Source organism: Pteropus medius, unplaced genomic scaffold (genome assembly GCF_902729225.1).
Source record: "Pteropus medius unplaced genomic scaffold, Ma_sr-lr_union100, whole genome shotgun sequence".
Taxonomy (NCBI): Eukaryota; Metazoa; Chordata; class Mammalia; order Chiroptera; family Pteropodidae; genus Pteropus; species Pteropus medius.
Genome location: NW_024346150.1, coordinates 4,687,243 through 4,831,421, shown reverse-complemented (window position 1 = coordinate 4,831,421; position 144,179 = coordinate 4,687,243). Strand labels below are relative to the sequence as shown.

The 144,179-nt window shown below is 35.6% G+C and overlaps 4 protein-coding genes, 1 long non-coding RNA gene and 3 pseudogenes across 11 annotated transcripts in view; 5 read left to right on the top strand and 3 right to left on the bottom strand.

Moving 5' to 3' along the window:
- FRMD3 (FERM domain containing 3) overlaps positions 1-3,611 on the bottom strand; it is a 283,990-nt gene extending 280,379 nt beyond the window's left edge. Inside the window, exon 1 of one of the 2 annotated variants that reach the window (XM_039875676.1) lies at positions 3,488-3,611. The gene's annotated coding sequence lies outside the window, so the exon portion shown is untranslated. The remainder of the gene's footprint in view (positions 1-3,487) is intronic. The other variant, XM_039875678.1, reaches the window with a different exon arrangement.
- Positions 2,989-14,364, top strand: IDNK (IDNK gluconokinase). Of its 3 annotated transcripts, none has more exons than XM_039875681.1 (5): positions 2,989-3,110; positions 5,063-5,093; positions 5,417-5,503; positions 12,828-12,871; positions 13,636-14,364. In XM_039875681.1, exons 1-5 carry the CDS (start codon positions 3,061-3,063, stop codon positions 13,979-13,981), a joined length of 558 nt encoding a protein of 185 aa, XP_039731615.1. In that variant the 5' UTR covers positions 2,989-3,060; the 3' UTR covers positions 13,982-14,364. The 3 variants fall into 3 exon arrangements, with proteins under 3 accessions (XP_039731615.1, XP_039731617.1, XP_039731616.1); XM_039875683.1 differs by having other exon boundaries at positions 3,018-3,110; positions 5,421-5,503; XM_039875682.1 differs by lacking the exon at positions 2,989-3,110 and adding an exon at positions 3,727-3,908 and having other exon boundaries at positions 5,421-5,503; positions 13,636-14,360.
- On the top strand, positions 8,932-9,047 carry LOC120613045 (uncharacterized; annotated as a pseudogene).
- A 9,506-nt stretch (positions 14,365-23,870) lies between the features above and the next one.
- UBQLN1 (ubiquilin 1) lies at positions 23,871-58,061 on the bottom strand. 2 transcript variants are annotated; one of them, XM_039875673.1, is made up of 11 exons: positions 57,351-58,061; positions 42,525-42,676; positions 40,836-40,951; positions 36,852-37,114; positions 36,194-36,352; positions 35,791-36,025; positions 32,046-32,188; positions 29,130-29,213; positions 27,805-27,920; positions 27,412-27,580; positions 23,871-25,868 (listed from the first exon to the last, which is right to left on the bottom strand). In XM_039875673.1, the coding sequence occupies exons 1-11, from the start codon at positions 57,528-57,530 to the stop codon at positions 25,716-25,718; spliced, it is 1,770 nt and encodes a 589-aa protein (XP_039731607.1). In that variant the 5' UTR covers positions 57,531-58,061; the 3' UTR covers positions 23,871-25,715. The 2 variants fall into 2 exon arrangements, with proteins under 2 accessions (XP_039731607.1, XP_039731608.1); XM_039875674.1 differs by lacking the exon at positions 29,130-29,213 and having other exon boundaries at positions 24,665-25,868; positions 57,351-57,788.
- LOC120613014 (uncharacterized) lies at positions 26,954-27,072 on the top strand (annotated as a pseudogene).
- Positions 58,062-75,050: 16,989 nt separating the features above from the next.
- Positions 75,051-140,153, bottom strand: GKAP1 (G kinase anchoring protein 1). 3 transcript variants are annotated; one of them, XM_039875670.1, is made up of 13 exons: positions 139,911-140,151; positions 139,342-139,476; positions 130,886-131,138; positions 128,808-128,951; positions 119,321-119,398; positions 116,430-116,553; positions 114,197-114,219; positions 91,430-91,582; positions 83,533-83,634; positions 80,789-80,852; positions 78,076-78,146; positions 77,496-77,573; positions 75,051-75,377 (listed from the first exon to the last, which is right to left on the bottom strand). In XM_039875670.1, exons 3-13 carry the CDS (start codon positions 131,093-131,095, stop codon positions 75,330-75,332), a joined length of 1,095 nt encoding a protein of 364 aa, XP_039731604.1. In that variant the 5' UTR covers positions 131,096-131,138; positions 139,342-139,476; positions 139,911-140,151; the 3' UTR covers positions 75,051-75,329. The 3 variants fall into 3 exon arrangements, with proteins under 3 accessions (XP_039731604.1, XP_039731605.1, XP_039731606.1); XM_039875671.1 differs by lacking the exon at positions 77,496-77,573 and having other exon boundaries at positions 139,911-140,153; XM_039875672.1 differs by lacking the exon at positions 91,430-91,582 and having other exon boundaries at positions 139,911-140,150.
- Positions 83,960-84,078, top strand: LOC120613049 (uncharacterized; annotated as a pseudogene).
- A 301-nt stretch (positions 140,154-140,454) lies between the features above and the next one.
- Positions 140,455-143,967, top strand: LOC120612953 (uncharacterized). The gene is made up of 3 exons (XR_005655585.1): positions 140,455-140,791; positions 142,642-142,903; positions 142,948-143,967. It is a non-coding gene; the product is annotated as an uncharacterized LOC120612953 (long non-coding RNA).
- The last annotated feature ends 212 nt before the right edge of the window (positions 143,968-144,179 follow it).

Here is a 144,179-nt window from a genome sequence, read left to right as displayed (position 1 = left end):
TCTTCACTCTTCCTTTTTTTCCTTCCCAGTAGTTAATTCAATAGGTGTATTTGGAGCAGCTGCTATACACCAGGCACAGCAACAGATACTAAGGATACAGACATGATTCCCACAGTCAAGAAGACAAGAGTAAAGTGGAGAAGACAGACTTTAACAAAGTAAATTGTGGGGGAAAGAATTACAAACCCCATAGTCTTTAATTCAGCCTTGGTTAGAAAAGATAATTAGAACAGAAGCTAATGGCCTCAGTCAGCAGTTAACAACTCAAAGGAGTAGTTATCTAAAGGAGATCCACGGAAACCTGGGGTCCCTTGGGAGCTTGACAGCTTCTTCCCAAGACTTTTCTGATGCAATTGAAGGTGATATTACAAAGGTGATTTTAAAAATATATTGTATAATGAAGTGTGTCAATATCTGGACGATTCGCACCACTGACCCAATACTTTCCAAACGGTGCATAATGTTATAAAATCATTGCATGTAAAAGGTCCATTCAAAGTACAAGATAAATGAAGGAATTTTAATGTAAATACAAATTCATTGGTATGGTTTCAGATTGGACACTGCACTAGACTTTAAGAAACTACCACTTACCGAGTTTTGATATATCATAGAAGAATATGGACAACTCACTTTAAAGGCTTTTAAATTAGCCCCACCTACATGGCAAAAGTGGTCATAAGAGGAAAGTTCATATCATTACAGGCCTACCTCCAAAAACAAAAACGAGCCCAAATAAACAACCTAACACTTCATCTTAAAAAACTAGAAAAGGAAGAACAAATGAGGCCTAAAGTTAGCAGAAGGAAAGATATCATCAAAATTAGAGCAGAAATAAATGAAATTGAAAACAAAAAAAAGATAGAAAAAATAAACATAACAAAGAGCTAGTTCTTTGAGAAGGTTAATAAAATTGACAAACCCCTGGCTAGACTCACTAAAGGAAAAAGAGAAAGGACACAAATAAACAAAATCAGTAATGAAAGAGGGGAAATTACGACTAATATCGCAGAAATACAAAAGATCATACAAGAATACTATGAAAAAGCATATAAAACCAAATTTAATAACCTAGAAGAAATGGACAAGTATTTAGAAAAATATAAACTTCCTAGACAGAATCAAGAACTAGAAAATCTAAACAGACTGATCAGCAGGTTGGAAATTGAAACAATCATCAAAAACTTATCAAAAAGTTAAAGTCCAGGACCAGACGGTTTCACTAGTGAATTCTATCAAACATTCAAAGAAGACCAGAACCAGCAGGTGGCACTCTCTGAAGCCCCCAAAAAAAAAAGTGAAATTCAGTTCGTAGGAGCACCTGAGTTCTGCTGTGCTGGATGTCATTCCTTTGCCCCATCAGATATGCTCTCCACCCTTTTCTTCCTGCTCTGTATCAAGGAGATTAGCACGCATGGGCCCACTCAACAGACGGCTTAGGTCTCTACCTTTCAAATGGGTTTGGCTGGTGGGGTTTGGTCACTAGCAGGAGATCAGAGGGCAAGAGAAGGGAAGGGGAAATCATCTATTCTCCTGATTCTCTCCATGTTGGGTCAACAAGGAGTGTCTGTCTCTCTTTGTAAGAAATCTCTATCTATACAGTTTGTTTGTCTCTCTCTGTCCCCCACTCCCTCTCACACCCAAACATACACACCATAAAGACTCCCTCCCATTGCCCCTTCACACCTCCCATCAGTTCCTGGGACTAAGACACTGCCCCCTTGTTGCTTTAACTGATCTCACCTGCATCTCTATAAATAGTCCCTTTGTTAAACCCTTTGCAAATGATGCAACTTGAGTGTGCTCTTCCTGCCACCAACCACCTTGATGAGTACAGCAAATTTGAGGCCTTTGGACATTACTTGAGTGGGGAAATCCGAATAGAAAAACTAGACTTTCTGCTAATCATTCTGATTTGAACATTGAAAGGAAACAAAACTTATGATTATTATTTTTTAATTTTATTATTATATTTTTTGCTGGAGCCAGTAAAGCAGAGCACAAGTTACAGCATTTGCTTACACATCTATCACCTACCCACCTGGGAGCACCTGGAGGGTAACATTCGTCTTTGGAGTCCTGCTGCTGGTAGATGTTCAAGAAATGGTCATCCGCCATAACTGAACTATGTAAGACCTTAGACAAGTCACCTCCTCTCTCCAGGTCTCAATTTCTTTATCTGCACAACCCTACCCAGGAACACTGAAGTCTAGCTCACTCTGGCTAAGTAGGAAAAACAAAGTCAGTGCAGGGGAAATTGAATATTAGATAAATGCTTTATGTCAGCTTTACTGTTTTTGAGGACACCAGGTAATATGAATATGGATAACGAAGGTTGGACAGAATGTTATTGAAAGTGCTTTTAATGGAATGTTTTAAATGACACATAATCAACACATTGTTTTAAATGGGCCCTTCAAAGAGGTGCTCCTTCCCCTTAGGTAATTCACCTGAGAACAGGAGCTGGATTAAATTGCACAGCCACACAGCCACGACATGTGCCACTATGGTCCATTCTATAATTGACATCAAAAGATATCCGCCTCCTATTATTGTGACAAATTGCCAGGTTACAAAACACTACCTTCAGCATGATCCCAATTTCATAAAATACTCATACGCATCGATCTATATATACGAGAGGGGGTATCATTTTAGGAATGGACGTTTATTGCCGTATGGTGTGGGAAAGTGTGAATTTATTGTCTGCTTGTTCTTTTTGTAATAACATTTTAAATAAATAAAAGTTATTTCCATTTGTGGAGGAGGAGCAGAGGCGTGTGGCCTGCGAGGGCGAGGCTCCCCTGCAGCCGACAGGGGCCCGAGGGAGGCGGAGGGGCTTGGGGCTGGCTTCCCCCTGCCCCTCGAGGCTCCGCTTCCCGCCGCGACGGGCGCTGGGCGGCGAGGGTGCAGGGCGGGCAGGGCACAGGGCGGCGAGGGGACAGGGCGGCGAGGGACACGGGGCGGGGCGGGGCACAGGGCGCGCGGGACACAAGGCGGCGCGTGCGGCCCGCGTACTGCTCCGCCCGCGCGGCCGGGAGGCGGGAGGACCTGGGGGCCATGGCGGCACCTGGCGCGCTGCTGGTCATGGGCGTGAGCGGCTCGGGGAAGTAGGTCGCGGGTGCCGGGGGCGCGGGGGGCGCGGGGAGCGCCCGGGAGGGGGCGGGGCGGTGCAGGTCAGCCCGGTTCTTGTTCCGGGCCCGCGGCGCTGGGAAGGCCCAAGGGAGCCCCGGCTCCTCTTTGCAGACGAGGAAACTGAGGCCCGGGGCACCTGCCCCCTCTGCCCACCCCCAGCCCGCTCGCCCTGGGGCACCTGGCCTGGGACCCGTCCGAGACCCGGGGTCTCCAGCTGCGCACGGAGAGTCCCAGCGAAAGCGCTCTGTAAAGGGCCCACCCGCGCCCGCAGCGGCTGCACAGTCGCGATGCCCCCGTTTGGGGGCCTGTGGTCAGAACAAGGGGCGCGGGGGCAGACCAGGCGCCCACTGACCTTTGTCGGGCTGGGCAGAGTGGCAGCTTCCTCCTGCGAGGCCCTGGCCTGATTAGGTTTTTGGAACGTGAATTTAATCTTCCCGGTTGATTGTCTCTCCCGTTCTTGGATCAGTGTTTATCAGCTAAAGCTGGAAGGGGTCAGTTGCTATGGAGGGAGGGCCCTGAGGGCTTTTGAGGAAGCGGGAACACGGGCTACCACAAAGCCTCTGCCCAGCCCTGCCTGGCCAACTTGGGAGCAGGGGACGCTAGCCTTTGGCTTCCTGATTAAACCAAATCTAACCGTGCCCTTTATCAGAAAGGCAGCTACTGCAGCATTCCACCAGAGGTAAAAGACAACTTAACTAAAATATCATAACCTTCAAAGGCCTTTAGTATTCTGAACCGCGGGAACTATGTGGTCAGACTCGTTCTTGCTCCAGGTGGGTAAATTTAGCTTTCCAAAATTATTGTGGCGTTTTTAGCCTCAAATCTTGGGAAATTAAAATAATTGGGGGAATCTTAACTAAAATAAATAAAACATAGAGTCAAATTCCGTAACTGTTGTATGAGTTGAAAAAGTTGGAGACTGTAAGGCTGCTTTTCTGGTGATACGTAATGGGGTGAGGTGCAACCAGAGCCCTGAGTCTTCATTCCACTGCTGCCTGGTTGTGTGAGCTTGGCCTGTACCCTCTGCCTTGGATCAGACCAGGGGGTTCTGAACTAGATGATTTATATGGTTATAATTACGGTTATGATATTCATACATTCAGTAAATATTTGAGCTCAATCCTTACTCTATGTCACTGACCTAATGACCAGGACAGATAAAATCCCTGCCCTCAGAGTTTACATTCCAGCATGGGAGACAGACAGTAAGTGAACAGATACATGCGTAATGTGCCAGGTGGTGGTAGGTGCTCTAGGGTAAAATAAAGAAGGGTAAGTGGAACAAAGTGCCAGGCGGAAAGCTCAAGCAGGCTCCTCTGAGGGAGTGGTATTTGAGCAAGTCTCAGAAGAAGCAAGAGAATAAGCCACATGGATAGCCGGAGAAAAGGCATTATAGGAAATAAAAAGTGCAAAGGCTCCGAGGCTTGGTTTCTTTGTGGACCAGCAGGGAAGCCATTGTGTCTGAGTGATGGGAGATGAGGTCAGAGAAACAATGCAGGTGAAGAGAAGTGGTCATGTGCTGGAGGTATCTTGAAGGTAGAGCCCAAAAGATGTGTTGATAGACCGGATGTAGGGTACCAAGGGGAGAGAGAGGAGTCGAGGATGAGTTCAAGATTTGTTTGATCACTTTATTAATTCAGCGTTTTTCTCAAAAAAAAAAAAATCTATAGAACAGGGACAAAAAAAAATCAGAAAAAAACTATAGGAGTTTAGTGAGATATAAAACATTGCTTTTGGGGAAAAAAATAGTGGTAACTGGATAATTATTTAAGTTCCTGGAGAAAACTAAAGTTATGCTCTAGACTCCTGGGTCGAGGACATCACTCACACTACTTCAATATCATAAAGGTGACTGATGTTTTAATACCGGCGGGGCTGGATAGAGGTTGGGAAAGGGCAGTCATTTGAACATGTGTCCTCTCCACAGATCGACCGTGGGCGCTCTGCTGGCATCCCAGGTAACCTGTTCTAATGCCTCCCACTTACGTGCTCCCTTGTGTTGTCTCCTTGCTTGTCTCCCTTTCCCTGCCCTTTCTTCTGGCCTTTAGTGGTTTGTAAAACTCACCACAGGCACCTCCACAGGTCTTTCTCCTTGGTGATTACAAATAGTGATGAATGAAAAAAAGCTGTATAGCCCCGCGTGTGGGGGGATCATGAAGTGGCATTCTAGACCTCCTCCCGCCTGCACCTGGGGAATTGTCCTTGGGCTGCCAGTGGCAAAGAGGGTGGTGGGGTAGGCAGCACTGCCTGCCACATACGCCCTTTCACTTTATTCTTAAAGCTAGGATGGAAATTCTACGATGCAGATGACTACCACCCAGAGGAAAATCGAATGAAGATGGGAAAAGGGATTCCGCTGAATGACCAGGTAGATGCTGTCTGTTTCTAACATAAATGTCCCAGCTGGGTGATGCTGGTTGAAAGCTCTGCAGTGCTTAGTGCAGTAGAGTCCCTGAGTCATGAGGTAACTCATGGACAGTGCTCCACAAGCCAGGCACACAGTGGGGCCTCCACATATGTTAACCTTGGCCCTGAACTTCTCAACTCAGCATCAGAGTGATGCCGCCACCCTCTGCCCTAACTTGTACAGGGTCTGCCAGGACACTTGGCTGAAGAATTTTAACCTGCAGAAAGTAATCCCCAAGAGGGCCTCATACGTGGGGAAGTTCATCTTCTCTTCCTAGGTCCTATTAGCCTGCCAGCATCATCAGACTCTGGCATCTACCCCCAAGCCAGAGTGATCTTTGCAAATTCGAATCTGGCCCTTTGGAATTTTCCCACCAATCTCACTCCACTCTCTTACATGCCATGTCCCCCATCCTTATCTCCCCTGGAGCCATCGTGGCCCCTTTCAGTCCCTCCTACTGCCCTGCTCCTCCCCAAGGCCTTTGCACCTGCTGGTCCCACTGCCTGGAATGTGCTCCCTTTCCCTCATCACTGAGTTAACTCTGTTCATCCTTCACATCTCAGCTCCTATGCCACTTCTTCAAGGAAGCTCTCCCTGACTTAAGTAAAATCTCCTGTAATAAACTCTCATAGCACATATCCCTTATTGCCCATGTCCCAGTTGCAACTTGGCATTTGATGGTATGAGAATTGATTAATAGTTACCTCTGCAACTAGATTTTACTGCCAAAGTACAGGGACTATGGCCATTTCTGTTAATCATTGTCTATCCCCAGGGCCTGTCACACAGTAAATGTCAGAGAGAATATTTATGAGTGAATGAATGAATGAGAGAAGGACTGAATGATTAGCACCTCGTTCCTGTATGCTCCATCATGAGGCCATTTCCTAGACAGAGGGTCTCTCTCGAGCCAGAGTTACAAACTGTGGATTCGTTGACTTAACTAGCTGCAGCCCAGGAGACACTGTGAGGGTAGGTCAAGGTCCGGGTCCACAGAGCAACTGTAAGCAGGGGCCCCAGCCAGACCCACATGCCAAGTGGGTCCAAAGGGCAGGAACAGAATGAAACTGGCCAGAGACCAGCATTGTGGCTTTCACTTTCCGTGAACTTGGCTCATACCCAGTTGTGACCCCACTATCTCACTCTCTTTCCTTTTCCTGCCTTGAAGGACTTGAGTCCGTAAACCATTAGTAGGTCTAATCTAGCGCATTCTAAGGGTGTAGTTCTTTGTTTTAGGGAGTCCATATTGAGTATGCAATGATTCAAGCTTTGAATCATCAAAATGAAGTTTGCAACATTTTACTTTAGAAAATAGGAGTGAACCATAAAAGAGATACAGAGTAATAATTTAAACATAATACTGATATTATACTAGAGCTGATAGACATAATAAAGATAAGGTTCCGCCACTAAGCTTGGGTTAGTCTCTCTGTGCCTCATTTTCCTCCCCTGAAGTAGAGATGGTACCATTTCATTTGGTTCTTGGAAGGATTAAATGAGATAATACAAAAATATGCAGAGAAGTACCCAAAGCATTCAATAAATATCACATTATTGTTGCTAATATCTACATAGACATGTATATGTAACATTTCTATAGTGTGTAAAATGTAACTGCCAGTATTTACTGCTTGGCGAGTTGCAAATCAGAGTTAAGTTAAAGAACAAAGTAAAGCAACACAAATGGATGGATTTTAAAATGGCATTTAAACATTCTTTCTCTTATTCACAAGTGAGGCTTATTAAGTGGGCAGTATGGATGAGGGGCAGGGGGAGTCCAGTAATTAAAATTAAACAATATGTAAACTCCAGTTCCTGGGTTGCAATGCCACATTTCAAGTGTTCAACAGCCACATGTGGCTTGTGGCTACCAGTCCAGACAGTGCACACAGAGGACATTTCCATCACAGGAGAAAGCTCTATTGGATAGCACTGGTCTACAAAGATATGCTCTTAGCGTGATGATGATAATGATAATAAAGAATTTCCAGTTCCAGTCAAGATGGCGGGGCTAGAGAATGTCACCAGAATGGTACTGGAGAGCCTCGGTATACCATCTCTAATCCACCCAGTCTTGGATTATGCCCTTCCCTCTGCCTCGTAGGCACTGCTGCAGTTGAAAGCCTCTTTATCCTTCAAGATTTCTTCTTCTAAGGCCTCTCCCCGTACTGTGTTATCATAGACTGTCTTAGTATATGTTTTTATAGCCCTTATCACTGCCCTGGGGCTAATTTAGTTGATCATCTACCCATCCACCTCTTCCATCAGGTTGTGGCCCATTTGAGGACAAGGACAACACCATTCATATTTATATCCCCAGTACAAACATGGTGCTTTGCACATATTAAGTATTCTTTGTTTGTGGAATTAAATCCCAGTGCATACCAAGTTCATCAATTAAAGCTCTTTTAAAATTTCAAAGTTAGAAATACAGTTTATTTCAACTATTAAATCAGTCAAAAAGTACTATTTAGAGTCTACTCTTTCTCTTATTTAAATCTCAAAGCAGCTCAATGAATTAAATATGATCCCGCATTTTACAGATGAACAAAGGCACAGAGAAGTTAAGCAACTTGAGCAAAGCCATACAATGAAGGGAGTCTCTCTAACCTCAAAGAATCTGCTTTTCCTAATCGGTTAAAGGTCCTAATAACCCACAGAACAAATACATCACAAGAAGTGAATCAGTTAAATGGAGCGAGAAAGTCGTGAAAACGAGGGTGAGGATGAGAGCAAGGAGCGGTGAGGCCCTCACGAAGCACATCCATTGTAGCGGGTCTAAGCCTTAAACAGTATTTGAAGTGAGTGAAGCTGTGGCCTGGCTTTACGCAGACCAGGTCTGAGAATTCTGGTTTCCACATGGGAGCCTAGGTAGCCTCTGGGGCTGCTTTGGGAAAACCCTTCTCCTTGTGGCCCCGTGTGATTCTCCAAGGTAGGAACCCAATCATTTAATTATGACTCAGTACTTGGAAACTTCAAGAACAAAGGTCAAAGTGCTTCTCTTATCTCCAACTTTCTCTCATTGTGTTTTGTGATCAGTGGACCCAGACCTTATGGATACACGGTGATTAGATTAGTCTAGCATACATTCTGACTGGGCAAATGTCTGAAAGCATCTATTTCGTTTAAATAGTTTTACATTTCCATTTATTAACTATAGTTTCATAGCTTCTGAGGAATTTTATTATGACTAAAGCAACGTGTTTTTTCTTGACTAATGCATATATTGAGGCACTATTAAAACAATTTTTTTTAAAAAAAGCATATTCAAAGTACAGGTTCATTTCCTTGTATACAGGATAGAAAGCTCATTTCCCGGACATGGTTCCATAGTGTAGCAGTTAGCACAGAACTCCTCAGTTCACACCCCAGTGGAGCCACAGTCCATGGTCTACAGCCATGCCACCCTGAACAAGCCCGATGTCTGATCTCGGAAGCTAAGCAGGGTCAGGCCTGGTTAGTACTTGGATGGGAGACCACATAGGAAGACCGGGTGCTGTAGGCATAAATCATAATAATAAAAAAAAAAGGAGGGAAAAAAAAGAAAGCTCATTTCCCGAACACGTTTTCTGTTTTTAATTTGTTTCATTCTTTAAAAATATTTCAGGCATGTAGAAAGTATAATAAATAATATAGTCAACACCCAGATAAATGAAATAACATTTATTTCCTAAGCCATAAAATAACACAGAGCTTGATCTCCACTTCTAAAGCACAAATAGACACATTTGTGCAGAGAGAGATGAGGCTGTAAGCTTGTATGAAGCATGGAGCTAGACCGGAGTGTCTTGCATAAATCTTGAAAGCTATCTTTGAGGATTACAAATATTTCCACTCGCTGGATTCAAGAAGCAGCAAAGAATCTGGCTGTCTCCCCTAGACCACAAGTGGGAAAAAAGTCATTCTTGAGAACCAAAGACCTTGCTACACCCAATTCACATTATATGGAAGAGACCAAGCTGAAAATACAAAACTGGTCTAGAATTGCTGAAACTACTATGGAAATGTTTCCAACTCAGCATTCCCACAAGCAAAGAAAATCTGAAGATGAATTTACAAGCAGAAATTACAGACCGTACAAGGAAATGAACCACTACGCAGGAGAATCGGAAGAAGCACGAATGGAAGAAGTCACACTCCAAGAAACAGACATAATAGAATCAAATAGAAGACAAGAACAGGAAAATGTTTTAAAGAATGAAATATCTGAAATGAAACAATCAGCAGATGAATTAAACAATAAACTAGACATAGCTGAAGAACTAGTGGATTAAAAGGTAGATGAGAGAATATTACCCAGAGTGCAGAAGAGTGCTTAGAGAATTAGAAAATATTTGAGAAAAATTAAGAAACTGGTATGATGAAATAAGCTTCACATACAGCTAAAATGAATCCAAGAAGTAAAATGTAAGTGGGAGAGAGGCAATATTCAAAGAGACAGTAATTACCAATTTTACAGGGCATGAGTCCTCAGACTGAATATGCAAAATGAGTCTTGAACGGGATAAATAGTACAAGTGCAAAGCATCAAAGATAAAGAAGTTTATCCTACCTAAAGCTATTAAAGAGAAAATACATATTCTAGAGGATTGCCCAATATACTAAGAGCGACTTCTCTACAACAATAGATGCCCAAAGACAGTGAAACAGGTATTCAAACTTGAAGAAAAACAACTGTCAACTAAGAATTCTCTAACAACTAAAATCTTAAGAGTAAGAGCAAAATAAAGGCATTTTCTGACATACACAAAGACAGAAGAGAGAACTGTTAACTTCTCTAGTGGGAGAATTTAAAACATGTTTCTTCAAAACAGGTAAACAAGACAATAAATTATTAAGGTTATAGAATATTTAAACAACAAATATATCAACTTGACATAAGCATTAATAAAAAATAAACATCCATTTCAAATACATTTGGAGCATTATAAAAATTGAGCATGTACTACTAGATTACATAGTACTAGTGCTACAGGCACAATTTGCTACAAATTCCAAAAAAATCAATATACCAATCACATTTTTTACCATAATGAAAAAGAATTAGAAATCAATAATAAAAATTCTCACAAATTACTAAAATGGTTGGAAACTGTATAAATAAGTAAAATTAAAAAATAAAAACATATAATTTGGGAGTTAAAAATCATAATGGAAATTATAAAATTTTTATAAATGTACAACAAAAAAGTGATATCAACTGAAATTTATGGGATGCAGTTGAAACATTACTCAAAAGGAAGTTAGAGTTTCTGAATGCATTTCTGGAAAAATAATAAGAATGGAAAGTAATGAGCTAAGCGTTCAAGTAGGAAAAAATTGCCAATAAACTGAAAGGAAGAATGTAATAGGAATGCTGAAATTAATAGAATATAAAATAAACTATGTAGGTGATGAGCAAAACTAATTGACAAGATAAAAATAGACAAATCTCTGGCAACACTGATCAAGAAGTAGAAAAAGCACAATTAAGATTAAGAGTGAAAAGAGGGCCGTGAACAATCTGATATCAGTAAATTTGAAGACAGATAAAACTGGACAATTATATAGAAAAATGTAAATGACTGTGGGAAAATGGGCCTGGATGGCAGTGACCCGATGGCAGAGACAGTGTTCAGGGACACAATACAGCCTGCTTTTTCCCCCACAAATAAAAATGACCTTACGGATGCTGCATTTGGCTTAAGAATCAGGAGGGTCCAGAGATTTGTCTATACGTGTAGTCTCCTCCTGCAATCTCAAATGTTGTAGTTACCAAAACTGAATCAAGAAGAGAAGACCTAAATATAACAATGTTCATTTGAAAAATTGAATCAATAATCTGAGATCTCCCCTCAAAAAAGGCCCCAGGCCCAGATGGTTGGCTGAAACAATAAGATATTTATTTCTCACGGTTCTGGAGGTTGGCAGTCCAAGGTCAGGATGCCAGCATGGTCAGGTTCTTGGTGAGGGCCCTCATACTGGCTTGCAGATGGCTGCCTTTTTACCGTATCCTCACCTGGGGGAGGTAGACTGAGAAGTTGACAGTTCTCCCTTCTATCTTTGTGTATGTCAGAAAACATCTTCACTTTACTCTTATAGTTAAGATTTTAGTTGCTAAGTGAATTCTTGGTTGATGGTTGTTTTTCCTCAACAGTTTGAACACTAGGAAAGAGTGTGCACTAGCTTCCTTGTCTCTTTTTATAAGGGCACTAATCCCATCAAGATGACCCCACCCCTTATGACCTCATCTAAACCTAATGATCTCCAAATAACATCACATTGGGGGAAAGGGAGTTAGGGCTTCAACACATGAATTTGGGGGGAGATAAACATACACTCCATAACAAAAATATATGGGATACAATGTACAAAAATAGAAGAGGGAAAGCTATTCTACTCATTTTATGTGGCTAGTATAACTTTGATACCAGAATTTAATGTGGACTATACAAGAAAAAATGCAGGTCATTCTCAATTATATAAATGCAAAATTCCTAAGTAAAATGGTAGTAATCAAAAATGTAAAAGAAAGGACATTTAAAAATGCATCATGTTTCTGGAAAACGCATCAAAATAATAAAGGATGGGGGCACACATGGGGATATGGTTGGGACATAAAACAAGACTGAGTTGAAAAGTGTTGAGGCTGTGTTATAAGTACATAGACTTATTTTATACTATTTTGTCTGCTTGTGTATGTTTAAACTTTTCATAATAAAAACTTTAAACAAATGCATTATGGCCAATCAGTATTACCCCCAGGAAGCAAGAGAGAACATGTCTCAGGAAGATTTTATGCGTGTAAAACATTGCAGTGTCCTATGTTAACTTGTCTTTGGGAAAATGTAAATTTCTTACAATGCTGTTCATCTGAAGGGAGTTTTGATTTGGGAGGATTTGAAGAATAAGACCAGGGGATAGCTGACATATGGGTTTCTGTGAATACCTCCTTGAATTTCAGATCAGAGGCACTAAAATAAATCATGTAATACAATAAAGAGATTTGTAAACTGATTAGAACCAGGGAAAACATATATCCAATGGGGAGATTAAAATGAGGGAGATACATACTGGTATTTCAGGGCAATTTTTATTATTGTTAAAAAAGACCTTGATGTCTGAACCAGGAAAATGTTTCTGTGCTTAACTGCCCAGTGACGACTCGTCAGCCTTGTATGTGGCTTGCTTCTCAAAACCATGAAGCTCTCTCTGGACCTTAATTAACACTGACAAACATGATTAACTGTGTTCCTGTGCAAACAAACAATACCTGGAAGTCACTTTGTGTCTGCTTTCATTTCAGGACAGGATCCCATGGCTCTGCAACTTGCATGACATTCTACTAAGGTAGGAGCATCCGGCCTTGGCATAAGCCAGTGAGTAAAGAAGACCCATCAGAAAGTACGGGGAAAAAAAAATACACTTGTGAAATCACAACTGATCGATGATAAAGGATCTCAGAAGTGGAATGCATCTCTATCGAACAACCAACAATGATTTTAACCAGCTACAGACATGTAGTTTAGTCAGGTTCTGGAGACAGAGCTAGAGAGCTCCACAGTTACTAGCTGGGAATCTTGGTCAGCCACTTGGCTTCCACAGCCTGTTTCTTCATCTGAAAACAGGAATAAATGTAGTTCCAGTCACAGATTATTGTGCGGAATTAGCGCAATAAAGCAAGGGTGGCACTTAGAACAACATCGATGCATAGTAGGTGCACAAAAAATGATAACACAGTGCCCGAGCCATGTCCTACATCTATAAGAGCTGAGCCAGCACTTACCGAGCACTTGCTGTATACCAGGCACCTTGAGAACCTTCCCTTACCACAGTTCTACGGGCAGATCCTCTGAGTAGCCCCATTTAACAGATGGTGAACTAATGGTCATGGAGGTGCACACCTTGCCCAAGATGGTTCAGTTCACTAGTGGAAGGGCTGTACCTCAAAGCCAGGACTGCCTGATACTTGATGGCCATTTTGTAACACCTTCCACTAGCAGAAAAATAGGACTGGACTCAACCTAAAAATTGACACCAAGTATTTTAAATGTCTTCATTCTTTTAGCACCTCTTCCTCCTCCTGCCAACCACCCCCCACCTTTTTTTAACAGAGAAGTAGCCTCGGGACAGCATGTGGTTCTAGCCTGCTCAGCTCTGAAAAAAATGTACAGAGACATCTTAATACGAGGAAAAGATGGTGTACCTCGAAAGTGTGGCGAGCCGGGGAAGGATGAAAAGCTGGCTGAGGTGAAGCTCTTTGTGGTCCATCTGAATGGGTCATTTGAGGTCATCTCTGGACGCTTACTCAAAAGAAAAGGACATTTTATGCCCCCTGAGTTATTGCAGTCCCAGTTCGATACTCTGGAGCCCCCATCAGCTCCAGAAATTTTCATTCAAATCAATGTGAACAAAACTCTTTCAGAGATCACTGCTACCATTATGAAAGCTCTCAGATGAAATGTCAGTCATTTCATCTCAGTGGTCCAGAACAGAATTAGGCATAAATTTCTTTCCTATCCCAAATCAGGTTCCAGCATCCTTGCTGATACTGTATTCAAAATTCCAGTTAAGGTGATCATAACATGTTGATATATATACTTGTTTGGGTGTATTTTTAGGAATTTGTGATATTCTTGTCATCATGCTCTGGCACATTTGGAGAAGAGAGGGAACTATGAAAGCAAAGCTTCAACTGAAATTTAAATTCATGTGACCCAATCAAATGATCAGAGGATATTATATGATCGATGCTGAAATCATTACCTTATTTAGAACATTCTTAATCATGCTGTATTCAGACAAATAAATGAAACTTAGCTATCCTTGGCATCCCTTGGAAACTGGTCTTGTGTGCATAAACATGTCCTATATTGACCACTCACCAGCAAGTCATTTCACACCATATACCTCCTAATTCTCTGTCCTTAGGTCATTTCAAGATAATTAAATAAAAAGCATATATAGTGCATGGATATAAAAAAACTGCAAAGATGAAACTTGAGTGAATGAAGTGTGGGACTTGCTGATCCAGTCTGCCCATCCCCATTTTTCAGAGACCTGTGTGGCACCAGGCTGGTGTCAGTGCACTTGCCCTCCTGCTGTAAAACCCATCAGTGATGGACACCAGGCATGCAAGGGAGAAACTGTCCAGAGCTGCTGTGGCCAAGACGTGAAAGGAAACCTTCCAATGGGCAGCAGTGTGCTAGTGACAGCTGGGCTGGGTGAGGCTGTGCAGGAGGTTGGAGGAGCTGGTAGGTTGCTGGCATACAGCTTACTGGGTACCAGCTAGGTTAGCTGCAATCTGGCCATCATGGGCTGGGTTTGAGCCTTTCCCCCCTTGGGCTCCAGGAAGATGCCTCCTTCTCTCTCTATCCTAACCAGGGCCACAGGACCCAGCCGCTCTGCAGGGCCACTGGTTGGCTCTGGCCAGAAAGTTAGTTTGGGAACCAATTATCTGTTTTCTTTCACAAAGGCATGCAGTTTTGTCCCGGGAACTACAAACAGAGTATCAGTGTGGGGTGCCAGTGGGATTAAAAGGGCACTTCTGGGTGGACAGACCTTGCCTAAGAGAATCTGGAAGCCTGGATTTTCTTCTCTGCTAGATTGGGGCACCTCTTGCTCAGCCTCAGTTTACATCAACTCTCATATTTAGGGTCCAATCAACATACTCCAACTGGATGACAGTCACCCCTGTTCATAGAGAAAGGACTCTGTCCACTGTCCTCAGTGAGTCTATCCTAGGTACTGTGACGGGCACTCTGGAGGGTGTGAGGACCTGTAACACAAAGCCCTGGCTCTTAGTGGTCTTAAGTTGGGGGTGGAAAGATAGAACATTTCATATTCTCTGGCACAGGCTAGTGTTCTAAGTGAAGGCAGTTCTTCACAAAAAGAATTGGTTTTCAAATATCCCACTGGATATTCATTTAGGACCAAATGAAAACACCTGTTTATAATAAGAGGAGCACAGAATCTACCTCTTTTATATATAAAAATTTTTGCAGTTTTAATATCCACTGAAATTTCCAAGACTGCAGTAAGGGGACAATTGTATTCCATTTTATTTTTAACTTTACCAAGAGTTGCTTACTATTTCAGAAAAATCATGGCGTACCTACAGCCTGCATTTGTAATTCTTCACTGATGTGCTGATGAGCACAAGCACCCACCTGCTCCATCGTGTTTGTCTAGCGTAGCCATGTCCAAGCATTATGTATTGAAACCCATTACTTTATTACAAGTTACTGTTTGTTTGTACTTTAGAGTTAAGGCATCATATTTACTATTTGCTTAGGTAAGGTTTATTAGCAATTAGTTTCAAGATGGTAAAAGAGGCATTAGAAAATAGTTGTTAAAAAAAGGCAGTATTGAGTCTGGTGGGATTGAGTACTGCTCCCATGTTCCCAAGCATGGCCATAGGGAGGCCAACATGCAAGTCAGTAATGCCCTCTGGTGGCCCAGGGGGACACAGCAAGCACAAACTGCTCCCAGTCCTGAGAACCCCTCCAACAGCCAGGGGTCATGTCCCTCCCTGGGTGAAGGGCAGTGGAATGCTGCTCCCTGCCTAGCCCTGACCACAGCCAGGCCCAGACTCCATAACCTGAGAAGGAGCAGGCACGGTTTGCAATGGATCAAAAATGGATGCCAGTGAAAGATTTCCTCAACCCTCAAATACCACTTACCACCCCCTCTGGCAGAACAACTCTCTACCTCGCCCCCTTTCACTCCCCACCACTGGAGGAAGTTTGGATTAAACATTTTCTTCTCCTATAAAATGGAGACACTGCCTGCCCCATACAGTTGCGAGAGATGATATACATGCAAAGTACTAACTGCTCAATAAAAGTTATTAGATCTTATCATACTTGTAATCCCCTGGAGTCTGAGGGAGTGTGGACACAGGACAAAAACTCCCACTCCTGTTTTTCTGACTGGGGGGTGGGAGGAGCTTATGAACGCCTTCTAAGTATGTGAATCTTAAGTCTATGGGCTCTGACAGAACTTCTTAACCCATGCCAGAGTTTCCTTCCATCCCTCTCCAACCCTTGACCAGGTCAAATCAGATACTTCTACATCAATGTTATAGTAGCATTTTTTGCAATATCCAAATGATGGAGGTGTCTATCAACAGATGAATAAAATGCAGCATATCCATAAAATGGGATATTATTCAGCCCTAAAAGATGATGAATTACTGATTCAAGTGCTGTAACATAAACCTTTAACACATGCTAAGTGAAAGAAGCCAGACACAAAAGGTCGCATACTACTTTCTATTCATATAAAATATCCAGAATATGTAAATTCAAAATCAGAGACTGAGGTTAGCGGGGGAATGGTGAGTGAGTGCTTGCTGGCTACGGTGTTTCAGGGTGATGAAAAAATTTTGGAGGATTGTTATACCTCTGAATTATATACTTTAAAATGATTACAATAGTAATTGTTGCATCTATATTACCACAATTTTTAGCAACAAATAAAACCACAAGCCTTCCCCACAAGAGCCCAAACTATCTCACTAACCTTATTACCATATGCATGGTACCCTTGGGAGAGACTCCCATAGAAAAAGGGCTCAATCAGATGTACCTCATTCCTTGTACAATATTTAGCAAGCAGTTAAGTCACTACTCCCTCAGAAAATGTGAACGTGGAGAAGAAAACTTGTTCCTCCAACATTTTCCCCTTCTGGGATCATAGTATGTGATGGATTAAAATCGTCACAAATTCTTTGACATTCTACCCATCAAGCAGTGGGACCTATGATTCTTAAAGTTGGGCACGGTAAAACTGCTTGACCATTAGAATATAGGAGAAATGATGCTGGGCCAGTTTGGGGACCAAACCATAAAAAACTGACAGCTTTTTTTTTTTTTTAAAACACTTACTCCTAAACCTACCCACCAAGTTGTGAAAAAGCACAAGTAGCATTGTGGAAAAGCCCATGTGAGAGGAACTAAGACCCAGATAAAAGCACATGGCAATTAACAACCAGGTAAATAAGACCTTTGGAAAGTAAATTCTCCAGACTCAGTCAAGTTGCCGCAGCAGAATTCACATCAAGCCCTGCCAAAATTGCTCATTTATGAACAAATGATTTTGTTCTAAGCCACCAAGCTGTGTGTGTGTGTGGGGGGGGGAGTGACGAGGGGGAGTTTTTTATGAAACATTAGATAACTATAACAGTGGAAAGTAGAGTGGAGACCGTGTCTGAAGCGTTAAAAAAAAAAAGTCTAGTTTGAATACACAGCAACAACTTTATACCCCATTAAAGAATTAGGTCCACATTCAGCTTTGGTCTTTTGAAGGAAACTATACTGGGAGCTCCTCTATGTGCTTAGCTCTGTTCTAAGCAGGGAGAGGTCAAGACAGACTGGGTGGTGGATCTGGGACAGGTTACATAATAATTAGGGAGTCTGAAATACAAACGTTAACATGTACAAATCGGAATTATAATCTGAGGGTGTGCTTTATCACACTGTCCCAGCTCTTGAAATCTCAACGTTGATCTATTTAATCTCACTGAAGCAAGGACATTGGTATGGGGGGTACTGTTTCTCCACTTCTGAAAGGGTTGACCACAAAAAATAGTCTGCATAAGCTGGGAAGGTACCACTCCTACCAACAATGAAAGGCAGCTCTAGGAGCATTAGAGATCCTGCTCCCCAGCCTATGTCCTCAGTTTTGGCTCAAATAAACTCTTACGGAAATTCTCAAAAAAAAAAAAGGCGGGGGGACAGCTCTAAGGAAACCAATGAACAGAGAAACCTCCCTCACACTTCAGTTCATATAACAGAGGTGTATGCTTATTTATCTACATATTTATTAAATCTCTTCTGGAGATCATTCCAATTTTTTAGTATATGTGCTGCGAAAGCAAGCACTATTTTGGAGATCAAAAGCTAGTAATAGCTCCTCTTTTTATTTTTTGGTAGAAAACAATTCCTTCATACCCTCCTCCTAAATCAAGTCCCCCTTTTTTTTAATCCATTTATTTTTGATACAAAAAACATTTCCTCCAATAAGTGATATCACACATTGAAGCCATGACTCATTCTCTCAACTCTCAATCACATTACAACTGATTGAACCCTGATGAGAACCACTCGCAACTCTCCCAGCACACGCTCCACGGACGGTGTCAGCAGCCAAACGAGTCTGCCGGAGACATGCACATTTCTCTCTCCGCACACACACAGGCTCATTCTCATTAGAATATAAACACGCTATAGTACTTACCATCTTAAAAGAACATAAAAGGCAAACTTCTTCTACACTACCACCACTCCCCTCACCAGTTACTGCCCCCATTTCTCTGATTTTCTTTACTTCAAAACTCTTTCTCCTAATACCACCTTGGTCTACTGTAACCAGAATTTTGCACTCATCATTCTATAAAACCCGTACCATACCCATGAAGGTCCTTTTTCCTATTCAGTCTATACAGAGCATCTGAAGTTAACAGCATTTAACCCAGTTCATTTACCATCTTTCTCCTTGTGAAAAAGTTTCACTTACTTTCAAGACTTCTCTTAAGTTTTCACTTTACTACCTGCCTGTTGGTTTGTTTCCTCTAACCTACCTCAACTGCAAGTTAGAGTATACCAGGGCTCAATCTTCCCAAAGTGTTTATCAATTCTAAAATTCATCTAATCAGTCTTTCTCAAACTTGGCACTATTAACATTTTTTAAAAAATATTTTTGCACTATTTTTTTTAATCTATGCATTTTTTATTTTTTTTTAACTTCATCCACTCCTCCACCCACCTCCCCTTTGGCAACCATCTGCCTGTTCCCTAGATCAATGGGTCTGTTTTATTCGTTTCTTCAGATTCCGCATGTAAGTGAAATCATATGGTATTTGTCTTACTTCACTTAGCAGAATACCCTTTAGGTCTAACCATGTTGTTGCAAATGGCAATATTTCTTTTTTTTTTTTTTATTTTTTTTTTTTTTTTTTTTTACTGCTCAGTAACATTCCATTTTATATGTACACATCTTCTTTACCCAATCATCTATCATGGACACCTAGGTTGCTTCCACATCTTGGCTACTGAAAATAAAGTTGCAATGAACATAGGGGTGCATGTACCTTTCCGAATTAGTTTTTCTTTGGATAAATGCCAGAAGTGGTATTACTGGGTCCTATGGCAGCTCTAGTTTTAATTTCTTGAAGAATATTCATACTATTTTCCATAGTGGCTGCACCAATTTATAATCTCACCAACAGTATAAGGTGGTTCTCTTTTCTCCACACCCTCACCAGCACTTTTTTGATTTTTGATAAACATTCTGACAGATGTGAGGTTGTATATCTCATTGTGGTTTTGATTTGCACTTTCCTGATTAGTGATGTTGAGCTTCTTTTCACATGTCTGTTGGCCGCCTGTATGTCCCCTTTGGAGAATGTCTATTCAACTCCTCTGCCCATTTTTTAATTGGATTGTTTGGGGTTTTTGGTGTTAAGCTGTATAAGTTCCTTGTATATTTTGGAATATTAACCCCTTATCAGATGTGTCATTTGTGAATATCTTCTCCCACTCAATAGGCTGTCGTGTTGTTAGTTTCTTTTGCTGTGCACAAACTTTTTAGTTTGTAGTTCCATCAATTTTTCTTTTGTTGCCCTTGCCCAAGGAGACACATCCAAAGATATTGCTAACAAAAGCAACGTCAAAGAGCTTACTACCTATGTTTACTTCTAGAAGTTTTATGGTTTCAGGTCTTACATTTAAGTCTTTATTTTATTTTTCATTTTTCATCCAGTTTCTCTTTTTGTATTATCTGTCCAGTTTCCCCAACACTATCGAAGACACTGTCTTTACACCTCAAATAAATCCTTGCCTCCTTTGTCATAAATTGACCATATAAGGATTTATTTCTGGGTTCTCTGTTCTATTCCATTTGTCTATACATCTGGTTTTATGCCAGCACTACAGTTTTGATTATTGTAGCTTTGTAGTAAGGTTTGATATTGGGAGTGTGATACCTACAACTTTGTTCTTTCTCAGTTTGACTATCTGGGGTCTTTATGGTTCCATAAATTTTCGGATTAGTTGTTCTAGTTCTGAAAAGAATGGCATGGATATTTTAATAGGGATTGTACTGAATCGGTATATTGCTTTAGGTAATAAGGACATTTTAACAATATTAATCCTTCCAATCCATGAACATGGTATATCCTTCCATTTATTTGTATCCTCTTCAATTTCTGTCTTCAGTGTCTTATAGTTTACAGAGTACAGGTTTTTCACCTCTTTGGTTAAATTTGTTCATTCCTAGGGATTTTATGCCTTTTGATGCAATTGTTAATGGGACTGTTTTCTTAATTTTTCCTTCTGACCATGTTACAGAAATGCAACAGATTTCTATATATTGACTTTGTGTCCTTTAACTTTACTGAATTCACTTATTAGTTCTCACAGTGTTTTGGCGGAGTCTTTAGAGTTTTCTATACATAGTATCATGCCTTCTACAAATAATTATTTTACTTCTTCCTTTCTGTTATGGATACCTTTTATTTTTCTTGTCTGAATGCTCTAGCTAGGACTTCTAATACTATGTGGAACAGAAGAGGTGATAGTGAACATCCTTGTCTTGTTCTTAATCTTAGAGGAAAAGCTTGCAGATTTATCATTTTGGACCAAATTTTTTTGTGGGAGACTGTAAGAGTAGAATGTTTAGCAAAATCCTTGACCTCTAACTCACTAGATGCCAATAGCAGTCCCAATCATAATGTCAAAAATGCATCTCCAGTCACTGCCCAAAGCCTGGTTCCCCCAGCTAAGGGAGGCGAAATTGCTTCTGGTTGAGAACCACTGATAAAAGTTCCTTTGCTTTAAATACCAACTATATACACTGGCAACTGCATAACTTTGTCTACAGCTTGAACCTCTCCTCCAACTGCCTTCTCTTTATCTGCACTTATGTTAAGTATATCCCACTCAACAAAACCAAACTTCTGACTTACACTCCTCCCTATATGTGTCTCTCTACCTTGTTTGACTTGCTTGATAACCCCTTACTCTTACCTTCACACTTTTATCCATTAGTTAGTTATATTGGCTCTACCTTTAAAACATACCCCAAATCTGGCTACTTCTTACCACCTCCAGTGTTACCAACCCAGCCTATGATCTCTCACCAAGGTTATTACCTCTTAACAGTCTCTCTGCTTCTACCCTGGTTGCTAGTCCTTAGGTCTCTCTGGGAACTTTGCTGGAAATGCATATTGTTCTCCAGTCTCAGAACTAGTAATTCAGAAACTCTGAGGACAGGACACAAAAACTAGGGTATTAAATCCTCCACATCAAACACCTAAACCACTCCCCTGTCCCCCTCTCTCCAACCACATTCCCTAAACCGCTTCTCCTTAGCTCACCTTGCCCAGTCATACTGAACTCCCCGTTATAAATACACTCAGGACACTCACATTACAGGGCCTTTCCATTAGTTGTCCCTCTTCCTAGAAAGTTATTCACCCAGATATTCTTCAAGTCTCTATTTAAATGTCATCTTCTCATTGAGGCCTTCTCTTATTACCGTACATAAAGTAAGAACACCAGCTTCCTTACTTTTAATTTTTCAACAAAGCACTTATCACTACCTAATGAGCTACATATGTTTTGTTCACTGTCTGTCCCTTACATTCTACTATGTAAACTCTATATATGGACAGACCTTTTATTTACTGCTATACTTTTAGCAGACAGAAAAAAAACCTGGTACTCAACAGATGTTCAATAAATGACTTTCTGAGGCAATGGTTCCTTACAGTTGATTAGAGGACAGATACACAGAAATTGAGGAAAAACATGTTATTTAAGTGACAAGAATATTTCAGAGCAGAAAACAAAAACCACCAAAACTTTAAAGTGAATGAGAGGGACAAAATACAATAGTTTACAGCAGGCGTCCCCAACCTCTGGGCCGTGAATTGGTACCAGTACCAGTCCATGGTCTGTTAGGAATCTGGCTGCACAGCAGGTGAGCTGCGGGAAAGCAAGTGAAGCTTCATCTGTATTTGCAGCCGCTCCCCAGAGCTAGCATCGCCACTTCAGCTCCACCTCAGATCATCCAGCATTAGATTCTCACAGGAGCACTGGTCTATGGTATCAAAAAAGTTGGGGACCACTGTTCTACAGTGAAGGCTAAGCAGTTCAGAGTAAATCAATCACTGGTTAGCAAAATTTAGGAAGACTTCAGAACTGAGCCCAGAAAGAATAGTAGGCTTTATATAAGCTGAAGAAGACAAATGAAATTCCAGAAAACAGAATACCAATTGCAATAAGGGAGGAGTGGAGATTTGCTAAGTATAGTTTTCCCCAGGTGTGTTCACTGGATATAGCATTACCTTGAAGAATAGTTAAGTGAAAGAATGGTAGAAGATAGTAAAAGGCCAAATTAAACAGCTCTGAACAGGTTTCTTTAATGCAGGATTTCTTGCTGATTTTCATGTGTTTAATTTAATGTGTTTAATTTAATTTAACCTCTCTGAGAGGGGAAGTACAGTATGCAGTATTTTGCTGCCTTAACTACACAACCTTTTTTGTTTAGGTCAAGCACACGGACACGCAACCTAGCTTCACTTTTATCACTAATGTTAGAGACAATTTTATCTGTCCTATTAAACTGTAATTTCCTATTAAGTTAACATAGTAATAATGTCTCCCCAAACAAAAGACCCTGACTTTCATTACTATATTTAAGCCAAATCAAAGTCCAATCTGAATACACAGAGGTCATCTGTCATTTGTCACACTTTAAGATATCACAAATACTCCACTTGGGAAATAAAATCCTACAATATTATATTTACCACTCCATTCTTTATTCCATTTGTAATGACTCAATGTGAGAACAATTTAAGACTATAGTATTTTAAGTGTCTTTTTAATGCTTTTGAGAATTTTAAGTATTTTTAACTCCTTAAGATATTCAGATCTAAGATAAACATATTAGCAAAAAAAAAAAAAAAACACAAGAAAAAAATGTACTGCTGCAGCAGCTGAAAGGGGCTTAGATCGCCCAGTCCACTGTGCTGCACAGGACTTACCACCACTTTTACAATAAAGAAATCATGATGCCTTTACTCAAAGTCAATTAACTAGTCAGGTACCAAAAAAGCAAGTGGCGCCCAGGCCATCTAACTTCCCAGCTGACTATCTTTTTAACACATAATGAAGTGTATGTACATATTTTAACTGGACAAACTTAAAAAGTTAATAAAGGATAATCTAAAGTGTGATAAAATCTGGGGTAAATCAAGTCCAATAGTCTTTTAAAAGACATGGTTAAAGAAAGTAAATTGATGACATTTTTTCTTTCTACAAAAGAGGCAAGACAAACCAAGTGTAAAAGCTAGAGATTTATTGTTATTTTGTGATTAATAAACTGTCGAATTGGTTATGACACTATCCCACACTGTATACCACCATTTGCCAGTACAAAAGTTTTTAAACCAGACTGAGGCATAAGGCAGAGAGAGCAAAGACACATGAATATCATCCTTAACAACTTCCTCTAGCCATGCCTCCACCATGACCTTGTACATGTTTTCCTCCAGGGGAAAGTGTCAGAACAATGGATGAGCTGGTGGGCAACTTTACCTCTTGACCTTTTTAAATAAGCAAGCAACTTACAGTAGAAATGGAATTCAACTTGTATTACCCTTGATTTTATTGGTCTGAACTCACTGTAGTTTACTTTAACATGTTAATTTCCTGTAACCGTATATGACAGACTATAATGACCTAAGAGAATACTGAACCAGAGTCAGCCAAATATATTACTGACCCCAAAGTTAATTTTAATTGGTCCTAAAGGAATGTACCACCCCAACAATTTGAGAATTAGGCAAAAGGAACTTCTCTGGGGAGGAAAGAAAAAGGCTGCAAAACAGCCAAATGTACTCAACATTGTTAACACGGCTCTTTGTTTTTCACCCCTGGATAACTTCTTTACTACACTATATGCACAGAAATCCTAACAGAATCTTGGTTGCCAGTATTATTCAGGCTGGCCCAATCCAGGATAGATCCCCGCCCCCTCCCCCAAGTTTCCCTTCTCTGAGGCTCTGAAAAGCACAATATTTAACTATTTCTTAATAAAACTACCAAAACACTTCAGAAACAAGTAGCTCACAAATCATTTTAAATTCATGTATTGCCTGTGCATGAGAAATCTGATTAACCCAAAAGATAGTTTTATTTTTATATGGCAATTAAAAATAACTGAAACATCAAGACACTTTCTGTGAAAGCAACATTTCAATTACAAACTGTAATGCCTGTTAAACTACCTATGGGAGAAGCTGAAAAAGTCCTAGGCAAATGCACTTTTGGGTTATACTACAGTGCTCCTTCAGTCTGCACAAAGATTAAGGTAACTTACAGTCAATCTGAATGTTGAGACAATGTTACATTATGTTGTCTGTACAATTAAATGTCCTTAAAGAGATAACCAGAATCAGCTTTTCTACTATATTTTCAACAAACCTGACTAAGTGGCACTTTTGCTGAGAGATGTTTATCAAAGATGCTGTAAGATTCTACACAATTAGGAAATACTCAATTTTAAAGTGTTTCCTTATCTTTACTTTTTTGGTTACAAGTGTTTTGCTCAGATAATCTACTGCAGTATGTTTCTAGAAATGCAGTTCCAAATGTGCATACAATATTGTATACAAATAAAGCAAAATTGTCAGTAGTATAAATCTTACAGCATTGTTTGCAAAATACATGCCAAAGTCACAATAAGCAATATTGTATACCACAAATTATAGAGCGCAAATGATTTGCTTCTTTTAATGCTTTTATTCTACATAAATTACTACCATAGGCTAATGTTTAAAAAGCAAATAAATTGGACAGATGCAGGACAAAAATCTGTTCACCCAACTATAAAAGGTGATGTTTTTTTAAAAATTACAATAAATGCAGAAGTGTTTGATGCATGCAATAGCCTTAAATGAAAAAGCATTGATTCCCATTGTTCCACCAAAAAAAAAAAAAAAAAAAAAAAAAAAAAGAGAGAAACCCACACATCTTACTGCACTCCACCTTAAAATGCATCATATTGGGTTTGTTTATAACAGCACAGAATTCCAAAAGTCAAAATGAAATAAAGCAGGTATTTTAAAGATTTAAGAGCCGTTATCAAAAATAAATTACATTTTTTTCAAGATACAGAAATGCTGCTATGATGGCTGGGAGCCCAGTAACCTTTCAATAGCTGCATTGATATCACCTCCTGTTGCTATTAGTGCTTGCAAGTTTGCTTCACGGTTCAAAAACCCCATAGCACTGAGTTGTTCCAGTTGTTGCTGGAATCTGATTTCTGGATTCTGTAGCTGTTAAAGAAAAAAAAATTAACCAAACTCTGAGCTACGAATGCACTAGACTGTAGCTTGAAACATTTTCAACATATTTAAAAGTCCATTACCACTTTATTTTGTTGTTTTAAGTCATCTAATTTATACCTAAACAATCGTGTCAGAGATCATATGCTTAAAAAAATAGCTTTAATAAAACTCAACCATTATTTTACATAAATTTAAGAATCTAATGAACATGGAGAACTATATATACAAATATTTTAGAATTAGATAATTTATTTTGTACCTATTGACCAACTGGTAATTATAAAAGCCAGTGTCCTTGTGTATAAAATTTAATAAGGCTTAGAATGTGGACTCAATTTCTGCATTGGCCAAAGTCTTCAGAAAAAGAGTTCCAGCTTCAGGCCCATAAACTATTTCTGACAATTCAGCCGCATCAAATCTTTTTCTCAGAAATGAGGTAAGAAAAAATACATATGTGATCAATCAATCCTGGCCAATCTGATAATGGGGAAGCCTGTTGATAGATCAACTTATATAACTAACAACTCTGTCCAATATCTAAAATCTCTTTTTCTGTCCATGAATATTTACTGAGCCAAAAGATATGCTAGGTATCAGGGATACAAATACTTGTATAAGATAAAAGCCCACCCTGTTTATTATATACACTGTAAAATTAGAAAAGCATGTTCTACTTTGCCATTCAGAGGTTTGGAGGCAACCTTCTATAATAGGTTTGAAGTGACAATCATCTTTGTATAATGGCAGACTCTTAGTAAAGCCAGTAAATGTTTCCAGATGTAAGAACATTATGAGCCCACATTTTTTAGCCGTACTTGTGAGGTGTATATATGTAACACAATTTAACCAACAGAGGTAGTAGTGGGTAGGTGGGGTGGGATGAGGTAGTTAGGATTTTTTTAAGCGAAAATACAAAGAATAGATACAACACAGTTGTTCAGAAGGTTATTTAGGATAGCTACACTTCTTATTCCTCCCTGACAAACTTCTATGAAATTAACACATTTCAAATAATTTTCATAAGGACTCCAAAAAGAATCCATTTTTAACAGCAACTTCTAAAATATAAGGCAGTCTACAGCCATGCCACCCTGAACAAGCCCGATCCTGTCTGATCTCGGAAGTTAAGCAGGGTTGGGCCTAGTTAGCACTTGGATGGGAGACCAGCTAGGAAGACCAGGTGCTGTAGGCATAAAAAACAAAAAATAAAAAGGGATCGAAGGGATTGTAAACTGACAAAGTCCTTGCAATCTGTGAGGTCAACCAAGGTTGCTTCGACTAAAAAATAATAATTAATAAAAAAAAATAAGGCAAAGTTTGAGCATTTGTTTCCTACAACCAAAATGTTTCCTTTAGTGTCAAATATGTAGCAAAATTAACAATTCTTATAATGCCTGTTTTAGAATCAATATCTTTAAGACTGTGCTTTCCATCAGTCTAAACCCTAAAGAACTGTCACTTTTTCCTTTTTTTATTTTTGGAAATTTCTAACATTAAAGAATAAAAAATGTGAACAGAAAAGTATCACTACCTGAGGATTCACTCCAGCAAGAGCCTGTAGCATTTGTTGGATAAACTGCTGGTGTCCAGGTTCAGTGGTTCCTGCTGTGGGACTTGGGTTTTCACTAGGGGCAGAGCTAGAGCCATTGGTTCCTGAAGAGCCTCCAGTACTTCCTAACGCTCCCAGGCCAGGAGTAAACCTAAGGAAAGCACAAATTGGTAATAAACCTAACTTCTTAAATCAGTTACATTGTAACATATTAGCTAAGTTATACTTTTTAAAAATGAGAGTGTTTTTAACTTTGAAAGCCCTGTCTTAAAAACAATTATCAGCAAAGAAAAAAAGGCAAAATGATACTAAGTCTGAAATTCTCCAAGAGAGTAACCCTCATGTACTTTCATAGTGTTCCCCAAATAAGCCTACCCTGGGATGAGGCCGGGGGCTTCCGTTGCTAATGTCTGTAAACCCTGCTGTATCTGCAACAAGGCCTGCATTGCTCTAGGGTTTGACATTGCTGATAAGGTATCAGGGTTCTGCATCTAAGGAAGAAAGAAAACTGGTGGTTAATTACAATCAGTGAAGGTAAAATTTAAATGTTTTCTTTGCGATGTTTTTAGAGAAAATCTAAAACCTTACTGCTAGACACTGGCAATCCTTAATTTTTTTTTTCCAAAATAAAAACAAACACCTCCTCTTTGAGAGCAAACCTAGTGTGCAAATTGTTACCTGACCTCTCAAATCCATCATGAAAGCCATTTTTCATAATGAAAAACAATCAGGAGCTCCTCTGGAAGCCACAACTATTCTTTCTCCAATAGAAGATGAAAGTATTATTTCTAAGAGACAACGCCAAATGCACAATTTACATAAAATGGTAATAAGGGGAAAGCCACATATTCCTCCTGACCAAGTGTTATCTGTTGCTGGTGTAACTATTTTACCAACTATACTTTAAAACAATAGTTCCAAATTTGAAGTTAATACATGTGTTCTGAGTTCAGCTTCACTACTTTCAAATATTTACCACGTGACTGACCAAAAGATAGGCTTACATTACAATAGATCAAGGACACTAATGAACCTTGAATAATGGTTTACAGGCCTGACCATCATTTACAAAATATTTAAAAGCCCTAGAAATACCAGTTTCAAAACACCAAGACTGACTTATCTTTTATATTTTTATATAATAAAATACCATAGCAACCTCAAGTACTGTTTAATAATAAAACCTTCCCTATATGACAACACTGACAATTTTAATCTTGCTAATTCCAAGTTTGAGGAAATGAGATCTATCCCTTGAAAAACAGGCATTCTATTAAATTTGTAGGAATTAAAACATTACAAAGACACCAAAAACCTGTAAAATCAGCTAGGGTAGCTCTCTCCTATTACTCGAGATTAGTTAAACCATAATGTGTAACATGACACAATGAAGCACTTCAAAGTTAGTAAAGTGAAAGGAAATGGTTTATGGTATTAACAAAGCATTCAAAATCCTAAATCCTCAAAAGCAAAAACAAAATGGTCCTTTCCTCAGAATTTACGTTTAAGAAATACAAGCAAAAGAGCAGCAGTGAAATGGGGATCAGTTAAGATCAAGCTGAATTCTCTGCAAATTGACAGCATTATCAGACGCTATTTTATGTTTTGCTATCCGTCAGAGAAGAGAAAGGAAAATGTTTATCATCAAACTTTTTCACGCAAATCATTACCGAAGATAGCTAGCATCTTTTCTTACTCACTTGTTGGAGGAAAGTTGGGAGCTGTTGTCTCATTTGTTCTTGAAGCTGAGGATTTCCAGCAAATAGGGGATTATTCAGCATCATCTATGGGGCAAGTGTTCAAACAATTTTAACTGGAAATATCTGAAAGAAGTAATGTACCTTGTTTAATAGTCTATCTTCCCCCCCAAGTGCCTAACCTGGCACTTAAAAGAGAGGAAGGTAGAACATGAATAAAAAAGGGAAAATACTGTGTCCACAAGAAGGATCTCCAGGAAAAAACAAAAACAAGGCATCTTCTCTCTCAATGAGAATGGTGATTATGATAATGACATGCAATATCCTAAAAAATAAAAGCAATCATTTTCTTAGGCTTTTCCTTGAACAAAGGTGAATATCTGCCCTTGAAAAGAAAAATGGAAGTAACTGGCATTCATGAGGATACATCCTCTGCTACACTGACAGAATAAACATAAGCATCAATACATAAAACTACACACAGCTTGCTTAGACAACTCGACAAACAAGTGGCAAGCAGAGAAAATCCAGATCTGGAACCACTATATCTACCTGCCTACTACAAAACAGCTAATATTAGGTCCAGAAAAATAACACCACAGAACAGTAACCACCTAGCCAGAGAAATGGAGCTGCTAAGTGAAAATCAGCCCAGGACTAGCACCAACAGATTTCTGGGGGAAATAGTACCTTAAGACCTGAAACATGTAAATCCATTTGAGAACACCAAGATTAGCCTCTGGATTTCACCTCACTATCACCAGAAATGAGAAAAGTGACATGCCCCCTAACCTTCAAATAGATGTTAAAATTAAAAAGTCAGGGTCAATATTAACATCATGCTAGATAACTGAAAATGAAATTACAATACACAATCAGCAGAACCAGAAACTAGTAAATTCTCACAGCTTTGAAAGAGACAAATTTTTATCAGTCTCCACCACCCCCTACCCAATGAAGAGTCAACTAACAATGATTTACTGATAGCCTATTTACTGGCCCAAAGTTGGGGAGGGAGGAAGAATGATCTTTGCCCTCAAGTAGTTAACCATATTTGAGAGTAATTATATATAACTGCTGGAGGCAGAGAGAATTCCTCTCTCCTTCCTTTAGTTTATTACTGTTACAAAGTGGACTATTTAATTTTTTTTTTTAAGTGTCTACAGCAGGAAGAAGTCAGACAATGTTTTATGGATACACAGTATTTATTTCAAAGTTATCAATAAGTTCACAGTAAATGAAGTAATACATACTTGAAATCAACAAACCTGCTTCTTTAATAGTTCCAAATACTTTTTATTATGAGCATATTAATGAAGTTATCACATTTATCTTCCAGAATTCATGTTATTTGAAAAAGCGTGTCACCTTAATCTTATTCATTCTTTCTCAATCATACATTTGATTAGGACATCTCTCCTAACTTACCTGTTTATAGAACAAGTTCTTAAATTTGGACTTTTTTAAATATCTAAAAATCAAAATCAGAACAGAGAACTACAAACTTTATAACCAGAGTACATTGTAAACATATCTAAACTGTCTATAATAAAAGACATTCATATCTAGCCTTCATTGTCAACATTTTGCTTTAGAGTAAAAATATAATAAAAGAAAGTGCTCAAGTCACTTTATAGATGGAGAACTGTTAGTAAAAATGGCTGGGCATGTGCTTGTTAAAATCAAAATTTTAAAGCATGATGCACATTCGATGCTAATTATTACTTAGTCAAATACACATTTAAAAACATACGAATAGGATCATTTTATATACATATGTTCCACATCTATTTTAAAGTGCTATAATCACAGTAAAGTGTGGCATTTGATACTAAGAACTCAGTCTAATAATTTTCATATGAATAAAATCATTTTTCATAAAATGTACCTACAATATATAAAAGAATATTTAAAAATTCACCTAAAAACTTGTTCTCTATTTCCAAGTTCACAAATTTTTAAGAGGGCAGAAGTTATTGCTAAGGATTATAGCTCAAAGATAAAATAAAAACCATTTATTTGACATAATGAAGTGATTATCTTTAAAAGCTTTTAAAGTTTTGGTAATAGAAATAAACTACAAAGAAATCTATTTCAAATTCCTAACACTCTACAGAAGCCATTTTTAATAAACAGCAAATATAAACTACAAGTGATCAAGGCTTATTTTACGTTTTCCAAAGTTTTTCAAGTACAATTGTTCTTACACCTAGGGGTACATCAGAATCACCTATGGAACTTGGGGTGTGGGGGAATCCAATGCAGTTATAGTGAAATCTCTCAGGATCAAGCCAAGAATTTTTTTTTCATTTTAAAGCACCCAAAAAATGATGCTAAATGTTTAGCTAGAGTTGAGATCCACTAATTTTATTAGTTATGGTCTCTTTAGTAACAAGTTAGAAAATGAATAAAGGACCAGTATACTAATGGGGTGGGGGGTGGTGGTATATTTATAACATTAAGAATAAGAACAATGTTCCCACAAATTTCCCTCTGCCTTTAAATAAACAATTTCAGACTATTTTAAAACTGCCATTTTGAACATGACTATTACTCAGAATCTGTGTGACCTAATAAATAAAAGTATTTCAAATCTATTAACATTGTTCTTAATCACTTTCAAAGTTTATAATTCACTGAAGAATATAGCCTCAAAAGGGAAAGCAATCCAAAACTTTTGTATTCATCTTTTAAACCAACATATGTAGATACAAAGTAAACCTGCATTTCTTTCTAGCCACTGAGTAGCAGACATAAAGCTGCAAAGAAATGAACTGTCCAAAAATTGGAGATGCACTTTACCTACTTTTCTAGTGTGTTAAGGTAGCACACAACATAAATATGCCACAATCACAATTATCTAATTAGGCTATTTCAATTTACACTGCACAGTCCTTCCCAATACAATTACAAACTCACCTGTGCAGCAAGGTCAGGGTTCTGGCTTAGTGACTGCATCATGCTTCTCATGTAGGGGGCAGACAACATGTTTTGCATAAGTTGTGGATTTTCAGTTATTTGTTGCAACAAGCTCTGCATTCCTGGTGTGTTGAACATACTAGCTGAAAGTTTGTTTAAAAAAAACCAAAACATTGTATCATGGAAAATATATGTAAACAAAAGTTAAAGTTTTAAAACACAATATATACTGTCTATAATTTTAGCAACTGCAGATGAGTACACATATTACTTATCAACTGAATAAAAAAATTTAAAACTAAAATGTCCAAAACTACATATCCAACATATGACATTAAAGGAATGCTTATGGATTTTAAACATTCTGGTTCCACTCACAGTAAAATCAAAACCAATAGAGAAAAGTTAAGTTTTATAGTCAATTTAAGACAAAAACAAGATCTGGTCAAAATTACTATTGAAAAATCCCAGAAAGTGAAAAAGTCTGAGCCAGCTTTTCCTCCAAGATCATTTAATAAGAATCATACTCAGCACTCAAAATGCTCACACTTAAGGACACCTTCTTGCCAACGACAATAAATACAGACCTCCAACCCACTTTCACTGAGAAATGGCTCTCACTGAGCAAAATGGCAGAACACTTAACTTTTCAGAGACCGGACAGAGTAGTAACTAAGAGCAGTGTCTGGAGCCAGAGTACCTGGGTTCAAATCTAATCTATGTAACTTTAGACAAGTTATTTGGCTTCTTCATACTTCGGTTTCTCCATTGGTAAATTAGTAAACAGTACACACTTCATAGGGTAGTAGAGACAAATTAGTTAATATGTAAAATGCTTATTACTACTACTCTCCAGTTTTTCCTGTTTGTTTTTGGTTTTTTTTTTGTGAGAGTTACAGATAATTTTATGTGAATTCAACCGTCCTTGAAAATGAATTACTCTGTTCTTCATATACCCAGATTTTCACTTGCCGAATAGATATACTCAAACTAAAACATATGCTTAAACTCATTTGTACTTAACTTATTAGCTTTTTCATTTCCCTTATGCTTATCCCATCCAATATTAGTTTTATTAGGCGCAAAACATTTGACTTTCCACTTATCTTTCTAGTTTATTATAATCGTTTTTTAATAATTTTTGTTTTTCCTATTTTTCTCATGTTGTTTCAATTAAGTTTTTATCCACAGCCTAGAGTCCAAGAATATTCTAAGACTGAAGCTGACAAATATAGCCTGCAGGGCAAATACAGCCCATGACCTATTTCTGTGTGGCCCACAGCTAAAAATGATTTTTATATTTTCAAATGGTTAAAAAAATATTTTGTGAAATGCAAAAACTATATGAAATTCAAACTTCAGTATCTATAATAATGTTTTATAAAACAGTCATGTTCATGCATTTATTGTCCATGGCTACTTCTGCACCACAAAAGCAGAGTTCAATGGTCTCCAAAGAGGCTTATATGAACCTATCGTATTGCTCCATACTGATGCTCAGTGTACCACAAATCAGTGACTCAGTTATACTTGACACCACAATCACTGTAGCATGTTTTTTTTTTATTTCTTTTTTATTATTGGTGCATACCAATCACACGTCCGAAAAAGAAAATGGAAGAATTAGACTACGAATGTCATACTTTTAAGGCATGATGGAGTACAAATTATCTTGTCAAATGAGATGGCAAAACATTGTAGCTATTGTGCAATGACACTAAATAAACAATATACTTCAACATTGCTAGATTAAGCACCCATTATAGTATTCCCAACTTGCAAGAAAGTCAGAAAAATATAAAATTTATTTATTTTTAATTTACTTTTTAATTGAAGACATGATTTTATTTTAATTTAATTTTTCCCCTGTCTGCCTCCCATGCAATATCCCATCACAGCCAAATTTCTTCACAAAAATTAAATATGAAAAGACTGGAAGAAGCACAGTTAAGTTTCCAAATGGCTTGTTAGCCATGCAAGGAAAGCAGTATACTAATGATTAATTAGCAGGAGTTTATTAAATTTTGACTGTAGCAGCCAAATAAATGTGTCCAGAGAAAGTAAACTTGTTTAAAACTAGCCTTTTAGGGAGAACAGTTTCTCAAGAGTTAAGGACACCGGGCTTAACTGCAATATTCAATTAAAGACAATGCAAATTATTCTGAGTAGTATTCCTTGGTTCTCCATGAGCTGACAGATGTTACTGATATAATGTGTGTGTATCCAATTTCAAAGAGTTGAGTTAAAAATCATACTAGTGCACAAACATGCTAACAATTTCAGGCCAACAGTAAGTTCGGTTTTGCTATTTCTTGTTTTCCTTTGATGGTAACTCAGAGTATCAAGCTGTTAAATAAAAATCTGAGTAAAATGTTGTAAAACAGATTTGTTAAACAAAAGTTGTTATTGTAGAAAATCATGGTATAGGAGAAAAAAACAATTTGCCTATCTGATGAAATCACTGCTCTTATCAGCTCTAAGAACTTTAAAATGAATAAAGCGTCTCCCTCAAAAGATTGTGAATAACAATCAAATAAGCAGTAAGCAAAATACAGATTTTTTCCCCTTGATTTAAAAATGGTACTACTGAACATACAATATAAATATATATGCCTTACTGTTAAAATGTACAACTGAAACTTAACAGATTTTGTTAACCAATGTCACTAAATAAATAATAAATGGTGCTACTTCAGATGTTAACTAAATTTACTGTGGCAATTATTTTATAATACATACAGATATTGAATCATTTATGTTGAACACCTGAAACTAATGTTATATTAATTATACCTCAATTTTAAAGAATGGTTTACTTCGATTTTTATAAAACCTATATTATATCCAGATACTTCATGGTATCCGCTGTATTCCACAAAAGAATATACACCACTGTGACCACCAATTACTCTCTCTGATTTCTCTCAGTAATGAATTTTTCATCTAGTATCTCTAAATTCTTCATCTAGTATCTCATGTCTGTACTTTCCCTACCAAGTATCATTTAAAATATACCCAGTCCCTTTCAATTTGGGATGGAAGTAGCCCCATGCTTTCGTTTCTTCTCATTTATATGCTAAGAAGGACTAAAATCATCACTCTGGCTACCAATTTTAGACCTAATCTTACCATGTAAATATCTGAATAGATGAAAAAAAGGATATCATTTATTCAGTCTACAAGAAAATAATTTAAAGTAAATTCCTAGCTTGTTCACACAGTAGACTCTCCAGCAGCTTTATACGAACACAGATCTGGAAGATTCTGATCCAGGAGGTCTAAAGTTAAATGGATTTTTAACAAACCTGGCATGTACTCTGATGCAGCTTATGAGCCTGGTCTCAGGGCTGAAGTTTGAGAATCTACTGATTTGGAATACAAAAGCAGACTAAAGCCAGGAAATACGTGCTCTCATAATAAGCACACAGGTAACTGTGTTCCCTCTGCACTTCAGTTTTCCTAAGGTAGAAATGAGACGACCAAACTCTTACTTCCCCAAACTATCTTATGAAAATATTAAAACACAAAACTGCCTCTGGAAATCTTCAATAACTCTTTCTACTATAACGCATACAACCAATTAATACTAATCACTATATATTTAAAGCTTTCTTTAAAAAAAAAAAACCTTGCAACATGAAAAAGTACTTCATAAAAGCTACCTGTCACACACACACAAAAGCACAAAGATTAACAGCGTAAAAAATGGTTTCGTTATTCAAATAAGTGAGTTATATAAACATACCTCCTACTCCAGGCCCCAAACTTGGTGCAGTAGAACTCTGCCCAGCAGTGCCACTGGCTGCACCACCACCAGTGCCCCCTACAGCATTGGTGGTACCGCTGGAAGATGATGAACTCTGGGAAGCCTGTGGAGCCCACGGATTGGGTAATGGGTCTCTATTTTCTGTACGGGAAGGCTGACTACCTTCACCCGAGGATGTATTGCTCACTAAGGAAGCAAATGGATTACCACCAAACTGTAATAAAAGACACAAAAATCATAAAATAAGCTTTTAAGTAACAGATATGAAACTTTCTTTAATGAAAATCTCATTCTGTATATATAAGTAGCCCTCAAACACACACATATTTGTGTTAAAACAGGAGCTATCCCTTAGCCTGAGTTTTGGAGCCAAAGCTATCACCTGTTCTTGTGCAGCACTCAGCATCGGTTCCTGAATATCCGTGTACATGCGCCGTAAAGCATTGTATCCCCCTGGGATGCTTTCCAGGTTGCTCAGGGCACGGTCCTGGTTTCTCATCATTTCCTGCATCATTGCTGGATTCCTGGCAAGTTCCAATGTCTAGGGGAAAGATTTCATTAAAAAAAATAATAAGGGGACCATTAAAAAAAGGGGGCACTGAAATACAAATAAATTGCTTAGGCTATTAACTTCCACAGTTAATTTTATAAAGTCCTCTAATTCTATGAATTATCGGTCTTCAATATTTAAATCAAAAAATTATTTTAAATAATTGCTATTGGATTTCATTTCAAAAAGCACGCTAACATTTAAATAATAACAATAAAGCAGCACTTTTTTATAAGTGAATGCCAATCTCCTAAACGGGGCTGTTTCTTAAATCTGCAAAATAACTGTTTAAAAGATCTTTAAAATACAGCAGAAAATTCAAAGTTCAAATAGTCCAAATTAGTACTTTGTTGAGTCTTCCTGAACAAAAATTAGGATTTCCTTTTTCAGCATAGCCATACATATAGACAAGCTCTTTTGGAATAAAAAAAATTGAATAATAAAGTATATAATTTTTTAGCTAAATAAACTGGAGGAACATTCCACATACTTGTCTCATAATATCTGGATTATTCAGCATATGACTAATTTCTGGATTTCTCTGTATCAACTGCTGCATTTGTGGATTGGCCATAATTAACTGTCTCATCAGGTCAGGATTTGAAAGCATGCTCTGGACAAAAGGATTCTCCATGATCTGGACCATCATTTCAGGATTGGACATAAGTTGCCGCTGCATTTGGCTTTGTAGTTCAGAGAAGTTGGTAGTATTCAAACCCAAGCTACTCAGACCTGCAAGTCCTCCAAGGCCACCTAAGAGAATACAGGGAAAAAGACACATAAATGAAAGTCAAAAATTTTATCATTAACATGTATGTGCTAAAATGTGAAGATGCAAAAATATTAAGTGAATCAATAGTCCATTATAGAAAACTGTTTTAAAGCAAAAGTAGAATTCCTATTACTTATATAAATACATGTATAATTTCTATAATTTAAATTAGCTAAAAATTAGCCAATATTCACTCTAATATTTAGGTTTAAGTAATAAAACCACCAAATATATATTTATTATGTGTGGTATAATACAAAAATATATAGCCATGTGCCACATTACTGATGTTTTGTATATGGACCACATATACGATGTTGGTCCCCTAAGATTATAATGAAGCTGAAAAATTCATATCACCACCAATCTTCAAGAAGGAGAAGAGAAGGGACTAGAATCGAGCTCTATAAAATCTCTTGAGCAATGAGATTTAGAGAGCTTCTGTGTCAATGAACACATCTAGATGCTATGAGGGCGACATGCCCAGAGAGGGCATGGAAGCTCTGCACTCACCCCACCCGTATATCTTGCTCTATGCTTCTCTTCCATTTGACTAATTCTGTTTTATAATAAACTGGTAAACATAAGTGTATTCCTGAGTTTTGTGAGCCATTCTAGCAAATTATCAAACCTGGGGAGGGTGTCGTGGAAACCCCCAATTTATAGCCTACTAGTCAGAAGCAGAGGCAGCCTGGGACTTGGACTGTTATCTGAAGTAGGGGGCAGTCTTGGGGACTGAGCTCTTTAAATTATGGGATCTGACACTAACTCCAGGTAGGTAGTATCAGAACTGAACTACTGGACACCCAAGTAGTGCTGAAAAATTAGTTAGTACCAGAGATATACCCCAGAATATGCCTGCTAAAGGAAGAAAGAAATGAAAATATGCACTGGCTTATACTTCTAATAATGTCTTTGCAGAAGGCTAGTTTTAGTTTAGCTATCCACCTATAAACTCTGCTTAAAGCAGAGCTGCTACCAATCAAGGAGAGAAAAAGCCAGGACATTACAATGGAATGAAATCATGGAGAAACTTCAAAGATCCAAGAGGATGATTAAGTGTTTATCATAAAACACTTACTTCATAAAATTACATAACCAACCCAATGCACTTTTTATATATGACACGGACATGTTGAGAATAAGGTGACAAGACACAAGAACTACACCCTCAGAACTCAACCCAGTAGAAACAAGAAAAACAAATGCAGAATAAGTACTTCAACAGATAGTCACAGGATATTATGGTAATAGAGTAGTACCTAAGTGGGATGAATGGCCGCTTTCCCTAAAGATGATATTTAATGAGTCTGGAGAATAAGCTGGCAAGGAGAAGTGGGGAATGTGGGAGATGATTTAATACTAGGCACAACAAACATATAAAAAGTACAGAGATAAATGTAAGTATAGATGTATTCTTGAAACTGTAAAAAATTAAATATGACTGGAATGAAAAACAGTGCTCACTAACATTCCATGTTTAGCCTTAAATTTCTTTTGCATTCGGATAGGCCCATGTGACTAGTTATGACCAAAGGACTTCAAGAAATGATAGGTGTCACTTCTGGCCAAAGCACAGAAGGTCCAGCTTGAGACTTTTCCGTGTCTCTTGCCATGTTCCAAGCAATGCAGCTACAAGACAGCAGAATTCTGTTAGCCTGTGTCTTTGAGGACTATGTAGACAGGGGCCTGTGAAAAGGATGCAGCATGAAGGAAAGCTTTAGGGCAAGAAATTAAGCTTTGTGGTAATAAGCCACTGAGTTTGAGTTTATCCATTAACACAAGATAGCCTATCCTGACTAATAATGTAGCTGCTGAGATGTGGTAAGAAATGAGGAGGGAGAGGTAGACAAGGGCTAAAATCACAGTCTTAAAAGATTTTAAGCAGAACAGTCACTCAAGATGTTCTTATTCTAATAGCAGTGTGGAAATGACCCAGACAGTATAGATTTAAAAAGTTGAGGACCTGCATCAAGGAAGTAGGAATAATTACACGGGGTGGGAGAGAGAAATTTGATGAGCAAGAGTTAGTGGTTTGAGGGGCAAGCTGATGAGTATTTGCTTTCTGAAGAGACACATACAGCACTTAGAAAACATCAGGAAATATTAAAGAGAGCTGAAAACAAGGCATGGCATTCAGAAGTGACATGGGTTGAGGTACAGATTTGAGAGCCACTAAGATACGCAATAGGGATAAGATCACTCACAAAAAATAAATAGAGAGTAAAAGAGAAGAAAAGACAATGCAGAACTCTGGGGAACAATACCAACATAAGTAACAGAAAGAAAAGAGACCTATAAATGAGACAGGAAAAAAAGGGTCAGAAAATAAACCAGAAAAAAAAAAAAAAAAAACAGTAACAAGAGTTAAAGGAAGAAAATTTGAAGGAGAGACTGGTACATATTAAGAGAAATTAATTCAAAATCTAAAAAGTGTCTGCTAAATTTGGCAAACTTAGAGGTCAAATTAGGGAATTTTCAGTGACATGATGGAACAAAAATTAGGGCAGAGCAAACTCAGTGAAAGGGAAATACAGAGAATGCCTTTTCCAGGTAGCTGAAAAGGGAAGCAAAAGAAAGATTCTGTGGCTTTTACACATGGGATAAACCTTAACATGAGAAAAGGCAGCAAAATGATAACATGAATATATAGAGTAAATGGAGTAACTGATAGGAAGGGGTGGGAATGAGACTAGAAATTAAGGGATTAGGGAGCTGTATGACCACAGACAAATTAACTAAAAAGCCTCTAGGTTTTAATTTCTTTGCCTATAAAATGAGGAAGTGAGGAGATTTATAGCTCAGCAATATCTTACTTGGATCTGAACACTACACAATTTCATCCTAATCTCTTTAGATTGTTCATGTTAATAATTTTGCCATCTAAAACTCATCTTCCTAAACCAAGAGACACATATAATCTAAGATCATTTCAGAAAAAGCAGCAAACATTTTTTACAAAGCAAATGTGAGTTCACGCCATGTCTATTATGTGCCATACTTGGCACAAATCTAAATTACTAAAGCTTTTTCTAAAAGTGATAAAAAGTATGATCCTTGATATGCGAAATTCTACGTATAAAAAAGTGTCATTTCAAGGTACTATACTTGTCAACTTAAGAACTGAAAGAAGCATTAAGCCATGTATCTACCTAGTTCAACCTTTTCTAGCATCATCAAAGTACTATTTTCCCCTACAAAACCTTCCACAGAACCTCAGTATATAAAACTAATATAAGAAAAAAGTGGTTTTGCCTGGTGCAGGAAATCCCTCACCACTGGACTTGCTCCCGGGCCCCATCCCTTTTTGTGTGTGCAGAACAATTAGAGAATCACTAATGTAGTCCAATCCCTTCATTTTACAAGTGAGAAAATTATATTCAGGGTCTTAGCTTATGATCAACAATTAGCCATCTTCCTTAGATTCAATTATGTGGTGGTTAAATTAAACACATACACACTCTCTTTCACTATTAAAAAGAAATGTGTCATTCTGACCATTTAACAAATGTTTATGTAAGCTAACCAAGCACATCTGTATTCCCAACAACTTCGTTAATACCTACAACAATTATAGAAGTAAGCTATAAAAATTTCTGTTGTTAAAATGACTTAATGTTTAACTCTGTCGTTTTATCAAAACTACACAAAGGAGGAGGAAATTTTTCTTCAATCCCTATAAAAATAACTAAAGACACTTACCTAAGCCAAAAGGGTTGCTAGTGGCAGAACCAGATGTGGAGTTACTATTAGGAGCTGAAGATGCGGTAACATTGCTTCCACTGGTATTTGTTTGCTGGGCTGAATGATCCTGAGGCCTATGGGAATAATTAAATCATGGTGTAAACAGTGGAATTATTTTTAAAAGGACCTCTGAAATTCTGATACCCAGAAATAAAGTATAAGTTTTCAGACCAACTCAAATTATCACAAATACCTTGAGATAACTAAGTATTAGGAACACAAATATAAAAAAATATAGTAAAATCTTACAAAAAACAAACTATACTTCAACCGCCCCACCTCATGTATAATGTACATAAATATTTTATTTAATCATACAGATTATGTGAGAGAGTGCAGTCACTCACAGAGGGGAATCAATGACCCATCACACCCAAAACCTTAACTATATAAAGCAACTTTTTATCTACCGCCTTCTAAGTTCTTAAGGGTTGGAGGCAGTTTTACTCAGACTCTTGAAATTATTAAAAGTAAAAAATAAAAAGAGAGTTCACCAAAAGAAGGCTGAGAAATCAATACAAGTAATTACTGGTTATTACTTAATACTAAGCAAAAACTTTTATTAGAAACCTCTCCTACCTGATACCAGTTAAGAGTTCTGAATCTCACTCACTTCTTCTTTCACTGACTCTAAGATGCAAATTTTTTTCATTTTAACGTATCTTAAATCAGGATCTGTCTTACAACTGTTGACAACCAGGCATCAATTGTAGTCTATATAACGTCAACTGAGTAACTCAGTGTTTACCATATGAAGTGTATCCAGAAAGACTACACTATTAATTGGTACTAAAATGAAGTTATTGTGTATATAAAAAAAGAAATAGGAATCGAGGAATGAATTTTATATCTGTGAAGCAAATATCTGCTGTTGGGGAAAATCAGCATAAAAATTTGCAGAAAGAGTACCATTCAATGGCTTGAGAAAATACTACAGCGCTCTTTTAAGAAATGCTGCACCACCAATTGTATTAAGAGTACAGTTTTACCCCATATGGAAAAATACGGACATGGATAACTAAGTCAAAAGTTGATTCGAAAGACACAGACTCAAAGTGAAAGTGGCAGGAAGACCTTAACCAATTTATTTCATTTATTTTATTGTATGTCTGCACAAGAGTGATATACCACCTTATCCAAAAAAGTCTAAAGGAATTCTTTCACTAAGTATAAAGATAAAAATTTTAAGTGAAAAGAAAATATGTCTACTTAATTGGCAGTTGTTTATTCTTAATAATATACAAAATAAAAGTGCCTTTTAAAAACTGGTGGTGTCTTAAATTTATTAAAATATGGTTACAGATTTGTAACCAGATTTGTAATGCCAAAGAGATGAGTTACTCCTGACCTTTTACCAAAAATCTCCCTAAAACAAAAGGCATACCTAAAAACATATTAACTTGCTTGTTCTGTAATTCAAAAAATTTAGATATAACAATACTGATGAACCTTCTAAAATAGGTATGTGTAACCATTAGTATTACTGAATTACATTGGCATTTTAAAAATATTTGTTACAACAGCAACAAATGATTTTTAATCCATTTAAATATTAATGACAGAGAAAGCCTTTAAAAGCAAAAATTTTTAAAGAGAAATATAATCACTTACTCGTGGTTTAAAGCTATACATCTTCTAAAAACATACCTGTTTTGCGTTTTGATGACAAGGTGAACAGTAAGTCCATCATGAATTCCATGCTGACTCAAAGTATCTTGATCTTTTAAAATTTTTCCAGCAAATATCAACACAAGTTGGTCGGTATGTGATTTGAAGCGTTTAGAGATTTCTTCCTTGAACTAAATTAGATAAAAATAAAATACATATGTATTACAGGAGTTTGCATAGCACCATCTAATTTCTAAAATAAATACCTCAAAGAAGCTATAGATATTGCAACAATTCAAATGATACAAAGATGCAGCTTTTCTGTATCTTGATCTTAGTGGGAAGTATTACCACTTCATCTTCAACAGCAAAGTTTTTATTACAGGTGCACATATCCTACATTCAATCTTCTGCTAAGGCCTAACAATTCATTTCTTTGCATCAATGGTACTAAATGTAGTTCAAGGCACATCTAGCTCCTACCAAGTTTACAATAACCAAATCTCAAATTTCTATCTCCAGTCCTGTTCCTTTCTAGTTGAATGTGTGTATATATGTATGCACACACATACATACACATTAGCCAATATACAGCATACAGCTGAATATACAGCATCAGCTGAATATATATTCTTGGCCTATTATATTGATTTTCTTCCTCACCTCTTTCATTCAACATTTATCAGCAAGCAGGATTAGCAAGATGCAAAAACATGAAGCTAAAATCTTTCCCTGAAGGAGAACGAGCCAATGAAAGAGTCAATCAGTAAACCACAAAGGGTAGTTTGAGAAAGTTTTCCAGTGAAAACTAAATATAGATTAGGAAGTAGCCAGGGAAACCTGAAGAAAAGCATAAGAGAATAACATGCAAAACCAAACAAGACAAAAGAACATCATACTATAAAGAAAAGCTTACTTACTCTATGCTAAGTGTTTCAGTGTTTCAAGTGTTTCTCAAACCTTTATCAAAAATCAGACCTGTATGCTTAGGCTTTACTCCCACTGTCCAAATCAGGAAACCTCAGGGTGGGCCAAGGAATCTACATTAATAGACTACTTTAGGGCATCAGTCTAAATTCAGAAAAGAATCACATCTTAAACCATTTTATGTATGACTTACAGAAGTGGGTGTCACGGTAAGTAGAAAGACATATTAAATGATATCTAAGATTTTATAAAATCTGTGGGAGTGGGGAAGGGGAGATATAGAGGAACATAAAACAAGATAGGCCACATGTCAATCATTGTTGAAAATGAGAGGGGTACGAAAGTTCATTATGCTTTACCTTTGTGTATGAATGAAGTTTTCCATAATCAAGTTACAACACTCAATGTAAGCAACTGTTTTGTTAAAATAATCATAAAGATAATGCAAAATTATACTGCAGTAAATATCTTGAAGCTTTTCCAACTCAACTTTTCCTCCTTTATCTGAAATTATGATAGATAAACCCTTTTATCTAAGATAAGCAACATCCAAGTAACTAAATAAATCTTCAAAGAACACCATTTGCATAACATTCCATATAGACAAACACACCAATCATAATTTAACCATTCTATTATCTGACATCTCATTTCTCCCTTTGGTAGCTATTAGAAATATTAGTAATATAATGAGCAGAACACATGGTTTTGTAAAAATTAAATGAGAATGTACATAAAATGCAAGCATCAGGCACACAAATGGTGGTCAATAAATAGTAGCTACTACTATGCCAACTCTCTTAATCCTCAATAACACAAAAAAGATGGTTTTTAATCCTATTTCTGACACTGAAACAGAGGTTCAATATGTCCCTTTTCTCTCATAGTGACACAACTAATAAACTGCTGGTAGGATTCAAACCTAGGTCTGATCTACCCAAACTGACTACCGTCTATTCCATGTGTAAAATGAGAGTAATCTAGATTTGTGTTTCTTAACTTTAAACTAAAAAATCCTTTCCAGAATCCTTGATATCCCTCATATGTCATATAACATATAACACTCAGCATAATGTCTTCAATGTTCATCCATGTTGTAGTATCAATATACATCATTCCTTCTTATGGCTAAATATTCCATTGTGTGGATATACACAACATTGTTTATGCATTCATCCATTGACGGGCAGACATCTGGGTTGTTTCCATCTTTGGGCTACTGTGAATAATACTGCTATAAACAATCCTGTACAAGTTTTTATGTGGATGTATGTTTTCATTTCTCTTAGGTATATATGCAGATATAGAACTACTGGATCATATGTTAATTCTTGGTTTAACCAGTTCAAGAACCACCAGTGTTATTCTAAGTGGCTGTACCATTGTACAGTGCCACCAGCAGCATATTAAGGGTTCCAATTTCTCCATATCCTCACCAATACTTGTTATCATCTGACATTATTGTCATTCTAGTGAGTGTGAAGTGGTTTTGATTTACAGTCCCCCAACAGTTAATGATGTTGAGCATCTTTTCATGTGCTTATTTGTATTTCTTCTTTGGGGAACTATTTGTTCAGATCTTTTCCCCATTTTTCATTTGGGTTATTTATCTTCATTATTGAGTTGTAAAAATTCCTTATATAATGTTCTTGATACAAGTCTATTACAGACACGATTTGCAAAAAGAAATGTTTTAAGGCTAAACTCAGACAACAGGACAAATTGAGACCTTTTAGTCTCAACGGGAACAAAACTTTGAAGCTGGACATGAGATGGACACATGGTCAATCAATTTAGCAGACCCAAGAGAACTGAATCCTAAACTGGCAATGCAGAAAGCTAAAAGCTAATTCAATCCCCAGAATCTGCAGAATAAGACTCAATACTGGTAAGGGGATACGAAGTGTCTAAGAAGGATCATTTGAAAGTCTAAAAAGGAAACACAACCTCACTGGACACTAAACAACCAACTGATCTTCTACAAACCCAACAAAAGACTACGGTCCTTTTTTTCCTCTGAAAAGGGAACAGAGGATCTTACTAAAGAACACACCAAGTACACTGAAAGAAGGCGAAAATACTAAAAACAGAAAATTAAATAAACACAAACCTACTAGATGCTGAGCCTTTCCCCTGCTTCACACCATACCAATCAAACAGAATTCTGGCAGCTGGGCTTTCAACATCTAGGCAGAAGATTATAATATACAGTGTCCCAAAAGAATATAACCAGCCTAAAAGAAAAAGATACGGGATGTTTAAGAGCTTTCCCCAATTAGTCACCCTAGAGCAGAGGTTCTCAACAGGGGTGGGGGCCTCTATCCACCCCAGGGAGTATTTGGCAATGTCTGAAGACATTTCTGATTGTCACAATAGGGGTGAGTACCACTGGCATCTGGTGGGCAGACCAGAAATGCTGCTAAACATCCTACAATGCACGTGACAGCCCCAACAATGAAGAATTATCCAACTCAAAATGTCAATGGCTAGATTGAGAAAGCTGTACTTCTCAAAACGCTGTCTCCTGATGAGCAACATTCACTATTACCAGGTTAACGTGGTAGAAATGCAAATTCTCAGGCCCTACCCTGGATCAACCAAATCAAACACTCTAGTGATGGGGCCCAGCAATCTATGGTTTAATAAACTTCGCTCAGTGATTCTGATACACGCTAAAGCTTAAGAACCTCTAGGTCTAAGGCCTGCTCTAGGTCTAACAACAATTTTTTAAATGTAGGTGATAAAGGAACAGAAGTGATATCAAAAGAGTACAAGAACAAAATACAAAAGAAAAGTGTCCTCAACAAATAAATTACTAAGGAGGAAAAAAGCCAAGTGAAATCGGTAGAGGAAATGAAACTTTTTCAAGTACAAGTGGAACACTCACCAAAACAGACCATAAACTGGGTCATTAAAGCAAACCTTAGAAATTTGAAATAACTGAAGTCAGATAAGTATATTCTCTAGTAATAATGGGATTAAGCTAGAAATCGATAACAAAAAGGTAACTCAAAAATCCCCAAGTTAAACAAATACTTCTAAATAATTAATGGGTCAAAGGAGAAATCTTGGGGAGAAATCAGAAAATATATTCAACTGAACAGAAACGAAGCTACAATATTCAAAATTTGAGAGATGAAGCTAAAACAATGCCTAAGGAAATTTATGGCATTAAAGGTTTATATTTAAGAAGGAAGGTCGAAACTCAGTAATCTAAGTTTTAGCCTTTAGAAACTAGAAAAAGAACAAATGAAACCCAAACAAGGAAATAAAAATAAGCACAAGTCGACAGAATAAAAACAGAAAAACAAAAAAATCTTTTAAAATATCAGTAAAACTGATAAAATGCCACCTAGTTTGACCAAGAAAAAACATAAAAGACATAAATTACTATCAGGAACAACAGAAGGGAATGACTACAAACCTCATAAACATTAAAAGGATAAGGGAAACTAACACAAATATTTGACAACTTTGAGTGAAATGGATAATTCCTTGAAAGACTGAAGCTATGAGAACTTATTCAACCTCTTCTGAAAGAAGAGGGAACACTTCTCAATTCATTTCATGAGGCCAATATTACCCTGAAACCAAAACTAGAAAAAACAAGTACAAGAAAACTACTGACCAACACTCCTCATGAACAGATGCTGAAATACTCCAAATACTAGCAAATCAAATCCATAAGTACAGAAACAAGAATAATTCTTAATGACCAAGTGGGCTTTATCCTGAGAGTGTGAAGCTAAGTCACCACTGAAAATTAATCAATGTAATTCATTTATATTAACAGATAATAGAATAGCCACACTTTTACCAATAAATAATAAAGTATTTGACAGCATTCATTCATGACAAAATTCTAAGTAAATTAAGAATAAAAGGGAACTACCTAGACTTGAGAAAGTGCATCTACAAAATATCTACAGTAAACATCAAACTCAATGGCGAACACTGAAAGCTTTCCCTCAGGAACAAAAGCAAGGATGTCCACTCTTGCCACTCTATTTAACATCATACTTCAAGTCCTAGCCAATGCAACATGGGGTGGGTGTGGGTGGGTGGGTGTGGTGGTGTGCGCGCATGCGGAGGGGGAGGAGAGGCATACTTAATTTAAAAGAAGAAAAAAGAAACAAGAAATTTATCAATCCTTTTCAATGTATTAACCTCATTTGCATCCCACTTAAAAAAAAAAAATACCTTTCAAGAGAATCAGAAGACAAGCCAGACTGGGAGAAAATATATTTATAAGACACATCTGATAAAGGACTGCTATCCAAAATGTACAAAGAACTCATTAAAACTCAACAGTAAGAGAATGAACAACCTGATTTAAAAATAAGCAAAAAATTTTGAAACCTCACCAAAAAAGATATGCAGATGGCAGATTAAGCATATGTGGAGTACAAAATGCTCTACCTCATATGCCACCAGGGGACTGCTAATTAAAACGAGGTACCACTATACACCTATTAGAATAGCCAATTTAAAATATGCACAACAATAAAAAATAATAATAAAATAAAATAAAATAAAATATGCACAACACCAAATGCTGGCAAGGATGTGGAGCAACAGGAACTCTCATTCACTGTTGATGAGAATGCAAAATGGTATAGTAACTTTTGGAAGATAGTTTGACAGTTTATTACAAAACTAAACATACTCTTACCATTTGTTACAGTAATCACACTCCTTGTTATTTATTTACCCATAGGAATTGAAATTTCATGTCCACAAAGAAACCTGTACAGAGATTATAGCAATTTTATTCATTAACTGTCCAAACTTGGAAGCAACCGAGATGTTCCTTAGTAGCTGAATGGATAAATTAACTGTGGTACATTCAGACAGTGGAATATTTTTTAGTGCTAAAAAGAAATAAGTTATCGAACCATGAAAAGACATGGAAGAATCTTAAATGTGTATTACTAAGTCAAAGAAGCCAATCTGAAAAGGCTACATACTGTATGATTCCAACTGCATGACATTCTAGAAAAAGCAAAACTATGTACAGTAAAATGATCAGTGATTGCCAAGGGTTAGAGAAGGAGGGATGACTAGATTTTGTGAAATGATGATGTATCAACATAGGTCCATCAACTGCAACAAATGTACTCTTCTAGGGTGGGATATAAGGTGGGATGTTGATGGTGGGGAAGAGCTGAAGGAATAGGAACTCTGTACTTCTCCTCAAACTGCTGTGAATCTAAAACTGCTCAAAAAAAATAAAGTATTTTTTAAAGTAAGAATATATAATAATAAATACACAGTATCATGCTAAAAAAATCATTTTGAGATGGGAAATTCTGAACTGTTGAAATTAAAAAATTATTAATCTGTAAAGCAAGATAATGTAGGTTTTTTTAAAAAAAAATTCATGATTAAATATTAAGGGAAAAAATAATATAATGCATGAGATCAAAATAACAGAGAAAAGGGAGGAGCCTTAATGGAAAGTATACCTGAAGCATGAACTGCTTGGTATTTTATGAGAAGCTCCACCTCAACATATTGGATTTGGGTCCAGGAAACTAATAGACAAACCAAAGTCCTGACAGACCTGTAAGAAATCCCTTTCTCTCACAGAATTATAGCACTGTTGGAAATTATCATTGATACTTGGTTCTGAAGAGTGCCTAAAGCAAATTCAAGCTGGAGTTTATAGCTCTTAATGGTAAAAATTGGAAAGCACTGTATTAAAGATGACTACCAATCTTAATTTATGACTACCAATTTTAATTTAGTTCTTATAAATCTTAAATTTTAAACTTAGGTATTAGAGCCACTCCTAAATAGAAAGCTAAAGTAAAACTGATTTATTCTGAGTAAATTATCCAAAACCTGAAACAAACTAGCAAAAACCAAGAGACTAACAACTCTAAACACAGCTGCCAGCCAATACATTTGAAACAAAAGTGAATTAATCTTAATTTTAATTGTACCATATCAAGTAGATATGGTATCTTTTTCCGAATAAGCTGTATTTTAGCAAAGTTGAATCCAAGTATGATCAATTTAAACAATGTCATGTTTTTGTAGGAGGGCCAAAAATTCTGCACATACCTCAGGTATCCTTAAATTTCTATTCTGCACCCTAAAAAAGGGTAGAGGGAAATAGTTTGTTTATAACAACTTCAAAATTTCTAATAATTTTCTCTAATATCTGAACTTTACAACTATGTGTTTTATTTACTACACTTTTATTGAGTACATTAAGAAAATATTAGAAGCCAAGTAGTATTGACATGGAAAAAAAACTGAATTAACAATCTTAAAAAGTCTCAAAGCTGGTTTAGACAGAGGCAATTCACAGATAATAATCTAATGAAGCAGATATATCACGTTAACTATGTTGCCAGTAGGCTCAGTGTTTAGAATAAAGCACTTTGCCCAAAGTCAGATCTCTCAAATTCCAAGGTTCACATTCTCTCCAAAGTGACACATTGCAATACTTAACTATCATACTTTTCCCCCTTTCTTGAAATACTAATAAAAAAAAAATACAGTTAGTAAACAATTGTGGAACAAGTTAGTTCTACATATGCCAATATGGAAAGACCACAAAGATATAAGGAAAATGAGAGCAAGGTAAAAAAAGGTGTGGGTCATGATCCCATCTGCTTAACAGGAATAAACAGAAAACTATATACAAGCACACAGATAGACAGACACTTTTCTGGACAGAATCATAGATAAACTTACATTATATCTGGGTGGGCACACTTTTTATTTCATACTTTTCTACATCATTCGAATTTTCTAATCTTAAAGTAACAGCATGCATACATAATGTATTACATTTTTCTTTGCATTTTATATTATTAAAAACTAGTAATAGCCACTGGAGAGCTTTAAAGGCTAAAAAATATTTAACAAAAACCACAGGAAAAAAATTATACACAATAGAAATCTGTATAGCGGCTGCTAAACCAGTAAACCAAGCAGTCTACTTAGAGAACATCATACTTAGAGAACATCAAACTAATTCATAATGGCATAAATTTACCTGGAAAAACCATAGTTCAGATATTTTGGTAATGAAAATATTTTTCCAAATAGAGCCACATAGATATACATGTTATTCAGACCAATAATGGACTTTTTGTATGTTAACCCAATACCTTTAGTCTCTAAAAAAAAACTCCCAATCTTAATTTAATGAGATTCTTTTTTTATCCTGGAAGTTGCTTGCATGGAAAAACTGAAATAATGCTGTTTACACATTCAATTACACAAAGAATAAATATCACATTTTTCTCAGTAAATCACACTGTTAAAATATTTCAAAATAAGAACAGAATATTGTAAATAAACCTTTAAAACACTATTTGTTCCTTCACTCAATAAATACTTGCATTATTCGGCATGTGCCAAACACAGTGCTAGGCACTATGAGATTAAGAGGTCAGCAAAACAGCTCCTACCCTTATATATTCTTACAGTATGAGGTGGGGAGAATGAAGTCCATATAATAACAAAATGGTATGAGATAATAATTGTTGACCTATTTAGATTGGTGAGTTCAATTACCCTTCAATGAACAAACATTTAAATAAATTTAAAGGCTAAAAAGCCAGCCAGAGAAAAATCAGGGCAGCTTGTAGCAGTGGTTAGGTATGAGCTCAAAAGTTAGTCACTGGATTTGAATCCACTATTTAATACGTGTATGAATCTGATATTATTGTCTTTGTTCCTTCATTTTAAAAAATGGATACTAATAGTATTTCCATTATAAAGTTGTAAAACTTTATTTTAAAAAAGGGATACTACATTATGGCTCAATAAGCCTAGAATAAATACTAGCTATTGTTATTGCCATTAGCAGTATCTGCAAAGGCCCAGAGGCGGAAAGAGCTAGTGAGTGGTATTTGAGGGGAAAGACATATAAATGGCTGAAATGCAGTGACCAAAGGGGGAGAGAAAAGTAAGTCTATTAACTGTGCTATTTCAGTAGTCCTGGCATATGTGGCTACTGAGCACTTAAAATGTGCCTAGTCCAAATCGAGATGTGCTACAAAATACACACGAGATTTTGAGGACTTAGTATAAAAGGGCAAAACATCTCAATTTTTAAATATCAAGTATATGTTGAAGTGATTACTGGATTAAAATATTATTAAAATTTTACAGTAGCCAAAGGGTAGAAGCAACCTAAGTGGCCATCAATAAATAAATGTAAACAAAATGGAGTATATACATACAATGGAATAACATTCAGCCTTAAAAAGAAAGGAAATTCTGACACATGCTACAACATAGATGAACCCTGAGGACATCACATACTAAGTGAAATTAGCCAATTACAAAAGGACAAATACTTATGATTTCACTTTTATGAGATACCTAGAGAAGTTATTCATAGAGACAGAACGTTAGAACTGTTGTTGCCAGGGGAGTAGGAGAGGGTTATTGTTTAATAGATACAGGGTTTCAGTTTTGCCAGATGAAAAGAGTTCTGTAGATGGATGGTGGTAATGGCTGCATAGCAGTGTGAATGTATTTAATGTCGATGAACTGTACACTTAAAAATAGTTAAGATGGTAAATTTTACATTACATGTATCTTACCACAACAAAAAAATTAATCTCACTTAAAAATTTTTAAGTGGCTATGAGCAAAGTGAAATCACATATATGGCTTGCATTATATTTCTATTGGACAGCAGTGTAATTAAATCACGGTAAAATACTCCAATGAGAAAGAAGGGTTTTGAGGAATGGTGTGACAAGATCTAGAACAGTAAGCCCTAACCCCCTAAGGCAGGGGTCAGCAAGGGCTACATCTAAATATTCGCAGCTCTGGGGCTACATCTAAATATTCGCAGCTCTGGGGCCATATGGTCTGCTCTGAAAGCAGCCATAGATAACACATAAGTAAATGGGACAAATGTGCCATGCCCACTTACTTATGTACGATCATAAGTAAAACACGAATCTGTAGTGTTTGCTGACCCCTGCCTTAAGGTATCCACCGTAAGGAACGACTCCTACTGGCTCTGACTGCTTAATTTTCAGGAATTTTGTGTGCCAGTTTAATACTGGTAGCTTAAAATCTGCCACGGTGAGAGTACTTACACCAAAGAAATCAGCAAACACTACAAATCGGTGTTTTTCTTGAGGAACTGAAACGTTTACTGCACGCCACTGACTAGATACATGTAAAGAATTAACTTCTCTCTTATGCACTTAAAATGACAGTTGTAAACCATCTCTGAGAAAAATGGATAGTCATTTAAATCATTTTGTGTTCTATGGTTCACAGGAAGATCCTCAAAGAAGAAAGTATGCTCTAGAAGAATTATGTTCCAGCAACCAGAAGCAAGAGTGACTGTCCTGAGGCAGTCAAGAGTTGTGCTTGGAAAGTGGTGAACTAAGGGGGGAGCGTTCAAAACTATACTGAGAGGAAGGCAAAAAAGCCATGAAATTATGTATATACTACACTCAGCAAAATCTCAGCGATTGTAGTTATTATTAAATACATATTATTGTGAATAATGGTGTAGATTCATGTTAATATTTACTGAGCCCGTACTATGTGCTAGGCTCTAGTAATAATGGTGAGCGATTACAGATCCTCTCTAGCATAATAAGCATTAATCAAATAATCACATAAATACAGAATTTAAATAGTGATTACTTATGACAAAAACAGGTTACTATGAGAAAATACAACAGGGGAATCTCAATCTACTCTGGACAATCAGGGATAGTTCTTTGAGGAAGTTGCCTCTGCACTGAGATTTAAGAGAGAATGGAATGGGCAAAGAGTGGGAGGTATTCCAGGTAGCAATAACAAACTGCACAAGTCCTATAGCAGGGGAAAAAAAAAAAATGTAATAAAAGGTCAAGAAACTAAAAAGTCAGTAAGGCAAGAGGCAAGTAACCAAGGAGGAAAGAAGGCATCAGAATGGAGAGGTAGGCTGGAACCATATCACGCAGGGCCTCACAGGCCACGTTAGTCTAAGATCAATGGGGAGCCATTAGTTTTACCTACTGGGTAGCATGATCTGATTAACATTTTTCAGAGATTATTCTAGGAATGAATGGGGGTGGGGGGGTACAGAAAAGTGGAGAGACTGACCAGTAGACTACTATAGTTTCAAGGCCTTTTAATTAATCTATTAATACTCCACTGCAGCAATTTTTGGTCTCAGGACACCAGTCATTTATAAATTTGAAATCCCATAGAGTTTTTTATGTAGGTTATAGCTACTGATATAGCTACATTAGAAATTAAAACTAAGAAATCTTCTAAAATACTCATTTTAAAATAACTCATATAAAAGACATTCTTACGAAAAATAACTATATTTTTCTCAATGTGAAGAGCAGTGTTTAAATTTTTCCAAATCATTTGAATTTTCACACCTGTTGTGATATCCTACATCTTACAGCTTCTGGAAAAGTATGTTGTACATTTCTGAGAATTAGATTAAAAAACACAAATAGCTCAGAATTATTGTGAAAATAGTTTTGATCTCATGGCCCTCCTAAAAGGGTCTTAAGCACCCCAAACCACAGTGAGAACTGCTGCCTGAGTAACAGAAAGCCAAGCAATCACAATGAGATATCACTTCACAGCAACTAGGAAGGATATAACCAAAGACAGACAATAACAAGTGTTGTGGACAATATGGAGTAAGTGGAATCCTCATGCACTACTGGTGGGAATAGAAAATGGTACATTGCTTTAGAAAATAGTTTGGCAATTCCTCAAAAGGTTAAACATAGAGCTACCACATGACCCAGTAATTCTAGTCATAGGTATACAAATTTTGAAAACATACATCCACACAAAAACTTGTATGAGTATTCAGAGGCATTATTCGTAATCGTCAAAAAGTAGAAACCGCCCAAATGTCCATCAAACGATGAATGGAGAAAAAAAAATGTGATATATGTCCATACAATGGAATATTATCCAGCAATAAAAAGTACTGCTACAGGCCACAGCATGGATAAACCTTGAAAACATTATGCTAAGTGAAAGAAACCGGTCACAAGTTTTCAAAATCTGGTGTGTATTTTACACTTATAGCACATTTCAAATTATTCCAATCACATTTTAAGTGCTCAATAGTCAGATGTGGCTGCTGGTACCAAAGTGGACAAAGCAGTCCTAGATCCACACTACAATGTCAAATGATGTTTGTGATAATGACCCTGAGGCACTGCAATTTCCCCTATCAAGAAAGGCTCAATTCTAGTCTATACAATATTTATGTTATATTAGGTACATTAACTTTTCTATAAGTTTCAAGTGGAGAAGATGTTTTCTAAAACTAAAATACATGTTGCCTGAGTATTTGAGCTAACTATAGTTCAAAATTTTATACTATAATCTAGAGGACTACAAAATCCAAGAAAAAGCTTGTCGGAAGCTATATGGGAGCTCCCTTTCATTCTCTGCACTAATTTTAATCTAACTCACACACACAAACACACACACCATTCTTTTGGATTTCATCTTGCTTACTGACACTTAGAAATCCTCATTATCCAATAATAGATAATGAATAAATAAAACACAATCTCATACACAGGGACTTTGTACCACTATGCATTTTTCTACTCTATTTATGTTATGAAAATCCCTACTAATGAAACCACCTTGGATCATACGTGAAGTTTATATTCTAACCACCCTTACAGAGAAATTTAAACATTACTGATCTTGAGTGCTCCATGAAAAATAAATTTCACTTTAATTTCATAAAAGCAAACTTTATTAGCAATCTTGAACAAGTAACATTTGTTAAACAATTGTATTAAGGTACCCACCCTGTTTATGCCTGTTAGTTACATACTCAAACAGAAACAGAGGGTGGAAGGATATTGAATCTTTAATCTTTTACAGTAAAATGATCACGACAATCAAAACGGTGGAGATCTGAACTAGGACTCCTAGAAAGAAGACCTAAAGGCTTCAAAAGTTAGTATGTCTACACACTCACTAGCATAGCTAAAACAAAAAAGAATGACACTATCAAATGTTGGCAGGAATGTAGAGCAACAGGAACTCCCATGCACTGTAGGGTGGGATTATAAAATAATGCAAACATAGTTTCTCGTAAAACATACAGCTACCATATGATCCAGTCATTCCACTTCTAAGTATTTAACATGAGAAATACTTTTGCCAAAAAAAAAAAAGACGATTTGTAGAAGAACTTTCATAGCAACTAACTGGAAACTGTGCAGGTGACCTCAACAGAAAAATGAATAAATTATGGTATATTCATACAATGGAAAACAACACAGCAATAAAAAAGAAACTACTGATACACACAAGAATAAATCTCAAAAACATTATGTTAAGTGAAAAAAAGCCTTACATACTATATAATCCCACTTATGTGACCTTCTAGAGTAGGCAAAACCAAACCATGGTGAAAAAAATCCTAACAGTGGTTGACGGAGGGGAGTGACTGAACTGACTTGGTAACAGGTAACTTTCTAGTTAATAAAGTTCTACACGGGAGTTTTGTGGAAATTCAAAGAATGGCAACCATGTGCATTTTTCATTGCATGTCAAACTTATCTAAAAAGAAAAAAGTTAAAAAAAATGAACTCAGGTTAATGATATGCAAATGACTTAAGTGCCTTTTAAGGGTAACATGAACTAATATTTGCAACTTTGAAATCTAAAAAATATAATGGACTAATAAATGATAGTGTGAGAGCAAATATAGCAAAATGCTAATTTTACGTAATGACACATGGGTGTTCACTGTCTAATTCTTTCAACTTTCCTGTACGTTGTAAAATGTAAAAACGTTAAGGAGAATTTTCCTAGGAAAATTGAGACAAAAAAGTAAGTTGATTTAGTACGTAGTAAAGTTTCTCTTACTTGATGCTACAAGCTCTACTTAATGCTTCACAAAACACGCCACCTTTTGGAACTATATAAACCAATACCCCAATCATTTACTATCCATGGGGAAACACAGGTACATTTCAGGGTTTGTTGTTTCCTCATAAACTCTTCATATTGTTTGAGATCGTCAGAAACCCATTCGGTAATTATGGAAAAGTCTGGGACGTATTCAACAATAGACTAAAACAATTTAATTCTTCAAGGTTTCTAATTAACTGTAAAATGTGTGTTCCTTAACAAATTTTAGATTATAAATTATTTGGTACATTCTCCATTAACTCCAGATTTGTTCTTTTACTCGAATGCAACCGCTAGTATCTGAATAAAGCAGCTAACGTCCCTTTGAAATCAAACAAAAACCTACCCAAACGACTGGCATCTAAGAGATGATAGACCAAAAAGAGCAAGTTATCAATGAAAGTCATCCACATTTTCCCGTAAGCCCAATACTATTACCTAAGATGTGGCTAAAAGCAATTTCTACGTCATAGTTAATCTTTAAAAAAATAAATTTTAAGCATGGTAAATATTTCAGCAGTCAACACACACGTGCTCTTCACCGCAAAATCTACCTTAACCCGCAGCAGGCAAAACAATGAGCACCCTCCGCCCCCACCCCCACCCATTTTTTATTCAGGAGACAAAACCACAGACTAGGCTAAAGCGAACCCTCGTCCCAGCCCAGCCTCCACCCCGCCCAGAGCCAAGCGGAGGGTCCCAGTCCTTTGTGCGGAGCAGCAGGGAGGCGGCTGGGGGCGGGGAGCTGGGAAAGGAGGCTGAGGGTCCGTGAACGCCAGAGCAAGGAGGCGGCGCGGAGGGAAGCGGCGTCGGCGCGTCCCACAAACAGGCCGCGCGGCCCCGCCACAAACCTCTGCGGTATCCCAAGGAGCAAACCCACGAACTTGGGTGTGATCTAATTTGGGATGAGCCTCGAGAGAATGGCCGAGAGCAACTCCGGGGACGATCCCCTCCCAGGCCCTTGCAAAGCCGTCTCCTCTCGCTGCGGACAGAGGTCCTGCCGCCACCCCCACCCGGGCCCGAGCGCAGGGCGGCCCTCACCTGCTGGACGGAGCTATTCTCGGGCACGGCGAACTCCTCCTTCTCTTTTGGGGTCTTCACGGTGACTTTCATGATCTTAGGCTCCGCGGAAGCAGCGGCCGCGGGGGCGCCGGCACCTTCGGTTGTGGCGGCGCTGTCCTGGGAGCTCGGAGGGCCACCGCTTTCACCACTATCGGCCATGGCGGCGGCGGTGACTCAGTAGCGAGCAGACGAGCGAGAGGGAGCCAGGAGACGCCACAGCCCGCTGGCCCGGGCGACAGAGAATGCAGGACGCGCCGCCTCAGTGGTAACGGGCGCAGAGCCGCCCTGGCGGGCGAGGGGCTGCGGAGCTGAGTGTGGGCTCCGGCGCAGGCCCGGGTCGGGCGCTCGGCAGCCACCGTGTGTTCAGACGCCGCTGGGTCGCAGCGACATCCGCAGCCGCCGCCGCTTCCTCCTCCCCACCCCTCCCCCCACGTCCCTCCGCCGGCGCCGCGCGGGGCACGCCGGGTAACGCGGCTGGCGGCGTCGCCGAGTCATGCCCGGCGGGCGCCGCTTCCAGCTCTGGGTGCTTTGTTCCCCCTCTTCTGTTCCATGGCTCAAAGTGTAGGCGCAGCCGGAGTGAAGGACTAAAAACAGAGTGGGGCGGGAGAGATCAATTCATTTTCCACTCCTTACACCAAAAGGATTCGCGCGTTCCGGGAGGCACTGTCACGGCGCACGGGGATGACGTTACGGTTAAAGAAATTACTAGAAGGGAGGGCTCGACCAGTGCGCCCCGCGGCCGCGCCTGCGCGCTGGTAGTCCATGTAGTTTTCCCCACCCCTTTACGTCATACACCGCGCCGCCGCGCTCGCCTGGCCTGGCCGCCTTTGAGATAACCCACCGGGGCGGTCGTATGTAATAAATGCTTGAGAAGTGTTTTGTTATTTTAATCTGCTTAATTTTTGTCTACGTGGAAGATTTCAAATGCTCGATCTTGCTGCCTTGTGCGTGGGAGTTGGAAGCTAAGTTTCTGGAGGAAAGATTAGCATAAGGAAAGGAAAATGAAGACTTCTGTAACCATCCTTTGCAATCCTGCGAAGTCATTGCTCGATGGCCAGGGCTTCCGGCCCTCGGCCCTGGGCCCTCGGGTCATCCCGGTGTGCTCAGTGATCAAGCCACCTCTGGTGACTGTTGCGTCCGCTCCCGCTATGACAGCTCTGTGCGAGCAGTCCCCGAATTTACTGTAAACACTGTCCCCAAAAATGTCTGGGGCAGAAACAGTACCCACCCAACTGGGACAGTTTAATGTAGCTGAGGTGTTCCATTTTCTATTCTACCAAATTAAGTTACTGCTCTTTCAGAATTTAGGTAGCATTAAAGGTAATTATTCAAAAATTATTTTCAATGTAATATAGGTATAAAAAAGAGACGAAGTTATTTTCCCCTTGAGAATTCTAAATTTAAAATGACCTGATTGTTAGCCTTTAAAGATGACTTTCAAGGAATGTACAACCCAAGACATTAACTTTAGTAATTAGTGTTACACAAACGTAAACCCTGACAGCCCACTCGGAGCGGTGGCCCTCCGAGCTCCGAATATTCAAAGCTACACTTTTTTTTTTTTTTAAACTATCTAAATCTTCTGAGAAAAATACTGTTGTATGAAGACTGCTTTTGAGTAGTCCCTTAGGAATCTGGGCCTAAGAGAAGTTATGAAAGTATAAATAGCAATATAGTCATCAGATATTAACTAAATTTATGGCAGCATTGCCCAATAACAAAAAAATTACACGAGGCTGTTTGCTGAAGGATAACTACTTATGTCTAGATGTGAGGTAATCATTACTTCTCAAAGTAGAAACTTACACCATTGGACAACCAGTCCTTTATCTCTAACTCTATACTTAATGACATTGCTCTAATTATGTCTACATTAATTTCCAAATTCTGAAGCATATGCACAATTTATGAACTAATACAATTTATCTGTAAGAATAAACATTGTTATTCGTTATGGTATTATTTAAAAATAATCCTACTTTTTAAGGAACCTTTGGAGATGAGGGTCCAGATCAGAGAGCAAACTTTCAGGGTAGACTAGATAGTAAATATGTTCAACTTTGTAGACCATATATTCTCTGTAAACTTTCTGTATTTCCATATAGTTTTATTGCTTTTTTGGTGTCGCTTATCACATTGTACCTTGTATTACACTTTATTGTATGCTTATCTCCTTTATTAGATGGGTCTTTGAAAACAGGGATCAAGTATTAATCACAGTGCCCAAGCTAATTTCTTGGCATGAGAGCATTTATTGTTGAACTGAGTTGATGAACTGTCATGTTTTCACTAGAGAGGAAATTTATTTAGAACAGTAGATAATATTTTATGCTGCCATACCTTGAAACGTAACTTGCTTTGCAAAAGGTTCACAGGAAGGAAGCGTTCACTCCCTACTTATGTGAAACTCCAACTCTAATGATTCTTTTCAGAGGACAAATTTATTCAACACACATGTATTTGGAATGTTTCCTGGCCTTAGGCAATTATCTTATGTGAAGAGTCTGCCATCATGTTGTGTAAAATAAGCAAATGAGCCATGGGGAAATTTTATTTGAGAGCAGTAGCTTAAAGTGCAAAATCTATTGTTCGAAGCTAATTAGGAATTCCAGAGCATAATGCTTATAGGAAAATAATTCTTTAGGATGTTGGGAGTTTTGTAGCACTTAAGAAGGCAAACCTATTGAAATATTTTACATAGGAAGCTGAGAGGTGTTTTTTAAAGTATAGACTTATAATCATTCCATTTCATCCAAATAAGTCTTATAATCTTGGTTTCCAAATGAGTTGAAAGGTGAAGACAGAATGACACTGTGTTATAACTGAATTGTTCTATAATCTATCCAGAATTGGGAAAGGTCTGAGATTTCCCCCTACTTACAAGCTAAGTTTCATGAATGCTGGCAGAAAACAAAACTCTTAGGTCAGAAACAAAGGACTTTGTTACAGCAATAGCAATAGCCAGAGTATCAGCATTTTCTTGCACTAGTTCCCCAACCCCTAACTTCTGCAGAATGATGCAAAGAGGGCCATGTGACATCTGCAGAAGCAGTGGGTTGCATTATAATAGAGGAACCCCAAGCATAAGGATCCCAGATCTTATAATTGGGCAGTAATCCTGTAGCCCCTTGCTCAGGAGAGAGATCTTCAAGGACTGTTCGCTATACAAATATCCTTGAAAACAATAGTTCAGAACAAAGGCAGTATATTAGTTTCCTATTGGTGCTGTAACAAATAACCACAAATTTAATGGCTTAAAACAACACAGATTTATTATCTTAAAATTCTGGAGGTCAGAAGTCCAAAATGTGTCTTAAAGGGCTAAAATCAAAGGCTGTGTTCCTTTTGGAGGTTCTGGGGGAGAATCCTCCTTGCTTTTTCCAGCATGTGGACACTGCCCACATTCCTTGGCTTGTGGCCAAATCACTCCAACTTCTGGCTTTTATTGTCAATATCTGACTCTTCTGCTTCCCTCTTTCCCTTATAAGGGCCCTTGTGATGACATTGGGCCCTCCCAAATAATCCAGAATAATCTCATCATCTCAGGATCCTTAATCACATCTGCAGACTCCATTCCACATATAAGGTGACAGATTCGCAGGTCCTAAGGATTAGGATCTTTGGGGAGCCATTATTCTGCCCACCAGAGGTGGTCAGTGCCTGTAGTCACAAGATGTACAGAATATGAGAGACCCATGAGGAATTATCTCCTGATAATATCCACCCCTTGTTTCTATACTTCGTTGGCTTCTGGCAAACTTTTCCATGAGGACGCCACTCTGTTGGTCATTCTGATTAATCTGGCCACCGGAGGCTAAGACCAAATACATCCAGTTTGTCTCATAGAGTATTTAATAAGGCTGCTATCAACAGTATTCTAAGTAGCAGGATGAGGCCAACCTTCAGTATTAATAACCATGTACCCTAGGGGTTCAGACCCAGTCAGCTGAACAAATCCCTTAAACCATCAGGGTCTGCTTTGGCTGCTTCCTAAATATTGTTTTTGTATTGACTTTTCCCTTTGGCCCAAGGCATTAATCTAGATACAGCAAGATGTTTTAGCAATTGCAAATACTTTGCAATGGCCTGCAAGGAGGAAATCTAGGGCAATTGTATCAATCATAACAACAGTGAGCAGTGAGTTGATGCTGACTTGAATGCCTTCCAGGACCAGTGTGATGTCATTGATCTCTTCGGCTTCGCTCAGGACAAACTTTGTTCCACCTCTTCTAATTAGATGGTTCTAGTTGTAGGAATAACAGCCTCCAGGTTGCATACAAATTGCAAGAAAGTTATTCCTCTGAAAAACTCCTCCAAGAAATCAAGGGCAACCTCATTTTGTATAGTTCTCCTTGTTACCTGAGTGCTCTGTGACTACTGGCAGTGTTTCCTTAAACACTTGAAGACATCTTATGACCACCCCTAAAGTGCAAGCCATTATTTTTTCAAGAGGGGACAAATGGCTAACAGCCACATAAGAAGTACAGTCCTTGGGGCACCATGGTGCACCTGGAAAGCAAATGTTGTTTATAATTTCTGGAGTCCCTCCAAATGTGATGTACATCAGTCAAGGGCATAAGTTGACAGTGCCTCCATTGTGGCCTTGCAGCTGGTTGGTAGGGCTTAGAGTTCCTAGTTCAGTTTGAATAATTGATTCTAGTCTTTGTTTATGGAGGGACCGCCTATGGGCAGTTAGTCCAAACTGTCCTGTTTGTCCAGGCCACCAGCCAAGTGGCATTTATCCACACCATATAATGACTAGTGAAGGGTACAGGAATAGGAGTGGGAAACATATCTGCAGGTGTTGAAAGATGTTTTGCATGGGAAGTGCAAGAGCTGGGACATGCCCTGCCGTTTTCAACTGGCTTCTTATTAAACTTGTGGAGAATGGTAATCAACTGTGGTCAGGTACAGCAGACCCAGAAGTTAGTTGAATTTAGTGTTTGCTAGTTCAGGAGAAGCTCACCTGGGTGTTTTCCTTTGTGAGGAAAGGTCCAGGGATAGTTCTGGAAGACAGAAAACCGTTGATGTCTCTCCCTCTCCCATGCCTCCCAAGGTCCATGTTCCTTCCCCTAGTGCCAGCCTGTTTACCCTCTATCACCAAAAAACCAGTAGCTGTAACTTCACCTTTTTCCATTCATCCCTGACTCACACCCATACCTTTTGTCCAGAAGGGTAAGGCACAATAAGGTAATTTTTCTAAAACTTATGGAGGCCCATTATGTCCCCTATGTATATCCCCATAAGCCATTATAGGGGACTCAGGGAGCAAGGTATTCAACCATGTAGTCATTATCCTTACACAATAGGACCATGTCAGTCCAACAAGAAAATCCAAGTAGCTAAACCAGAATTAAGTTTAAATCTCTTAGATTCTCTTTTGGCTGGCCTGCCACCAAGAGGTATACCTACCAGGCCAAGCAATGATTATCATCAGGGGGAAAAAAGAAGCATCATGCCCAGGATAGAATTCTGGATTTTCAATACAGTTTAAAAAAAAAACAAACAAAAACCTACCCTACTTTTTTTGTCCTTATCATTCTAGGAAGTGGCCAAGAAGAGATGATCTCTTTCTGGAGCCAGCCACATTCAGTGACCAAAATACCTAGTATTAAAGTGTATGAACTAGGAACAAGTGAGGGATACATAGTACAAGAACTTTTTGATTGATTTTTGAGATGATTGTGAATAGCAGAGAACACGAAAAGTCCATTGTACCTTGGCCATTAGCCCATTGGTAAGTGGCTTTTGCAATAAAAAGTATACCATTGTCAGACCAGAAAGGCAAAAATATGACCCAGATTAGTTTTAAGGACCACAATGGTGTGGCTAGAGTCAGTTGGTTGGACTAGACCAGTAACACCAAAGCTGAAAAGGTATCAACATCACTGAGACACCACCAGTAGCCCTGAGAGAGGGTCAAAAGTCCAATATAATCAATATGCTAGAAGTGGGTAGGGGCACACTCATACAGTGTGACCTAATTCCCTGTGAGACAGATGTGTCACCTTTTGTCAGGAGTCCAAGTCTGGTAATCAGTGATAGCCTTTGCATCAGAAGCATAGACTCCTGTTCTCCGTGCCCTGTTCTCCGTGATGGTTTTGGACCATGTCTAGTACAATGACAGACACAATGGCGGCAATCAGGGCTGTGCAAAACTCTGTCAGCAACTTAACTCCAGTCAATCTCATTGGAACAGCCCCTACCATGGACATGTACATGAGACCCAAATGGTTGGGTCAGTAGCTGTGATTTGTTTCCACACTTCACATTCCCAAAAAGGAGGTGTTTTAAATCTGCCAGTCTGTAGTTTTCCACGTGTGGACCGAAGAGCTAAGTCACTGGCAGCAGCTCAAGAGTCAGTACAAATATAACAAGGTTCATAAAGAGGGCTGTTGGTCAGAGATAAGAGAATGGTCTTGAATTTTGCCCACTGAGTGTAGTGACCATCTCCACTTGGTTCTTTATGTTAACAATGAAGTTGAATAGCCACAGCAGTTTTGTTTGTTTGTTTGTTTGAAGGCGAGTCAACCCTTGGTTGACCTCACAGATTGCAAGGACCTTGTCAGCTTACAATCCCTTATTTTTTATTTTTCACATCTACAGCACCTGGTCTTCCTAGGTGGCCACAGTAGTTTTAAGAATTCCTAACAGGTTTCAATATAGTCAAACCATCAGTGAATCAGGCCCACACATTTAGGAGAAACCTTGCATTAAGAGCCCCATTGAGTCAACAGCTTTGTTTCAGAAAAGCCAGAGGATGAAGGCAAATGATGAAGTTTTTCCCATTGGATAGCTGCCACTTTTCGTATAAAGTCAAGATGCCACTGGGGTCAGAACAGCAGCACTCTTAAATATATCATTTCCATTTAAAAGCAAGGCTTATTGAGTCCTGCCCACCTCAGTAATCATTCAATCCAAATTGCCCCACCCCCAAATGGGAATCTTAGGCCTAGCATCACAAGGTCTTTGTCAGTCAGGCATTGTTTCAACAAGAGCTCAATAGCAAGCTGATAGCTGCTTTTCAAACAGGGTATACGTGGTAGCCCTGCTAAGGAGCCCTGTTTAGGCTATTAGTCCAAAACCCAAGGGGCACCTCCCGGTGGAGGCTGCTTCCCCTTGTCACAGGCTCCAATTGGCAAAATTATCAGTCCAGTAGACAAGTAGCTCAAACTGTGGAGCCTCAAAGGCATCAGCACTTCTTTACATTCAGCTCTTTCCAGTCAGGAGAATCTCCTCTGGCACTTTGGGAACGAGAAAACACAGGTACACAACACATGAATTCCTACTATACATTCAGACATAAAAGTAACAATGCATTGAATTGGCCTGGTGGGCTTCTTCCCCAGGTGAACCCTGCCCAAGTGTCCCACTAGCTGAATCCAGGTGCCAGCTCCCCCTGAAACTAGGGGAATGGTGACTTGGGCTCATATATCCAGCAGAGCTATACAAGTTTGAGTTCCTCTCCACCCTAAAGTTGCCAACATACTTGCCAGACTCATAGAACTTTGGTTCCCCTTGGTGGCAGGGAAACCTTGGCCTCTCTCCTAATCATCTTTCCCTTACAGCAGCTGAGGTTGGGAGTGAGGAAGAGGAAGTGATCAAGAGGCAGGAAAGGAAAGAGTGACTGTGCCAGAAGCAAGGTGCAGTGACTTTGTTTTAAGCAGTGCAGTGGCTGACCGCTGCTTAACCAAACAAACTTCCAATGTTTTCAGTCCACCCAAAGCCCTATATTAGGTGGCAAAGTCATCAGTTGTTCACACTATTTCAGCCTTAGGAACTGTGGCAGCCACAACCATGTTCTCCACCTGTGGCTGGAGTTTGTGTCCTTTGGCTGATGACCTTCTTTGAGGAGTCCACCTTAATCAGGGGCATTTGCTGCCCCATTATCAAAATAACATCTCTTAAATTCATTGTAAGTTCTTTGAGGAGTTTTCCATGGTGACAGGGGCTGATTGCAACAAGTTATCTAGATTTCTTTGGGCCTGCTTACGATTCTTCAGTGGGTTACCTCATTAGCACTGTAAATCCAACCTGAGGCAGTAAGAGCCTTAACACTAAATGTTGCATTTATGGTTCCCAAGGAATTAGTCTGCTTCAGGAAAATCTAAGAGGGCCAAAGCTCCTTATGAGAGTTTGAATACACTGTGGAAAAACAAACACAAAAAACTACTAACAAAATTCTGAGACCTTTTGCTGTCATCCCTGAATGGATGTAAGATTAGCATGATAGACTGAGGGAAGAACTGAAGGACAGCCTAGCTGTTGTCATCCTTAACAATCCTTATATGCCTACCCTCTTATCTCCCAAGCCAACCCAGCCAATGTTATAAAAATGTGCTTGGTTTCTACCCATACAGTTGGGAATTTCCGTTTCATTTTCAATGTAATGCATGTTTCTGTCACTGTTGTCTAACAGAGGGCAAAACTTAGTACTAGTTCTTACAATGGCATGAACATGAGGCTGATCTAATATCAGCCTCTACTTGCCCTACTTACAAACTGAGAAGTTAACCTGCCACAATTTCTACACAAGGCTCCTAGATCAAGGATAAAGGATTCTGTTACTTACATCAGCAGAAGCAAGCAGATTATCAACATTGTCATGCACCATTTCTCCAAGGCCTAGTTCTCAAAGAGCAACTCAAAGAGGATGACTACACGTAGTGGGTTGTGTTACAAGAGGAATTCTGAGCTTAGAGAACCCATGTTTCATAATAGGCAGTAAACCTGCCTGTCCTTTGCTCAGAAGGGAATATTACCTTCCAATTCTGTACGCATACCTGCCCTTTGCTCCACAAGGAGACAGACATTGTCTTCCAAGACCGTTCATTATACAAACATTATTGAAAAGATAGCCCTGAACAAAAGCAGTCAATGCCTCTTCTCACAAGATGTGCGGAAATGCAATGGACCGATGGAGAACTGTTTTCCAACATAGTCTCCTAACAATTTATATTTGTATGAAAACTCCTAGCACTGAAAAGTTCTTGATACTCTGCTTACTTCTGTTTATTCTAGTCCTCCCCATCCTTCGAGACATATCATGAATTCAGTTGAGAGATGGCAACACTTTTTATCTCTTTCTTATAAAATGCCTGTTCCCCAAGCTGGGTAAATTTAATTATGGAAAAGTAAAACCACTTAAGTACTAAGGTTTACAAATTTAATTATGGAAAAGTAAAATCACTTAAGTACTAAGGTTTAGAAAAATACTAAGGTTACAAAAATACCAATTATAGGATGTGATGGTTAAATTTATGAGTCACCTTGATTGAGACATGTGATGCCCTGATTAAACTTTATTTCTGGGTGTATCTATATGAGAGTTTTCTGGATGAGATTAACAATCTAATTGGTGGACTCAGTAAAGCACATGGCCCTCCTAATGTGGGTGAGCCTCATCCAACCCTTTGATGGTACAAACAGAACAAAAAGGCAGGAAGGTTGAATTCTGTCTGATGGACTGACTGAACTGGGACATCAGTCTTCTGCCCTCCTTGACCAGGACTTACATCATTGGCCCTCTGTTCCTTAGAACTGCACAACTGGCTTCCTGATTTTCCAGATGGCAGACAGCAGATCATGGTACTTCTCAGCCTCTGTAACGGCATGAGCCAATTCCTTATTTTATATATATTTCATGCATATGTATTATTTCCTATTGGTTCTGTTTCTCTGAAGAATAGACTTGACAATGTATTAGTATGATTCTCTTGAAAATGTATTATCAATACATGCGACCTTACTAATATTCTTCAACTAAATTTAGGTGAAAATTCTCAGTTGTTTACAAGATAGAATCCTAGCTTTCTCAGAAGATTAAACACTCAGTTTCAATTGTGCATAACCAAGTTATAATCCCTGAAAAGTATGGCTGTGTTAATATACATATTGGCAGATGATGTCATAGCCTGAGTGGGTTAAGGAGGGAGTTTATGTCTGGAATTGGTAACCTAAATGTGGAAAGTAAAATTTAATAGCTTTTAGAAGCTAGGAAAGGATTTCTTAAATAAAACACAAAAAGCACAAATCATAAAGAAAATATTGAGTTACTTATATTAAATTTAAAAACTTCTGTACATCAAAAAACAATATTAAAAGGTAAGCTATATGCTGAAAAATAAATATGGGAAATATAACCAACAAAAAATTAGTATCCAGAATATATTTTAAAATGCCTGTATATAAATGTTTTAAAAAAGAAAAAATGGGAATTTCACTCAAATGGAAACCCCCAAGAAATGCTCAGCCTCATTAGTTTATATGGACAATACAAATGTAAAGAAGTTATCAATTTATACCCATTATACTGTCAAAAATAAATCTGACAAAGCAAGTGTTATTGAGGATATAAAGAAAGGGGAACTTCCATATCCTACTGTTGGGAGTATAAATTGATACAGCCGCTTTGGTAAATAACTTGGCAGTATCTAGCAAAGTTGATGATGTATACATAGCCTACAATCCAACAGTTCCACTGGATATTATAAATACAGACTTTAGAAAACTTCTCTATACATTCACAAAGAGACATATACAAGAATATTCTGCACTGCTTATAATAGTTAAAATGGGAAATAGCATATTCATTTATATTATTCATACAATAGAATACTATAGAGCAGGTAAAATGAGTAAACCAGATGTATGTATAAACTTAATAAAAATCTCAAAAACATTGAGCAATAAATGCAATTGCATATCCCTATCTATAGTACTGTGTATCATTCATATTTGAATACATTCAAAACAATATAGTAAAGTGTAAAAACATGCATAGGAATAACAACAAAAACATCAGGATAGTAATCACTCCTGGGAGAGGGGGAAAGGAATGAGATTCGGAAAGGATACATGGGGGATGTACTTCGGTTTTATCCATATCGTTTTATTCCTTAAGCACATTTATAGATACACAAATGTATCTCTAATCTTTTGTACCTCTGAAATATCGCATTGAGTGATTCTTCTTAAACCTTTTAAAATGAAGTAGTTTCTCCCTCTTGAAAGAGTCCTACTAAAGTCACTAAGTGGGTTAGAGTGTGTGGAGATGAAGATATTAGAGGGCATAGTGGTAGGCACTATATATAGTCCAGAACTGGGTGTCAGGGCCTGAGCAGGGTGAGGAGGGCATTCCCAAAGTGCAAGCAGTGGCAGCACCAATGGGAGATTAGTTATAAATGGGGAAATTGATCAAATACAGCCAATCCTCATTGTTGATTCTGTGAAAAAAATAAATAAATGGATACACTTTAAAATGGAATTGGAGCTGCCATCCAGAGGAACTCTTGCATGTCTTACACCTAAAATCCTTGTAGGGTTAAAACAGGGCAAAATAACCTTTGGACTGGGTCTAAAACAACATTGCATCTCAAATAACTATTTGCAAAGATAACAAGCAAGCAGATATTGACGACCAGACTGATGACCACTGGACTGAAAATTTAAAACTTTAGAATTAGCATCACTATGTTGGCTTATGTTCACCAATAGAAATCCCTTCCTTTTACTGATGCAATTGTTCCCCTTCCCTTTCTCATACAGCCCTTTGTGTGTCTCCTAATCTAACATTGTTTGGGCAGAAATGCTTCCCAAATAGCTATTCTTTTTTGATATCAAATAAATGCTTGTTGCCTTTTTTAGATTAACAATTCCATGTTTACAAACTTACCTGCTGGTTAAAACTCATTTTAAACTCAAAATCAATACTTGTAATGCTTTTGCAATCATTCGTAGATATGTGCAGAGTCACTTCATACATACATTCCCAGCTGAGGTCAGACAAGGTGATGCCCTGCATTCCTGTTTCAGCTTTCATACTGTGTCCTTTTCGCAGTCTAGTTAGTGCCACATTTTTAACATTTTTGTGCTTGTGTTGATGACTCTGCTGTTAAAAATGGCCCTCAAGCATAGTGCTGGAGTGCTGTCTAGTGTTCCTTAGGACTTGAAGGCTGAGATGTACCTTATAGAGAGGCTGATAAACTGGTTGGGGTGAAAATGTGGGTGGTTCCTTTGTAGCATTTGTTGCCAGTTTCCATGGTGTAAATATTCCCATCATGGCCAATATCAAGTTATTGACGCGATATAATTGATTGCAGAGATGGGAAGAGATGTACACAATCAACTCCTGGGAGCCAGTAAGAGTCATGACCAACACATCACTGTGATCTTAAATCATAGAATACTATCCAACATATAATCCCAGTTTTAGTCACTTGTTTTTTTAACTGCATTTTTAAAGCTTACATGTTGTTGAAAAACTGATAATATTTTTAAAATTGCAAAAATGCAAAATAGGCATTTAGAATCTTTCAGAGCTCCAAATATATCCCTAAATCAGAGAGAGTGGGGAGAGAAAAGAGGAGAGAGAAGAAAGGCAGAGGGAGGAGGAGGAGAAAGCCGTTTCTTTATAGAATTTAAAGTTATTTTATTTTCAGGGGCTAGGATCTAGGATCCTTTTCATTTTCTAATAAGCGTGGAACCACCTTGCAGAAATATTAAAACAGGAGATAGTTGCAAACAGCTGCTTTTTCTAATAAATTTTGATATACAATACACAGTTCATATAAAAGTACAGTATTTGTGTAAATTTTTAAACGTATATATATTTATACCCAAGATCAAGAAATAGAACATTCCCAGCACCCACTAGAAGACACAGCACCTGTCTCTATCATAATCCTCCTCTATTCACTAAACAATACAATGACTTTCATAATAAACTTGTTTTTATCACCTATGTCAATACGCAATTTTGCCTTTCAAATTTCTTATGTATAAAATTTGCAGTCTTTTGTCTTCCTTCTTTCACTTAGTACTATGTCTGCTAGATCCATCTAACATGTTGTTCTGTATAGGTGGGGCTTGTTAACCTACTTTAGATGAATTTTCCATTTTTTTTTTTCTATTACAAACAATGCTTTTGTGAATTTTCTGACACTCATAAAACATAAAGTTCTCCAGGGTATATATACTTATCGGTAGAATTGCTAGATTATAGGGTCCATGAGTCTTCAGCTTTATGAGATAATGCCAAAAAATATTTCCAAAATGCTTGTAACAATTTACACTCCTATCGGCTCTGTATGAGAATTTCAATTAACCCAAATTTTCGACAACCCTTAGTATTATAAGACTTTTACATTTTTGCCTTGTGAGGAAAGGTATAAATGATTTCTCATTGTGGTTTGAATTTAAATGAGGGTGGATACATTTTTATATTTTTATTGACCACTTGGATTTCACTTCATATGAAGAGCCGGATATTCATTTGCCCATTTTTTAAAATTTGGTTTTAACAAATTTAAAGGTATCAATTTATACCCATTATACTGGCAAAAATAAATCTGATGAAGCCAAGTGTTATTAAGGATATAAAGAAAGGGGAACTTTCATATACTGCCATTGGGAGTATAGTTTTAAAATCTTTCTTCCCCTTCAATTTTGGAATGTGGTTTCTTCAGAATGAGTTAATTTTATTCACAATGCTGCATTTGGAAGCAGTTCTAGTTCAAATAAAACTCTTTTAAAAGAGTTAGTATACCTACAATTAAGGTGATTATCATTTTTTTCAGCAATTTGATTATGATGTGTCTTGAAATGATTTTGTCTTGTTTTGGTATGTGCTTTAACCTTCTTGGAGTTTGTTGAAATTCTTGAATCTGTAGCTTTATAGTTTTCATCAAATTTAAAAGATTTTCAGGGATTATTTCAAATTTTTCAGTCCTCATCTTCTCATCCTTCTGGAAATCAATTTACATATATGTTAAACTGATACTGTCCCACAGATTACCAAGGCTTTGTTTTGTTCAGTCTTTTTTCTGTCTATGCTTCACTTTGGATAGTTTCTATCCCTCTGGCTTCAATTTTAATAATATTTTCCTCCACAGTGTCTCATTTGCATTAACCCTAAATAATCAAAAATTATTTTTAGATACTAAACTTTTCATCTGTGAAACTTCTATTTGGTTGTTTTGTTTTCAATTTCTCTCATGTTCACATTTTCCTTTGAATAAACATAGTTATAGTTGTTTTAACATCCTTATTGCTAGTTCCATCATTTCTGCCATTCTGAGTCTGTTTCTATTGGCTGGTTTTCCATTTTAATTACAGGTAACATTTTTCTGCTAAGCATGGCTAGTAATTTATTAAATGTTGGATATTGTTAAGGTTGATTAGTTCAGAGTAGTTTTGAATTCCAACTATTAGAAGTGAGGAGAAATTTTTTCCTAGTTTCTTGGCCAAGTATGTATTTCTTATTCAAAAGACTGACAGATTTGCAGGACATTTAAAAGAACTGACAGGTGATATCTAGTTTTGTACTTCTTGCTGTAGGATGTTAATGTTGCTTGAAAATTAGTATATTACTCCTGCACTTGAATTTCATTTTTGCTGTTTTGATCTACATCAACCACACCTGTTTTGAGTTGCTTCCACTATTACAAATTTAGTAACTGATGTTTTCTCAGATAAACCTTGGTGACATTAGTAAAGTGCTTTATTTTCAGGTAATAAATATCACTTTAAAAAAGTCAAACTGGACCTACTTAACATTGTTTTCATAAGGTACAATAGGTCTGTTGCTAAAGGCAAAAAAAACAAAAACAAAAACAAAAAAAGTTGGCAGTTATTAGAAGAAAGTATTTGTAGTAACTTACTTCTGAAATATTTTCTTTACAGTTTTGAAATCTTTCTTCCACTTGAATTTTAGGAATGCATTTTCTTCTGAATGAATTCACTTTATTCACAATGCCCTATATGAAAGCAGTTCTAGTTCAAATGAAACTCCTTTAAAATAGGCTTCCACATAAAATTCCTTACCTATAGATGTTATAATGAACAATACTATTTGGGTTATTCACTTCAACCAAAGGAGAGTTATGTGGAGTTGATGACTTGTAGACAACTGATAATTTTCGGAACTTACTCTTAAATTTTGAAGTGCTTTTCCTTAGTAATGGTACTTTCTAATTATTTGGTATCAGTATATTTTAGAGCCACTGTTTAAATACAAATGTACATTTTAGTTTCAAGAGTTCTGCAAAAAACATTTACCTTTAGACTTTAAAAAGATTTTTAGAGATGATCTAAAAAAACTTTATTTTACAAATAAAGAAATCAAGGTATTTTACAGGTGAAATTGAAATTCTGTGAACTTAATACCTGAGAAGTATTCTGAAAGCTGTCAATAGAAATGACTACTCTAATATGTGTATCAGAAAAAGCAATGGAAATACAGTAATTATCAAAATTTAACATGCATAAGCATCTCCTGAGGGAGTTTAAAAATTTTATATAACCAGGCCCACCTCCAGAAATACTGATTCACAATGGCTGAAGACTGAAATTTTGTTTTTAACAAGTACCACCAGGTAAGTCTAATGCAGATGGTCTGCAAACCAGTCTGAAAAAAAGGTATAGTGGACTGGAACTGCATTCAGAACTCTAGTACCTGGATCCATTATTTAGTCACTGGGTGACCTTGTATATGTCACTGCCTATACTAATTTAAAAAGGTTATTTTTTCTGTAAGTAACATCTGACTTTCCTGAACAAATATACTCTCTTCTTACTTCCATTAAATAATGTTATGAAATACACTGCATTGTTTTGAATTTTACTTATATGTTCTGCTTTTTTATTCCTAGTAGACTGAAAATAATTTGAGGTAGGAATTCCATCTTACCTAATTTTTTTCACAAGCTGTTCTCATTTGATAATCAATTTCATTCTGTTCAATCATTTACTGAATGTTTATTATGAGCCAAGGTCATACAACTAATAAGTAACAGAACTGGGGCTTGAAAATAGCTCTAGTTCATCTGGCTTTACTAACACACTATAGAAGATGTCAAAAATATTTTCCAAATTTAATTAACTGGCTATACTGCCCTAATCACTTTTTAAGTAAGATATTATAGTTCGAAGTAATTAAAATAAATTGTCTAAGATGCCCCCTTTAATATAGTGTCTTTTCTCTGTACTCTAATAGCAATTTGAATATACCAATTATTACTTATTAGAATAATTTATAATTATCTTTCTACATTTGTTTTCTTCCAATTGTGGATAAATTTGAATCTCTATTACGGATACCAGATAATAAGTGATCAATAATTTTATTGAATGTTCAGTAAACTGAAAAGAATCTAATGATATTTATTAAAAGACAATGCCTAAGAAATCAATTTAAAAGATTGAAGGAAATTACCAATTGATCACTGAGTGTCTTTTCGATCTCTTACTAGATGAAGCTTTCCCTGTTGAAACTGAAATACTGGCATACAGTGACAGATTAAGACACAGGAGTAGATACACTAATCATGGAAAAAGAATTCAGGGGGTAAAAGAGCTATGAATACAGTACTCTAGAGAATACACAACACGAAAGATAATTTTTGTGCCCAAGTGATGTTAAACCAATATACACCAGTAGAGAATGGCGTATCTATTAAATGCCTACCATGTTCCAGGCACCATGCTAGATGCTAATGTACCAAATCTATAATATGCAGGCAGATAATAAAAGCAGATGATAATATAGTATGCTTTTTTATTATTGGCATCAACTAGGACTATACGTGGCATTAAATATCATGCATAGATGGAAAAAAGGATGAAAAAAAGGACAAAGGAGGAGAAATGTGAGCAGCGGTAATTCAGTTCATTAACTATTTGGGTATGTAGTTCAACTATAATTCGAACTATTCTGATTCAAATTCTCTCTAGCTTGTTCATATAAGAGAGCATTAGAAATTGATTTCGTTCATCACTGGGTTGAAAAATATGTTATTATGGAATATTACCATATATATTTAGTGCATTAGGTTCTGATGGTGAGAAAAACTATCTCAAAAAGCTTTACCACTCAATTAATTAAATAATTCTTCAGCATCGCCTCCATGCCACACAGAGAACTAAACACTGAGAATACAGGGAATAAAAAGTCACAATTCTTTGCAAAGTTCATGTAACCTTATAGAAGAAGCCAGACATAAGCACAATAATGACATTACGTATTTTTTCTTCAAAGACTGTCATGAAGTGGAATCTTTCATATAGTGTTGGTTTTGGAAGACAAGACCAGTATTTATGTGTTCATCTTTGTTAAAAAAACAAAAAAAAATCCTTGGTATTTTAATGAATCATATTTGTATTTCATTGACTACACTAAAAAAAAAAAAAAAGAATCCCATAAACTACTAATTATTCTAGTAATTGATTATACCAATGAAAAAGCTCTCGTTTCTCCCCCACATCTACACTTTCTATTCTCAGTGTGTCCTGTTTCCATACTTAAGCCAGACTGTTTTTTAAACAAATATTTCAGCCCAGATTTTATTCCTTCTGCCTAAAATCCCTTTTAACAAATTTACAGAAAAGGTTATTTACCCTCCAAAGACTATCTCATACAAGTTTCCAAGGTAATGTCACACCCTAATCTGCATGGTAATTACTTCTGCTGTTGTCTTTAATCAACCTCACCTATTTCTCCTGAGCATAAGATACTTGAGGATATCAATCATTTTTCACTCGTCTTGTAAGTCCTGTAGGGTTTTGCATGCAGTAAGTGCTGAATAAATAGTCACTGAACTTAAAATGATCTGATTAATTGTTTGTGCTATATGCAAAAATAATACCTTCACATTGTTTCTGAAATTTAAAAAATCAAACATATTAATGGAAGAGTAAATTAATTTTATTGACTGATGAAAAACTAAAGCAATAAGAAGTATGGATAATAAACAATAATCATTGAGTTCTGTTGGAATTCTATCTTTCTTTTCATTTTAAGCCAAAAGGACAAAAAACTATAGACTGTTAGTGAGCTAATTGTTTTAAGCATTTCTTCAACAAAAAACTGCATAGTTTAGCAGTTGCACAGCATTAAATATATACATTTTTGGAAAACCCTGAAAGTTTTAATTTTTGTGTTGACCTCAAAGGCTAATGGAATCACCTACACTGGTCGTATTCAGAGTTTCTTTTCCCTTTTCTGCCACCCTGTAAAGAAAAATAGGGCAAATTATTTAGGAAATACCATTTTGTGGGCATTTTCACTTAAAAAATACATGAAACCAAAGGCATTTTGAGATTTGAGAAGGAAGCAATTTATTTTTTGAGTCTGTTGCAAATTTGTGCATACTACTAAATTATTGTTACATGGTTATTTTTACGAATGGTTAAGGTAGGTTGTTACTTCTATTTGAATTAGTCTAGACTTAGTAAGATCACCAGTATCTTATTTTTTAGAGCTCATTCAGACTATCCCAGATTGCTTTTAAAATAAAACTTTCGATCATTACTAAAACAATTTATTCCATATGATCAGCAAATTTGGTAATTCAGTTCATTACCCTTTTGGGTAATTCAGTTCATATTAGACATTAGAAATATGATTTTTTCATCACTGCATTGAAATGTAGGTTATACTTTTCATAATGCTCAGTGACAAATATACATCTGTATTTAATGTGCCTGACTGAAACTCCATTTATAATTTTTGACTTCAGACAAGGAAAGAGAAATGCAGCATAAGAGACAAGAAGTATTTTACATTAATTACTTTTAACAGAACATTTTATTCCTTATTCTGATTTTAAAAGTAAATACTTACTGTAGAAATATGGAAAGTACAAAGGTATAAAGAAGAAAATTAAAATCACTCATAACTACTCTACCCTCCATTTTAACCATAAATAATGGTTTGATGTATCTGCCTTACAATAGTTTTCCTCCATTTTTATAAACTATGACAATGGTACCCAAATTAGTTGATCATTAGAACCACTTGAGTAGTAATATTTTTAAAATTCTGATGTCTAGACTATGTCCTAAACCTATTTATTTAAGATTACCAGGTGTGGGCTGAATTATCTGTAATTCAAAAAGTTCTCAAGTTATTCTGACGATCAACCAAGTTTGGGAACTTTGGAAACTTTTCCGTGGAAAGTGGGTTTCTTAAATGGTGGTTTTATCAGGGCACATGACACCTAGGTCCATTTAATAATGTTGGTAGCTTCTCTTGGTTTCTTTCGTCCTTTTTCTGCCTATTACTTCTCTTTTGGTAACCAAATACACTTCTATATCAATCTTCTTTTTTAAAAAATCAACTATAAGAACACTGTGATTTACTCCTGACCAAATAAGTTTTGCAAAAATTCAGAGAAATAAGTATGAAGAGATTATGTGAGACCTGAGATGTATAATGACATGTATTAAACACAATATTTCCTGATAGCAGGAAAACAAAAATAAATTTAAAAAAAATTTTCTACAAGTAGATACCCACTATACATAGGTACCAAAGTTATACAGCTTAAAACACTTACCTTGCCCCTCAACAAGATTAAAAAAAAAAAAAACTTCAAGGATCTTTTTCAAAGCCTCCCAGGCAAATTCTCCTTCCTCAACTGATGAGATAGCAAAGCTGGGGCTAAACAACTTTTATGTTCTCTAGGCCACTAGTGGCTTTCAAACTTTTTTGATTGTGACCTCACATTAGTTAACATATTTTATATCATGACTTAGACACACATACATACAAATATGTATGTGTGTGTACACACATATTGAAACAAAGCACTGATATTTATTACTGTTTCATCCAGAAAAAAAAAAAATGCTGAATGCCAGCTTGCAAATGTAGAAAAAATGACAGAATTAGAAAAATCACTATTTTGCAACCACCAAAACAATAACTGCTACAAATAGCATCAATGGATGCTAAACCATTGGGTGAAAAGGATATTAACACAAGCTCAAAATATCACTCCACATATTATTAATTACAAAGGGGTAAATATACCTTAACAATGAAGACATCTAGGAGATATTGCTGTACCCAAGTGGTTAAACTTATATAATTGGACAAATGTCATTATATACCTTCCCTTGACATGATTCAATGGCATGTATGCCACATCATCAATGTAGTACCGAGGATTTTTCTGAAATATTTTAGTTATTGCTGTATATGCCAATATCTAGAATAACCTTAACATCTTCTAAAATGTAAATTATATGACCAATAAAATTATTAATATTTTTGGTGAATAAATTTTGGCCTAAGAGTAGTGCATTATTTGTGATAAATACACTTTCAAAATTATAAAAGCATACCTGATATTTGGCTAATTCTGCTTGTAATACTTTCACTTTAGATCTTTCTTGTTCTAATGCAGCATGAAGTGAAGTCACCTATAACCAAATATTCAATTTAAAAAAAAGACATCTTTTGTCTTTTTAGGCAAATACTCTTAATTCTTAACACGTATTCACAATGATGATTTCTGACTACTGGATGAATGGGCATCAGAGGAGAACGCCTCCCCCACCACCCCAATTTCAATTAGGCATTTTACTCAGCTGTATATTAAAGACAGACAAGACCACAGAATAAGGATAGAAAGGGGAGAAAATCAAGTCCAAGAGCAACATAAGTTTTATCTGCCCTCCCTATCTCTATATTCATAGTCCACATCAACTAAAATATAACCTTATCTTCCCCTATTCTTCAGGACATACACACCTCTCTGACTCAGTAAACAGAATCTTCATTTGTTTGCTATTACATAATAATGAAATATAATTTATATCACTTTCTTGCAGCATTCATGGGCTTTATTTTTGTTTAGTAAAGTTTCATAACTCAAGACTAAAGAACAGCTGAAGAAAACCAGCCTTATTCAGTTTTCCTTACCTGTATAGTTAGCTCATTCTTGATACTTTGAGATTCATCAACTTGCAGAAGTATTTCTGCTTTATCTTTCACTGACAAAAAAGGAGAAAGAGTAATATAATTTTTTTAATCACTCAAATACTTTCACATTACTTTAGTAAACCAAAACATCACTGCAGTCAGGCAAAGATTGTCCTCATGCTTAATGAATGTATTTCTTGACCCAATATAGCTCTTATTTTTCACTGAAAAATGCCAATCATTATCTCCACAGCAGATTTTCTTGGAAAACTAACTTTTCTCTAGTGTTAAAATATTAATTGTGTGTGTGCGTGTGATAAAAAAGTTTTCCCATCTACACTAAAAAGGACAAAGACAGAAAAATAAAAAATAAAAAATAATTCACAAAGGGAGAAAACTTTTTAAATGCCTTGACTAATCTTCAAGATTAAAAAAATGTAGTTTCAGTTTGGTTTGGTTTGTTAAATTGTCAGGGTGAGCATACTATAAGGTCCACTAAAATTATTTTTATCTGACATGTCATACCAATAAAGTATTATCAAATAAATGTAGCTCATATGATCATAACTGATCATATAACATCTGTGGTCTCAGAATTATTCATTTTTCTAGAAGTTTTTCCCTCTTTGGGGAACCAAGAGATCTATATTTTGGCCCCTATGTACCTTAACTTTAAAAATTTCCACATGGCTGACAAACTGCTTTATCCATGGTAATGGCTAATGAATGAAAAACTAACTCCTCAACTTTAAAAACAAACTAGGAGAGATTGAAAAGTAAAACTGTAATATAATTAGTAGAGGAGGAAATGTTTAAATAGAGCACATGATACCAGAGCTCTACCAATATAACACTGTAATTCAAATTTATTTTTCATAGTTTAATATGAAGTGCAATAAGGTATAATGCTGTATCAAGAAACAAATCAGTCTCTCAAGAATCAACTTGATAACTTTTACAAATTATACTTTCTATTCTTCCACTCCAGACTTAAAACACACACACACACACTGAGAACCAGTGATCTTTAATAATTATGTAATATTTTAACTATAGTCAGTTCTCCTCTAATGCTTGTTTCAACAATACTGACATATTAGGGAACAAATTAAACATAATAAGAATTTTGCATTTGCTTAAGCACAATTTTGTGCACACAGATGACTGTACTCACGCACACATCTCAAATATCTACGAGATATCTCAGGTCACTGTGTATTGAGAACCATACAAACTTTAAAGTCATCTATCACTTAACAGTAACACACAAGCTGCAACTCTCTGAAGCCTACTTTTACAAGCAAACTAGGTTATGTTCAACGTAAAGTGCCATAGTATAGTATTTGTGTTTAACCATTTTAACATCTATAAACTGTCACACTGTTTCTATTAGAGTCCCATATTTTTAAAATGTGTCATTGATAAAGTTTTTGAGTGTTGTATACTCCTAACTCCAGTTTCCTCATAAATCTTTTTGTTTTAACTATGTGATTCTGCAGACTGGTGATTTTTAGGAATACATGTTGTACCATAACATAACTGACCATATTTACATTATATTATAAATGCTAGAGTATGTATACTCTAATGTACTGTATTTTTCATGTAACAGTTCTATATAAAATATTTCTATTTGGAATATTTATAGTATGGAGTATGGACACTGATTTTATTTACTGGTAGCCATTTTTAATCCATTATTGAGAGTAAGCTTTTATCAGTTAATTTTCTCACTTTTTACAACTATCTCCTTAAAGAATATTTATTTTTACATATTTAAAAATCATATACCCAATGTCCAATGATACTCTTAATTTCTTCAATTAGGAAGATACTTTGTAAACAATTATTTTATTTTCATAATTTTATCCATTAAGTGATCCACATGAAGCTCAGTAACATGTACAGATCTAAATGAATCTCAGGATATTGATATCTAATTGTTCAAATAATGCCTTTCCTCAATTATTCTTTAACTTCCATTTCACTATAGTTAAGCTGTATAATAGCTGTTATAGTTATATTATAAAAAATTTGAAAGTTATAAAATTAACAGGGAAAATTGTTTATTAGACTTAATTTTGTCTATTCAGAAGACTTTTTCATTTATTCATGTCTTTATGTCTCTTATGGTTTGTAATTCCTTTGCATAAACTTTACATTAAAAAATTAATGTACTTTTGTTATGAATTGTAAAATTTTCATAGAATTGTCAAGGTGTCACTAGGAAATCAACTGATTTGTGGAGGTTTTCATATAACATCAACTTTACTAATCTTATTACCTCTAATCATTTTTGATTGATTTCTTTAGCTTCCTGCTGGTGACCTATTGCCAAAAGTTTAGAGTGGCAGCAAAAGTATGAAGAGTGGGGGGTCAGAGAGAAGGAAAATCTAAAATGATAATAGGCCTTCTCCTCTAATAATTAAAAAGAATCTCAAGCAAATGTTATTTTTGTTTTCCTGCTAAATTAATCTAATAATTTGTAAGAAATGAAATTTCAAGATTTCTCTTATCTGAATAGTTATAAATCTGTATAATACCTAATGTGCTACAGAGTAACTTATAATAATAAAGTTATCAGCAATAATCCAGTTTGTATCACTCTGGGAAACCTTTCTATTTTGTTGTCAATAAGTCATATATCTTGAAAATTATCTTCAAATATTTTTTAAGATTAACTTTTAATTCTAAAAACACAAAAATCACTTACTTTCACCTTCCTGAAGCATTTTCAATAACTGTGCATTTCTTGCCTTTACTTCTTTATACTTTGCCTAATAGTCAAAGAAAAAAGATTTAATTTTTAAAAAGTAAATGATATAATTAATAATTTACTATTAATTTATGGAGCTATGAATTCTTGGCTTTCTCAAAGACATAAGTTATTATTGAAAGAAACAAGATGGACGAAAATGTATTCAAAATTGTCTACTACTTAAATTCAATCCCTGGTATAATAATAGAAATTAATATTACAGGTGATTGAAAAATAAAGAAGAGAGGATAAAAGTGGAGCAAACTCTGGAAAATATTAAAATTTCCTAAAGCCTTTCTCTTCCCTTCCACAAATAAAACCCTAATAATTCAAAAGAATTAGGTGAAAACAAAAAGAAAAATGATTCACAGCTCTGTACCAAGACTATTCAGCATTATACTAGAACTTTCTGTATCTGTTTTACATCTGACACTGTCCAATATGTGGCTATTAACTCCTGGAAATGCACCTAGTGTGACTGAGAAAATAAATTTTTAATTTTATTTTAACTTTAAGATACACACACATAGTGGTTGCTAAATTCTACAGCATAGTTCTAGCTATTCAGTTAAGGCTAAATTTACTAATCTCTTGTTATTTCACTAATTACTGTTAAAGTAATTTTTTACTAATATGAATTGTTAATTTACTGAAATATCTTTTAATTCTTTTTCAATTTTTTCCCCAATGACTTAGCTTTTTCTCATACTACATATATGACACAACTGTACATTTGTGAACAAGAGGAACTATGTTCCCACAGTAATGGCCATAATCCAGGGAATTTTCCCCCTACACTGCCTTTATTGAACATATAACATACTCTGAATTACTTATAAATACTTAATACATTAGAAAAAATACATTTAATACATTATAGAAAAACAAGAAATCAGAGGAACAGATCAGTATAAGAAACTTGTCATTTCTTCCTTCAACATGTACACAGATATGTACAGAAGTTATGAGATTCAAGTCTTTCTCGTAAAACAAAGTTAATGTATTTTAAATTAAGTCCAGCAAAGATGGCTTTTACTAAATACTCTGTCCGGTCAATTGCTAATGATAAATCAGTAATGTAACTGAGTAATACTGCAGATAATACTGAACAGAAGCTGAGCACCACAGTAAATATAAAGGGAGTAGGACCATCTGAGGTTAGAAATGAAGGAGAGAGATGTCAGATAGAAACAAAAATATGAAGGGGAAAACTTTATACAGTCAACTACAAATATATTCACTATGAATACAGAAATATATCCACTGTGAATATAAAACTGTATCTATTATGAAATTCTCACTCTCAGAGTATCAATCAATGTTAATATCTCACCAATCTATCTCTAGCTCAAGTCTTTTTTTGTCCAAGATCCAGATCAGTGTACATGGAGGCATCTCTTATATGAGCCTTAGGGTCTAAAGTCAGCTCATAAAGCAAAAATTGCAAATGAGCAAAATTATCCATGAATATTCTTTATATTGCCTATAAAAATAGCATAGTTTTATATATACAATCCTGAATAGTAAGTAAATGTATCTATAAAAACATAAATGTACAAAATACTAGAACCATACCATTTAGAATAGTAAGTAAATGTATCTACAAAAACATAAATGTACAAAATACTAGCACCATATCATTTATAATAAAGAACATAAATGACATATATGGTGCCCTTACTGGTGTGTTTAATTTCATGAAAAAGAGAGCATTTAAAGTTAAATGCACAAATGTTGTGACTCCACTGTACCCACTTGCATCCTGAACATCGATGCCTGAATCTATTGCCATTTCAAACCCAACATGTCCAAAATGGGGTCTGTTATTTCTACTGCCCAAATCAGTTCAAAATGTGCTCTCGCTCTTACACTCAACACTCAATACCTGTTGTTTTACCAAACTATATTCACTCCAGGCTTCAGCTATGTGCATTACCACCTCACATAACAATTCTCAATTCTCATGTCACTTCACTTCTAAAGACCTTTACAGCCTTCAAATGCTGACCCCAACTAACATTTCCAATCTCACCTTCTACAATTTCTCATTTCTCTAATGTCAACGACAAGGTATTTCCTATCATTCCCACATCTTTGTATATGCTGTTTTCTTTACCTGGAAATACCATCTTTTCTGTAAAATCCTTACTAATTTTCAATAGCAGCAACCAATTCATTCCTGTTTCTGTGCTTCTGGAGCTCTCAGGCAAATCTCACTTATAAAGACTACACTGTACTGCAATTATTTACATGTTTATCTTCACTATTAGACTATATAAAAATATTAGACCATAAAAATAAATTTTATCAACATTCGAATTTTATGTCATTAATGAAAGCATTTAAAAACCTAAATAGCAAATGGTTGGAGGGGGTGGGTGAAAAAGGTGAAGGGATTATGAAGTATAAATTAGTAGTTACATAATAGTCATGGGGATGTGCAGTACAGCACAGGGAAAATAGTTAATAATATTCTAACGGCTATGTAGAGTACCAGGTGGGTACTAGAGTAATTCACTTTGTAAATTATATAAATGTCAGACCATTGTGCTGTACACCTGAAACTAATATAAAATTTTTTAAAAACCTAAACAGCAGAAACATTATTCTCTCAACCAAACATTCATTACACATATTTACATTGGAGAAAAATAGAAAATATGCAAACTAGTAGTTTACGACAATAAATAAGCACAAACCTCCCACTGAGTGATCACATTTTTCAGCTTCTGGATTTCTGCATCCTTCCTTTCAAGTTCCAACTTTAGTCTTTCAATTCTTCCATCTTTCAAAACTACTTCCTGAAGAGAGAAAAACACTATTTTAGAACTAAGATAGTCTGCTGATTCTGCTTTAGAATATTTTTTTGTGTAAGTTTAAGAGGAAAAAAATCCCCATTTTCCCAATTTTAGTTCACTTTCTACAGCAACCTTAAACTACTGACTTTATTTCCACTTCTCCTCAATGATATATTTGCAGTTATGTATAATGTAAGCAAATAAGACATTTATGATTAATCTCAAACTACAAACAATATCAGGGCTTTGAAATATTTCTATGCAGAAACATATTAAAAGTGCTCTATGACAAGCTGTTATTAGTCTATCTTTAAAACCCAAAAGATTTGTCTACAGCCATGCCACCCTGAACAAGCCCGATATCGTCTGATCTCAGAAGCTAAGCAGGGTCAGGCCTTGTTAGTACTTGGATGGGAGACCACCTAGGAAGTCCAGGTGCTGTAGGCATTAAATAAAAAATAAGGGACTGTAAGCTGACAAGGTCCTTGCAATCTGTGCGGTCAACCAAGGGTTGCCTCGCCTAAAACAAAAACAAAAACAAAAACAAAAACAAAAACAAAAACAAAAACAAAAAGATTTGAAAACTTATGAGAAAACAAACACAAAATAAATAATAAAGAACAAAAATAGTTTTTCTCCATATTAGCAATTAGCAGGAAGAAGATATTACTAGAAAAACCATTTCCTCCCAATAGCAATAAAAAATATCTCTAAGATTAAAATTTAGAAATTTTCAGGATCTATAATGAAAATTACAAAATATTGAAAAGAGATATAAAACAAAGTTTATTTGTAGACAGGAAGACTAAATATTACTTTGTACATTCAATAAAATTTCAATTGAAATTCTGATAGGATTTTGTACTATCAGCAAGACAGTCAAAACTTCATCTGGGAAAATATAGGATGGAAACAAATAAAAAGTTAATGTAATGAAGAGGAATCTGCCTAACAAATAATTGTGTACTACACAACAAAAATAAATAAAATAGCATGGTCAAGGCACATAGGTTGACAGAGCAATGTACCAGAAAAGAAAGTCCAAAGAGAGATTAAAGATGTAAGAATTTATTGTAATATATTGTATTTTTAAAAAGTGAGAAAAGGCTGAATTACAGAATAATGGTATGTTATAGGACAAATAGAAAAATTTGGAAAAATTTAACTTGGAAAAATCAAGTTAAATCCCTGCCATCTTGCAACATATACTAAAATAAACTTAAATGTAAAAAATCAACCCAAAGTCATACTTCTGATAGTAGTATAATCGGTTCTATTTACTTAATGATTAATGTGGTAATATTAACTTATTCTAAAATTATTAACTGAGTACCTAACTGCTAGGTGCTGGGTATAAAATGGTGACCAGATTCTTGCCCTCATGAGACTTGTCTGATACACAAGGCAGATGTAACATAAAGAAATGCTACAATTAGAAACCAAAGTTTAAACTACCAAGAAAAGAAGCATAGTGATATAAAGGGAATAACATGAATTACTCCCTCATGGATCAGGGAAGTTCTCTCTGAAGCAGATACACTTAAAATGAACTTTGAGTGATGAGTAGGAATTAGCTAAGTAAAAAGTGGAGGTAAGAGCTTTCCAGGTAGAAAAAAAAAACAGTATGTTTAAAGGTTCTGAGGCAGGAAAGAGCCTAGAAAATTTGAAGAAAAAGAGGCCAGTATGGTTGGAACTTAGTGGGAAAATAGAACAAGAGATTTTGAAAAAACAGGTAGAGGCCTGATTTTGGAGGGCCTTATAGGCTATAACAATGGTCTGCATATAATTCTGAGTAAAATAGAAAACAGTAAAGGATTCTGAGCAGGACTATAAGTCTTATGTTAGATCTATGTTTTTAAAGGATGATTTTGGATGATATGTGGAAAATGAATGAGTGCGGTAAGACCACTGGAAAGATCTTTTAATTGCTACTGCAAACCCAAATCAGAAAGATTACGCCTTGTATTCAGGTGGAAGCAGTTTAAACGTAAAGAAGTGTATCATGTGACAAATTATTTGGAAGCAGAATCAAGAGCATTTAATGATGAGGTTGAATGTAGGAATCAAGAGCATTTAATGAAGTTGAATGCAGCAGGTGAGAAAGATAGACATTTCAGGTTTCTAGTTAAGGAATAAGGTTGGTGGATCAAAATTAAAATTTATAAATACTATTAGGCCTAGGAATCTCACTTCTAGGAATTTATCTTAAATAAATGAGGGTAAGAATATCTATCAGACTGTTCACTGCAGATTTATTACATCAAAAAATTGGACAACAATTTAAATGCCCGACTGCAAGATACAGGCTAAAATACATGCTAAATTAAAAAAAGCTATAAACTCTAAAATCGCTAAAAATGATGATATAAACTATAAAATATATTAATATGATCCCAAAATTCTGATGCTATATACCAATGAAAAATACCGGAAGGACATACAACAAAATTAATAACTCTCTTAGAACATGAGATTATGGAAGATTTCACTTAAATATTTCTCTTGCCAAAATTGTCTTATACTGAGGTATACATAATCATTTAACAATATAACATACTGTTTTAATTTTGAAAAAATGAAAGCACATAAGTATTAAAATTTAGATGAGTGTGAATATCATTTTTGAGTAGGAAAGTCATTCTGAACATGATGCCAAAAGGAGAAAATTAGAGATTAATAGATTTAACTTGTTGAAAAATCTCCAAAAATACTATAAATCAAAAGAAATGAAATGCTGGAAAAAAATATGTCACAACTCATATAATTGGCATATGACCGATAAACATGAAAAAGTACACAATCTCAATAGCAAACAAGAAATGTTAAATAATCAAACTGGTACATTCAGAATATTTTTTCTCAGTGTGGGTAAATAAAATTTAGTTATTAAAAACACAATTATTTGATGTTCAAGAACTATTATTTAATAATCTGACATGCTCACCATCTGCATTTAACTAAAAAGTAGTCCACATAATAGTTTCTACATTACTGGGGGGAAAAAGTATATATACACAGAAAAGTAAGTACCATAATAAAACATACACACAGAAACAAATTTCATAAAATATGAATGGATGTCATATACTTGGACATTTTTTCTTTTTTCTTTTTATAAGTGCTGGTAGCATTCTTCTAAATTGATTTCGGGACCTGAGGACTTTAAATGTCAGGTCAAGGACATCGTACAGTAAGTCCTCACTTAAGGCTGTGGATAAGTTCTGCAACTCTAAGCAAAACTACGTATAACAAAACCAATTTTACCATAGGCTAATTGATATAAACAAGAGTTAAGTTCCAACTGCATCTCATCATGTTATAATGAAACGACATCAAACGAAATCATGTTATTTAAGGACCTGCTATATTTGATTCAACAGACATTAAAATTTAAGGACATGGTGTGTGGCATGGTGAAGTCATGCTTTAAAAAAAGTCAGCTGTTAGCAGTGTATAACATAAATTACATAGCATTAGAAGTCAGGAGGCAGAAAGACTTGTTAAAAGATTACTGAATACTAGAAAGAGAAATATATTAGAGAAATGTTAGTGAGAATGTAAAAGAAATTTGAAAAATATTCCAAAGATTAAAAACTCTCAAGCCATGAAAAACAGTAATGTGAAAAAGATTTATAGTCTGTATATCTAGATAAAATGATGAAACCAAAAACAGAAATGATGGAGGTCAAGCCAAATGCTTGGTTTGGAGAGGAAATAATGAGCCTGAGTTTGGACATAGTAAGTATAAGGCATCCACAGAATAAAAGGGTAAAATATGCTATGAGGGAAATTAATAATACAAAGATCTGAAGGCCATAAAGAGGAATGGGATCAGGAGTAGATGATTTACCTAATGCCAGTGAAGGTGTGGAAAAATTATCCTGCTACTGTAAGACAATGTTCATACACATCAAGAGCAACACAGATGTTTATATCCTTTGATTCAACTACTTTTTTAAAGAATTTATTCCAAGGAAATAATTCATCAAAAAATTAAAAAAAAAATATATATATATATAAAATATATGAAGATGTTCAATGAATATCAGCTGACCAATTCTAAACAACCTAATTGTTCAATAAGGCACTGACCAAGCAAATTATAGCATGTTGATTTGACAGAATATAATTAATGGTATGCAAAAGGCTATGAAACTAAATTCTTTACTTTTACAATTATTTTTAAATGCTTATACATGTGGCATTTTCCTAGAAAAGAAGTATTCAAAAAAGAAACTAAATGTTGTGTTAGGGTTGAATTATTTTTCACCTTTAAAAATTCCTGGTAAATGTCTAACCACTATGCTGTACACCTGAAACTAATATATATATTGAATGTCAACTGTAATTGAAAAATTTTTAAATGTAGTAACGTGAAGCGGAATAAGAGGTTCAAATTTCCAGGTATAAAACAAATAAGTAATGGGGATATAATGTACAGAATAGGGAATATAGTCAATATTGTGAAAGCACTGTACAGTGTCAGATGGTTACTGTACTTATATACTTCTTTAGGTATATAAATGTTGAATAACTATGATGTACACCTGAAACTAAAATAATAGTGTATGTTAGCTATATTTTAATAAAAATCTTTTTAAAAATCTAAAATAAAATTTTCTGGTATATTAATGTACCATAAAAAATTATTTTAACCTTGGCAAAAAAAAGAGCTTTCTCTGAGAAAAGAGTACAATGGGGAAAGAAAGGTTAAAAAAAAAAGTACTTTTTAAATGGTCTCAATCTTTTCCTCTCTATTACACTCGATGACACAGTATAAGAAAAATCTTAATATTTTTAATTATGAAAAATTTCACATGTGAAAGAAATATATATAAATGATGCAAGGTAAAAAGAAAAATAACTCAACATGCAAAGTAAGAATTTGAACATTACCAATACTTTGGTATCCCTCATGTGCCTCTCTTCCCAGTCATATCCTCCTGAGGATATCCACTATTACAAATTTTATGTTTGTCATTATATTCCCATTATACTACACACACACACACACACACACACACACACACACACACCCCTAAAAATATATTAAATTTTCTACTTTTTGAAACTTATATACATGGCATCAAACTATTATTTGGTGACTTAATTTTTTATTAAGCATTTTGTTTTTGATATTCATCTATGTTGCTATGTATAGCTGTCATTAATTTCTCCTATCAATTTCGTTATTACAAACAACTGAGTTTTCAACATTCTTCCTGAAGATGTCTCCAGGGTTTAATCTAGGGTAGAATTTCTAGAACATACAGTCTGCCCATCATCTTCAACTTTAAAAGTTAATGTAAAATTGTTTTCCAAATGGTTATACCAATTTACACTACCACTAGTAGTATGGTACTATTGTTCTATATTCATAACAATACTGAGTATTATCTAATTCCTATAACTAGTCCTCACCTTCATTCAGTTTTTACTAGGTACTGCAGTGGAATATTACCATATAAAACATTGGTCTCTACTCAAAACCTTAAAAAATTCTTTACTATCTACTGACTAAATCATAAATCAGGCCTTTAAATCTCCCATAATCTTTTCCAACTTACCTTACCAAACAGCCAATACTATTCTCTATGATCCTTCTGTTTTAATCAAACTGGTTTATACCTTTACTTCAATACTTTTACTCACGGCATTCCATTTTCTTCTCCCTTAGAGTATGTTCAAACTCTACTGTCCTTTAAATTCCAATTCAAAAGCTATTTTCTTCTAAGAATACCATCCCTGATCTCCATTCCTTCAAATTACTGTGACACGTTATTAATGTATCCTTTTTTTGGACTTAACATTTTCTACAATGTACAAAAGTAATTACTAAATGTGTACTCTGTACAACATGCTCTGCTAAACATTGTAAATCATAATTTCTAATTTTCCTACTAACAGTATAGGTGGGTAACTTCATCCCAATGTAACATAGCTGATAAGCTGTGAAAGCTATATTTTGTGTTATTAGGTTTGATTTCAAAGACTTTTATTGTACTGCACTGTCCTATGGTTTTATTCAATCATTGATACTACTTAATCATTTAACTAAACATATATACCAACCGTGTTCTACAAAGGGGTTGAAATACCTATTTGTTGAAATATATTAATATTCTTTCTCTCCAAAAATTATCTGAGATGGCTTTTAAAAAAATAAGACGATATGGACCACAAAGGGGAAACTCATAATAAAAAAGAAGGAAGCAAATATGCTAACCATAAATGTTAACATGGTTGCTTGGACTGTACATAAACTCTGTCAAGGCAATACAGAAAAACATCAAATTTAATTCAGTGTCAGAAAAGTAGCAGCTCACGAGTACCTCAGCGAGGGCAAGCATTTCCTATGGCTAACCTGAAATAGATATTTTGTGTGAAATTATGTTAGTGTTATTTATTAACCAATCTTATTGCTACATTGTAGTAAAAAAATTCTGAAAGGGGCTGACTTCTCATGTGTCCTATAAAACAATACAGTAGGTGTTTCATTTGTTGAAGGATTGAATTTATCAGTCTTAGGAAACAAAAAGATAACATCCGTTGAAGAGAGTAAAAGGATAGAAAATGGGCTTTTATAATTTGGTATACCATTGTAGAAATTTGTCAAAGTCAGAAAGATGATTCAAAGGACTGTTAGGCAGTCCTGGCTGTTATGAATAAAAAGGATATGGTAAAAGTTATACAGCACTGATTATCAGAATCGAACACCAGTCGTATCTGGCAGCCCAGGAATTAAATCAGAATAGAAAAGGCAGACAATTCTGTGAGAGCCAATGCTGCGTAATGGGAACCAGGGAATAAAAGAAAATCAAGGAAGTATGAGGAAAGTGTTCATGGGGATATTAATGAAATTACTACAAGTTTTCAGGCTAGGAGAGAAGTTACTGATGGACTGGAGGTAAACATAAGGTAATGAACAGGTTCAAAGTTTAAGAGGAAGTAAGATAGAAGATAAGATTGTGGTGAGAAAATAAATGCAGATTTATAGGTCTCCATATGATGAGATCTATTTTTTTTTTAAAGACGCTATTTTAAAAACGTGTATGCCATTCTTAGCTTGTAGGCCTTACAAAAACAGACTACTGGCCAGATTCTACTCATGGGCCAGTCTGCAATCCCTGGTCTACAGGATAAAATTCTTAGTTTCACATAAAAAAATCTTTATAATCTAAATGCAATCTATTTCTCTGGTGGTGTTATCCCACATTTAACTTAACTCTATATTTCTTAAAACACAGAATTTTTCAGTTTCCTGAATATTTAGTCTAACTAGGGCCTTTCCTAACTTTTGGCCTTTGTTCTTGCAGTTCCCTTAGGCTTTCTCCATTTCTCAGCTTATTCATCCTTCCAAATCCACCCCAAATGTCTTTTTTCATATACCTTTCACAATTCACCTGACTGATCTATTACTTTTTCTATTCAAGACCTCTTTTTTATTGTTCATATGTCTCTAAATGCCTTCATTTTGCTGAATAATATTCTCTTTACAGGTCTACCTCTTCTAATGCCCACTACTTTGAGTGTCTAAGGAAAAGGAAGTCTAATTCATGTTGGTATTCCTACTACCCTATGCCACAGCCTAACCTAGTATATACCAAATGCTCAATAAATATCCATCAGTGAATGAAGTACTTCACATTTTTAAATATAAATATCTATGATTAAGACAAATTCTAAAACTGTAATTTAATAGAATCACATAATTGGATTCTACTGCTTAAATTTTTTTAAAAGAAAAATTTTATTTTAGTTTCATTGTGATTTTAAGAGAATTCTCTATTTTACATGCCTGGTTGTGTTCATGAGCAGCGCAATTATCTGTTCCATTATATTCTGTAAGCTGTTCTCTTCTTTTTTCTCTAATAAGAATTTTATGAACATCATCTTCCAGTCTATTGAAGAATCCTCCATCATGTGATAAAGTCTGAGAAGAACTCAATTCCTGCCAAAAATGAATTATGATTTACTAACATTCAACGCAAAAGTGTATGCATTTAATAAGCCTAGTCAGCTACTAGAAGGATAGAGAATGAAAAGAAAAAATGATAATTAAAGACGATCAACTAATTCTTCTCTACCTATAGAAGATAGGCACATTTTCAAATGTTTTCTTCTTCATATTTTTTTTAGTTGGGTACTGCTCGATTTAAAATTTTTTTTATCAACATACCATATAATTCACTCATTTAATGTGTACAATTCAATGGTTTTAAATATGTTCACAGAGTTGTGCGACTATAACCACAATCAATTGTATAATTTTCACCACCCCAAAAAGAAACCCTGAACCTATTAGCAGTCATTCCTCATTTCCTCCAAAAACTCTACCCCCCTCACTTGTCCCCTGGGCAAGACTAATCTACTTTTTGTCTATATAGATTTGCCTATTCTAGACATTTGCTATAAATGGAACTATACAATATGTGGTCTTTTGTGACCGGCTTCTTTCACTTAGCAAAATGTTTTCAAAGTTTATCCGCAATACAGTATGTATCACTACTTCATTCCTTATTGCCAAATAATATCCCATTGATGGATACACCACATTTTACTTCTCCATTCATTAGCTGATGGACATTTGGGTTGTTTTCACTTGGCTATTATCAATAATACTGTTATAAACATTCATGCACAGGTTTTTGTGTGGACATGATTTTACTTCTCTTAAGTATATGCTTTGAAGTAGAATTGCTGGGACATATGCTAATTTTGTATTTAACCTTCTGAGGAACTGCCAGATAGTTTTTCAAAGCAGCCACACCATTTTACAATCCTAGCAACAGTGCATGAGCTCTAAATTCTCCACATTCTCACCAACACTTGTTATTACCTGTCTTTTTTTTTCATTATAGCCACCCCAGTAGGTGTGGTGTGGTATCTCATTGTGGTTCTGAGTTGCATCTCTCTGATGACTAATGGTGCCGAGCATCTTTTCATGGACATTTGTATATCTTTTTAGGAAAATGTCCACTGAGATCCTTTGCACATTTTTTTAACTGGGCTGCTTTTTATTTTCAAGCTCTATGAGTTCTTAAATATTCTAGATACAAGTCTCTTAACAAATATATATGATTTGCAAATATTTTCTCCCATTCTAGGGTTGTCGTTTTACATTCTTAATGATATCCTTTGTATCTCAAACGTTTTTAATTTTGATGAAGTCCAATTTATCCAAGAAACCATTGTCTAAACTCAAGGTCACAAAGATTTACTCCTATATTTTCTTTTAAGAGCTTTATAGTTTTAGCTTGTACATTTAGGTCTACAATCCATTTTATTTTTGTGTGTATGTGCATGCTGTGAAGGAGGACTCAAATTCATTCTTTTGCATGGGGATATCCAGCATCATGTCCTGAGAAGATTATTCTTTCTACACTGAATTGTCTTGGCATCCTTGCCCAGAATCAATAAAACATAAATGTAAGGATTTCTTTTCTGGATTCTTAATTCTGTTGATCTTTATAGCTACCATTATGCCATACCACACTGGCTTGATTACTATAGCTTTGTGCTGCTCAATTTTTTACATTACATTTAAAAATAATTTTTACATAAATTCTGCAAACCAATGGTAGATAAGATTTTATTACAATCTACTCGATTACGTTAAATTACAAATTTTATATGTTCTCCAAGAAAAGTAGCATTGCCTCTTCAACTTTCTGTTTTGAAATCAGAGACTAAAGAAAATGTTCCTTTCACTCTCATTAGCTTAACAAATGTCCCACATTCTTGAGCTATAATACTCCCAATTTTACCCATCTTAATTGTATTTGTGAGCAAATGACCCAAAGTTCAATGACTATTCATCCTTTCCCCTTCACATTATCTTAGAAAGTGTTTGAAAGAAAAAAATATTGTATATCAGTGCTTAATAAATATACAAAATGACACTATTTTAAAGGTGTCAAGATACTTCATTAAGGAAACAAGACTGTTTTTCAACAAGTGGTGCTAGAATAATTTGATTGATATACACATGACTAAAGATGAATCTGGACTCCTTCATACCGTCCACAAAAATTAACTCAAAAATGGATTATAGAGACGATTCGCAGAAGATGATGGAGTAGGAGGCACCAGGAATCTATCTCCTAGACAACAATTGCAGTGACAGAATCTGACTGATATAACTATTTTGGAACCCGGAAGTCTGTTGAAGTCTTACAACTTCCAGGGGAAGATTTAGATGGGAAACTGCAGTTAATTCTGGTCAATTTCAGCTCTTTGTGTAATAACAGCTACCCATTCTCCTACCTCCAGCCATGTGCCAGGCAGCTGTGTATATGTACCTAGAGCAGCTTGCACACGGCTTACATGAGCTAGGGTTGGGAAAATGAAGCAAATGACAGGGATCTGTGCTCTGATCATTGATTGATGCTTCTGATCACAGAGGTACAAAGAGATAAAGAGACAGGCAGACATTTTTGTTAACCCCATTCTCACCCCATTACTACAAGCCCCACCCACTACAGTTTAAGTGACTTCTAATGAATTTAAAGGGCTGGAGCCCATTTTACTCCACTTCATGTTTTTGCTTTCCCACTTTCAGGAGCCAGAAATTTAAAACTAGGACATTTAAAAACAACTGCACATAAAGGGAAAATTAGAAAGGGAAATTATCCATGCCTAAGGAAAAGCTCAGAAAAAAACTTTAGATATTAAGTTTACATCTCACACAGCCTACAAAAATCAAAAAATAAATAAATAATAAAAACACCAACCTCTGAGGAAGGGTTTTTCCAGATTATAAGATTCAAACGTCTAGCATTCAACAAAAAAATCACACGGCATACCAAAACAAACAAACAAACAAAAAAAACAAGAAAGTATGGAAGGAAAGGAAAGGAAAAAATAAATAAATCAAAAGAAACTGTCCCTGAAAAAGACTTACGGCATTTAGATTAGACAAAGACTTTAAAACAACTATCTTAATGATGCTCAAAGAACTAAAAAAAAAGTTGTGGGAAAAAAATCAAGAAAACAATGTGTGAACAAAATGGAAATGTTAATAAAGACAGGAAACTTATAAAAGATGCCAAAAAGAAATCCTGAAGCTGAAAAGTACAATAACGGAAATGACAAATTCAATAGAGGGATTCAAAGGCAGAGTTGAGCAGGTAGAAGAAAAAAGTCAGTGAACTTAAAGATAAGACAATGGAAATTATCTAGGCTGAAAAATAGAAAAGATTGATGAAAACCAAATAGAGCCTAAGGGACCTGTGAGACACCATCAAGCAAACCAACGCACACGCTGTGCTAGTCTTAGAAAAAGAATGAAAGGGGCAGAGAGAATATTTGAAAAAATAGTGGTGGAAAACTTCCCAAATTTAATGAAATACATAAACATCCAAGAAGCTCAAGTAAGATAAACTCAAATAAACCAATACTAAGACATTATAATCAAACTTTCAAAGAGGAAACCATAAAATCACAAGAAAGAGAATCATCACATGCAAAGGATCCTCAGTAGGATTATCAGCGGATTTCTCATCAGAAACTTTGAAGACCAGAAGACTGTAGTCTAATATATTCAAAATGCTAAAAGAGAGAAACACTGTGGCATGAGAGGTACCCCTGGTTTCTCCCTTGAAGCTACAGGTTGAACAGCTATAATTTATCAAAGGATTCCTTGCTCAACACACAAACACATCTCAGAGAGCCGCACATCCAAACATCTGAAGGTGGGCAAATCAGAGCAAACAGGGGAGGATGGAAGGGAGAAGAGCAAAGAGGGGTGCTACAGACAGCCCAGAGCGCACTGTAGGTCTCAGGAGAGGCGAGGAGAGGAATCAGGCTGCGTTGTGCACTCTCTGCAGCCCCAAGGAACAAGGGCATAGAATAAACATTTCTGTCTGAGTGATTAGCCCATACTGCAGCTGAACCCAGTGACTGGGGCAGAGATAGAACACAGAGGTATGGCAACTGTGGTCAAGCAGCCACCACTGCCAGGCAGAAAACAAAGCCGTGGAGCTTGGAGCCTGGCTGTCTCCTCTCATCCTTCCAGAACTAGCAGCAAGCCCCAGGAGAAGATGAACCAGTGAGTGTTGGGTTACAGAGAAAACTACCTGCAGCCCTGAGAACTGGAGAGACAGGAGTATTCCTTCCCCAAGCGGCAGATGCATACCGCAGCTAATTTCCAGTTACAAGGATGGAGACACAGAGGTGAGGCAGCTGAGGTCTGGCAGTCACAATTACTGGGAGGAAAACAAAACCATAAATGCACGAACCAGTCTCTCCCAAGCCACCCTGCACCTACCCACAGCAACAGATGCCATCAGCGGCACCTGGGACACCAGGGACAGTACAACACTGCTGGCAGAGTCTGGTTTCAGTGGGCAGTGCTGGGATTTCACAGCTGTGAACCCCATCGCCCACACATCCCCCCTCGGGTGTGGTGCCCTGAGTCTGGGGCAACCTGGTCATAGAGGTGACACCCATCTCCCCAGGGAATACAGGGAATTTTCCACCGCCCTGCAGAATCCAGAAGCCAGAGCAGTGCAAGAAAAAATAAAATACTGTGCTTCAGCACCACCTACTGGAAAACAGAAAAACCGCTTCTAATCAACCAGCTAGAAATATTACTCTTTAAAAAAAAAAAAATTCATTCCCATAAATGCCTAGGAAGAAAAATAGTCCATCAAACAGCATGAACAACCAAGGTAACAAGGCAGCTCAGAAAGAAAATGAAAAATCTCCAGAAAATAAACATGGAAATATGTGATTTAAATGATAGAGAATTCAAGATTGCAGTTCTGAAAAAAAACGAGATACACGAAAAATCAGATAAGCAGTTTAATAAACTCAGAAATAAAATCAGTGAAGAAAAGGGGTATTTTGCCAAACAGATCGAGACTTTAAAAAAATAACCAAATTCTGGAGCTAAATAACTCAATAAAAGAGATGAAGATTGAACTAGCAAGCTTAGGAAATAGAGCTGACCAGATGGAGGAAAGAATTAGTGATATCGAAGATAAATATCTAGAAATGACAGACAGAAGGAGAGAAAGACTTGAGAGTAAAAAAAACAAAAAACAAAAATTAAAAACTACTAGAACTATTTGACTCCAACAGAAAGAGTAATATAAGAATAATGGGTATACCAGAAAGGGAAGAAAGGGAGAAGGGAACAGAGAGCCTATTTAAATAGCTGACAAAAACTTCTCAAACCTATTGAAAGAACTGGATCCTTGAATCCAAAAAGCAAACAGAACACCTAATAATCTCAAACCAAAAAAAGGCTTCTCCAAGGCACATTATATTAAAACTGTCAAAAATTAATGACAAAGAAAGAATTCTCCAGGCACCCAAGTAAAAGAAAACAGTGATCTACAAAGGAAATCCAATTAGATTATCGGTATATTTTTAAACAGAAACCCTATGAGCTAGGAGAGAGCGGAATTGAATATTCAAAACTACTGAAAGAGAAATTACCAGCCAAGAATAATATATCCAGCAAAGTTATCTTTTAGATATGAAGGAGAAATAAAGTCTTTCCCAGACATACAGAAGCTGATGGAATTTACTATCACAAGAATTGCATTACAGGAAATACTGAAGGGAGACATTCTACCTGAAACGAAAAGACAAAAGGATACAAAATTATAAGTAAGATGAGTAACAGAAAGAAGCAGGAAATTACTACCTTATTCAGAATAAGATGTTATACACTTAAATATAACATAAAAACATTAAAGAGGAGGAAGAAGACAATAGCTAAAGCAATTTAGAAATGAACTCACAGCATAAAAGGGGAAGGAGTAAAGGTTTGAATTTGCAAAGCATAATGGAGATAAAATGCATTCAGAAGAAAAAAGACTACTGTGTATATGAAATTTTCTTTTGCATAAACCTGATGGTAATCACACACACAAAATATCTAAAACTGAAACACATAACATTAAAGAAAAAGAAAACAGAATCATAGAACAGCACCAAACTAAAATAATAGAAACACAAGGGAAAAGATATATTGGAGACACAGAGCTACCAAAACCAAAAGAAAAAATGGCTATGGAAATCCTCATACAATAATCACCCTAAATGTAAATGAACTGAACTCACCAATAAAAAGGCACAGAGCAGTGGATTGGATGAAAAACAAAAAAACAAAAAACTGAACCATATGGTGCCTTCAGGAGACACATCTCCTCAACTCCAAGGACAAATAAACACTCAAAGTGAGAGGGTGGAAAATGATACTCCAAGCAAATGGCATCCAGAAAAAAGCAGTTATAGTGTACTTTTATATTTGACAAAAAAGGTTTTGGGCTAAAAAAAGGTAACAAGAGACAAAGACAGACATTTTATAATGACAAAGGGGACAATAAATCAGGAAGACACTTATCAATATATATGCACCCAATCAGAGAGCACCAAAATATATAAAGCAACTACTAACAGAACTAAAAAAAAAACAAAAACAAAAAACAAAAAACCTGACAAAAACACAACTGTAGCAGTGGATCTAAATATCCCATTGACAGCTTTGGACAGTTCATCCAAACAGAAAATCAATACGGAAATATCAGCCTTAAAAGATACATTAGACCAAATGGACATAACCGACATTTACAGAGCCTTTCATCCCAGAACACCAGATTATACATTCTTCTCTAGTGCACATGGAAGTCTCAAAGATAGACCATATGTTGGGACACAAAACTAGCCTCAACAAATTTAAGAAGACAAATCATACCAAGCATATTCTCCTATCACAATACTTGGAATGTCAACGGCAAAGAGAAAGTGAGGGAAAACCACAAATATGTGGAGATTAAACATGCTACTAAAGAACGAAGAAGAAATAAAAGGAGAGATCAAGAGATACATAGGGACAAATGAGAATGACAATACGACACATCAAAAAATTTGAAATACAGCAAAAGCAGTAAGTTTATATTAGTACATGCCTACTTCGAGAAACAAGAAAAATCCCAAACAATCTAACATTACATCTTAAAGAAAGAGAAAAAGAATAAATGAAGCCTAAAGTCAGAAGGAAGGGAATAATAAAAATTAGAGCAGAATTAAATGAAATAGAGAACAAAAAGACAATAGAAAAAAATTAACGCAAAGAGCTGGTTCTTTGAAAATATTAATAAAAATGACAAACTTCTGGTTAGACTATGGAAAAGAGAAAAGACTCAAAAAAAATCAAAAATGAAAGAGGAGAAGTTACTATGGACACCACAGAAATACAAACGACAATACGAGAATACAATGAAAGACTATACACCACCAAAGTCAATACCTTAGAAGAAATGGAGAAGTTCTTAGAAATATATAACCTTCTTAGACTGAATCAAAAGAACTGGAGACCAAGCAACAGTCAGGAAATTGAAACAATCATCAAAAACCTTCCCAAAAGTAAAAGTCCACGACCAGATGGCTTCACGAGTGAATTCACTAACAAACATTCAAAGATTTAATACCAATCTTTCTCAACTCTTTCAAAAAACTGAAGAAAAGGTAATACTTTCTAGCTCATTTTATGATGCCAACATTACTCTGATACCAAAACCTGAAAGAATAACAACAACAACAAAAAAACCCTGCAGACCTATACAGATGCAAAAATCCTAAACAAAATACTAGCAAATCAAATACAACAATACATTATGATCAGATGAGATTGGGTGCATTCAGGGTGTTATGGCCGTAGACGATGACGATACATTAAAAAGATAATACATAGCAAACAAATGGATTCCATTCCGAGGGCATTAGGATGGTTCAACATATGCATATCGATCCATGTGATATAGCACATAAACAAATTAAAGAATAAAAATCACATGGTCATATGAATAGATGAAGAAAAAGCATCTGACAAGATACAACATCCATCTATTATTAAAACACTCAATAAAATGGAAATAGAAAGAAAGTACTTCAATGTAATAAAGTCTACAGATGACAAACTCTCAGCTAATATCATATTCAATGGTGAAAAACTGAAAGCTTTTCTTTTAAGATCAGGAATAAGACAAGGATGACCACTTTCACCACTGTTATTCAATTTAGTACTGGAAGTCCTAGCCAGAGCAATCGGGCAAGATGTCAAATTGTCACTTTTGGCAGAGAACATAATTCTTTATATAGAAAACCCTGAAGACTCCAACAAAAAAGATATTTGAAACAATAAATAAAGTAAAATTCAGGATATAAAATCAATCTACAAAAATCCATTATATTCCTATATGCTAACAATGAAATTTCAGAAAAAGAAATGAAAAAAAAATTCCTTCTTTCTGCAACTGCAACAAAAAGAAAAAAGTACCTAGGAATAAACTTAATAAAAGATGTGAAGGACCTATACACTGAAACCTACAAGTAATTAAAAGAAATTGAACAAGACAAAGAAATGAAAAGATACTCCATGTTCATGGACTGGCAGAATCAACATAGTCAAAATGGCCATATTACGCAAAGCAATATACAGATCTGATACAATCTCCATCAAAATCCCAATGGCATTTTTAAAAAGAAATGGAACAACAACAACAAAAAAATCATCAGATTTGTATGGAAACACACACACACACACACACACACACACACACACACACACACACACACACACACACAATAATAGCCAAAGCAATTCTGAGAAAGAAAGAACTAAGCCAGAGGTATCACACACCCTGACTTCAAATTATACTGCAAAGTGACAATAATCAAAACAGCATGGTATTGGCAGAAAAAAACACAGATCAATGGAAAAGAATTGAGAGCCCAGAAATAAACCCACATATATATGGGCAAAAATTTTTCAACAAAAGAGCCAAAAACATACAATGGAGAAAAGAAAGCTTCTTCAATAAATGGTGCTGGGAAAATTGGAAAAACACATGAAAAGAATGGAAATAGACTGCTAGACACAAAAATTAACTCAAAATGGACCAAAGACCTAATATAAGACCTGAAACAATAAAGTACATAGAAGAAAACACAGGTACTACACTTATGGACCTTAGTCTTAGAGAGGATGTTATGAATTTCATCTCAAAAACAAGGTAATTCAAAGCAAAAAGAAATGAACTGGACTATATCAAACTAAAAAGCTTCTCCACAGCGAAAGAAACCATCAATAAAACAAAAAAGCAACCAACCAAATGGAAGAAATTTGCAGACAACACCTCCAATAAGGGGTTAATATCCAAAATACATAAAGAACCCACATAACTCAAAAACAAACAATACAAGTAAAAAATGGGCAGAGGACCTGAAAAGGCATTTCTCCAAAGAGGACATACAGATGGCCAACTGATATACGAAAAGATACTCAACTTCACAAGCTATTAGAGAAATGTAAATCAAAACCACAATGAGGTACCACTTTACACCTGTTAGAATGGCTATTATCAATATGGGCAATTATAAGAGCTAGTATTATTGTAAAAATGGTATGTAACTGTACTTTTTGTTTTCTACATTAAGAAACTAATATGTTTAAAGAAAAAAAAACTCTTAGTGTAAAAGCTAGTGTTACTATAACTTTGGTTTGGAACTCCGAATCTTGTTTTTTATATAATTTAGGAGACTCACACATTTAAAATAATTATTAGTTTATGTTTTGGGGCACACAATGTATAGGTGTAGTACTGCGACATCGACAACTGAAAAGAGAGAGGATGGCAGTATATACACAAAAGGAAACAAGACAAGAATTTAAACATTTCATTACAAAAAATCAACTAAACACAAAAGAAGACAGGAATGCAGGAAATGAAACAAAAAAGCTATAAGGCATAAAAAAAAAAGAACAGCACAATGACAGAAGTCCCTCATCAGTAATTACTTTAAAAGAAAATGGATTAAACTCTCCAAGCAAAAGACAGAATAAATAAAAACACATGATCCAACCATATGCTCTCTACAAGAGAGTGAGCTGAGACCCAGAGACACAAATAGGTTGAAAGTGAAGGCAAGGAAAAAGATATTCTATGCAAAAAGTATAGCAGGAATGGCTATACTAATATTAGACAAGGCAGACTTTAAATAAAGAAACTACAAGAGACAAAGAAGGACATAATGTATTAATAAAAGGTTTAATACAGCAGGAAAATATAAAATGAACATTTACATATCTAATGACAGACTATGAAAATATATCAAGTAAAAACTGACAGATCTGAGGGAAGAAAGAGTTCTACAATAATAGTTAAAGATTTCAATATCTTCCTAACAATAATGAATACAACAATCAGATAGAAGGAAAAACAGAACTTAACCAACATGATGAACCAACTAGATCTAACAGACATACACATAACTCAACGTATACACTCCACTCAATGATAACAGTATACACACTCTTCTCAAGTCCATTTTCTATGACAGCCCACATGTGTGGCCACGAATGAAGCCTCAATAGATTTTAAAAGATAAATATCATACAAAGTGTTTACTCTGACCACAACAGAATGAAGTTAAAAACAAATAACATAAAGTGGGAAATTCACAGAATTATAGAAATTAAATAAACTATTAAACAACTAATGGATCAAAGAAGAAATCACAAAGGAAATTAGAAAATACTTAGAGACAAATGAAAACCAAAACACAACATATCAAACCTTATGGGATGCAGCGAAAGTGGTACTATGTGGGAAATTTACAGCTAAAAATTTAAAACTTAAAAAGCAAGGAAGAACACAAATCAACAATTTCTCTTTACAATTTAAGGAACTAAAAAAAGAAGAACAAACTAAACCCAAAACTAGCAGAAGAAAGGAAATGATAAAGCTTACAGCAGAGATAAACAAAATAGAGAACAGAAAAAGAACAGAGACAATCAACGAAATCAAGTTTCAACAAAATTGACAAATCTTTAGCTAGATGGACTAAGAAAAAACAAGAGGAATCAATTTATACTAAAATCAGAAATGGAAATGGGGACATTACTACTGATTCTATAGAAATAAGGACTATAAGAGTACTATGAAAAACTGTATGTCAAATAAATTGGATAACCTAGATGAAATGAACACATTCCTAGAAACATAAAACCTACCAAGACTAAATCACTAATAATAGAAAATCTGAATAGAATTATAACTAGTAATATGATTGAATCAGTAATCAAAAATCTCTCAATAACGAAAAGCCCTGAACCTGATGGCTTCACTGGTGAATTCTACCAAACACTTAAAGAACTACTATCAATCTTTCTCAAACATTTCCAAAGGGGGAAAAAAAAAAAAGCTGAAGAGAAAATACTTCCTAAGTCATGTCATGAGGCCAGGCATAACCCTGATACCCAAGCCAAAGACACTACAAGAAAACTACAAACCAACATACCTTACGAACATCAATGTAAAAATCCTCAACAAAATACCACAAACAGAATTTAGCAGTATATTGCAAGCATACACCATGACCAAGTCAACCCATAGAATGGAAAAAAAATCTGCAAATCACATATCTGATAAGGTATTAATATTAATATATAGAAAACTCCTAAAACTCAATAATGACAATGAACCACCCAATTTAAAAATGGGCAAGGACCTGAAAAGATATTTATCCAAAGAAGATATATGAATGGCCAGTAAACACATGAAAATATGCTCAACATCACTAATCATTAGGGAAATGCAAATGAAATCTACAATGAGATACCATCTCACGTCCATTAGGAAAGGTACTGTCAAAATAGATAGATAGATAGATAGATAGATAGATAGATAGATAGATAGATAGATAGACAGACAGACAGACAGACAGACAGACAGACAGACAAATAAATAAATACCAACAACCAGAAAACAACTCTTGGTAAGAATGTGGAAAAACTGAAACCCTCGCACTCTGTTGGTGGGAATGTAAAATGTTACAGTCACTGTGTAAAACAGTATGACGATTCCTTAAAAAATTAAAAATAGAATTACCATATGACCCAACAATTCTACTTCTAAGTATACTCCTAAAAGAACTGAAAGCAGGGTCTCAAAGAGATATGTGTACACCCATGTTCATAACAGCATTATTCACAATAGCTAAAACATGTAAGCAACCCAACTGTCCACTAGCAAATGAATGGATAAACGAATGTGGTACAATGGAATACTATTCAGATTTAAAAAGGAAATTCTTAAAACAGCTTAACAGACTTTTTAAAAGTTAACATAAATTACTAGACAACTCAGCAATATCCTAAGTATCCACTTAAGAGAAATAAAAACATATCTACACAAAGACATGAATCAAATGTTCATAGCAAGTGTCCATTAACTGGTGAATAAATAATATATAATGGAATGTTATTCAGCAATAAAATGAGATGAACTACGGAGACATGCTATAACATGGATAAACCTCAGAAATATTATGCTAAGTGAAAAAAGTCAGATACAAAAGGATACATATTGCATGAGTCCATTCATATTTGATTACCAGAAAAGTCAAACTATAGTGACACAAAGCAAATCAGTGGCGGCCAGGAGCCAGGAGTAGAAATTAACTACAAATGGATATGAGGGAACTTTTGGGGATGATAGAAATGTTCTAATCTAGACAACAGTTACAGTTGCAGCTCTTTAAATTTACTATAAATTATTGAATTATACTTAACTGGTGAATTTTATGATATGTAAATAATAACTCAATAAAGTTTTAAAAAGCTTTTATTTTATTTAAAAAAGACACCTATGATTGCACTATCTTACTTAAAAACTAGGCTTTATCTTTACCTATATCTTCTGCCCTCCATAAGAGGTAGCTGTTAACACAAATTTAGTGTTTATCATTTCCATCTCTTATTGTTTTATAGATGTATCACTAAACAATATATTTTCATTTCACTTGCTTTGCTTATCATTATGCAAAATTTAACCCATATATTCTACACCTAGATTAACAATTGTTAAGGTTTTTCCTTAACAGTTTATCCCGTTCCCTTTTTGTTTAGGAATTCTATAGTACACACATCGTGACATTTCATCTCAAAATTCTTTCATATGTAGCTACAATAAATTTTCCAATTTAAGCATGTCACCTATAAAATATTCCTTAATATCATCTTATACCTAGTTTATATTTAAATTTCTTCAGTTGTATTGAAATGTCTTTTATTGATAATATAACTAGGGTCCAAACATCACATTGGTCAGCTCTTAAATCTCCTTTAATCTAGAACATCCCTTCCCCACACTCCACCTTTTCTTGTTATTTTTTTGTTGTTGTTGAAGAAATCAGGTCAGTTGTCCTACAAAATATCCATCTTCTACATTACCCTGATTGTTCCTTTACGTATCATTTAACTTGTACTACTAATCTCTATATTTCCTGTAAAATGGAAACTAGATCTTGATTTATATATAGTTTAAATATTTTTGGCAAGACTATTTAGTTTTGCTTGTTTTAAGTTTTATAAAATTGGTATCACTATGATGTAGTCTTCTGAGACTTGTTTTTCACTCAACATTCTCTTCTGGATTCATCCATATTGTTGCCTAGAGGTATAAATTCATTTTCACTACTGCATAAACCATTGTGTGATTATACTAAAATTTATCCATTCTACCGAAGGTTAACATTTAAATTTTTCCAAGTTTCTCGTGGCGGGGAGGGCTGGGCTATTACACATTTATAAACATTCTTCTACATGGCTCCCAGGACACATGCACAAGTTTTCCTAAGGCATGTATACCTGTGAGTGGAATGCTAAGTCATAAATTATATCAAGAGGCAACAAAATATGGCCCAAAGTGGGCCTTGTTGCCTTTTTTTGTAAATAAAACTTTATTGGAGCACAGTCGTTCTTTTACTCTACAGCTGCTCTTATACTACAGTGGCAGAAACAGAGTGCAGTAGTTGTGAGAGAGATCAGATGTGACCCCAAAGCCTAAAATATCTGCCACCTGGCCCTTTTTACACAAAAATGTTTACTGACTTGGGTTATAATGTATACTCAACTTTACAAGAACACCAAACTTATGCAAAATATTTGTACTAATTTACATTCCCACCAATGTAAACTGATCCATAACTCCATTGATCTATACCTTCTAAATCATGATATTTTCTAACTTCATAATTTTTGCCCTCCTCATGGTTGGAAAAAAACGGGATATCTCACTGTGGTCTTAATTCACACTTCGATAGCAGCAATGCTGGACTTTTTGCTATTTGTATTTCCCTATTTTATAAAATGTCTAAATGTCTTACTATTTTTTTTTAAATTTATATCCTATGAGACAGTAAGAAAACAAGACGGCCGTTTATTTTTTAACCACTCTATAAGAGTTCTCTCTGTATCTGGATACTAATCCTTTATCAGTTCTGTTTTGAAAATACCTTCTCTCAATTCATGCCTTATCTTTTTACATTCTTTGGATATTTTTGTGTAAAATAAATTATTCATTTTGAATGACATCCAATTTATCAATCTTTCTTTTACAATGCTTTGTTAAGTTTTCCCTACCCCTGGGTGGGAAATATACTATATTTTCTAGTTCTAAGGGTTGTACAATTTGTCTTTTGCATGTAAATATCTAACCTATGTGGAATAGATTTTAATGTGTGATAGAAGGTAGAGATCCAATTTGATTTTTTCCTAATATGACTAACAACCGTCCTTTGCTTTTCTATATATCAGACATTACAATGGTGAGTCATGAACACATCACGTAATGAACACAGTAATAAATTGACCGGTAGAACAGAACAGAGAGCTCAAAAGACCCATGCATATATGGAATCTTGATAAATAACAGTAAGTGCATTAAATATGGTTCTTCTTTAGAAGTTCTGGGCTATTTTTTAGCCTTTGTGCTTCCATATTAGTAATTTGTTGAGTTTTAAAAACAAACAAACTTAGCATTGGAAATGCAAAGAAAATTTGGGAAAAACTGTCACTTTTATTAATAAGGCTTCTTACCCACAAAGATGGCATACCTTTCCATCTATGTAAGTTGTCTTTGTTTTTCAATAAAATTTGATAATTTGCTCCATATAGGTTTGCATAACTTCTATTAGATCTTTAGGTACCTTATTATCTTTTGCTGCTACTATAAATAACAACTTTAAAAAATAACTTTACTTTTGCTACTAGCATACAGAAAATGCAGTTTTAAGCTTTAAAAACACATATACAGCATATGTACAGATTGAAAAAGTTATAAAGTGACATGCTTGTTACTATCGAGGTAATTATGAACATTGCTAGTACCCCAGAAGACTCCATGCTTCTCCTTTCTTCCCTATTAAAGGTGTGATTATTTCTACTTTTTGTGATACTCTCTTTGACTTGCTTTATTGCCTGTCAACCTATGCATATCTCCCTAAATAATACAGCTTAATTTTGCTCATTTTTGAACTTTATATGGAATCATACTGTTCCTTCTCACTGTAATTCATTCACTTTTAATGCTGATTATTACTCCATTGACGAAATTTGCCACAATTTGTTATTCAGTTTACTACTGATGGACATTTAGATTCTTCACAGGTTTTGATCTTAGTGAACAATGATGCTTTTAAGTCTTATATACATATAGTGATCCACATAAGCACATATTACTCTAGAGCATGTACTTGGGAGTAAAATCCCTGGACTGTGGGTTACAGGAATCTTTAATTGAGGTGTCACTGACATACAACATGAGTTTCAAGTGTACAACATGATGATTCAATATTTGTATATACATCCACAGCTGGGAATCCGCATATATGGAGGGCCGACTTATGTTATACACGAATTTTCAATTGCGCAGGTGGTTGGTGCCTATAACCCCCATGTTGTTCAAGGGTCAACTGTATTGCAAAATAATCACCACAGTAATTCCAGTAAATATCCATCACCATATATATTTTTTTCTTGTGATAAGAACTTTTAAGATTTACCTCTTAGCAACTTTCAAATATGCAGTACAGTGTTATTAACTATAGTTGTTGTGCTGAACTTTACATCTCCATGACATTTCATAACTGGAAGCTTGTACCTTTTGACCCTCTTCACCCATTTTGCCCACCCTTACCCCCTGCCTCTGGCAACCACCAGTTTTCTGTGAGCTTGTTTTGTTTTGTTCAGGTTCCACATGCGAGATCATAAGGCATTTGTCTTTCTCTGCCTGACATTTCAGTATAAATGCCTCAGGGTCCATCCACGTTGTTGCAAATGGTAAGATTTCATTCTTTATATGGCTGAATAATATATGCCATTGTGTGTATTTTCTTTATCTGTTGATGGATACTTGGTTTGTTTCCATATCTTGGCTACTGTTAAGACTGCACTGAACGCAGGAGTGCATATGCCTACCTGCTCAAATTAGTGTTTTCATAAGATAAAAACCTGGAAACAGAATTGCTGGATCATATGGTAGCTCTATTTTTAATTTTTTGAGGAACGTCCATACTGTTTTCCATAGTGGCTGCACCAATTTACAGTCCCACTAACAGTGCACAAAGGTTCCCTTTTCCCCACATCTTCACCAACACTTCTTATTTCTTGTCTTTTTGATAATAGTTATTCTAACAGGTGTGAGGTGATATCTTATTGTGGTTTTGGTTTGCATTTTCCTGAAGATTAGTGATGTTAAACACTTTTTCATGTACCTATTCGCCAAATGTATGTCTATTCAGATTTTCTGCCCATTTTTTCAAATCAATTGGTTTTTTGCTATTGAGTTTTATGAATTCTTTATTTATTTTGGATATTAACCCCTTATCAGATATATGATTTGCAAATAGTTATTTCCATTCAGTAGGTTGCCTTTTCATTCTGTTGATGGTTTCCTTTGCTGTGCAAAAGCTTTAGTCTGATGTAGTCCCACTCATTTATTTTTGTTTTTATTTCCTTTGCTTTTGGTGTCAAATCCGAAAAATCATTGCCAAGACCAATGTCAAGGAGTTTACTACCTATGTTTTCTTCTGGGAGTTTTATGGTCTCAGGTTTTACAGTCAAGCCTTAAATCAATTTGAGTTATTTTTGTGTATGGTGTAAGTACAGTGGTCCATTTTCGTTCCTTTTTATATGGTTGTCCAGTTTTCCCAACACCATTTATTGAAGAGACTGTCATTTCTTTCATTGTTTACTCTTGACTCCACTGTTGTAAATTAACTGATTAAAAATGCATGGATTTATTTCTGGGCTCTCTTTTCTGCTTCATTGCTATATGTGTCTGCTTTCTATGCCAATACTATATTATTTTGGTCACTATAGTTTTGTAATATAGTTTGAAATCAGGGAGTGTGATGCCACCAGCTTTGTTGTTCTTTCGTAAGATTGCTTTGGCTATTCGGGGTCTTTTACAGTTCTATACAAATTTTAGAACTATTTGTTCTATTTCTGTGAGAAATGTCATTGAAATTTTGACTAGGCATTGCATTCAATCTGTAGATAGCTTTGGGCAGTATGAACATTTTAACAACATTAATTCTTCCAACCCATGAACATGGAATATATTTCCATTTATTTGTGTCTTCTTCCGTTTCTTTCATCAGCATCTTATAGTTTTCAGTGCACAGGTGTTTCACCTCATTTAAATTTATTCCTGGGTATTTCATTCTTTTTTATGCAATTATAAATAGAATTATTTTCTTAATTTTCTTCTCATAGTTCATTATTAGACTATATAAATGCAACAGATCTCTGTATACTGATTTTGTATTCTATTTTACTGAATTCACTTATTCTGGTTTTTTTTGGTTTGTGTGGAGTCTTTAAAATTTTCTATATATATCATGTAACTGGCAAATAGTAACAGTTTTACTTCCTTCCCAATTTGTATGCCTTTTATTTATTTTCCTTACCTAATTGCTCTGGCTATGAATTCCAATACTATGTTGACATAACAGGTTACCTCTTCATAAAGAGTGTACCATTATTCCATATTCTCACCAACATTTCAAATCATCTTTGATTTTTGCCATCCTAAGAGTAAATATTCTCACTGTGGTTTTAATTTGCATTTCCCTGATTATTAATGAGGTTGGCCATCTTTTTCTATGTTTTTACACCATATAAATATCCTTTTTATGAGTACTTGTTTCTCACCCATTCTTCAATTGAGTTCTTTTTTGGAAAAAATCTTTTTCTTCTCTGAAGATCGTCCTTTCATTTTTCAAACATTATGATGAAAAGAAGTCCTTAACTTAATGTATAATTTTAAAGATAGTGGTTTTTGTGCCTTTCTTACCCTAAAGAATAAAAATATTCTTCCTATTTTAGCACCTAAATGTTTTATAATATTGCCTTTTACTTTTAAGTCTTTGATCCACTGTCCACATTTTTATTTATGATATGAATAATCAAATCTTTTTTTCCATAAAAATAATCTATTGGCCTAAAACCATTTATTAAAAAAACTTCATCCTTCACCCAGCAATATTCTACATCATTCTGATATTTATCAAGTGTACACATGTGGTTGGTCTATTTTGGGGCTATTGTTTTCTAATGGTTTGTCTATTAATGCACCAGTAATACCTTACTGTAGTATTAGTTTTAAAAAAGAATCTTGATATCTGATTGGGCAAGTCCTCCTACGTTTTTCCTCCTCAAGAGCATTTTGGCTATTTTTGGTCCTTTGCACTTCCATAATAATTTTATAAGTGCTGTAGTTTTCAGTTTGAAAACTAAATTGTGATTCCGATTGGGATTGCACTGATTTTACAAATTAATATGAGGAAATGTGACTTCTTTATGATACGTCTTCCAATCCACGAACAAGGTGTATTTTCCCCATTTAAATCTTTGCTATCTTTCAATAAAGTTTTACAATTTTCCCAATATATGTCTAACATATCATTTATTTAATTTATTCTTAGGTATTCTTATAATTTATTAAAAAGTCTTTCGATTACACTTTCTGCTGTTACTGGTATATAGAAATACAAATAACTATTGAAACTGTTTTGTCATTTAAAGTTTAAGATAAGGAACCAAGGCTAGCATCATAAAAAAACCTTTTGTAAGCCTCCCAGGAATACCAGGAACACAAAAATAACTTCCCTTATTTCATAAACTCCTGTACCTCCACAATTGTAAAATGGTACAGCCACTTTAGAAAACACTTCAATAATTTCTTATGCTTAAACAAATACCTACATAGCAATTTCATTCGTAGGTTTTTATCTAAGAGACATTAAACATTTGTTCATAAAAAGACTTGCACACAAATGTTCATAGCATTATTCATAATAACCAAAAGTGCAAACAATCAAGTGATGAAATAGATAAAATTAAATGCAGTACTAAATGGAATTAGCAACAAAGAGGAATGAAGTACTAATATATGCTACAACATGGGTGAACTTGAAAAACATTATGCTAAGTGTAATAAGTCACAAAAGACCATATACCGTATGGTTCCATGTACGCAAAACATCTGGAATAAGTAGATTTGTAGAGACAGAATGTAGATTAGTGGTTGCCTAAGACTGAAGGAGGGCAGGGCAGAAGGGATATGGAAGTGGCTGGTAACGGACACAAGGTTTCATTTGGGGATGATGGACATATTCTAAAATTAGATTACGTAATGACCGCAAAACTGCAAATCTGTTCAAATCCATTCTATTATATACTTTATATGGATAACTTTTACAATATGTAAATTATACCTCAATAAAGCTTTTTAAAAAGGTTATAGCAGCCTTATTTATAATGGTCAAAAACTGAAAACAAACTAAATGTACATAAACAGGAGAATAAATAAATACATCATGATAAGTCACCCTGTGGAATACAATTTAGCAATGAAAAGGGAAAAACTACTAATATGCACAACATGAATGAACCTTCAAACATTTTGCTGATGGAAAGAACCAGACCAAAGAATAACATACTGTAGGCTTTACTTTAAAGACACAAAACTAATCCATGATGATAGAAATCACAACAGTGGTTGCCTGTAGGGGGCGGAGAGGACATGAAGTGATGACTTGGATGGGACAGAAGGAAACTTGACAGTGTGTGATGGAAATGTTCTTTACCTTGATAGAGATATAGGTCACATAATTATATGGATGTGTCAAACCTCATCCAACTGCACCTATGCATCATACTGTGTCCAAATTATACTTCAATTAAAACCCCAGCTTCTTACTGAACACTTATTTCCTAACTTGAACACATGATTTACAGTGTAAACCGACAAATATGAATGCTTTCATCAACAATTTCTTTCGTATTTCTAAAGGCTCCAAGTCACCTCCTAGAATAGCCTCCCAGCTTTACAATTTCAACATACCTTAACATACAGCCAACACACAAACCTCAAAATGTTCCATTTACATGTGCAATTTCTCTTTTGCCACACTTGGATGCTCTGAACTTATTCCAAGAGAAATTCTAAATAATGGTGTTCTTTAAATGGGCTATTATATTAAAGATGATATAATATGTGGGATAAGTCTACTTTATCCTCTTTCCTAGAGTAGACCCTCATGGATTCAAGTCTTGACTTAAAACAATTATTTATTAAGCTCTTACTATGCAATTAGTACTGTGCTACACGTGGGCTACTGTCACAGGACTCACAATCTACTGAGAAGTACAAAAACAGATATAATAAGCATTATTTTTTGTATGTCAGGGATGGCAAATATCTGTAAAGCATGTGGCCACTTCCTTCCTCTTTTAAAAATGGGCAACGATTAATTGATAGTGGTACTTTTTCTTGCTTAGCAAAAAGTCTCAGGATTCTTAATGCAGAGTTCCACAAAGGCCCTAACAAGTGCTTGAACTTGCATAGAAAATAAAACTTATGTGCCTCTGTTATGTTTTGTAAAAATATACAGAAGCAGTAGACCAAAAAAGTCTAAAGAAGGTTTTAGTGCAAAGGCAGAACATTCATTCATTCATTAGCCAACATTCATCTCCATTACCTACTATGTGGTAGTAATTAGACTACCAGGGAAACCAAATCAACAAGATATGGTCCCATACCTCCAAGTATTCAAATTCTAGTGAGAAGCAAAACAATGATAAACAGGGTGTTGAAGGCTATGAAGTAAGTATACACAGGGTATTATGGACATCTAAATAAGCGACGTTTCCAGGAAAAAGTGACTCTCTGGCCAAGTTCTGAAGTATAGTTAATCAAATAAAAAAAGATAGAAATGACATCACCAAGATGGCAACACAGGTCATTCCCAACTTCAATCCCCCATCACAAGACATCAACTGAGACTTGGGAGAGAAATGAAGTCCTAAAGCTATATAGTCTTAAAGGAGACATGCTGAAAGCACAGTACAAATAAAAGGAAATAGGCTGTGGGAGCCAGATAGAACTGAGTTTGTTCCCCAGCTCCCTCCCTCACCCAGTGCTTTTTATTTTTAATATAAATTTTTAATTGGTAGTACATAGACATGACAGGAAATTCAGAAGTATATATTGTGAAAAGTAATTCTTTCTCCTATCCCTCCCTCTTCCGGTTACCACTCCTTCCTCACCCCTTGGCGACCTCTGGTACAACTTCTTGGGTACTTTCCCAGGGATAGTCTATTCAAGCATATTAAAGACTCAACCTTCTAGATTTCAAGACAGATGATGATCACTATAATTTTAAAGCTTTTGAATGGTACTAGAAGGACTGGAGTTGAGAAGGCCAGATAAAAGTGGTACTAAAGAGAAAGGAGTAGGTAGCTATGAGACACTCCATCCGGCATAATTAGCATTTAAAAAGACATCACATTAAAATTAAAAACAAACAAAATAACTTTAAGGATCCACTAATGCTCCTTACAAGGCATGATTAGTTGAGGTTTCTAAGAGGTATGAACAAGCACTTACTTTCTATTATAATTAGAGAGTTAGTTAGATGTTTTTGTATAGACAAATTTTATTTCCCTGACTTGTCCAGGGAATGCCTGAAACAGTAACAAAAATGGCCAAAAACCATATATGTATTCTAAAGAGAAACCAAGGAACATCTAACCATTTAATAAAATCAATTAAAGGAATTATGACAAGAATACATACATAACAGAACGAGACAAATTAATACCTAAAGAAGTAAAAAGAATTCTAACATTTCATTAGTATTATCTTCATTATTAAAAAATATCTTATAGTTGTCTCATTTCCCAATTCTAAAAAGTTTGTAGGGGCTTTATGAAGTCTATAAAAAACAAAGTAACTGATAATACTAGAAAGTTATGTGTAAGCAGCACTAGCCTCTAACAGTGAATGGTAAGAAAAGTACATGATCAGGTTTATTTTATCCATGGGTACAAACTCACAATTTCTGTAATTCTAAAATATCTTGAGAAATGGTTTTAGGATATTTTTAATAAAGATTAAAATACAGACTCTGAATGTTTCCCTAAAATTTTAATTTACATGTGGTAATCTTTTGGCTCACGTACACACACAAATTAGATGCTAAAGCCAAAAGATATATTTCATGTAAATAATCACATTTTTATTTTACCATAACGTATTTTATATTCTTATAATTGCCAGAAACATAATTGCGTTCACTCATGAAACACCTACGAGTTGTCCTTTAAGTGGTATATCTCAAAAAAGACTTACTCCTAAACATTTAAATACTATTCTTAAAATCATCAAGTGTTTTCTAGAATGAAGATGGTTATAACACTTACCTCTGTCTTTTTACTAATGTGATCTGTAAATAAAACAAATGGTGATATTTCATTGGAGGGAATTAACATAAAATATTTCAATATATAAACAATATTTAAACAAAGCAATTAAAAAGAATTTCAAAATTATAATAGTTTCAGAAGTCATTTGGGGTTTGCCTAGGATTCATCAGGTTTACTTTTCTAGGTAAAAGATGTTAAAATTCAGTATATAACTATTAATTTATTCAGCTTAGGGACTAGGTCTTATATCCTAGTAAATGTCACCCATACCAAAGGGTATTATTAAATTTTAAACATCTGCATTCTGTATCATTTAAGTTTCTGGTTTCACATAATTTTCTGAGGGGGTGAACTTGAGGGGGTACAAATATGTTTAAAATCAAATCATAGGATATTATGACTGCAAAAACTATAAAGATCACTCCCTTGTGGAATAAAATGAAAAGTAAAATAATAATTTGTATCTTTTATTAGCTAGTTTTTTATTTTTAAAATACACATCATAGTGATTTGATAACACCATGGAAAAATACTAAAAACTGATTTGTATTTACAGAATGAAACAAAAAAGAAGACATAACAAATATATCTAGATTAAACAAATCACTGGTTTAGTAACAATAGCATTTATGAAAAGGGATTAAAGAATGAGGAAAAGGAAAAAATAAGGGAATCCACACAGATATAAGGTTGAGACTAATTTACAAATAGGAAACAAGTGTTCTCATTTAAATTGGAAATGATTGGAATATCTAATATTTAATAATGATTCTTCTGGACAGCAGAAATTTCCATTCTCAAAGACTAATAATAGAATAGCTTTCTAATGACTGAGAATCTAAAAGCTGCCAGTTCTCTAAAGCATTCAGTGATCAGAATAGAATAAAGTCCATAAACACAGTAAATGTCAAAATCACAAGTTTCAGATCAAACTATCAAATCCTGGTAGCTTACACAAGTCATTCTTTTAGCATGTTCTACTTAGCATACAATATGATGCCAGAACCAAAGAATCACAACCGTGTTAATTATGCCTTGTAATAGTTGTGTAGTTTAACAGAATCATATGGATGTCTGAATCTAATAAAGTTATAAAATATTTATTAAATCTAACATATAGAAAGTAAATTAAGGAATTTTTAAAAAGCATTCTTTTCGTGTTTCTTAGTTTTTAATGAAATATTTCTTATGTAAAATCTTTCTTACTGAAATTGGAAATTTTAACATACATCTGTTCTTTTAACCTCAAAACAAAGCAACTTAATTAGAAAGACAGACTGTAAGAAAAACTTTCCTGATCCTTAAAGCAAAGCAATTATAATTCTCTAAATTTATTCCTAATTTCACAGGCTTGTTTCTGAAGACAGTAAAGTAGGGGGGTTTTTTTTGTTTGTTTTTTGAGATTATTGCTATGATGCCCAATGTATTAAGGCTAAATTCATAAGACTTAAATAAGTTGTTCTGTGAATGAATAGCTGTTCATTTGGTCAGCAACTATTCTGACTGGTCTAAGCACAATGCTGTTCAAAAATATTTTGTGACTGTGCTGTCTAATATGGAAGTACGCTACTAATCACAGGTGGCTACTGAACACTTGAAATGTGGCTAATGTAACTAAGGAATTTCTAATTTTAGTTCATTTTAATTAATTTATATTTAAGTTGCCACACATAAATAGTGGCTACTATATAATACAGTACAGGTCTAGGGTTTTCACCATTTCCCACATCACAAATAATGTGCTTAGTGGTCCATCTTCAAAAGTTTGGTGGATGGTATAATTTCCTTCTGTCTTCTCTGTTTGATTTTAAAAAATACAAATGATATTATAGAGAGTCTTCTGGTAATAAATCTCATTCTAAAAATTTACATTTTAATTTTCTAAGATTAGTTTTAGAAAACTTGAAGTTGACCAGTAATGGATGAAACCTGAAGATACTATTCCTGGTCTATTATGTTTCATGATGACTTAAAAACTATAAATGTCATTTTTTATTTTCAGTGAATTTTAGAAAGGAAAAAATTTCAGAAATACAAAAATATAAATTGTAGTTTTATGGGGTTTTAATGATTGATTTTAAATTACTTTAACTCCCATATTGTTTATTTCCAAACAGGTTTACAGTCTACATTCTAAGTAGCACATTAACCAAACAATTTTTATTTTAAAAATTAGAAAGTATATGAAGACTTAGAATAGTTCCTCTAATAAATTTCATACATATATTACCTTCAGATTGAAAATCTTTTAGTGATACTGTGAGAGGTTTGTCTTTTCCCTGATGATTCTTTCTTTTATCTTTTTTATTCATAACTTTTGACTGAGTTGAAGCATTTTCAGCATTTTCATACTCCTAAAAAGAATTATCGACAATCATTAAACTTAGTTTACACAAGTAAAGTCAACTCATCAACAGGTAATATGTGTATTAAAGTTTTATTTTTAAAGATAAAAAGGCAAATGAAAATAAAAATTTAGGCCAGCCAAACTGTATAAAAGGATGCCTGTTTATATATTCAATCTCTTTGCCTCTTAAACATTAAAATAAAAACAAAAAGCTATACCTTGGTCCATAACGCTTCCTACCTGCCACCTTCTTCTTCATTTCTGGACCAAACTTAATAATCTACAGTCAATTTGCTTTCTCGCCCTTCCTGAAATCTAGCTTCTGGTGTTCTCTGATACTAAAATTAAGGCCAACTTCCTTTAAAATGCCAAATACAGGGCATTATTTTTTCAGAGATTTCTTGGTTTTTTTCAATATATTTCTGATGACCCTTGAGTCAACTTCATTGGCTTCTCTTTTCCCAATTTTTTTTTTTTAATGTAGCTATTTTTCACCTTTATCCCATTCTAACCTATTCTTCCAAAGCTTTATACCCACTGCTCTTCATACTCTAAGTTCAAAGTTCTACCTCTACAATGATTATCTCTGCATGTACAGATATCTCAACCGGAATGTTCAAGAAGTATCTCCAATTCTGTAGTAAGGACTGATCCTCCAATAAGTACCTTGTTTAATGCTGCTATCATCTACACAACTGTCTAGGCTAGAAACCTGAGTCATCCAAGCCCACTCTTCCTATACACTTTATATCTAAATTAGTCACTATGTCTTGCTGAGTTTATCTCTTAAAAGTCTCTTAAATCTATTCTCTTTTCTTCATACATTCTGTCATTTCCCCTATCTTTTTTTGCTTGGCACTGCAATACCCTCTAATTTTAGCCCCTTAATCCATCTTCGACATTGCTATCGCATGAGTTTCTAAAATAAAAACTTGAAACCAGTCTAAAAAATATATTCAATAGTTCTCTGCCAATTGATATATAAAACTCAATTTCCTTGGCCTGGTAAACAGGGTCTTTATATCCTATTCTCCTGATGGTATCTCCAGCAACTCTAGGTTCCTAATTTATAGTTTTTCAAACATGCTACACTGTTTCCCATGTACATATCTTATATACTTGCCATTCCTTCCCTGAGAAAGCTGACTTTCTTTTTACCTATCCTATGAACTTCTAATACATCTGGTAAAATCTTCTTTTAAGAATCCTTTCCTAAAACTCATTCCCATCATAAAATTCTTCTATCTTTCTGAATTTCCACTGGACATACATCTCTCAATACTATACACTATAATTATACGTAAGTCTCCCTCCACTAAACTCAAAGGCTGGAACCATGTCTTTACCTTTAGATTATGTGCCTAGCACATATTGGCTATTCAAAAAAATATCTGAATGAATGAGACAGAAAAGAAAATGCCATCACAAGCTTTAGTTATTATAAAAATCCTTACGCTAAAATAATTATACTTTTTTAAATGAAATAATTAACTTAAAACTCAGTGACTACATCGAACGAGCCATCACATACAAAAGGAGTTTCTTTATTTTCTGAGAGTCATTACTGTCTGATAAAACCAATGCTCTGGGGTATTAAGCTTATGACTGTGCCAAGAAAACTAGCTAGAAGAATATTTTATCAACATCATCTACTCTACTCCTCCTCTGAAGATACAGCTAATCATTTTAGCTTTGGAATTTAGACATATCTAACAACTTCTATATAACAATATACAATTCGATAAATTTTATCTTCAAATTAACTAAGTCAGGAAGACTTTTCCAGTGTAACCTGAAGTCCATTAAATGATTAAGTCATAGTAAAGCTAGCTGTACCAATTTTTGTAATTGCCAGTTTTGTGTCTAAACAGCAACAACAGGATTACAATTACTCTTGATTTTTCAGTATAACAAGAACAGAGACAGAAAATGAAACTAATACACATAGTATAAAAAGTCCACTTTACTACTTTCATCATCTTCCCTTTAGCTATGAATAAATTGCAAAAGCATCTAGTGTAAATTTTATTCCTCTCTTCCCTTCATCTTAAGTGAAGGAACTAGTGTACAATGATAGTCTAAAGGCCCTTAAGCACAACCACAGGCCATTTATTACGAACCACTATGTAATCACAAGTTGAATGAATTTTATGGACCAAATAAAAAATTCTCAATATATGTAAAGGACTAAAATGTTAAATAATATGAAGACAATATAAATGCTCAATTTAAATATAGAAACTGGAAACCAACACTACTTTTTACTTAAATGTTCCTACATTAACATGCTGTAGAATGCATTTCAGCACACAGCTCAATATCACACCTTAGTGACAAATGCTGAGTTCACAAGGCCAAATTGTCAGAAATGCCGTCTCATTTACTTTAGTTAATTGTAGTGTATCTCCAGCAGTCTCTTAATGGATACCCCTATACTTGTACTTACATTTTTTTAATGTACTTATTTTCTACATTCATCTAAAATAAACTTAAATAAATCATCTGCTGTTAATTTCCTCCCTTCCCTTCATGTTGGGTGGAGGAACTTTTTAACTAAACACTAAATCATTAGACAAAGCTTAGTCCACATGTTTCTGTTGTCTCTCAAAACCTGAAGTGAATCCAACTATAAAAACTTCAAGACAATATTTTGTTATAATAATGAATTTTTAGGACAAATTTTAATGGAGAACTTTTATACAAAATTCAAGAGGGTTGGTCCTAACTTTCGACCCTTAAACCTAATACAGTTAGATCAATAAATGCACAAATACCTTTTTGTGTTCTTCATATTCTAATTTACTTAGCAACAATGCCTTCTCAAGATCTGCTTCAAACATTTCAGATGTCAGCTAAAAAAAAGAGTTGCACAATGATCAGATGATAGCATTATACCATGTGGGGTATTAATACCATTGTGGGGTATTAAGCAAAGTTTCACAATGAACAGATGATAGCATTAACATATACTTTTCCTGTATATATTGTCATAGTTAGCAAAATAACCATGACAATATATATAGGAAAAGAAAACGAATACATTAAAAAAAATCTGGGTTCCCCAAAGTTATCTATCCATGCCAAAGTAGAGAATCCTATATTTTATTGAAGATACCCAAACAAAAACTTTCAATTTTGAAATTTCTATTTCCTCTTTCACTGTCAATAATTCATTATATATCACATAATCTTTTTATTTAATAAAATCTTACCAAAAAATTAACACTGTAATGGATGTCAAAGGCAGATCTAGTTTAGGACACAGACAATTCAATAGTGATTATTCAAAAATATAAGAATACTAAAAAATAACTCCATAAGCATTATAAAACATACCATTTCCTTAACAGAGACTAATCCACAGGTACAGACCTTTTAAATAGGTGACCAAATATCCTAGTATATACCTGTTGTTACAGAATAATTATAGTGCATCCCTTTACTCCTATCCTTTCATGCCTTTTATATATTGCCCTGTCTTTAAAGTCTTTAATACTATAGCCTAAAGTCTATAATACTATAATAAAATGATTCTTTTTGCTTTATATCTTTTGGTTCCTCTTTCCCACCATGCAATCTCACTTTTTCTTACAATCTGGCTTCCACTACCTTCCAATCAAATGACCCTCCAAGAATTAATTTTCCTAGTTGCCAAACAGAATTGCTACAGTAGTTGGACAGGACTTTGGCTGGTCTAGCACTGGGGATAAAGTATATCTGCAGCTGAATAAAGGATAGTTGCAATATGACAAGAGCAAACATCCTGTATTCGTGTGCATGTATTTGTCATCCTATATGAACTGGATGATGAAAACATCAATTCCTTTGAATAACTATACTTCATTCCAATGTCCTATTATTCCATCAGGACAGCCAATCACATAACTCTATATACTGCACAGACAGCCAAGCTATCATTACCAAAAAATGAGAAAAATGTTAACCAATATTTCCTTTGAAGCAGCTCATCTAATTCTATACTAAGACAACAAAAAGAGGGTAAAAAAGATTAAGTTTATCACAGAAAAAAAATTACTCTCATAGAAAAATATTATTAGAATTAAGGGTACATCGCAAGAGAAAATCTAGTTAAGTCCAGAGTAAGTTGTACATACTTTTTCTATGTAATAACTGAAAAGAACTGAATAATTTATTTAATCCAAATTAGTAATAATCAGGAACAAGTAATAAATTCACCTTTTAAATAACTTATTATATAAATGAATATTCAAAAACAACAGTTATATAATAAAAAATTAGATTTGTGTTAGTGTTACATGCAAAAGAAAACTGACGTAAATTTCTCCACCTACACTCAAAGCAAACTGAGTATAAAATACTTCACTATAATTAAAGCATAGTAGTCATACCAACACAGAAAAAGTAACGAAACTATTTGTTTATTCTGAACAAAGCTAGTTTGATTTACCACTAAGCTTTTAATCAGTATTAATGACCTTTTATATTTATAAAAGGGGCATTTAAAATTATTTCCAATATGTCACATATTCTGACTGATATTCCAAAAACAAGTTAGTGGGGAAGTTGAGAGACTTGTAAAATGTCATTATTCTTTTTCATATTAACTCTCAGAATTTAGATATTATGTAATTGATTCTAATAGCATGATAAGAACTGAATGAAATGGAACTTTTAAAGTGAAAAATATAGCTCTCTCCAGCATGATTCTAAATGTAGAAGTTTAAAGCTTAAATTACCTTTTAATTATTAACATAAACTAGTAAACAGGAAAATACAAGTAGGCAAAAACTATTTAAATCTTTGAAAACTAGAAGAGATCTTCCAAAAATGTCAATGTATGATCAATCGGCCAATAAGGACTTACAGAGAATCTTGTACATGCTTTGCATGTAGGGCTTTAAAGCAAGAGTATAAATTTGGATTTTGCCTTCAGGAAATTTCTACTCCAGTTGGGGACAGAAGACTAACACATATGAAGAACAGAAAATAGAATACAATATTAAAAGTGCTACAAAAGTTTATGGAAAGAAGATAAACAATAAATAGAATTCAGAGAAGCATATAGAAAAGAAACTAATTTAAGTTCGTCCTTAAAGGATAGATTTATGTAATTTAATAGGTAGAAAAAGAAATAGAAGAATTTCAGGAGGAAAGAGCCATGTGAACAAAGGTATATTAACAATAGATATACTATCAGATACCAAAGAAAGAGATACCCGATAAAAGGTGACTTCTATATACTAAATTTGGAAAAAACACAGGCTTTGGGAGATCAAATAGGTGGATAATTTTAATTCCTATTCCACCCATGCTAGCTGTGACCTTGGGCAAGTTATATAATTTGAGAATCTCAATTTCTTCAAATGTAAAAAGGAAGTAGAAATACCAACCTTGCAAGGAAGGTAGTTTTGAAGATTTAAAACTATAATGTATGTAAAGTTAGACCTAGCACAGTGCCTGCGTGGCACAAGAGTTACACACAGTAGATTAGAATTCCCCTCCTCTGTGTTGGAGAATAGTAGAAAATAAGATTGCTTAGGTAGGACAGAATTAGGTTCAAGATCCTCCCTAAAATATTAGGGATTCAGAGCAGATGAAAGAAGAATGATGATAAAAGTAATTTTAAATAGACTGGATATTAGAAGAATGAGAACTTAGAATCAATGTGTCTGGCTAACCCACTGTAATCTCAGCATATAGGAACCTGGACCAGAACACAGCACTACAGATAATAAAGTCCAGGTTTTGGAACTGACAGAATATGAAGTATAAAACAAGAGTAAATCAAAGATTAGGATTTTTGACCCTAGTTAACAGGGAGAATGGTAGCACAAGACTAAATCCTAAGAAAAATGAAAATGTGATTCCAAATTCTCTAAATGTTAAGAGAATTAATTATACTACTGTTGTAAATATAGGTATCAAGCTAATTAATCATAACATGTACAGGTAGAACTGAGGAGGGAAAAAAAAGGCTGGGCCTAAAAAACAGGCAGGCACCAGGCAAGAAAACGTAAATAAAACCATAATTTTTAAAAAATGTCTTATATTTAAGTTTGCAAACTGAGAATTCCTAATCATGTTCTTTGTACTTATGGGAGGAGGAAGAAAGGAAGAAAAAGAGGAAATAATAGGCACTAAAATGCCTACAGAATTGAAGAAGATACTCACATTTACCCAAGATAGAGTACTTCAGATCCCCTTCCTCTTGGCTTCCCCTTCATTGCCTCCTACTTCCCCATCTAGCAGTAAAATATATTTTTTTTTCTATTGAAACAAAACTATAGCTCAAGGATTTATGATCAGTTAAAGAGTATGAAGAACCAGTGAAAAATAAGGCCAGTAAATATTTTGGATCTAGATTTTTTAAAATTAATTTGTAAGCCTAAATACCATAACAATCTTACCAATTTTAAATCCAAGCAAAACAATTTCCAAATAAAGAGTTAATCTTCATTTCTCACAGGCATCATGAGAACAGGGTTATTGTAAATCAACACAGAACATCATTCTGAAAACATCTAACACTTGTAGACAACTGCTTAGCCACAATAGCAGTAGGTGTCCTATGGTACTCTAACCCAGAGATTTTCAAAGTGTGGACCATATATCTTTCACTAGTTTGGAAAGCAGAATTATCTTCCCAGAACTCTTCTAACAATCTTATTGAACATTATGATTTTAAAGGTTGTCAGTATTCTACAAAAATTATATCTATGTTACAATTATCAGGTTCAGTTCATCTCAGATAATGAATCTTCATGTCCTTTGAGTGCTGTTTACATCATCTAAGTCTGCATTTTTGTTGTAAGCTTTATTATATCTCCAAGAAATAAACATGGTTCAATGATTCATTGAAGGACTAGACATAGTAATGAAAATACAGCTGTAAATAATACAACCTATAAAGAGCATAAATTTAAAAATAAATAGGATTAATACAGTGAATACAGAATATAAAGCTGTATGTGTCATAAGAGCAATATCACATTAGCAGCTGAAAAGAAAATTACAAATAGAAAATTAAGATAGTGAATATTTACAATTTTGATTTATTGAGTTATCAATCTATTTGTTCTCAGCTATGAAACATGAGCAGACCAGTGGTCTGAAGACATAGTTTTTGTTTCACTTTCAAAGCACAATGACCTGTATGAGTCTTTCCAGAACAAGTACCAAGTAGTAATGCTTTCCAGAGCAAAAGTGATAAATGTTGTTGCTAAAGAGCAAGCCAAAAAAACACAGAGGATTTATTTGAATCTGCACTCCTTTTAGGGAAACCAAGTGCAAGACAAATTATTGTCAAGGGACTTATTATACCAAGTGACTTAATGAAAAATATCACCCTCACAAAAACAAAACCAAAAAAAAAAAGAAAAAGAAACCAGAACAAACTATTGGCAAAACACCTTTATCAGATGACTGGAAAACATAAAGTGAAAGAACAATTACTACTGTGCACATGCTAGCAGATATTTCACGTTAGAGCTGGACAAAATCAGTGATGTACAGTTTGAATCAATACAATAAGATGAAAAAATACACAATAATATTTGACCCGTTTATCACTGAAAACCCATGTGAAAAGATTTTTCTATTAAGTTAATTATTTTACCATGATGTAGACTTAAAAGAGGAACACTGGAATCAGTAATATCAGTGTATCATGAATAAAAGAGGTTAGACCTGAACTACATCTACACAGATATTTATTCCCAGGCAATAGGTATTAGTGAACACTATGTATCTTGATCTTGATACAGTAAGGAAACAGTAAAAATTATAAATATATTCGAATCAAAGCCATGGCCTATTCATCCTTTTTTAAATATTCAACTTTACTGAGATATAATTCACATATTTTATATATCCCATAAAATTTACCCATTTCAACTGTGAAATATATACCTCCTTTTGATGTATACATCTCTGAAAAGAAATAGGGAATACAAAACTACTTTTCCACATTAAAGAATGCTGGGATATATCAAAGTTTATGAAATGAAAAACTGAAATAAAAACATTTCTTTAAGGCACAAATGATGCAGTAAAGATCATCTCTACAATTTCCAGCAGCTTTGGTAGCATACCTTGCCAAAATATATAGTATCCTGAATAGCCTGAACCAATCTTTTCAGTCTTTTCAATCTTTTCTTAATAAATCTTTTATTAAGATTTGCCTATAATGTTAAGGAAAAGATTAGAATTAAGATCAAATGTGGTTCAGTTTGTCCCGATTGGTCTTCATCTTTTAGTGGGTAATTCCAATTATTTACATTTATTTATAAGGTGAAATATTTGTCTAATGTCTTTTTTCATATTTTTTAAGCCTTACTTCAGAGGTTTCCTTGCAATTTCTTTTGCTTTATAACTTTTGCTATATGGGCCATGTTTTTTTTTTTCTTCAAGTGATTTAAAACATAAAATGTAAACTCTTGTATATAAGTTTTCTTTAAATTTAAAAAGCACCCAGCTTGGAAGCTAAGCAGGGTCAGGCCTGGTTAGTATTTAAATGAGAGACAACTTAGGAAGGCCAGGTGCTGTAGGCATAAGAAACAAAAAATAAAAATTAAGGGATTATAAACTGACAAGGTCCTTGCAATCTGTGAGGTCAACCAACGGTTGCCTTGCCTAAAAAATAATTAAATGAATGAATGAATGAATGAATGAATGAATTTAAAAAGCACACTTGGAACTACATTTTGCTATCAATATAAAAAAATTTAAAATACTTATTGACTCCTCTGAACTATTCCTAATTTTTATATTCATAAACAGGGATTTCATTTTAGACAAATTCGAGTAAGCTGTTTTATTTTTATTATTATTATTTTCTTTGGTGCAAACCAAGACCTTAAATTGCTCTTTTAATAAGGACTTTAGTCTCTGAAGTGACTGTATCCCATGAGAGGTTCTGCTCATATATATATATAAACAGACACCTAAGTCTCCTAATCTCCATGACCTGTTTTTCATGACTGATAGTCCCTTTGAGTAAACACGGGACTAGAAATAAATCTGTATGGTTCTCTCATTTCCTGATTTTTATCTCTTGACTATTGAAACCAAGATATCCTCTAAAATGTTCAGGAGACTGTATTCCATTTCTCCTCAGCACAGGTATTTATAGATTTAAAGCAACTTTATGAAAAAAAATTTTTCATGAATTCCTATTTCTTTAAAAAGATTTTTTAAAAATATAGTTGACATACAATATTATATTCGTTGTATTAGTTTCAGGTGTACGGCTATGTTCTCTTTAATAACCAAATTTACAATCGCTATTTAGAGTTAATTCTATATTGAACTAGCTTCAATGCTTACCCCCAGTGCTTTCCAACTGCTGCGCTCTTTATTTAGATTTGCCTTTTAATTGGCAGGTGCACACCTCCAAAATTCTGCAGACGGGATAATGGTGGTACGTCCACGCATGTCTGAGAATGTATTTCTTTGGGAGTCACACAAATGACATTTTGGCTAGATTCTTAATTCTAACATTTCAATTCTAGTAGTTAAAGTAGCCAGCCTGAGAGTAGCCAGCCTGATCTTTCATCATTACTAGACGACTGGTTTCCTCTCATGCATAATTTATAGTATTATTTCCTTGTTTCTCCTTCGTAAAATTAAAAACTTTTCAAAAGCTTTAAAAAGTCTTTTTAAAAAGTCTTCTGTTCTTTCAAGCTCAGATTCATGTATTTAGCTTGGGAAAATTTTTATTAACATTATCTTTAATGACTCCCTCTGTTCCACTTGTTTCGGGGACACTGATTATGTCTGTTGGATTTCAGTTCTGTGTTCCAATCTATCATGTCTATGTCACTTGCAAAATTTATCTCAAATTTTCCTTCATACAATTGACTTGTCTTAAGTGTATACTCTGTTCTTTAGTCCTTCTAATGAAGTTTTTAGTTCTGCTATGATTTGACTTCCCCAATTTTTTATTTCACCCATCTTCTTTTCAATTCATGTCTCTTAGCCACTTTTTCATCTCAGTCTACTATTTCACCTTATTATAAAACATTACTATTTCTTTGACTTTTACAAAATGTTCTAGACCCTTGGTTTTTATTAAAGCAAAAAACAACTGCCATCTAAAATCTACTTTTGTTCTCTGCAGCAAATCTTTTTCAAAGTGCCTTTACTTTGGACACTATGTACAATGTTCTTTCCCTTTTATGTTATAGAAGTTTTTCTTCAGTTGACATGAGATCAATTAAGAGCCACTGTTTGCTCATAAGTAGGTGGAGTAGACGGTTCTTTACTATCTGATTGTTTAATGCCAGCTCTCAGATTTTATGCTTAGCTGATATAAATTTACATTATCATTTGGTAATTTAGGAATAGGAAACTTTTAGCATAATTCATCTTTTGTGTTTGAACTAAGCAGCCACATAACAGGCAAAATATCTATATCCAGCTTTTTGTCTGACTCAGCCTTCAATACCTGGAATTTGTCATAGTGGTGTTTTCTTACCGTGTGAGAAAAGAATACGCACCATAACTGTATGCTTTTTTTTTTTGCCCCCCCTATTTAAAATGTTACTCCACACAGTAAAACAGATTCCAGGTGGTGTACTATCCACCTGCTCTATATAGGGTCAGGGCCAAGTCAACTATTTCCATTTCCATAATTGCCAGGTCGTTTTAGAAGCAATCAGTCAGGGCAGGAGGAAGGGCAATCAAACACCTTTGCTCGAGTTCCCATATTACATGGAATTTATTTTGCTGCAAAATTGAGTTTTCCTTCTTTAATTTTCCAATGCCTTTTGGGCTACTCAGAGAAATCTGTCTGGTGAAGACACTGGTAAATTCTATTACTGTCCAAACAAGTAGATCATTATATTTGTAAACCGTAAAAGTGATGTGGAAGAGGAAAAAAGAATCAAACAAAACCTCTAGAAAAATACAAAATGATTTTATCCAGTATACCAGGACCTGGAAACATCTTTTAAATAGCATTTTTGTCAGCTCTAGTGTAATAACTGAAGCTCATAATGATGAGCCTGAGGCACCACAAAATCCAAGAGACAATGTTATAATTAACAGTTTATGTTAAGAGTATAGTTTAGTATAGTCTACTTCTTTTAAAACTGGTAACCCAAGATGGTTGCCAGATGGAAGAGAGTTGAGATGCTAGGTGAAAAAGGTAAAGAGATTAAGTAGTACAAATTGGTAGTTACAAAACAGCCACAGGGATATAAAGTACAGCACATGGAATATAGTCAATAATATTGTAATAACTATGTATGGGTACTAATATAATACTGAATGTCAACTATAATTGAAAAATAAAAAATAATTTAAAAAATTAAAAATAAATAAAAACCTGGTAACCCAAGCATGGTAAGTATAGTCACACTATTAAGCCAAACATTTGCTAGAGTAATACTTATTGCCAATAGATCAAATGACAGTTTAACAGATAAACAGATAACTCTTCATTGCCTATCTATACATCATCTTCCAGAGCAAGGGTCCCCAAACCCCGGGCCACAGACCAGTACCAGTCACCAGCCTGTTAGGAACCGAGCTGCATGGCAGGAGGTGAATACTAGGCAAGCAAGCGAAGCTTCATCTGTATTTGCAGCCGCTCTCCAGCACTAACATCACTGCCTTAGCTCCACTTCAGACTATCAGGCATTAGATTCTCATAGGAGCACTGGTCTCTGGTGTCAAAAAGGTTGGGGACCACTGTCTTAGAGTACATTCCAGGCTTATTATTTTCTTGGACATCAAACACAAAAAACAAATTGTCCTTAATAAGTTATCCATGTAATTTGGTTATTAATTAAATTTATTTAATAGAGGCATAAAAAAAAAAACAAAATATGTATAGGTTAAAGAAACAAACAAATGCCATGAACCATTTTATATCAAGGCCAAAAAGGAAAAATTTCCCCTCAAAGACTTTCTTTTTAAACAAAATCATCACCAGGTATTTTTAACAAGACCTCTGGACCTATAAATGTAATTTTTTTACTTAAAATAATTTAATCCTGTCATTCTATCTTCCCTCATTTGTAAAAGAGCAGATGAATTAAAAACTCACAAAATAATTGCTTTGAAGTGTCAAAACTAATAAAATTAATAAATGTATCAATCTGTTTTTCCAGTAGATAAAAAACAGAACCTCTTATTAAAAGCAGCAAATACATATGAATTAATGTGATAAAAAAACAACTTCTCAACAGTGGTATCATAGATTCAGATGCACTGCTCTTAAAAATGTATACATTCACTGAAAAACAAGGTAAAAGAATTTCATTTACTTAACTGTACCTGCTCATCTCTTTGTCTCCACTCTTGCCAATTTTCTTCTCGTGAATCCTTCTGTACTGGGTTTTGTAATGAAAGCTCATGTTGAGCATTACAAATGGCATGGGAGGATTTCTGAGGAATTTTCTTAAAAGCAAGATTTCGGAGCTATGAAACAAAGAATATATTAAATGCAGTTTATCGATACTGAAATACTATTTTTTGGAAGTTTATAAATCAACAATAGTTTGACACTTCTATATACTATTCTAAAGTCACTATTTGTGTTGTAGAATATTAATTTCTCTAGTATGTGAGATAATGTTGGTGGATTTCCAGATGAAATGATTAATAAGTGAAAATGGACTGAATTATACCATCATTTTAATGATTCTCCTTTACTAAAGGGAAGAAGTTTATAGGAGTAGAAAACAGGATAACAAGTGTGCTCATAAAATGCAAAACAATAGGGTTCAAAAAGATTAAAGCTTAATAGCTTACAAATTTAAAAGTTAAAATAGTGAAGGAAGATAGCTTATGCAATTCTAGCAACTACTTTGCTAGTCCTGAAAAATACAGGGGCTACTCCACAAAGTAACATAATGAACTAAAACTGTACTGCCCAAACCACTTCCCAATGAAAATAACCTGAGATACAGAAATTGAAATGAGAAAAAAATATTGAGAAGTTGTTATGGATTGAACTGTATTCCCCCAAAAGATATGCTGTAGCCCTAACCCTCGGTGTCTGTGAATATGACCTTATTGAAAAGTAGAGATTTTACAGATGTAATCAAGTTAAGATATGGTCATAGGGTGGGCCCTAATTCAATATGACTGATGTCCTTATAAGAAGCGGTGAAGACTAAGATGCACACAGAGAATGCCATGTAATAACAGAGGCAAAGATTGGAGTGATACAGCTGCAAGCCTAAGATTGATGGCCGCCAGAAGCAGCTATAAAGAGGCAAGGAAGGGTTCTACTCAGTCTTGGGGAGAACATGGCCCTTGGTGATAACTTGGTTTGGACTTCTAGACTCTAGAACCATTAGAGAATAAATTTCTGTTGTTTTAAGCCATCTAGTTTGTGGTACTTTGCTATGACAGCTTTAGGAAAGTCACTTTTTAAAGTCACTCTCTGTGTGGAAGCATTTTAAAGAGATATTTAGAAAGCAATGGTAATGAAAATGTAATAGAAATAAAGAATAAAAAGGTTTTTTCTAAGTCTTGGGACATTATAAAATGAATATAGGGGAAAAAATACTTTTACTACTTCTCTCATTAAATGATACTGAAAAAGGTCCTTACATATACCTGAATGCTACTTCTATTAAAATACAAACAAATACAGGCTGGAGTTGTTTCTCAGCATTTCTTTTAAAAACGAATGGTCATGTAACTCATCCTAAGAATGTCTAGGGGAGAGGGACCTGCCATGCACTTATTACCCTAAAGAAAGAGATAATCATCAAAACCATAAAAATGTATATTCAGGCTAGTCATAGGACTATTATCTATAATATTAATTAAAAAAAGAGTGGGGAGAAACAACCTAAATGTTTATCACAAGGGTTCAATTAAAGTATGAGATAGCCATGAAATTAAATAATGTGGAGTCATTTAAAATAATGCAGCTCTTAGTCTACTTATATGGAAAACTGCTAATGGCTAATTAGAAAAAAAAGCCAGAATAAAAGTCTATTATATAATCCCATTTTTATTTAAATAAAATATGAATATAAATGTATATGTATATACTCATATCTATATATTCATATAAACATATATATACAGAAGACACATACTAAATTATTAATTGGTTATATCTCTAGTTACATTTATAAACGGCCTTGGTTTCCTTACTTTTTAAAATAAGCATGTAAGCTTCTATAGTCAGAAAAAATAAAAGCATTTTTTAAATGTTCATTTCATTTGACTTTAAATACACATGAATTTACATCCATTCATTTAAGTCATATTTACCAAGTACCTATGGACCAGGTACTATGGATCTATGGATACACGGATCAGTAAGATAGTACCTGTCCTCGTGATACTTACTTGGTTTATTGGGAAAGCAAATAAATAATTAAAACTTTTACCTCATTTGCTTCACTCTGTTGCTGTTCCTTCTTTTTCCTTCTTTTCTCTCTCTTTTTCTCATTTGTAGTTGTTTTGCTTGTTTGAGACTTTCCAGTATTCCGACCTTTGCCTTTTCCAGGCTCAGAATCAGAACCACTGCCACTATCCACTTGCAACAGAGCAAAACGAGAAGCAGTAGTGGGAACAGAACTAAGAACTGCTGAGGCCATTGCAAGGATTTTTCTTTTAAAATACTTCTGTCAAGAATAATTCCTGCATAGGAAGAAGGGGAGACAGATGAGTAAACATTCTCAGTATAATTTGTTCAAGATTCTAGAACAATAATATATATTATTATATATACAAAGATACATATACATTTCTCCTGATGCTGAATTTAGTGATATTTGGGTTCCCAAAGTCCTACACTTTTTAACTTATGTAAACAACAAAATTATATCAGAAAATAGAAAAATGAAATATTGAGATTTCACAGACTAGTGCAAGATTACCATCAATATATTTATTTTTCCATATACAAGTTTTAATAACTCATGATTTTCTTCTCTTAAATATACTGCTATAATATACACATATTTATGGAGAACATCCTAAATCAATATGGTTTATAACAGAAAAGTATCCGTTTATTCCCAACTTCTAAGACGGGAAAAAAAAGGAGTAGAAAAGGAAGAACAGTCTTATATACAAAATGCTACCTTAAGTTTAATCTTAGAGACTGAAATAGGTCACAGAATTGACAGCAAAATAGAGAGCTCAAATTCCTTTAACCAAAGAAAACTTTTCAAAATCATATTCCACATTATCTTTTAGTTTACTAGCCTCAGTGCACCCTACCATTCCAAGCATAAGTGGTAGTGGTTTCATTTAGTGTTTTTTCAGCTTTTTAAGAATCTCTTAGATTTAGGATATTGAAGGTCCTCTAGTAATTTCTAACTCAAATTGTTTAGCTTAACAGATGAAGCAACTGGTGCTTAGACTGGTTAAATGATCTGCCTACATCTATTCTGCAAGTTAATGGCAAAGTCAGGACCTGAATCTAGATATGCTGAACCTTACTCTGCAAGTTCAAAGCCTTGTAACTATCAGAAGACTAAGTACTCCTTCAATTCAAAAGGAAAATATTTTAAGAGATTGTGAAACTCAGAAATTTATTTCTATTTTAAAATGTATTAGGTACACAAATGAGTAAAATATTAAGTTTAAAAAAATAAATGAACACTCCAGCTACTCAGCACTAAGATTAATAAAATGTTAACCCAGCCTGTGCCTCTCCCCAAAAGCATCACCCCCACTCTCTCTCTGTCCAGAGATAACTATTATCCTTATTTTTGTATTACTTCTTTGTTTTTCTTTATAGTTTTACCATGTCTGTCTCAAGTCACAGTGCTCATATCTGAATAAGCTATAGTGTCAATTTTACAATATCCTATTGTTTACACAGGTCCACCCAATTCAGTGTGGGAGGGAACTATGCAAAAGTGTGAATACTAGGCAGTGGGGACCATTAAGGTCCATTCTGAAAGCTAACTACACACTATAGTTTGTATGTTTTCAGGAGGGAACAAAAATGAGAAGCATGTGTTCAATATTCCCTCTTAACCTTAAAATCCAGAAAATTATTTGGGCATCTTTCAAGTTTTTGTTAAACAATGAAGGCAAATCAAAACAAGAGCTGATATCTGAAGATATCATCTAGTAGTTATCAAAGTATTTTTATTATAATACCACGTTAAAATCTATTGATCTTATGCTCAGAAATATGGAAATCAAGATAAAATACCATGACGTAGAAATGACATCACACTAATAAATTATGACATATTTTTAGGCTTAAATTTTTCCTGCAAGAGTTGAGGCTCTTCCTGCAAGAGTTGAGGCTTTTCAAGTTATTACAAGGAAAAAAGTATTACAAAATGAAAAAGAATTTCCAGACTAAAAATATTATCTGAACATTAATTCAGCTTAATTTTCAACATGCCATTTTAAAATCTTCTAAGTTTTAGTTGCTTTGAACACTTTAGGTACAATAAGCTAACAAAGTTGTTCAACAACTATTATTATATTTGATTTTAACTGTTGGGACTATAAATTGCATGTGGTAGCTGTTCACGAATATTTGCTGCCCCTCCCTGAAGGAGAATTATGTATTACTCTCCTGCTGAATACAGACAAGACCATGTGACTGACTTTGTCCAGTGAAATATAAGCCTTCAAAAGCTTTAAAAGCCAGAACATGGTTCATCATGTTCTCCTTCCCCTGCTTCTGTGACTTTGGAAGCATATGTTGAGACGGAGTCTCCATCAGTCAGGTGGAGTCTGAAACCACAATGAACAAATTCTTCTTACTAATCTGTGATGAACATGTAGCTTGAGTAAGAAAGCAACCTTAATGTTTTGAGCTGCTGAGATTTTCAAGTTGTTACTGCAGTATAATGTAGCCTTATAAAGACTGATATCTTAGATGAATTTCTTTTCCATTCTAAGAATGATATCAAAACTGTGAATTTCATATTTGGATTGTTCTGCATGAGTAAAATGTTCACAAATTCCGTTCTGAAACATCTCTCCGAAATTCACAGAAATTTTCTTTCTGGGACATAGGGCAGAGTTTCCTTACCAGTATATTCCCAGATAAAGTTTTCCTTAGTCCTTGGGGCAGCCATGAAAACCCTGGAGAATTAAGAAACTCTGGGCCAGTTACCACCAAATGCAAACAGCTTCCTCTGATGCTTCCCAGAGGACAACTCCTGCACATGCTGCTCTGTAGTTATTTGTCAACTGTGCCAATAAAAGTGTTCAATCCCCTGGAAATCTATTTCATCAGACAGCAGCAGAATGCACTGCCACCCATCATGGCAGATAAGCCCATGGAACTGTTGAAAGAGTTTGTGTTCTAGGTGCCCAGAACACAAGGTATGTAATACAGGGAGCAGCAGCTGGGGTCAGAAGTAGGGAAGCACAAAATCTCCTACTGAGTAAGGTTCTAAGCAATGGCCTGAAATCTCTATATTCACAAATAGCAGACATTTCCCCCTACTTGCCAGTGACATGTCTTTTTAATGGCATAAAATCTAGCTGCAAGGTGACTACTCAAACAACGCACATGCTTTCTGCAAATTAGAGCTTCATCATTATTTAAAACACTTGAAGTTAAAAAGTCCAACTGAATTTGAATTACTTTCATTTTGTCAGAAAAAAATTTGTATTACATTTTCAAGAAAGGATTTTTGATTCTTTAAAATAATTTTAACTTATAAATTACTGAATGGTTATACAGCAAAAATGATTTGTTTTGTTACCTATTCACTTCCAAACAAAATTTAATGGAAATTCAATAAAAAGAAAGTATAATTTAAAAGTCTGGAACAGAAATTATGCATTCTAATTTCATGGATAAATTTTATTTAAAAATTTATGTTCATGGACACACGCACAGTCTTCTCATTAGAAACCTGAAAAGATTTTGAAGTTTTATATAAATTCAACATTTAGTATTTTTCCTAATATACTTTTTGTTTTTACCTATCCTAATCATTTACTATAAAGAAAATGTAATCCATTTTTTTCCACCCAGTTCTATAGAGACACCACTGACCCCCTCTCAGTTTGGGGACAATGAGATGCCACTGGTCCTTTACGTTAGTAATGCATAAGTCACATGGCAGAAAAGTACTAACACAAGAGTGTTGACCTGGAGCAAGAATGCCTGGTCAAATCAACTTGCTGCTTACTGTGAGCCCCTAAGCAACCTGACCTCTCAGTTTCCTCACCTGTGAAACAGGGACAAGAATGCCTACCTCATTGAGTTGTTGCAAAGATTGAATAAGTTATATAAATAAAGTGCTTAGAACAGTAGCCAGTACAGCAGAAGTACTCAAATGTTAACATCTACTGGTGTTCTTACTCTGGTTAACTAAAATAAGTCTTGAGGTCCTATGAAGCACAGAAGAATTGGCATAAGCTGTTTAAAAATTGGGCTAAGCATGTCTGACTCCATTACAAAAAGTGTTTTGAAACAAATCAACACCTGGCCCTTCTAAAAGCTAAGGTTTTAATCTTTGAAATGAAAAAAACAAAAAGTTATTACACATTGAGAAGTAGTAGTTGAGCAGTGAGCCACTGAAAAGAGTCAGACCTAAAGATTACACCTAATATACTGCAGAAGAAAAATACCAATCTACCTGAAACCCAAGAGTCACACTAAGGACTATGCCTTAAATAGTGGGCACATAGCAAACAATGTGTTTGTTGAAAAAATGAAAAGAAATAATGAAAGACAAAAAAACAAGATGAAAAGAAAGCATTAGAACAAATACTGTTAAACTGAGAAAATAATGATAAACACTCGAAAGACAAAATAATTGATTTTCTGAGGAGGCAGCTACCTATGCTACACCTTGGCAACTCATGTACTAAAATACTTTACCTTATGAAAGGGTAGAATGGAAAAGGGCTCACCTATAAATCAGGTGTCCCCAAACTCCAGGCTGCAGACAAGTACGGGCCCATGGCTTGTTAGAAACTGGGCCGCACAGCAGGTGGTGAGTGGTGAGCAAGCAAAGGGAGCTTCATCTGTATCTGCAGCCACTCCCTAGTGCTAGCATAACTGCCTCAGCTCCACCTCAGATCATCGGGCATTAGATTCTCATAGGAGCACTGGTCCCTGGTGCCAAAAAAGTTGGGGACTGCTGCTATAAATGATCCCATTTCAGTCAGGAGTAGGAATACAAAAAAAAAGAGAACAGGATAGTGGCAACCACTTTTACTATACTTTACATAATAGTAAATATTAAAGAATAGCTCTACTTAGCAGCTGAGAGTGAAGAGATGGGACAATCATCAAGGAAGGGCTCAATCATCTGTGCTACATATAGTACATAACATTCAACACATGATCTACCTCAACAGCCATGAAAGAAATCTATGCACCATGTCAAAAAGTACACTACCCAGTACTTCAGAAGAGGGGGAAATGTAAATTTTAAATGAAAAGGAATAAAAATATAAAAATAATCCCCAATCTATAAATGTTATTATTTACATACATACCAAAAAGAAGAAAATGCTTAGGACTACTTATTAGGCTTATTTTCCTTTCTATAGTTTTCACTATTTCCTCAAATATTCTACAATGACCACATTTCTTCTATAAGAAAAAAAATCTTACCTTGAAAAAGGAAAATGGTCATCTATACCCAATTCAAAAAGGTAAACATGATGTAATCAATGCAATATTGATTTTTTTTTTTTCTGCCCCGTGTCAAACTTAAAAAGGGCAACTACAGGTCAGAATTGACAATGAGATGCCTTAGGTCCTTTAGATTAGTGATGCAGAAGATAAATGCCAAAGATTGATTATGTTGTGTTTTTAAGAGAACATTACTTTCCTTAACAAATTTTTCAGAATTTGCAAAAAGATACTTACATTATACAATTCAGGAATTCATTTGTTAACTTTTTTTTAAAACCCTGAAGAGAAAAACGAATAGGCAAACCATGAAAAAAATCAGGCTTCTTAAAGATACCATTTCAGGGCATGATTAGGGTTAGGTATTCCTTCAGTCTTGTGTCTTAAACTTCTGTATCGCCATCTACAGTCATATCTAAGATATGAGAATAAATTCAAATAGAGCTCTTCTCCCTCCCCCTACTATTTTTCTTTTTTTCTCTCTCATACAGTCTTTAAAATCTCTGCCATTTATATACACTTAAATGATATGGACTTAAGATACACTATACAAAAAAATTAAGTATAGTTAACGTCTACTAACCAGTGGTCCCCAACCTTTTTGGCACCAGGGACCAGTGCTCCTATGAGAATCTAATACCTAATGATCTGAGGTGGAGCTGAAGCAGTGATACTAGTACTGGGGAACGGCTACGAATATACATGAAGCTTCACTCGCTCTCCTACCGCTCACCTCCTTCTGTGTGGTCCAGTTCCTAACAGGCCACAGACTGGTACCAGTCAGCAGCCCAGGGGTTGAGGACCCCTGCACTAAGCTACCTATGTTGCTCAGTCTCTGAATGTGGTGGCTACTGCTATAAAACAGACATTTACATATTGCTAAAATGCTACACGAATTAGGTTTTTAATCCAGAAATCTAATGATTACTTCATATGTTTCTCCTATTTCCTGTGAGTCTCATTTTAAATATAACTTACAGGCTAATTTAAGTAATTGTGAAGGAAGAAAATTCACAATTAAAAAACAAATTATTCAGGTCAAAATGCACAAAAAACAAATAAGTCCACAAATATAAATATGTAGGTAGCTCACCACTGATAAAAATTTAATTTTATTTAACTTATTAAACATTAACTTATTAAATAACTTATTAAATATGTTAGGGCTTTTTATAAGCACTGTCTTCCTCAGATTTTGTGCCAGCAAAACAAACTACCTAAAATTTTCTGAACACGTTAGTTTTACTTCTTTGTATCTTTATGCTATTCCCTTTGCCTAAAATGCCCTCCATCTCTTCCACTTGAAACTTGTATTTATGCTTCAAAATCCTACTCAGGTATTTCTATAAAGCTTTCTCTGACTTGCCCTTTGAATTAGTCATTCTCTCCTCTGTAATATTTCTGTACTATACACTTATTCTTGTTATTCAATGGAATTATTTAAAATTATCGTTTACTGTTATGCCTAACCCTCTATAATCCTTAAACTTCTGTATCTCCATCATATTTTAAGATCCTGAACGGAAAGGGCCTCTTTTTTCTATCCCTAACAAATACCACAAGACCTGATGCATGACATAAATTTATTGCATCTGAATTTTTTTTAAATATGCATATTCCCAAAGTACAAAGCTATACATGCATTGAAAGACATACTCTAAAGCAGAATGGACAGCAAAAGAAAATGCAAAATGCACTATACATAATCCTCAATTCCCATAATACAAATATTAATTCAAGATTATTAGAAGTTCAAAGTTACTTCATTATAAGTGCCATTCTACAACTAATATTGTTTAGGAAACATTTGTTTAGGAAAACATAATTGGTTTTAAAGTGTGGATTTAAGAGAATTAGGCTACATCAGGTTCTTAAACTAAACTACTTCTAAAAATGAATAGCCTAAACTCCAAGCGGCACGATTTCAAAATCACTGCTACTGTTGGTCTCCTCTACCAAAGTTCTGAGGACCACTGCCACTATGACCTCATCCCTCTAGACTATGACTTCTCTAGGTTAAAGAAAGATGGTAGCTGTGGCCATACCTCAGTACAGGAAACCGCAGTTAGGGTACTTCAAAACTGATGTACATGTATAAAATCCTCTAAGACAACCAAATTGATGCCTTTTTACAAAGTGAATTACAGTCCTCTTCTTCCATTAACATTATCAATCAGTTTGTCCAATAAAAAAATTAATACAATATAGATGCCAATGAGTGTGGTCTCATTGAAATGTAGCTTACATTAAAAAAAAAAAAACCAGCATAAAATGAAATGGCATTGAGCATCAGTGATTTAATACCTGGTGAAATTTAAAAATTGTATTATTTCATGCTCTGTTCCTCAAATAACTTCAGCTTCTTATAAATGAAGGATCACAACCAAGTGCCAAATGTATACCAAAACTTTGCTAACACAATTATTACAAACAAATCACATATACTTAATATGTTTGCCTTAAATTCCATTTTTTTCTTCATAAATACTGCTTCCCCTCTCCGATCAGCGATGCCTAATTTCCATGGGCTGAAAAATCCAAGTAAAAAGTATAAACAAGTACTGAGGACTTCTCCCCTGAATAAAGCATACGTTATTTTCATTTGCCCCAATGTTCTTTTGGTTAGCTTCTAGTTTCTTGCTTTTGGTCTACAGAGTGAAGTCACTATTTGGAATCTTATGGATAAGTCTGTTGTAACCATTTATGACAATTAAGAATATCTTCCATTGATTAGGATTTGACTAATACCAGCTATAGTGTTATAAACCTGAGAGGAGAAAAAAATAACCCTATATTTCCACAAATTAAAGATTTTTATATCTTAATTTCCTGTAAAGTTTCTCTGATATAGTTGCAATGTCAAATTTATTTATGATTCCGGTTACAATCACAAGCACATTTACTACATAGACAATACTGAATGGTGTAGAAAAAAATTTCACTGGCTTTTCAGGAAAAAAAAAAAAAGAGATCTATCATCAGTGATTCTAATGAAAGCTGTAACTATTCGATTGTAAAATGTGGCTAAGAATAAAAAATCTAAAAGAAGCTGGACAGAAAAAATATTTAATAGGCCTTTTTTTGTCTTGACTGTTCAATATCTACTAAGCACCTTAAATGTTAGAGACCTGACAAAATTCTGATAAGACTGCTTGTTCCAAACAATAGCAAAACAAACAAACAATTTAAAAGCCTCTTCATTTACTTTTCAATAGCTAGCGGAGAGGAGGAGGAGCACTTTATTCAAAAAGTAATTCACTATACCTCATTCATGAACGAAAGCCAAATTTCACCCACAGGCTGTTAACCGATGCTCCAAAACTTACTCGCACAAAGTACATAGAGAAAGAAATAGGGCTCGGTGAGACCTAACTCGAGCAAAGAAGCGGCTACAAAAACCTGAAAGGGAAAAAACAGCGAGTCAGGATGTCGCTCCAGAAATTTCCGAGCGCCCGGCTCCCCAAGAAGGAGCGCGATGCCCACGGCGGGGAGGGGGCGGCGGCACCTGTCACTCGGCGGCCCCGCGACCGCGGTAGCCCTCGGCCCCAACGGGATGTCAGGAGGCGAAGCCACGGCCCCAAAGCAAGGGTCTGGGGTCGGCGCGGGTCGCTCTCCGCCGCCCCCGAGCCCTGCAACGAGCGTCGGGGCCGCGGCCCTTCCCGAGGAGCGGCCCTCCCGCGCCCTCTGCCCGGCGGCTCCGGCCAGCGGGGCCCGTTGCCTCAGTCCGAGTCCCCTCGCCCCGAGCGCACGGAGCAGCGCGGCCGAGCCGCCGCTACCACCTCAGGGTGCCGGAGCGGATCCCCGTGAACCGGGCCCGCCCTCCGCGTACTCACCAAGCCTCCGGGCCGCCGGCTCGGCCCTCCTCTCCTGCCGCCGCCGCTCCCGCGGCTCCCTGGGCGGCCGCACTGGGCGTTGGGACTGGACTGGGTCAAGGGCCGGGGGAGGGCTCGCGCCAGGCGGGGGTCGCGCGGCGCCCCGCGAGCAGGCAGGCACTAACGGGCCCCGGGGCGCCGGGGCGGGCGGGCTAGGCGGACCGCGGCGAGAAGCGCGGCTGCAGGCTGCGGTGAGGGGCGGGGAGAGCGCGGCTGCGAGCTGAGGGCGGGAGGGAAGTCCCGGCGGCGGGGGCGGCGTGAGAGCCGCGGGGCGGGGCGGGGGCGGGGCCTGGCGCGCCCGCCGCCGCGCGCGGAGGTTTGTTTATTTTCTCGGTTGGTTGCGGCGCTGGCGCGTGGGTAGAGGTTCGCCGGTGACGTGAGCGCCCCGAGGTGGGGGAGAGGACCAGAACCACCTGCTGGAGAAGGGGAGCTACGGGGGCCGGGCAGGGTCCAAACGTCTCACGTAGGCGGTGGAGCCGCGGTCTTCGGGGTTACCGGGAAGAGAAGGGCTTTCCCAGAGAGCGTGGAAGGAGGGAGGCCTCCCGAGAGAATAGGACTCCAGGCCATTCCCCCCGCAGTTCGATGGCTTCACCTGCATCACAGAGAGCAATTAGAGGGCCCTAGAGTGGGCAAGAGCCTCGGGACCCGGTGGTCCAGATTCCCAGCCACTCGGGGCTCGATCTCCAGTTAGTGAAGTAAGAGTGGTCCTGCGAATCAAGCTTTGAATGGCAAGACTGCATCAGGTCTCTGTAAGGAACTTAGTCGTTTCTCTGTAGAGTTAACATAGCACTTTCACGTTCTCTCCCTTGGTGCTGTATCAGGTAGTAATGCTACAAGCCAAGGTAAGTGACTTACCGAAAGCCTCACAGCTAGTAAATGGCAGAGCCAGTATCCAGCTGTACTGACTTCAAATTCTGTGCTGCTTACTATTGCACTACACTATCTCCCTAACTCACTTTGAACTAGTAGTAGACACACCGGCCGTTATGGGTAAAATGCTGCGGGATTACAGAAGAGAGTTGAAGATGTCATACTTGCCTTCAGAGAGTAAGGAATAAACCAAAGATAAAACACATATAAAAGACAAACCATGATAGGTGGCTTGTGAAAAATAGAGTACTGCAGAAGATCAAAGAACCCATCTGTCTGGGGGATCAGGAAAGAAAGACAGCATGGAAAACCATTTGGGATTGACCGTGAAAGAGATGAGGAAGGCTTCACAGCAATAAGGGATAGCTTGAGAACATATGAAGGTGAATCAATGAAAGTCGTGTTCAGGAAAAAGCAAATGATAAGACTCTAGAGCATGTTGAGAAGTGGCAGAGACAAAGGAGAATGCGGCCCAAGATACCAAGTAGAAGAATTTGTATTTCAGTATTTTTTAGTTTTGTGCTTTAAAAGTTTTGGGTAAGAAAAGCACAGCTTTTCTTTGATCTCTCTGTGAATTGATACAGAAATTAGAGGTGGGAAAACTGCCAGATAGACCTGCAATAGGCCAGATGAAAAGTAATGATAAGTCTGAACTAAAGGTAGGGCAGGAGAAGTTTAAAAGAGCATCGTTTAAATATAATGTGGAAGCAGACTCTACAGAATTTGGTAATCGATTAATTGGATTTACAGCAAGAGGGGCTAATGAGAACATATATGAAGGTTAATATGTGGAGGAAGAGAAAAATCAAAGATAGTGGAGGTTTTAAGTTTATAGATAAGTATATAAGATAGAAAAGAGAGAATTAGAGATAGAGTAGAAATTGCTTTTTGAGAGATCAGTTTAGATTTGGACATTTAAAAAGTTTGAAGGTTGTCGAGACAGCCAGATAGAAGTGGACACTAACAAGTTAGACATAAAGGTTTTGAAATATGGGAAAGAGGATTGAACTAGAAAATAGATTGGGAAGTTATCAGCCTAACAATGATATCAGTGTGAGAGAGAAGGAAAAAATGAAAGGCAGAATCTTGGAGAATATCTTCTTTACAGCATTGCTACTCAAAGTGCCATCAATAGCCCAGCAGCACAGGCATTACCACGAAGTTTGTTAGAAAGGTACAATCTCAGCCCTCCCCACCCGACCTGCTGAATCGGTGTCTTAAATTTAACAAGAACCCCAGGTGATTTGTATCATATGAAAGTTTGAGAAGCTCTGACCTAGATGAGAGAAGCCAGCAAAGAGTGAGGAAGAAGTGGGAGGAGAACCAAGGTTATGACTCTCCAAGACAAGGCAAATTAGGGTTTCACAAAGGCAGGGACAGGAAGGAGCGTTGATCAACAATATCCCAAACCACAGATGCTGAAAAGCACAAGGAAGGAAGATGTGTTTGAATTTTGTGATTAGGTAGTGTGGTCATTATGACCATGTTCTAATTGAAAGCTTGGAAACTGTCCCTTTGTGATCAGGGACAGCCTAGGAATCGAATCCCTGCCAGTCCCCACGCATTATAGGACCTATCGAAGTAGACTTGTGGACTTGATAGCAGGATAAAATAGAAGTTCTTTTCTGGTTGCTTAATTTTCTTGGTGAAATAAACAAGATTGCAGATTGCTAATTATCCATCACAATTTACACGAATTATTTTTCTCAGCCTCTCAGTTACGTAGGGTCAAGTATTAAGCCGTTACTAGTGGAATGTGAGCAGAAATGTCTGCCACTGTCAGGCCAGTGTGCCTCCTTTATGTGTTTTTCCTTTCTTCCAGCTAGATTATGCAGATGACTACAAACCCTTAGAGTTGAGAGAACCACAAGAGAGAAGGTGCCTGTATGAAGGAGGGCTGCCCACTGACCTGGAATACCAACTCTGGATTGTTACGTGAGCAAAATATAAATTTATATTGAGTTGGAGCCATAACGTTTTGGGGTCTATTTGTTATAGCTGTTTAGCCTACTCTAGCTAAAGTAGTCATTAACTGAAAGCAAGGAGTGGGGAGTTTGAGAGGAGAGAAGAGAGGTGAAATATTAGTCTATGATTGTGGGAGAGGGAACTGACTAGGGAACAGAGTAAGGTTTCCAGGCACTACAAATGGTGGGCCAGGGCTCGCCTGAGTAAGTGGTCATGAATGATGTGTCAAGGAATGGTCAAGGAATGAGTGGTTGAATTCTCTAAATTAGGGTGTTTAAGGCTGTCAATGATTTAATATGTTCAACTCTTGCAATAGTTTTCATTAAAACAGGTGCTTTAAAGTTTTGTGGGATTTCTAGTTGCTTCTCTTTTATAGTGAGACCAGTCACTATGGTTCTGCATTTTTCTCTAGCCATATTCAGTTGTTTATGGAATAAAGCAAAGGTAGGCAGTTTTGGATTAACCAGGTCTGAGATTTGGCCAACCAAGCATGATGGGGAGAGATGGGCAAATAGTTGGGGGTAGAAGCAAAGGAAGCATTATAATTTCAGTCATGGTAAGAAGTAAGGCTCTGAGAGGGGTGGAGGACTGAATAGATTGCTGTTTCTGATCAGGAAACAGAAGAATTGTTGTAGTTTAGGTTCTTGAAATTAAAATTAGCAGGGAGGCTATAGTTGTCAGTAATGTCAAGGTGTAGGGAATGATAATGAGAGTGGGGAGCGGAGAGAGCAGAGGGCACAAGATCATCTGTTTAGTTGCGGTTAAGGAATTAAGAGGCAGTAAGCATTTGAAAGGGGTGTGTGTGTATGTAACAAAGATTTATCCACAGGAATGATAGAAGCGTTAGAGTAGTGAGTAACCTTGGAGAGAGTGGTAATGAGCCTGGTACTAAAATCTTCAAGGAATGAGGGGTTGATTCTCTAATTAGGGTGTTTAAGGCTGTCAGTGATTTAATATGTTCAACTCTTGCAGATAGGAGTTTTCATTAAAACAGGTGCTTTAAAGTTTTGTGGTATTTCTAATTGCTTCTCTTTGACCTCTCAGATTACAGACAGTAACTGCTTTCTTTAAGAAGAAATGCCCATTTGTCTGTTTTGAAAAACAAACACATGCCAGGCTTCCCAATTTAAATGACTATCCTTTAAAATGTGTCATAGACTACTCTGTTCTACCTCCAACATGTGTCCTCAAATAGAAACGTCAAAAGTGATACTAGCTTTGCTATATAAATAATACACTATAAATGTTCAGAATCTACATGAAAAATCTACATGGGTATAAATAAATAGCAATTGACTAGAGACAAATTAAAAATAATAATATTACCTGTAGGACATGATATATCATGTTTTAAAGCATAGGGGCTCTGGACTCAGACTGCTAGGGGTTGAATCA

What these genes read in the sequence shown, in the direction of transcription:
- IDNK (XM_039875681.1), top strand. Translation starts at nt 3,061, where the DNA reads ATGGCGGCACCTGGCGCGCTGCTGGTCATGGGCGTGAGCGGCTCGGGG. An exon ending in GGCGTGAGCGGCTCGGGGAA is followed by an intron (nt 3,111 to 5,062) that starts GTAGGTCGCGGG and finishes TCCTCTCCACAG; the next exon opens with ATCGACCGTGGGCGCTCTGC. An exon ending in GGATTCCGCTGAATGACCAG is followed by an intron (nt 5,504 to 12,827) that starts GTAGATGCTGTC and finishes CTTTCATTTCAG; the next exon opens with GACAGGATCCCATGGCTCTG.
- GKAP1 (XM_039875670.1), bottom strand. Translation starts at nt 131,095, where the DNA reads ATGGCCTCAGCAGTTCTTAGTTCTGTTCCCACTACTGCTTCTCGTTTT. An exon ending in AATATGAAGAACACAAAAAG is followed by an intron (nt 116,554 to 119,320) that starts GTATTTGTGCAT and finishes AATTCTTTTTAG; the next exon opens with GAGTATGAAAATGCTGAAAA. An exon ending in ATGTGATCACTCAGTGGGAG is followed by an intron (nt 80,853 to 83,532) that starts GTTTGTGCTTAT and finishes TTTGACTATTAG; the next exon opens with GCAAAGTATAAAGAAGTAAA.
- UBQLN1 (XM_039875673.1), bottom strand. Translation starts at nt 57,530, where the DNA reads ATGGCCGATAGTGGTGAAAGCGGTGGCCCTCCGAGCTCCCAGGACAGC. An exon ending in AGAATAGCTCCGTCCAGCAG is followed by an intron (nt 42,677 to 57,350) that starts GTGAGGGCCGCC and finishes TATCTAATTTAG; the next exon opens with TTCAAGGAAGAAATCTCTAA. An exon ending in TTTGGGGCCTGGAGTAGGAG is followed by an intron (nt 32,189 to 35,790) that starts GTATGTTTATAT and finishes ACAAACTTTCAG; the next exon opens with CTAGTATGTTCAACACACCA.